General features: G+C 36.7%; 1 pseudogene; it reads right to left on the bottom strand.

The window, feature by feature from the left end:
- Positions 1 to 67,008: 67,008 nt before the first annotated feature.
- LOC134729925 (uncharacterized) lies at positions 67,009 to 142,221 on the bottom strand (annotated as a pseudogene).
- Positions 142,222 to 144,179: the final 1,958 nt, after the last annotated feature.

The following is a 144,179-nucleotide window of genomic DNA, read 5'->3' as shown; positions in this document are numbered from 1 at the left end:
TACCATTGCCTCCTTTAATGCCATTGTTTACCCATATTGCTGTTGGCATGTCTCTAAACACAAGCCCTAAAACTTCCATCTGGATCTTTCTCTCTATGGTTTGTTTTTGCATTAATAACTTGAAAGACTAAAAGGGCTATTGATCTGCCATTTAGAAAATTCCATCGTTGTGATTTGAAGAGACAAGCTTCTAGGCTGTATCATCAGAAAGGTACTAGTTACAGGTGAGAAAATACACCATTTCTGTAATATGCCTGTTAGCCTTCATGATAAAGCACCTGCCACTTTTCAACTCCCATTGAAATCAGGCACCCTGCAAAATCTATAGCTATACTTTTAGTTTTTCAAACATGCTGGATAAATAAACATATTTCATGTTACAAATAGATTTTTGAGAAACACTGAAGGATTTCTAAAGAAAGATTCTTTTCCTTCTATTTTTGACTCTCCATGAATAGATGAGTGTAGTCCAAAAAGTTCTGAGCATTTTTAAAAAGTATAACTGGGCCAGCATTTCCTGGAATTCATCTTGATTGGAGGCATCTGGCTTATAATCTCAGTATTGCAAAGAGGCTCTGAGACTCCAACTTGAGCTAGCAAATGAATTTCAGTCGTGTCTGGAAAAGCCTCTCCTGTTGAGCCAGCAAATTCTACAAGTTCTTTTGAAATTGAGTTGCTTTGTGAAAGTGGTGACTGACATGTTTAGGGTTTGTTGGACTTCAAAATTCTAAGAACATGAGGGGCGATCTATAATAACTTTTCTCTATAGACTCAGAAAATTGATGAGAGTCACTGTAAAATTCAAAAGTTTTCTACAATAATTAATAGATCTTGGGTCATCGTGGTATCCTATCTTACTAAAGAACGGCCTAATTAATCACTCTCATAAAGTAGTGTTTATTCCAAGGAAAGTCTTTTCTGCTCATTGCACATATATTTCTCTTGTTCAAATGAGTCCTATTCCTAGGATTGATAGGCTTCAAGCAGTAGTGGCACATGTTCTACTTGATCCCTTATGTTGTTTTCAAGACATTTTTCATTTTTCAGAAGTCAGCTATATCAAACAGAAAAAAATTGAAGTTGCTCAAAATGAAGAAAAGGAGGTTTGTCTTGAGCCCCATCCATTCATCCTTCCTTCATTCCTTGCCCCAACCCTAGAGGCACCTCATTAGAACTCCCAGTACCTTATAACATTCAGATTGAAAATGTCTAAGGCAAAGCAACAAGTTTCACACAGAGCCTTGGGCACAAATTCCATTTTCAGTCTGTTGTAAATGTATAATTGTAGCCACACTACTTCCTAACTTCAGCATTTGAGGATTATTCGTAATGCAGGAACACTTATATTTTTTATAAAGTATTCTTACACATTCTACATGCTTTCTAGTATTCTTCACTTTTTAAATAAGTTTTTATATCACCAAAGTAATACATAATAATGTAGAAAAATCAGAAATTAAAGAATAGAACATACACACAGAAAAATAATGACTAATTTTTCAGAACCCTTTGTAGATGCTGTCAAGCCTTATTCTAAATATAGTTACATATAATAAGTTTTATGAAGTTGTTATTATTATTCTTCCTATTCTATAGATGACAGACTAAGGAAGAGATGGGGCAAATAACTTGCTCAATATTGTATACTGAAAATATTATTGGTGTCTGAATTTTTGTGTGTGTGCATAGATAGCCTCATAATATATTGTTCTTCTCACTTAATAACCTATTTCTGTGTTAATAAATATACAATAAATAGTGATTCCATATACAAACAGACAAGCCTGATATAAATTAGAGTCATTCAAAGAAGAATCACACACATCTTCATTCTCTTTACCCTCTCCAATTCTATCTGCATCTCTGTCTCCACCTCTGTCTCTTTCTCTTCCTTTCTGTGGATTCCCTTCAGAGTTAGCTAAGGAAGTTGAAAAAGAACAGCCAACCCTGTTTAAGCCACACAATATAAATTTTATGTATTTCAAATATTGGGGTTCCATGTAAAAATGCATTCAAAGAAAGCATTTTACAGATTAAAACAAAAGTTGAAACGTTTAGTTTTATTCAACAGAGAAAATATGAGCAGCTTACCAAATTTCTTCTCAGCATTAATGAATGAACACAATTTTATAGCCAAATATTGTCAGATGCCAAAAGAATATTATCTCAACAACAAGCACTATATTTCAATTCCTGTGGTTGATTAAGGCTTGCTGATAAGGCAACAACGAGTAATCAACAAGAAGTAGCATTGGTCTACTATGTTAGAAGATACAGTAAAATTGGTGATTATCATTAACTTAACCTAGAGCCAAGCAGTGAAGCTGAGGGGAAAATTTAATGTAAGACACTGAAAAGGGAAAACCAAAGACAGGAACGTATGCTTCATAGAAATATCTATGATAACAATTCCATAAAAGTGAAAAAGTAGCAACTGATCAGATTGGTGTTGAAACAAGATTCTTACATTGAGACGTTGGAAAAGAAGCAAAATGTGCCTATAAATACTTAAGTAGTTAGATCGGTATAAAAGGATAACATGATCTCATAAAGCAAATAATCAAATTAATGACGAACTAAAAAACATAAAATGCGTAATAAAAAAGATATGTCTAGGAAAAAAATCCGTCCAAATCAATACATAAAATTTCATTTCAGAAATTCTAGTAAAAATGCTTTCTCCACAAAATTTAAATTAAAATTCTTTTCAGTTACTAGGTAGAGTATATAATATTTATCTAAAACTAATGATATTTAATTAATATGTGTCTGGAAACTGAATGACCATTAAGAAAGAAATGAAGTGACACAGACAAATTTACATTCATTAAAATGCATTAAGTGCAATGACTAAATGTATTAAGTTTCATATATTTACCACAGGGAACTGTTTCTTGAAATTTCATTAATGTGAAAAATTATGACTAATATAGTGATTTAAAAATGTTTGTGATACAACACAACCTTTGAGTAATTATAAGAAGTCACTTTACTTTCAGCTAACAGGTACATTATTAAATATTTTTATATCCTCTGCTAATAATATTCCATTGTCAATTCACTTAGAGCTTTTCTAACTGTGTAACTCATTTTCTATAATTTTCAATCACTCAATGTACTTGTCATTGGAAGACTTATCACATGAATTACAAATGTTCCTATCATAGTCTTTGTCTTGAGACATCTAGAAGTATAAAGCAAAGAGAGGATGAAATAATAACTTTAAATATTTTGTTGTTTTTTGGTAAACAAATTATCTTGACTTTACATCCGTAAGTATGGAAATAAAATTTTCAGATATGTTGTTTATTCAATATATAAGGTTATTTAGTGATTTGACTTATATATCATGTTAAAAATTATAATTAATGACACTGGATGAGAATGTATATTTGACTTTTAAAAGGTCTGTGAACCAATATTTTTTAGAAATCCTTCAAACTGCAGATTCTTCTCGTTGGGTGAAGTATAGTTTTGTCTTTATAGACGAATGTTTAGGAATGTTTGGAAAATTTCATTAACAGTAAGTCAAAGGGTTCAAAGTGAATTTAAGATTATTTTTAGAAAAGTTTATAATGCAATTAGCATATGATGTGCTGCCATACCATAAATAAAGTGGTATACAATGAGGAGAATTTTAAGGAAATTTGAATAATACTTGAGAGTTTTTTTTTTTAATTTTAATGATTTGAAATGTTAATCTGCATACTAAATGACTAGGATCTAATACCAAAAGAGGACCAATATTTCAAAATAGACGTAAAAGAGTCTTTTTAGCAATAGGCGTTTTCTCTATCATTTGCTGAATACCTATCACCTCCTGGATTTCTAATTTCTAAATATTATAGCGATATTTATACCATATCTTATGCATTGGCAAATTTCATATCAGCTAAAAATAATAAAGCAGCTTAAAGAATTAGAAATATACATTATAATATGCAAAGAGATGAGAGACAAAGGAAGAAATCTAGCATTGTAGCCCTTGTCTACTTATATTTTTTAAACTGCTGTACGTTTAAGAAATATTAAAGAATCCATGAAATGTGATTATGATAAATGAAAATGTATACTTTAACATAAACAATTGAAAATTGGTGCCCATTTCTGCAATATAATTAATAACAAAAGAAAACAATTTTGAAAACTTTTTCTTATAGGTTTTAAAATCTGTGTCAATGGATGCCTGATGCAGACATGGATCTTTATTAAATTGTATTAAGAGTATTCGAATAACTGGAATAATTTATTTAGTTTAATATACAGTCATACATGAAAGAATACAGTATATATAACTCAGTATCATGCTGAGTATATTTTATTTAGCCAAATAAAAACATCATAGTCCTTGATTTTCATCTATTTCTTTTTCTTTTTTAAGAGATAGAATCTTGCTCTGTAACCCAAGCTGTGGCATGATCATAGCTCAAAGCAGCCTTGAACTCCTGGGCTCAAGCAATACCCTTGCCTTAGCCTCTCTAGCAGCTAGGATGACTGGCTAATTTATTTTACTTTTTGTAGAGACAGGGTCTCACTCTGTTTCCCAGGCTGGTCTCAAACTTCTGGTCTCAAGTGATCCTCCCACCTCAGACTCCTAAACTGCTGGGATGACAGGCAAGAGACACCATTTCTCGAAGATCCTCAATCTGTTTCTAAAACAAAACCAATACCACCATTATAACTATATTTGCCACGAAAACAAAATCAATACCACCATTATAACTATATTTGCCACAACACTTGCAAATAAATACGTGAGTACAGAAAGATATTTCAATAATTGAAACAGATTTATTACAGAAATATAAATACATACCAAAGTTATATTCATGGGAGGTTTCAGTGCATGAATTGGCAATAGTGCTAAAAGTTAAAGAAAAGTTATAAATTATGAAGACAAAAGTCAATAACAGAGACCTGAACAACTAGACTTATGTCCATTATACTATTGCATCATCAGTGAAGTCCTCCAACTTTGAGCTGGAAGAAAGAGTTCCAGATAAAAATTTATCATCTTATCGGTAGTCAAGAGCAGCTCTAAAGAATATCTAAAGAGCAATTCAAACTCTTACTGGTTGTGGGAAAGGAAGCCATAGACATAGATGAAGAGCGAATGATTTTTAAAAGTTAATCAGGCCGGTCGCGGTGGCTCCAAGCCTGTAACCCCAGCACTTTGGGAGGCCGAGGCGGATGGATCACTTGAGGTCAGGAGTGCCCCACCAGCCTGGGCAACATGGTGAAACTCCGTCTCTACTAAAAATACAAAAAATTAGCTGGGTGTGGTGGCGGGCACCTGTAATCCCAGCTACTCAAGAGGCTGAGGCACGAGAATAGCTTGAACCCGGGAGGAGGAGGTTGCAGTGAGCCGAGATCGGGCCATTGCATTCCAGCCTGGGCAACAAGAGCAAAACTCCATCTCAAAAATAAATAAATAAATAAAAAAGGTTAATCAAAGATGGATACTAAAAGGATATACATAAGGTTGAAGAGGAAATTTAAAAATCATATTCACAATATTTTGCAGTTAAATTGGCTTACAACTTAATGACTGATAATGGTATTCATGAGCTTGATGTCTGAGAGAGAAGACAGTCTTCAAAAATTAGTTCTGGTATTCAAAATGAATGTTTTTCCCAATACAGATTACCTAAGATTAAATGATTGATTCTGCTATACTTTCTAGAGGTTTCTTATCTGTGAAATTGAGACAAAATCATAACATCTACTTTACTAGGTAGTTATGAAGATTAAGTGGTTTAATAAATGTAAAGTACCTAGAACAGGACTTATCATTCCCTCAGCTATTACCATGATACAAGCTATAATTTTCTCCCGAGACCATTGCAAAACTGCCTGCCTGTTCTCCCTATTTCTTCCACTCTCCTCATGGTCTAGTCCCTCTAACCTAGCCCCAGTTTCTACCACTTTAGCCCCGACACACTCTGTTCCAGTCACACTGTGTTCTTTGTCAATCTTTTCACTTATTCTCTCTTTTGGAAATGCTCTTGCTCAGATATACACATGACTTTCTCTCTCTTCCCATTTAGCTCTTAGGAGGGACCACTTTACTTGAGAGCCCTTCTAAAACCAAGAGAGTGCCACTCCTATTCCTTAATCTTTTCTAGCTTCTTAATCTAGCTTTATTTTTCTTCTAAAACATTTATCACTGTTTTGCAGACCATGCACTGACTCATCTTTTTTGTTTATTGTCTGTCTTCTTTGTTAGATATCTTCTGTTTGGCTCTCCGGAGACACCTCCACTCTTCTGTAGCCTGATTTTTTCCCAGGACACCTATCTGTATTGACAGTATGAAGAAATTCTCTTCTCTGGCATCTTGTTAGGTTTGACTAATGGAGCCACCCCAGCAGCATAAAGGAGGCAAGGAGAAGAATGAAGTAAGGTTATGTATCTTACTTGGATCATTTTAGTAACTGATTCACTTCAGACTCATTGTTTTCTTTTAGCGAAGATCATTTCTCTTCTTAAGAATGATTTCTTCTACATCTGTGCTACTTAAACCATGATCCAAGGAACTTCAGCATTGGCATCATCTGGGAGCTGAGTAGATAAACAGACTCTCAGGCCCCAATTCAGATTTACTGATTCAAAAGTCTATAGTTCAACATGAGCTCCAGGTGATTCATAGGCATGGTAAAGTTTGAGAATCACTGCTTTTCTGGGTTCCAGTAGTTTTTTCATTTCATGGAGAGGCAATGACAGCTCCAACTTTTCAAAGGCTCATTTGTTGTACTATTCCTTGTGCTTTCCCTACACTTTGCCAAAATCTTTGTAAATATCTTATTTTTAATTAAGTCTTTTTGAAATTATCCCAATTGTCTAGCTATTTGTGAGAATCCTAGCACGATAGATCCATTAGACTATGTACTCCATAAGGACAGAGACTTTGTCTGTTTAGTTTACTGCTTTATCGCTAGGTCTTAAAACAGTTTTTGGGCTATAGTGAGACTCTCAATATTTTTTGATAAATTGAACAATGCCTGGCAGTAAATGTTAGTTTGTATTAGCATTATTATTATTATTTAATATCATTGTTATGTTAACCTCTCGCTTTGATGTTATCCTAAGACACAATGAATACTGATATAGTCAAAATCTGGATTACCAAGATTGATCATCTCTTCTTCCTTTTGCAGCAGTGTAATAGTTTTTTGGAACAAATGGAGAGGTCTGTTTAAGAAAGCGACATTAAAGCTGAATCCTAAAAATTGATTAAGAGTTGGCCAGGTAGAAATAGGAGTGTTTTCCTGGCAGAGTAAACACTTACCTGGAAGTGGTTAGAGAGCTGATTTTCTTAGAACCTATAGTTCACATAAAGGATTTTGCATTTTCTTTTAAATAAAGGAATTCAGTGAGGAATTTCATGCAGAGAAGTGATATTTTATGCTTTTAAAATTTGAATATCACTGTTGATTAGAAGATTATTGCAGAGGAAGCAGGAATGAAATCAAGAAAACCAATGAAAGAGATCTTTCAGTGGTCAAGGCAAGAGAAGATAGAGACCTGCACTACTTTGGTGAAAGATATAAAAAAAAGAGTTTGAATAAATGTGAATGTATATTTAACTGAATGTGGTGATGGGAAAGATGAGGAAGTTGAGGGCAAACTGAGAATAACTCTAAAATTTCTGACACAGGCAACTGAATGGTAGATGTGTCATTTGCTGCAGTAAAGAGAATTGTTAGAGTGATAGTTTTAGAGAAGAAGCTCAAGAGTTCTGTATTTGGCATGTTAAGTAAGACTGAAGTGCCTGCATGCATTCAAGTGGCGATGTAAAAATAAGAGTGGAATAAAATATCAATTCGTGAGTTATAGTAATATTTAAAAACTTGGGAATGGTAATATTTCTTAAGGAAAGACTACAATCAGGTTATATCCTTGAATAACTCTAATACTTAAAGATCAGCTACAAGTGACTACAGCAGGGTATAAACAGAGATAGGAAGGAAATAAGGAGAGTGTGAGGTTACAGAATCCAAAGGAGAAAAGAGAAATCATCTACATTAGAATTACCGTAGACCTTCTCTACCAATAATAGAATCCAAAAGAGAGTGGAATCATATCTTTAAGAGTTGAGAGAAAATAACTATAAACTTAGAATTCTATATCTGTAAAACTATAACTCAATATTAAGAGGAAAATAAGAACAGTTTTATATAAAAGCTGAAAATGAGAGTTTATTATTAATAAATCCTCTCTATGCTTTACAAAATGTCAAAAGCTATGGTGAGCGAGCTTTTGGGCAAAGCTAAATAAATGTGAAATGTAACGATAATAAAACAGTTATAATGACATTTTAAAGAGGTTGAAAAAGTAAAGTGAGTGGAGTTAAATAGTAGACAACAATGCATATTAAATGGAACATGAGTGGGTAAAAATAAGACATTCAAACATTCCTACATTGTTTTAGTGTAGGGTAGATATATTGTTTATTTTCAGAGAATATTAAGACACATATGCATGCTAAAAATGCAAAGGCAAACACTAATAAAATAGGATTATAATATAACACTTTCAAACAATTAAGACGAGGAGGGAAATAATAGCAATTAAATAAATCAAAGAGAAAGCAAATGGGGAAACATTATGAGTAGAAAGTACAAGTTAAATTGCTTCAAATAAATTCCTCAGAAATAATAATAAATGTAAAATGAGTTAATTCATCTTTTAAAAGAGATTACATTTGATTGTTTATATATACAGTAGATTAATATATTTTATACAAATGTCACACACATATGTCTAGTATAAATATAAATAGTATTTATGGAGGCAAGTCTAAAATTTAAGAATAAATAAATGTTAAAATTAAAAATAAGATTTTATCTCAGGAGAACTGCAAATGGCAGCATGGGCAATACTTGAAGCCCCCGACATTTGGGCAATATAGAAGATTAAAGATAAATGAATTAATGAATAAACAAAATAAATGTTGCTTAACATAAAATATCTAAAAGTCCTGGGTGCAACAAAGTGAATGTTCTTTAAATAATTGTTTCAGCTGAAAAAAAAAAAAAAGGAAATCGCCAATGGCTAAAAGCAAAGAAGGTTCAGAAAGCCAATGCTTTCTGAATGAGTTGTCACTGAATTTGTGGCTGATTCTGATAATTCAGAACTTTGATTCAGTTGTATGAGGAAAAAGAGACAAGCCTTTAGAATATAAAAGGCATGGATTTTACAACTGGGATGCCCAACTGAATCTATGACCTCAATCTACGTGTTACCTCAATGAAAGAGAAAAGAAAGAATGCAAGTACTTGCTTACCTGGGATAGGTATCAGATTCTATACAAGCCAGGGAGAAGACATTCAGCTAAAATTTTAAATAAATGGCCCAAATCTAAATGTGGGCTAGTTTAAGAGCTTATCACCACTGGGAACCACATACACAAAAGACATTTGTGCCCACTTGCAAGTTTTTCATCAGACTCTTCCTGGGCATTCATAAGAAGACTGAGAATATGGTGAGAAACCTGAGAATGCATCCATCCGTCATGGTGCCAGTTTTGGGAAGGGGAACATCAGCCACTACAGAAATGGCAAAAAAGGCTGTTATGGACTGCATGTTTGTGCCTCCACTTACCCATATGATGTTATTAAGAGGTGGAGCCTTTGGGAGGCAATTAGGTCATTATAACAGAGACTTGATGATAAGATTAGTGCCCTTAAAGAAAGAGAATTTAAAGGCCTTGCTTCCTCTCTCTTCACTGTGAGAGCATACAAGATAGACACCTGCAAACCAGGAAGAATGACCCTACCAAACACCAGACCTGCTGGTACTTTGATCTTGGACTTCCCAGCCTCAAGAACTGTGAGAAATAAATGCTTGTTGCTTAAGCCACCCAATCTATAGTATTCTGTTATAGCAGCTTAAACTGATTAAGACAAAGATCCACCCAGGTTCTTTTCTCCCATCTCTCCTGTGGTGCGAAAGCTTTAAGACCCTGAGAGGGGAGCAGATACTTTGTCACTCCCAAGCAATAGGGGAAGATTCTTTACAATTGGATGAAAGGAATAGAATAAATATCCCTCTATCCCAAAAAAAGAAGCAAGAAAGCACCCTGGACCAGATATTTAGAGAGCCTCTGCCACTGAGAAAGGGGCAAGATCACTGAGAAGACCCTTAATCCAGGGACAGATCATCTGCGCAATACTAAGGCTGAACTAGAACAATAGAAGACACCCCTACCCCTGTCACTAGGCTAACAAGTGTAGAGTAAATAAATAAAAGCAGTCTACTGCTGGGAGAGAGAGAGGCAAGTGCATTAAGACTCTCTGAGTGCAGGTGGAAAGAAAAAACTTTAAGTTGAAGATAGAATCATAAATTGAGGAAAGTCAGCTGACAAAGCATTCATCACATGAAGCACAAGGTAATTCTAGAACTGAGACTGTGGTGCACTGACAATAACCACAGCAATAGGAAAATCCAAACTTAGTTTAAGCTATAACTATATTGATTCAACCTCTCACACTAGAAGCATAGCAATAAATAAATAAATAAAATAAGTAGATAAAGGCATGTCTATTTCTAGGCATAAAATAAATGATTTATTATTTTATAATAATATGGATGATAATATATAATACCATATATTAGTATACTATATATATATACTTATATACTGTAATATATACTATTTATCTTAGTTTCTACAGTTTTACTAAAGATAACAGGCTTTCAAGCAAAAATTACCTGATACATACACATACACACAAAAGGAAAAAAGCACACTGTAAAGACAAAATTATTAACAGAACCAAATTCAGATATAAATCAGAAAATTTAAAATTACGATAATAATATCAAAGTTTCCATCATATGAAATTAGAAAGAGGAGCAAATTAAGTCTAAATAAAGTAGAAGGAAGAAGATAATAAACATATTAGTAGAAATCTATGAAATTGAGAACAGAAAACAATACAGAAAAATCGATAACACCAAAAGTTGGTTCTTTTGTAAAGATTAGCTAAATTAACAATCTTTAGCCCGACTGACCAACTTCAAGTTCACTAGCCAGGAAAAGAGAAAAGACTCAAATTAGAAATATCAGAAATTAAAGAAGTAACATCAGGACAAATATTACAAGCACCAGAAAGATAGTAAAGGAATACTAAGAATAATTATATGTCCATAAATCGAACAAGTTGGATTAACAAATGAACAGATTCCTTACAAAGCTCAAACGGTGAAAACTCAGCCAAAACAAAGAGATAACTAGAATAGCTCTATAGCTATTAAAGAAATTTAATTTGCTATTGAAAAACTTTCCAACAAACAAAACTCCAGGCCTAGATGGCTTTCTACCAAGTATTTAAAGAAGAAATAACATCAATAATATCAAGATTTTCCAGAATATAAAATAAGAAAGAATATTTTCCAATTTTTTTTCTTAACAGCAGAATTACCTTGATGTGAAAAAAGACAAATAAGTCTCGACGATATGCCACCAGATGCAATCCAGCTATATGTAAATATAAATACATATATAAAGGATAACACATTATGATCAATTGGAGTTTATTCCTTAGATACAAAGATGGTTCAACATACAAAATCAGTTAATGTAGCCAGGCACAATAGTGCCTATAGCCTCAGCTACTTGGGAGGCTGAAATGGGAGGATCAATTGAGCCCAGGAATCCAGCCTGGGCAACACAGCAAGACCCTGACTCTGAAAAAAAGTTTAAAAATCAGTCAATGCATAACATTCATATATGAAAAACCACAGTGAAAACCATGCTCCCTGGAGAAAGACTGAAAGCTGTTCCTCTAAGATCAGAAACAAGTAAAGGATACCTGTTTTTACCACTTTTATTCAACATAGTACTAGAAGACCTAGCCAGAGTAGTTAGGCGAGAAAAAGGAATAACAGGTATCCAAATTGGAAAAGAAGTAAAATTATCTTTCTTTGCAGACGATATGACCTTTTATGTGGAAAACCCTAAATATTTCACACACAAACATCTGTTAGAACTAATAAACAAAGTTGACAAGGTAGCAGAATACAAAGTCAACACACAAAAATTGGTTGCATTTCTATAAAATATTAATGAACAATTCAGAAAGAAAATTAAGAAAACAACTACATATATAATAGCATCAAAGAGAATAAAATAGTTAAGAATTAACCAAGGAGCTAAAGGGCTTGTATACTGTAAACAAACAAACAAACACAAAGTTGCTGAAGGAAATTAAAGAAAACATAAATAAGCGGAAAAACACCCAGTATTCAAGTATTGGAAAACTTGAAATTGTTAAGATGTAAATACTACCTAAAGCAATGTATAGAGTTAATGCAATCCCTACCAAAATCCCAATGACATATTTTTTCACAAATAGAAAAACCCATCCTAAAATTCAGATGGAATCTCAAGGGACTCAATAATCAAAACAGTTCTGAGAAAGAAGAACAAAACTGGAGGCATCACATTTACTGATTTAAAAACTTGCTACAAAATTACAGTAATACAAACCCTGGTTCTGGCATAAAGACAGACATATAGAACAGTGGAGTAGCACAGAGAATCCAGACATAAACCTTCACACATATGATCAGATTATTTTTGACAAAAATACCAAAACCATCCAATGGGGGAAAAGACAGTCTGTTCAACAATTGATGCTGGGTAAACTGGATGTCCACATCAACAAATGAAATTAGACCCTTATCTAACACCATATAAAAAATTAACTCAAAATAAATCTGTGACCTAAGTGCATGACCTAAAACTATAAAATTATTGGAAGGAAATATAGGGCAAAAGCTTCACAACATTGAATTTGGGAATGATTTCTTGGATATGACATCAAAGCACAGGCAACAACAACTAAAAAGACAAATTAGTCTTCAGGAAAATTAAAAAATTGTGTGCATCAAAAGACAGTATGAACAGAGTAAAAAATCAAACCACAGAATTGGGGAAAATATTTGGAAATCATATATATGACAAGCTATTATTATCTAGAATACATAGAACTCCTAAAATTCAACAACTGAAACCAAACAACTTGATTAAATATGTGCAAAGGCCTTGAATGGACATTTCTCCAAATAAGATATACAACTGGCCAAAAAGTATATAAAAATGCTCAACACCACTAATTACTAGGGAAACACAAATCTAAACTATAATGATAGCCCCTCACACCCATTTGGATGGCTAGTATTAGAAAAACAAGATGACAACAAGAACAGTAAAAAAAACAGAAAACAAGTGTTGGCTATGATGCAGAGAAATTGGATCCCTTGTGCACCATTGGTGGAAATGTAAAATGGAACAGCCACCATGAAAAATAGTATGGCTGTTCCTGAAAAACTTTAACATAAAATGAATAAGACCTAGTATTTGATAGCACAACAGGGTGACTATAGTCAATAGTAATTTAATTGCACATTTTAAAATAACTTAAAGAGTGTAATAGCACAGAGGATATGGATATATGATTGAGGGGATGAACACCCCATTTCCCATAATGTGATTATTGCTTATTGCATGCCTGTATCAAAGTATCTAATATACCGCATAAATACATACACCTACTATGTAACCACAAGCATTTTTTTAAGAAAATAAAAAAATTAAATACAATTACCATATGATCCAACAATTCCACCTGTGGGTGGAACCTGAAAGAATTAACAGCAGGGTCTTGAGATATTTGTATGACCATGACTATAGAAGCATTATTCACAGAACTAAAATGTGGATGTAATCTGACTGTCCACTAATGGAAGAATGAAGTAGCAAAATATGATATATATATGAATATTATTTGGCCTTAAAAAGTAAAGAAATTCTGACATAATGCTACAACGTGGATAAACTTGGAGGACATTAGGTTAAGCGAAATAAGACAGTAGCAAAAGAAAAAATACTATATGATTCCTCTTATATGGGGTATTTAGAGCAGTCAAAATTGCAGAGACAAAGTTGAATGGTGGTTGCCAGGGTCTGAGGCAAGGCAGGATTAGGGGAGAAGGGAGGGAGTTATTGTCCAATAGATTAGAATTTCAATTTTGCAAGACGAAAAGAGGTTCGCAGATGGATGGTGGTAATCATTGTACAACAATGTGAATGTACTTAATTCCACTGAATAGTACATTTAAAATGGTTAGTCAATTTCATCTTGTGCATATGGTACCACGATAAAAAAATTGGGGGAAAAAACAATCAATGCAATGCACCTATCAACAATTGAAGAAAAAAATATCATATGATCATCTCAAATATGGAACAAGTATTTGACAAAATTCAACATAAATTTTTGATAAACACTCTCAGCAAACTAGGAATAGAAGGAGCTTCCCAGACTTGGTTAAAGGGTATCTACCAATAATCCTACAGCTAACATCATTTGTAATGGTGAAAATTGAACGTTTTCTCCTTAAGACTGTGAAAAATGCAAGGATGTCTGCTATTGCCTTTCATATTCAACTTTATAGCAGAGGCCACAGGCAGTGCAACTCTCTTGGATAACAATCAAAAGAATAATATATTATTAAAAATTAATACAGAAAAATATTATTAATAAAAATTACCAATCTCAAAAACAGAATGAGAAGAGCTTATCTCTAGATGGGAGCAGAGACAGTGGTGGGCAAGAGGCAGAAGATTATGAATAAATGCGTTGTTTCTTCTTTTTTGTTTTAAAATGAAAAGACACTGAAGCTTGTTTTCATACTGGGGGTAAAAATCTAGTACAAAAAAAGGAGTCAATGTAATGAGGAGAGAGAACCAAAGTAAAATTCCTTGAGCAGGTGAGAGGAAATGCAATCCAGGGTGCAGAGAAGGTTAGTATTTGACAGTGAGAAAGGCTCTTCCTCAGAGTCTACTTACCCATTAGGCTCAGTAGGAACAGTTTTAGGGGCCTCCAGATGCTTTTAGGGCCCATGAAAATGTTTTCATCAATTTTAAAATCAGAAGTCATAATGTCATGCTCTTCTCTGTGGAATCCCAACAACACTAGTATGTCAGCAGAAACAGGTTAGTTGGTAGATTTAGTGGTGGGAATAGGAGAGTGTTCCCATCTAAGTACTTTTATACTCTCTATAAAATATGAGCTTATCTTGGTGCACTGATGGCTTGGTACCTCGGCAGAGACTGAAATAATTAGAAAAGTAAAAAATAACACACAGAATATCTGAGAATAGAGTAGTGAGCATGAAAGAGAAACACAGAATGCTAAGTAGAGTTAGCTGTTCATTTGAGATCAGAGATCAAATATATATACAGCAATATCTTTCTGGTGGGCTGTGTGACTTACTCCTAAAAAAAATAAGTTTGGTTCACATAGTCTCTGAGTTGTGCTAGTCAATTGCTACCCAAGCAAAGAAGAGAAAGAACAAAAGTAAATCTCTCACTCTCTCCCCTTGGCCTTAGTATCTCTTTTGCTCTCATATATAAATATATCCTAAATGAAAGCAATTTTCACTTTAAGCTTTAGGATTATTTGAAACTTTTATAATGAGCATTTCTCAAAGAGGTAAAATGAAGAAAATGCAGCTCTATATTTGGTTTACAGAACTATAAAGCATATGGGTTTGAGAAGATATAGACAGGACAAAAATCCTAGCTACTCTACTTACCAGCTGTGCAACCTTAGACTTAGAGATACTTAACCTCTCCGAGCCTTTAGTTTTCTTTTCTGCAGAAAGAAAAAATAATAACATCTAATGTATAATAATTTTGATAAATATTTGTTTAAATGATGTACAAAGAATAATTTAGTGCACATATATAGTATATATATATGTCTACCTGTGCATATATACCATATATGCACTAAATTATTCTATATACACACACATATATAGTGTATATGTATGTAATCTAATATAGAAATTAATATATAAAATTATTCTATGTATTTTATACATATATAGATATATAATATATAAAAATAAAATAAAATAATATATATTTATATAGTGCCTGAATATAATTGTTACCATTATTAATTGATGGAAAAACTCTTGTCAACAAAAGTAATTAACAAAACTTAGGCCAAAATCAAATCTTTTTTTTTTTCCTCATGAGTCCAGGAAAAGTACAAAATTAAATCTTTAAAAATGTTTTATGTGGTCCTAAAAGTAACCATGAAGAAACACACACAGCTCTTTTTTTTTTTTTTGAAACAGAGTCTCACTCTACATACAGCTCTTTTTTAAAATGCACCAATAAAATTATGCTTTTAGAAAACAATACACTTATTCTTTCATTCGATTGTTCATTTATTTAACACAAAAGTATTTATCTAACACATGCTGTATGCTCAGCATTTAACTAAACGGTGGGATAAAGTGGCAAATCATGCAGGCTTCTGAAGCTCTTCGTGTCCTTCTGCCATTTTTTGATTTTTCCTTGAGTTTAACTGTATATGACTCTTAAAAGTTTAAGATGCAAAAAACAAATTATCAACTCATCTTCAGTTCTCAACTCTGCCCTTCCTTTAAGAAACTATCTTAGTTATTTTAAGAACAGGTAACTGCTAACTGACATTGACTTTTCTGCATGACTTACTTTCCTCTGTTATAGAATCTGACATTTGCCTGATATTTCTTCATAATTAAGCCCTGACTTCTGAATCTCTATGCCCCACCCCACCCAGGGTGGGTATAAGACAAATACATTCCTTAACCAGGTTTATCAGAGATAGCAACATATCTGAGCTATCTCAGCCTAGATGTCTATAGAAATGCCTGCACTAAGTTATGATTCAGTGTTATGAACTGGGTTGCTATCAAAGGCTGATATAAGAAATGGCCATTTAAAATATGTTACTCTATTTTCTGTAAAATGTGAGTTGAAGACATTATCCATTATTGTTACTCAACAGCCACACCATAAATTTCCTCTAGAATTTAGGGACAGGAAAGTATTTGTCTCACCAGATAAACTTTTATGTTTTCTGTAATCTGACAAAAGTAGTATATAGCACAGTAGATAAGATGATGGCTTTGGAGTCAGATAGATTTGGGTTTGAGGACTAGTCCAAACTTTTTCTGACTAGGGAAATCATGTAGTTCTTTTAAGTCTTGCTTTTTCATTTGTAAAAAGGAGACCCCGTTTACATTTATGTTGTTTTTTGGTGGTAGGGGGAATTCAATGAGACTAGACATGCAATACATTTTATAATATCTTGTAGATAGTGAATTCAATTAATATTATATTTTATGTTTACTACCAGTATATAAAATCATACATTTTTTCCTCCTGCCCTAATGTTCACATCTAAGTTTTCTGCTGAATTACACTTATAATCTTGCCCAAAATTTTGGGTACAATAATTTTTTTTTTCATTTCTTCTTCTAAATCTTTTAAATGATTTCTTATTTATATATATCTTTCTAAATATATTCAGTATTAAAGATGACAAGTATTTTTTATGTTTAGGGGTATAAAAATATCTAAAGAATAGAAAATCCTCAAAGATATCCTATTTTGTATAAAAATTAAGATGTAATTTCTACATGTCATATTTCAAACAAATGAAAACAATTATATTTAATAAATACATGACATATAAATAAAAAATGTTAGATTCCTGTTCTGAATCTGATGTGTATATATGTGTGTGCATGTGTGTATGTACATATATGCATGCATGTATATATATATAATTTTAAGCTCTCCCCCAAATATAGAAGAAATCTTAGTTGAATACCTAAAAATCTCAAAATAAAAAAATTTTTTTTTCTAAAAGAACAATATAAAAAAGGGTCAATGCCACATAGGTTTAAAAATCTGCAGTTTACCAGCCAAATTTTCTAAAAGCAAATATTAAAATGTAAAACACACACTAAAAAAAAGATTTACAATAAGTAAGACAAGTGTATATGTTTTAATAGTTCCTACAAAATATTTTTTAAAAATAAGTAAAAGGGATTACTACCAACCAATAAAAAATGAGAATCTTCATACGAAAAGGGTACAAATAATGATAAACAGACAACTTACATAAGAAATAAAGCAAATAGTCAAAGTATAAACAATGTCAACTTTGACAGCAGTAAAATATGCAAATCAATAGAAATTTTTAGAACACAAAATTGGCAAAGTTTTAAAAATTATTGCACCTGTTATGTATACTGAAATAGTTATTTTCACATACTGTTGCGAAGGGTTTAAATTACTAACAGTTGTCTGAAAAGAAATGTAGTACTAAGGATCAAAAACTTCAAAAGTATTTCTATCTTTAATGCAGTAGCTCCTAATTGAATTTTAATCCAATAATTAATTCCACATTTAAGATTTCACTCTAAGAATATTATCAGAATTTGATGTGAAAATACATTAATGTGAAATTATGAGCAATGTAAATTTAGAGACAATCAAATTATCTACCAATAAATGCAAAAATGGTAAAATATAGCATGTATGTTCATATTATTTGGTCATTCAAATTATAGATATTTAAATAGTCAATATGAAAAATGTTCATGACATATTAAATGAGAAACAGAATAAAATTAAAATTTATACTACGACACCAATTACATATATAAATATGGAGTATATTTACACTACACTATAATATGTACACATAATAATCTACATATTTTAAATTACATATACTTATATAATATATATTTTAAATTATATATTTAAAATACATAAATATATATAAATATATAGCTAATATATATACCCATATGTATATATCAGAGGATTTCTGATAAAACTCATTCAGAACTGACAATCAAGTAATCAAGAATGTTAATTCAAGTGACAATTCAAAAAAAAAATATGATAGGGATTCTGCTTCTTGACAAGATGGCAAATTAGCACAGGATGATGATGGCTCTGTCTTCCCAGATCACCTCTAGACAGCCTATAAAAGAGTAAGGGGGCTGGGCGCAGTGGCTCACGCCTGTAACCCCAGCACTTTGGGAGGCGGAGGTGGGAGGATCATGAGGTCAAGAGTTCAAGGCCCCCTGGCCAACATGGCGAAACCCAGTCTCTACGAAAAGTACAAAAATTAGCCGAGCGTGGTGGCACGCGCCTGGAATCCCAGCTACTCGGGAGGCTGAGGCAGGAGAATCTCTTGAACCCGGGAGGTTGCAGTGAGCCGAGATCGCGCTACTGCACTACAGCCTGGGTGACAAGATTGAGACTCCACCTCAAAAAAAAAAAAACAGTTTAAGGGAAAAGTGCACTTTACAGTTATTAAAAATATAAGGTAAATCTGGGGGAAACCAAAGTTATCATGAATTGTGTGGCACTGTTTGTGATGGTGGTTTGGTGTGGAGGCAGCCAGAGTTGGCTTTTCTCGTTTGTGCCGTAAAAATAATTCATACACAGAAGAATGAATAAAGCCAACAGCTTAAATTACTAAAAAGAGAATATCAAATAAACACCACCCAGGTCAAGAAATAGAAGTCCTGCAGTATGCTAGAAGCCTGAACACACTTTTTTCCAATCAAAGGTTTTCTGTCCTGCTCATTTCACCCATACGATCTAACCGCAATTGTTTAACTTTCAGTTATTAACCTTTGCTAGTCTGAATAGTATTATGAACTCTATGCCGCTAAAACACTAAATTTTTTATTTAAGTTTTGAATATATTATTAAATAATGAGTCTGCTCTGGTCCTTTTAATCCTTAGAAATTGCTTTCAATTGGCTGGGCGCGGTGGCTCACGCCTGTAATCCCAGCACTTTGGGAGGCCGAGGCAGGTGAATCACCTAAGGTCTGGAGTTGAAGACCAGCTGACCAATATGGTGAAACCTCATCTCTACTAAAAATACAAAAAATTAGCCGGCTGTGGTGGCACATGCTGTAATCCCAGCTACTTGGGAGGCCGAGGTACGGGAATCGCTTGAACCCTGGAGGCGGAGGTTGCAGTGGGCCGAGATCCTGCCATTGCACTCCAGCCTGGGCAAAAAGAGCAAAACTCCGCCTCAAAAAACAAAACAAACAAACAAAAAAACAAAGAAAAGAAAATAAGAATAAAAGAAATTGTTTTCAATTATACACCTCAAAAATTTTACTGCTTCAGGTTTTTTATTCACTCCTATAATAATTCATTCATTTTTAATGAACTTATATAACTATGGTTTAGATGCAATAAAATAAGTCCCTTTTAAATGTACATGTGGAAGGTATACACTCATGCAATTATCTCCAAAATCAAGATGTTAGAACATTTCCATCACCTTGTAAAAGTTTCTTTGTGCGTTTTTCAGTCAATTCCCTCCCTACTCTAATCCCTGGACCCAAGAAACCACTAATTTGCTTTCTGTCACAATATAGTGTATTTGATGTTTTTAGAGTTTTATATAGATGGAATTATACCATGTCTACATTTTTTGTATCTGACATTTTTATCTAAGTATATTTATGAGATGCATACATGTTTTTGCCAGCATCAGTAACTTACTTTTTATTGTATTGATACATTGTATAGGTATACCAAAATTTTTAATCCATTTCACTGTTGATGAACATTTATGATATTTGCTGTTTTCAGTTAGTATAAATAATTCTGCTATGAACATTTATGTTCCCTCTTTATCCTCAGTAACATGTTTTGTTTTGAAGTCAGCTTTGTGATGTTAATACAGTCAATCTATCTTTTCATATGCTTGATATTTTCATAGTACATATTGTTACATCATTTTCCTTTGAATATATGTTTCTTTATATATGAAATTAATTTATCATAGACTACAAATAATTGATTTGTGTTCTTTCCAGTCTGATAATCTCAATCTTTTAATTGGTGTGTTAACACTGTTTACATTTAATGTCATCATTGACATGGTTAGGTTTAAATCTACTATTTTGACACTTGTTTTCTATTTGTTCCATAGTTCTCTAATCCTCTTTTTATCTTTTGGATTGTATATTTTTCAACATCCCATTTTATCTCTACTATTGGCTATTTGGCCAAGACTCCTTTTATTATTCTCTTAAGGTTTTCTTGAGGGCTTACAATATGTATCTTGAGCTTAGCAAAACCTACCTTCAAATAATATTATAACATTTCACATGTAATATAACACATTTTACTTCTACATATGTTACGAAGACCATAATATTATTCATGTTTTTGCTTTAGTCAATTAGATTTTATAGGAATTTTAAAATACAAAAAGTTTTCCTTCATTCCTGTATGTACATCCAAGTTTCCTTCTGGTATTATGAGGAACTCTTTCCACATTTCTTGTAGTGAGGGCATATTGCAGTAAATTCTCAGACAGTGTTTTGCTGAAAAAAAATTTAATTCACTCTTGTTTTTGAAATACATTTTCTCTGGTAAAAATTCTAAGTATTTCTCCACTTTTAGCACTTTAAATATGTTATTCTTTTGTTTCTTGACGTGCATAGTTTCTGAAGAGAAATCTACAGTCATTCTCATTTTTGGTTCTTTGCATGTAATGTGGCTTTTCTCATCTAGTTGCTATAAATAATTTTCTTTATTACTAGTAGTCATCCATTTGATTATGATCTATTCTGACATAGATTTTGTGAGTGTGGATTCATGGGTACATTTTGTTCTCATCTTTTTTTCCAGATCTAACTTTTTCAAATATTTTTTCCGTTCCCACAATTTTTCTTCGGTTCTAAAATTTCAGTTACGTGTCTGTCACTTCATGTTTCTTCACTGATTACTCAGATTCCAATCATTCTTTTGCAGTCTTTGTTTTTTCTTCTTCATTTTGGATTGATTGTATTACTATATCTTCAAGTCAGTATCTTCTTCTGTAGCATCTAATCTGCTCCTAATTATATCCAAAAACATTGATATCTTTACTGTGCCGTGTCTCCTAATCCATGAAAATTATGTCTCCTCATTTATTTAGGTATTTTATTTCTGTCCTCAGCATTTTATAATTTTCAGCATACAAATCCTCTAGATGTTAACTATATACTTACCTAAAGTTATCCTTTTGAGGGGAGCTATTGTAAATTGTGTTTTATTATTTATTTATACATATTTTTAAAATTTATTTATTTATTTATTTTGAGGCAGAGTCTCACTCTGTCACCCAAGCTGGAATACAGTGGCGTGATCTCAGCTTGCTGCAACCTCCACCTCCCAGGTTCAAGTGATTCTCCTGCGTCAGTCACCAGAGTAGCTGGGATTACAGGCATGTGCCACCAGGCCCGGCTAATTTTTGTATTTTTAGTAGAGACAGGTTTTGTCATGTTGGCCAGGCTAGTCTCGAACTCTCCCATCTTGGCCTCCTGAAGTGCTGGGATTACAAATGTGAGCCACCACGCCCAGCCTAAAAATTTGTTTTCTATTGTTCATTGCTAGAAAGAAGAATTATAACATGCAGATTTTTCATGGAACCCACACATTGTCAGGTATATACCCCAAAGAAAATAAGTTATTCTACCAAAAAGACATGGGCACTCTCATGTTCATTGCAGCACTATTCACAATAGCAAAGTCATGTAACCAACCTGGGTGACCATCCATGGGAAAATGGATAAAGAATATGTGGTACGGAATCAATTTATTCCTCTGGATTTCAGCTATTTGTGTGGTACATATACACAAATACACCATGGAATACCACACATCCATAGAAAAGAATGAAATTTGGTCCTTTGCAGCAACATGGATGCAGCAGGAAGCCAAATCATTATCCTAAGAGAATTAATTCAGGAACAGAAAACCAAATACTGCATGTTCTCACTTATAAATGTGAACTAAACATTGGGTACACAATGATGGGAACAATTGGCATTGGGAACTATTACAGAAGGAAGGGAGAGAGCAGGTTTAAGGGTTGAGAAACCACCTATTGTGTACTATGCTCAGTGCCTAGGTGATGGGATCAATGACACTCCAAACCTCAGCATTATACGATATGCCAGTTTAACAAACCTGCATGTGTGTCCCTAAATCTAACATAAAAGCTGGAAAAAGAAGAATTATAATTGATTTTATGTGTTTATTCTGTATCTTATGACATTAAAAACTCAATTAGTAGTAGTGGGAGTTTTGTTTTGCAGTCTCCTTGGAATTCTATAAATGTACAATCTTCTTGTTTGCGAATAGGGAGACTTTTATTTATTTTTTTCCAATACATATGCTATTTCTTTCTTTCTCTTTTCTTATTGCACTGGCTGGAACAGGAGTGGAGAAAATGGATATCCTTGTCTTCTTCTGTAAGCAAAATAGCACTAAGTGATCTTAAGGGAAAAGCGTTTAGTGTTTCATCATCAGGTATTTTGTTAGCTTTAGGGTATTTTTGTACATGTCCTTTATGACGCTTAGAAAGTATCTTTCCAGTCTCAGTTTTCAAAGAGTGTAATTATGAAGGAATGTTGGAATTTGTCAAATGAATTTTCTGCATCAATTAATATGATCATAATGTTTTCTCAAGATAGTGAGTTATCTTGATTGATTTTCAAAAATTGAATTTCCCTTACATTCATGGGATAAAACCCATTGAGCTTAGTGATTTCTCCAGAGAGAATTTGTTATATTATGCCCAGTTTTCCAGAATGCCATAGTATGGCATTGTTTCCTGTTAATTTCTCAGTTTGGAATTTTCTGAGTCTGAAAATATAGGATGTAGATAATATAATGTTGAATCTCAAACCTGTGTGAACGTTAAAAGCTGGCCTGTAGTTAACATTCCTCAAGACAATTTTTTTTTTTTTTTTACGTAGACCTCAAGGAAAGATAGAAAATTTTTCTTGTCTTTTTTGTTGGTGAGTTACATTTTTCTATTTGACACTTTTACTGAGGTTGAAATGCGTCAAAATTCCACTTTACACAGATAAGTTAGCTCCAACTGTCACTTTACTTAAAACAAAAGACTTGTGTCCTATTCTGCATAGTTTGTAAAATGAAAACCTCTTGCTTTAGAGGTTACAAAATGCTCCCAGGAGTTTTGCCACTCCAGAATCAATTTATTCCTCTGGATTTCAGCTGTTCAGTTATTATGTGGTACATATACACAAGTACGTATACACAAATTCAGCTCTTTGTGTGTGTGTGTGTGTGTGTGTGCGATTTGTTTTGTTTTCTTTTGTGGTTCCATAATTTCTTGAGCCCTTAGGTATTTTATAGCTTTATTTTATTTTATTTGTTTCAAATTGGGGGAGGTTTTCAGAATATTTAATGAAATATATGACAAAAATGGGAGTCTCTATTACTTTCATACTCATTTTAAAAACAATAACATTGATTTGTTTTCCATTTATCTTAAGGTTTCATAAATTGCTGTGTTATTACCATCTTGCCTGCAGTTTTTGTTTTTTGTTTTAGTAAAGAGTCTATGGAAATGTGTAGATATGTGTGGCAAAAGCAGGTTTCCGTAGCAGTACTAGGATAGAATGTCAATTTGAGATTATGGCTTACCAAAGTACAGACAAAACAAGGTTGCATCCAGTGTAGTGGCTCTTGTCCTAGAGTGCTGGTTATTAAATGGAACAAAACAAAACAAAAAATGGTGAAAACAAAACAAAAGTTCCCACCAAAATAATATGGTGAAGAGTTTATGAGAAACCACCAGAGACTCCTGAAACCCTGTGATGTTTCTTTTGCGTCCAGAAATGCCCACTGGAACCTGGCAACTCTCATGAATCTGACCATTCTCTACATCTTCATTTTTCAAATACACACTTGTTTTCTATTTCATGTCATTTCCTCAGGGTTCTGCTGTGTCTTAATGAGTTTTAATACGATGGAAAAATACATGCTATTGTGTTTGGGTAGCAAATGATTTACCCTGGAAATATAACGTCTTAACTTAATTAAAATGCATGTCTCCACAAAGCCCTGAAGGAACAATGATAATGGTGGAAATTTCATACATTGTGTCAGCCTCATGGAGATCTATTTTTCACTGTGAGGGAATTTAGCATCTTTCAAATTTTGCTAGCACTGAATGGAAGATAAAGGCATGTTTCTACTACGTAGCCTGAGTACCCAGTTGATTTATAAGATAATATTTTCTAAAAGTGGAGAAAATTTATCATACACACTGGAATTTAATTGTTTTTAATTTGGGAACATGCTGAAGATAATATGGACTACATGAGAGTAAAAACAATTAAAAATAAAGCTCAGTGCAGGGAGAGGTTTTTGTTAAAACTTCATTTAATATTTATACTTTCTTAAAACTGCCTTATACATTAAGTCCTTTTTAAAATATCTTTTTATTTATTTTTGTATTTTTAATTATTGATTAAAAATTTTTTTAGTAAGTAATACACTTGCATGTTTCAAATTCAAGACTATATGAGAGACAGAGTTAAGAATTAACATATTCTGCAATCAGATATTCTAACCACGAGAATAACAGTGTTTATCCAACACTTTAGAGGGCACATTAAGTTAAAAAAAAAGCCTTCTTTAATATAGAAATATTCAGAATAACAGAAACAAAATTAATAAAAATCTCTGCATTAAATTTTTAGCACTGAATAATGTTGGAATGAGTAGCTAATAATTTTTTGTGTTTAGGATTAAATTGTGCTACAATTACATAGACACTCAACTTTCACTTGCACAAGGATACTTTGGGAATCAATAGAAAGTTATTACTAGAAACTGAACTGCTTACAAAGAGAAAACTCTCCAAGAGAGAAATACACCTGGACTGTTCCAGAAGAAACAGTTCTCCTGTTCTCTTGTGGCTAAGGATGTTTGCCAGTTCTTCCTCATTGAGGAGGAATTAGACATTTTAATCTACATATCATTGAACAACATACACACCCATCATCTCACCAACCCCCACCGCCCCCACACACATGCATATTTGAAGTTGAGAAAAAGTGGCAAACCCGCTAGAGAAAGTTACCTGGACATGTGGTTCTGCCTGACTATTGCAAGTTCAAAACAGGCTTTTCAGTTAAGTGGCACCCTTTCCAGAAGGTGCTCCATTAAAACTAATTTCTTACTGTATATATAGCATGTTACTAATCATAAGCTGTTACATTATCTGCAGCATGACATTGATGCTTATACAATTTACTGTAATATAAAGAATCCATTGACAGTTTATATGTCCATATAAACAGTATCATAGAGAAGATAATAGAATCTTGAAACATTAGAGCAGGAAGAAACCTTAGAGATAATTGCAACAACTGCTAAACTCAAATAACACTTACTATGTGACAGACATTGTTCTATGTTCTTTAATTATATTAACTTAATTGATCTCAACAACAAAACAACTGGCAGGTATTGTTATTTGCATTGTATAGAGATTAAAATTGAGGCACAGAAAGTTTAAGTGACTTGCCCTAGGTTACACAGCTTAATAATTTTTGAGTTGGGGTTTGAAATTGGCTCCAGAGTCTGTATTCTTAACCACAGTAAGTCCAAGGATCATTCCCAAGCAAATGAAGGTAGAAAGTATCACAATAAAGGTAAAAATATTGGATTACAATCACATACAAAATTTTTGACTAGTGGAAGGAATTTGCCATCCATAGTCTTAGTTTTTGGTTATTGCAATGTGACTGCACTTAAGATAAATAGATTTGGCTGTCCCTCTTGATTAGTCTAAGCAATTATATACTTTATCTTAAAAAAAACTATAAAAGTCTATTAACTCAATATAGAATAATGGGGTTCATTTTTTAAGGAAAGATAAAGGCTTGAGCCTGCCACTCTTAATCCTCAATGAATATTTAAAACTTAAAACTATTTTCACTTGATACAAAATGATTTTATTAGAAATAATTGAAGTAATTACTCCCAAATTAATCTACGCTTCCTACTGCTTCATATTTCTAACTTTTTTTCTTCACATTTTTCTAAGTTTTTTTTAATTATTATTATTATTATTTTTTTAATTTTAATTTTTATTTTTTATTATACTTTAAGTTTTAGGGTACATGTGCACATTGTGCAGGTTAGTTACATATGTATACATGTGCCATGCTGGTGCGCTGCACCCACTAACTCGTCATCTAGCATTAGGTATATCTCCCAATGCTATCCCTCCCCCCTCCCCCCTCCCCACCACAGTCCCCAGAGTGTGATATTCCCCTTCCTGTGTCCATGTGAACTCATTGTTCAATTCCCACCTATGAGTGAGAATATGCGGTGTTTGGTTTTTTGTTCTTGCGATAGTTTACTGAGAATGATGGTTTCCAGTTTCATCCATGTCCCTACAAAGGACATGAACTCATCATTTTTTATGGCTGCATAGTATTCCATGGTGTATATGTGCCACATTTTCTTAATCCAGTCTATCATTGTTGGACATTTGGGTTGGTTCCAAGTCTTTGCTATTGTGAATAATGCCGCAATAAACATACGTGTGCATGTGTCTTTATAGCAGCATGATTTATAGTCATTTGGGTATATACCCAGTAATGGGATGGCTGAGTCAAATGGTATTTCTAGCTCTAGATCCCTGAGGAATCGCCACACTGACTTCCACAATGGTTGAACTAGTTTACAGTCCCACCAACAGTGTAAAAGTGTTCCTATTTCTCCACATCCTCTCCAGCACCTGTTGTTTCCTGACTTTTTAATGATTGCCACTCTAACTGGTGTGAGATGATATCTCATAGTGGTTTTGATTTGCATTTCTCTGATGGCCAGTGATGATGAGCATTTTTTCATGTGTTTTTTGGCCGCATAAATGTCTTCTTTTGAGAAGTGTCTGTTCATGTCCTTCGCCCACTTTTTGATGGGGTTGTTTGTTTTTTTCTTGTAAATTTGTTTGAGTTCTTTGTAGATTCTGGATATTAGCCCTTTGTCACATGAGTAGGTTGCGAAAATTTTCTCCCATTTTGTAGGTTGCCTGTTCACTCTGATGGTAGTTTCTTTTGCTGTGCAGAAGCTCTTTAGTTTAATTAGATCCCTGACTCCTGAGCAGCCTAACTGGGAGGCACCCCCCAGCAGGGGCACACTGACACCTCACACGGCAGGGTATTCCAACAGACCTGCAGCTGAGGGTCCTGTCTGTTAGAAGGAAAACTAACAAACAGAAAGGACATCCACACCGAAAACCCATCTGTACATCACCATCATCAAAGACCAAAAGTAGATAAAACCACAAAGATGGGGAAAAAACAGAACAGAAAAACTGGAAACTCTAAAACTCAGAGCGCCTCTCCTCCTCCAAAGGAACGCAGTTCCTCACCAGCAACGGAACAAAGCTGGATGGAGAATGATTTTGACGAGCTGAGAGAAGAAGGCTTCAGACGATCAAATTACTCTGAGCTACGGGAGGATATTCAAACCAAAGGCAAAGAAGTTCAAAACTTTGAAAAAAATTTAGACGAATGTATAACTAGAATAACCAATACAGAGAAGTGCTTAAAGGAGCTGATGGAGCTGAAAACCAAGGCTCGAGAACTACGTGAAGAATGCAGAAGCCTCAGGAGCCGATGCGATCAACTGGAAGAAAGGGTATCAGCAATGGAAGATGAAATGAATGAAATGAAGCGAGAAGGGAAGTTTAGAGAAAAAAGAATAAAAAGAAATGAGCAAAGCCTCCAAGAAATATGGGACTATGTGAAAAGACCAAATCTACGTCTGATTGGTGTACCTGAAAGTGATGGGGAGAATGGAACCAAGGTGGAAAACACTCTGCAGGATATTATCCAGGAGAACTTCCCCAATCTAGCAAGGCAGGCCAACGTTCAGATTCAGGAAATACAGAGAACACCACAAAGATAATCCTCGAGAAGAGCAACTCCAAGACACATAATTGTCAGATTCACCAAAGTTGAAATGAAGGAAAAAATGTTAAGGGCAGCCAGAGAGAAAGGTCGGGTTACCCTCAAAGGGAAGCCCATCAGACTAACAGCGGATCTCTCGGCAGAAACCCTGCAAGCCAGAAGAGAGTGGGGGCCAATATTCAACATTCTTAAAGAAAAGAATTTTCAACCCAGAATTTCATATCCAGCCAAACTAAGCTTCATAAGTGAAGGAGAAATAAAATACTTTACAGACAAGCAAATGCTGACCGATTTTGTCACCACCAGGCCTGCCCTAAAAGAGCTCCTGAAGGAAGCGCTAAACATGGAAAGGAACAACCGGTACCAGCCGCTGCAAAATCATGCCAAAATGTAAAGACCATCGAGACTAGGAAGAAACTGCATCAACTAACGAGCAAAATCACCAGCTAACATCATAATGACATGATCAAATTCACACATAACAATATTAACTTTAAATGTAAATGGACTAAATTCTCCAATTAAAAGACACAGACTGGCAAGTTGGATAAAGAGTCAAGACCCATCAGTGTGCTGTATTCAGGAAACCCATCTCATGTGCAGAGACACACATAGGCTCAAAATAAAAGGATGGAGGAAGATCTACCAAGCAAATGGAAAACAAAAAAAGGCAGGGGTTGCAATCCTAGTCTCTGATAAAACAGACTTTAAACCAACAAAGATCAAAAGAGACAAAGAAGGCCATTACATAATGGTAAAGGGATCAATTCCACAAGAGGAGCTAACTATCCTAACTTTTTTCTTTTGAGCTTTTATGTTTCAAATGTAAAGTGCTTTGAGACTTTTTTGTAAAAGATGCTTTTCAAAATTCACACTGTCAAAGTGTTACTGTAAAACTCAGTTATATCAGGCCACGGTACATATGAAAACGTGGATATGACTCATCTTGGATTCTCTATGTTGCTTATATGACCCAAATCACAGATATAAATGGTTTTCAACTAGATAACAACAGATTGCCACTCTCTCGGTAAAATGACCTTGGATGAATAAACAAGTTTTTAGATTTTTATTTATTCCTAATTTGAAGAAAATCTCTCTTTCTCCGCTTAAGACTGATAACATGCATGGTGCTCTGGGTAACTAAGTGATGCTAAAATCTGAAAGAATGTCCTCAACCACCGGAATGCAGATGCTACCTAGAATTCTCAAAACATAAAACAGGAATCATAAATCAGTTTCTGGTCTTAAACAAATGAAAGTGTCTGTTTCTAAATGTGATTATTGTTTCCTCAAGCATTTCATTAAAGTGCTTAGTAAATTTTAACTGGCTTCTGACCATTTTTTGAAAGAGCGAAGGTTTGCAATGTTTGAGGAAAAAATGTATTATTTTATAATGTACTATATATATAAACATGTAATTTTCTTATATTGGTGCATATATATGAATCACAGGAGCCAAATGTAGCAGAGTGTCCTTGTCACTTCCCAATATCCATTTCATATCTCCATATTAACAGAATATTTAGCTAGGCACATGGCTACTTCGAATAAAACTGCATTTCTCAGCCTCCATTGCAATTAGTTGGGGTGCTGTGACTATATTTGGCTAACAGGAGGAGAAGAGATGTGATGCGATGAGAATGTGAGAAAATGTATCTTTTAAGAGCTTTTGGGGATATTCCTTAAGAGACAATGCAATTGTACCATGTGCCTCCCGTTACTTTTGTTTCTACCCATTGAGTGGAGCAGATGCTGATGCCTTGAAGCATGAGGTTAAGGCCACACGTGGTAGAGCCACTCAAGCTAATTCTGAGTTCTCAACACCATAAAGTGCCACACTAGTTACTGAGTGATAGACATATTTGAAGTGAAAATAAAGCAGTTTTTCAAGCCAAGTCCTCCTGTATTCATGCCTGGGGCTAGCTCTTTCCTCACTGACTATAGGCTTACCTATGTATGCTGCTTTGGCCAGTGGGACAATTAGCAAACAATATAATCAGACATGAAAAGCGCTTGCACATTTAGGCTGCTCTTCTTCTGCTGCACTTGGAAACCTGACATAGGAATAAGCTCAAGGAAGCCTGCTGGAGGGTGACAGACATGTCAGCCAATCACCCCCACAATCATTGTACTAGTCAACAGCCAGCCCATCACCAGACCATCTGTTTTTGGTTAGATCATATGGGATCATCCAGTTTCTTCTAGTCCAGCCTGCTAACTGCAGGCACATGGGTAAACTCAAATGAGATTAGCCAAGCCCAGATCACACTACAAGAACTTGAGCAAGGCCGGGCATGATGGATCATGCCTGTAATCCCAGCACTTTGGGAGGTCGAGGCAGGCAGATCACCTGAGGTCAGGAGTTCGAGACCAGCCTGGCCAACATGGTGAAATCTCATCTCTACTAAAAATACAAAAATTAGCCACATGCGGTAGTGTGGGCCTGTAATCCCAGCTACTCAGGCGGCTGAGGCGCAGAATCGCTTGAACCCGGGAGGCAGAGGCTGCAGTTAGCCGAGATCATGCCACTGCACTCCAGCCTGGGTGACAGAGTGAGACTCGGTCTCAAACAAAAAAAACAAACAAAAAAATAATTTGAGCAAAATTCTAAAATAAATGAATACGTGTTGTGAAGCCACTAAGTTTTGGGTGGTTTGCAATACTAATAGATAATGATGCAGTTTCTAAAGTGTTATAATTATTTGATTATACATTATAAAATTACAAAAGCATAGTCTTTGCAGGCAGAGGACCTATTCAACTTTTTCAATTTGGACAAACTTTTGAGCTTAGCTTCCTACCCTCACATACATGGGCTGACCCTCAATCCTGGCTGGCCTGGGACGGTCCTTGTTTTTCCTTGTTGTCCTAATATAATTTTAAATAACACACACTTTTTCTCTCAAAAGTGTTTCAGTTGGGTCAATAAATTATATTGTGACCTTAAAATATATTTCATAAATTTGGAGTCAGGAAAAATGAGATAAAAAATAATGTTGATTATTATCATCAGTTATTGATAAGCAACCCATGTCCTTACTGAGCTCAAAATATGCAAAGCCCTACTGTAGGAGTTATGTGGATACAAAGATCAGGAAAACATGGTCCATTTTTATTTTTATTTTTATGTATAACTGTACATGTGAACCTATTTGTGTATTGTGTGAGCATAGTGGTTAAGATAGAAGATTTTAGAGCCAAGTTGCTTATGGTCAACTTTCATATGAACACTGTGACCTTCTATACATCAGATTTTTCACCTTGAAAAGAAGATGACAGTAAAAATACTTAAATTTGAAAACAGCATTTAGCACACAGTGCTATGTAAGTATGAGATAATCTTATAGGGAAAATGGAAGTGCTCTACTGCCTTACTTTTTTGCCTAAAACGAAAAATGTATTAACAGGCTTTTGAAAACTATGTACTTATGTACAACAACACTTAAATATGACCTATCTTTGAGCTACAATGGAGTAAAACCTCAGAGCTTACTTTCACTGACTGAAATGTTAAGTCTTGCCACTATTTAAATCTCCCTCCCTCTCCTTTTCTGGTCACTATAGTTGATCTTGTCAAAATTTAATGCATGTAGGATGTCTTACACCTATGCAAAATCCCTGTGTTGTCAAAACAAAGCAATATTTTACTCAAAAGATGAGTGCTGTCATTAATTTCTATTAAATAATTAGAATAGTATACATTGAGGTTAAAATGCTGATATGTTGTGACTATATTTACTCTTGTTTTCAAAACTAATTTAGATGTCTTTTGAGTTGCCAAAAGTACCCATTTTGTGCTGAAACAATTCTTATTGGATAAAAGAGTAAATACCTAGTTTAAGAGAAAATGTGTTAGTATGGCACATAATAATTGGGTATCTCAGAGATGTCCACTAGGTATATTATACATAGAGATATAAAAGTGTACTTCAGGATTATTAATGATGCTCTTTATTACTTATATGTGGCTTTAAGGAATGATATGTATATATTACACGTAATAGAAAACTTCTCTTACATCTGACTATTATTTTTACTTTTTAACTTTGTCTTCATAAATACATGCTCTTTACCTAGTTTTTCTCTCAGCTCTGCCCTTCATAGTAATAATTAATATGCACTATATTTGTTGCCAGCTGCTGTTGATTCCAGTGGGCCAGAGCAATCACTACGTCATTTGAATTGTGCTTTATGTTGAATGGGTCTTGTATTTCTAAGTCAATACAGGCAATGTTTTACATAAGTTCAGATGCTAAAACTACACCCAAAATTAAAATTTTGGAAGGATGGAAGCATCAAAAGTAATTCCTATCACTTGATTGTCCCACTTACTTTAAAAATATTAATTAATTTTATTTTGATTATACATATAAAGACCAAATCAGCATACATGAACATGAAAATTATCCTCAGTTTGCAGCTTAGACAATGAATAGAACAAATAAAAGAGAAAGTTAAAAGGATTTGATTGAGAGCTCTTTAATTATAAAAAGAGCAAAAATAAACAAATAAAAAAATAATAGATTTTTCAGCCAGTTAGAACCCAGAATGAAAGAAAAGTAGTACTAAACTAGTGCTAGTACTAGTACTAAAACTTCAAAAGTTGCATTTGCCCTATGACAGTCATTATTTTTAAGGCCATCTTTGCCTGAATCTCGAGTAAAGACAAAGTAAAAGGAGTAACAGTTCCTCAAAACTTGTACCTGATAGAAATGTCAAAGAAGCTATAATTTTAGTCCAGACAAGACGTATATACCCTGCTAAAGGTGCTCTTTCAAATGAATAGTGTATTTTATTTCTATTTCAAATAATCCTTTTGGCTTTTCTTTAACATTTTCTAACCCACCACAGAAAACCAAAATCTGAGAAGTAAAAATTGAAAGAGCAACAAATTAAAAATCAAATGTTTTTTCTGAGCTTCCAACCTTAAATATGAACACAATGACTTGTAAGAGTAACTACACTAAAGTAGGGGGAAAAAAGATTGTTTGGTAGCCACAAATTGCCTGTTGTATAGCAATCTGTGGCAGATTTTTGCTTAAACACCTCACAAGCAGAGGATAAGAGCTGTGCCTTCAGAACAGCAATAATAAAGGCCAGGGGTGGGAGTTGCAGGGTGGTTAGCAAATAGCAAGCTTGATATACGGCAGCAATAAATATGCCCATCAAAAAGTCTTATAGTATACCAGGCTATACTAAATAGAACCAGAAAAGTGGCAGTTTCTTTTTGTTTGCTCTGGACAAAATACTCCTGAACAATGGTGATCAGATATAGAAGCCACACTTGACATAATATATTTATCAATAAGCATGATCAGAGGAGAGCAACCAAGATGATAAAGGAATTCAAAATAATATTCAGTGGAATGACTTGTAAATGCTAGAAAGAGATAGGGAAGAAAAGATTCAACAGGCAAGTGGAAGGTCGTGATGGGAAAGTGCAAACAATTGAAGACAAGGAAAAAGAAACCGCACTTGCTTTATGGCTCCCATTTTTTTTTAGAGAGAGAGATTTTGTTCAATAATAAAAACTTTCTGAAAGGTCAGACTCTTCAAAGAAAGAATAAACCACCTCGAAAGGTAATATGCTCCCATTCACTGAAATATTGATTCAGACAACACAGCTATCAAGCAGAAAAGCAACAGATTTAGTAATATGAGAGTAATTGAGTTATATAATGTTTAATGTTCCTTCCAGGTCTGAGGGGCCTTGATTCTACAATGTTCAAATGTACATTTAGCTAAGAGAAAGTAAAGCTATTTGTTTTCATAATAAGGAATGTGAGTAACCGTGAAAAAGGTTCAATTTAACACATAACTCCAAAAATCTCAATATGATAAATTTTGTAGGAAAATTATTTTCCAAATCAAAAGAGGGCCAAAAGATAGGTCAAAGTCTACCTGAAAGAAAATATCATTGTTTTCTGATCTGAGATTTATTTACAAAGGAACTCAGAGACTTAAATTTGAAGAAAGAAAAAGTAACAACAAGAACAACAAAAATTTTAAAATTTAAAGTGAGCATTTCAGGTAGAATTTCCTAATGTATATAGATTTGTTTTTAATGTGCAGCTCATGTAGGAGGAGAAAAAAAAAGAAATGTATGCTTTTTTTGTAAGAGAAAGCAGAATGCTCCCAGGAGAATGCTATGTTCTCGGTATTTTAAAATGTCCAATATGTGCCTAGGATCTCACAAACTGCTTCTGTTATCATGGTTTCCCAACTCGAACTGCCTTGTCACAGCATATTTTCAAACCCACTTCAGTATGTAGCCATCGTTTGCTCTTGTCTCCTGAAGTAAAGGTAGACTCAATCTCTGACCTAGACTCTCAGGCTACCTGGTCTCTTTAACTTTCACTTGCTATTCCTTTATAGAAGCTCATTGTAGATTCCAAAGAGATGGGAATTGTGACCCTTCTTATCTATACAGTCCAGCAGGAAAATACAGTTACTCTATGTAATTTGAAAATATTCAAGAGGGATATAACTCAATAAAAATTTATTTCCAGTCTTATTCTCATAGATGTCCATGCTACAGTGCAGAAAATCAATTTTGAATAATTTTGGTTGCTTTGTGAAAGCTTCTTAGAAACTCTCCAAAAATGGTTCACATTTACTAGACCCTAAGGGCCATCCCCTTACTGTTCATAAAGTGCATACAAAAATCCCATTGCCTTGAATAAGAGGACAAGACACGCCTTAAAATATTTACTGATTATTAATTTTCTCATGCTAAGAATTCATTCTTTTTCACATTTAATAATCATCCCAACACCATTTCACTCAAATGCTTAAATATACCACTGGATCAAACGCTTAAATACACCACTGGAAAGACTCATTTTGTGTTTTGATGGATTCATACATGTGAATGGAGATCAGAACAGTACTAATATTGTTATGCGGCACTTAAGTAACTAACCTTTAATCATGTTCAGAAATGGCACAGAAACATCCATGAATTTAAGCCTCCCTGAGACTCACCATGTATAATCTGAGACCCAGGATTAAAATCACTTCTACAATTTTCCTCATTGAGAGTAGTCTCAGCTACATTTGAATGAGTCTCTTCAGTTTGCCATGGAAAATTTATTTATACCTATCTTAGGGAGTATATTTTGATGCAATCTCATGCTCACATTCATCAGGAGCAGTTATACTTCACTTTAAGGTATGATGCTTCTTTTAAAGATGAAGGAGCCAATGAGAAATAACCATTAACAACATCTATTGGTTAAAATCATCTCTTTTATTCTTTTTAGCATATAACCCTGGAGTTTTGATCACACAGTTGGCAAACAGCTTGTGTATTAAAAAAAACAACAGCAGCAACAAAAAAAACTTTTTTGAGGAAAGACTTACCCTGAACGTATCTGTAGCAACCTATTAATTAAGTATAAAATAGGAATATTTCTTCAATAATATAAACCATTGGCAATTAGATGTCAGAAAATGCTAATGTAAATTAAGGCTGCTAAAACTATGGCTGCAACAAATTAAAATTTAAGAGGGTGTAGTCAATGAAAACATTAAGAACACATATTTCTTTATTTTATTCTTATATTAATTTAGATGCTCAGAAAGAAATGTCCCTAGGATACATTTATTTAACTCTCTAAATAAAAAAACCTTCAATTAATTGCTTATGTGTTATGCTCAGAGTTTTAAACAATGTTTAAGGATTTACCACCTGAAATGTTTTTATTTATCTTCTTCAGATGACATGCAAAATTGCCTATTATAATACCAGATACATGGTAAATCTTTATAACAGTAAATAAAATTCAGAGGAATTATACTTGTATCATATTGTTAACTGATACTTAACACCAAGAAAACTAAATCCTCCAAAGTTTTATAGGAATTTCTTTCAGGGCAGTTGTTCATATCTTCTACAGGTAAAATTAATCCTTTATGTTTAAATTCATTACTCTCCTTGATTCTGTTTTAAATATTATTCCATGTGCTTTGGTGAAGTATTCTAGTCTCCTGGAATAATTTTAAGTCTTAATCCTGAAACACTAAAATTTACTACCCTTCCCAGTATCATGAAAATTTAATAAGCAATCCTTTTATCTAAACATTGCTGACAATAGTGACTTGCATAGGGCCAAGGACAGAACACTATGGTGCTCAATAGATACCTTTTCAAGGGCAAAGATTTGTTCTTTAGGGGGGTTGACAGCACAGTGAATTAATTCAATTCATTCTTGGCACAAATGTGGCCATTCAGCATAATTTCTTAATTATGATAAAGATGAAAAAGTAAAAGAAACTATTTCAGACCAAAGTAAAGGTATGTAGAATGAAGATACTGTGTGATGTACTCTATGTCCATGAGAGATTTGAACCTCTCATATTAATCACATCTAATTCTTTGAACAACTCACCAACATCATTTAAAGTCATAATTAGCACTAAATAGCAAGAGAGGATCACCAACTGAGAGGTCATGGAATGAAGCCAGAGTATTGACATTGGAGACTACTCATGTTATTTGCTTCAACAAACTCCACTAGGTTTGATGTGTGCAGACAATGGACATTTGGACAGTAGCTGTATGATGAGATGAAGTGGAGCCAATGTACAGTAGAAACATTTAAAACATACAGGCCACTTGGAATATGGCCAGTACGAGTAAAATGGTACATTCTGATTAAAATGCTGAAACTATGAGGGAAGAAATAGAATGGCAATCTGCAAAGGTTTTTGTGACTAATGACTCCAGTTGTCAACCAATATGCAGCTTCAGTGCATGGTCACGAATAGCAGCTGCCTTTGCTCATATCTTCAAAGTAGAGGAAGAGGTGTCAAAGACACAGAATTAGCATTTGTACTTGTAATATTTAAATCAAAGTTATGACCATTACAAAAAACACAAAGAATAAATCGAACAGCACTGTTTCTGTGTCTTCATCTACAGTACCATATCCCTATGCATGAATTGATATGGAGAGATTGTGTAACATTTCAAATTATATTTTATACTGAATGTTTTCATTATGAAAGTCAATGGAAAACAATCAGAAACCAATGACACTAAATTAACATGGCTAAACTGAATCACAGTGAGCTCCCTCTAGGTATCAGAGAGACCAGTTAAGCCACACAGCATGAAAAAGTCACTAGGTGGCACGGTGCTGTGTGAGGTGCTCGGCAGAGTGAAAGATGCCAGGCTTTGGACTCAGAAAAGACCTAGTTTGGATCCCTGCACCACCCCTCACTAGCTATTCTACTCTGGGCAGTCACTTAACCCCTCTGAAACAGTTTCCTCACACTTCAAATGAGGATAATAATACCTGAAATTCTTGTGAAAGTACTGAGAAAATGTAATATACACTAAGAGTAGTGGCAGCTGCAACAGTCATTTCCCTAGATTCCCATTCCAATTGTTTTGGACAAGAACCAACACCAAAATTAGGAGGCAACAATTATTTATTTGGGGCTACATAAACTAGATTACATAATTTCTTTTTTCTGTAGGACTATGGTTTGGTCTGAAATAATTGGTTGCAAAGAAATAGGTCTGAAACAATTGAGAATTTGCCTGTGATTTCAGGTTTGAGCAGATATATGGTAAATCAGAAAAGCCCATGTAGGTAACAAACCTCCTGGAATAATAATAACCTGGAGGTTGGTTAAAAATGAAGGTGGGCCAGGCGCGGTGGCTCACGCCTGTAATCCCAACACTTTGGGAGGCCGAGGCAGGAGAATGGCGTGAACCCGGGAGGCGGAGCTTGTAGTGAGCCGAGATCGCACCACTGCACTCCAGCCTGGGCGACAGACCGAGACTCCGTCTCAAAAGAAAAAAAAAAAAAAAAAAATGAAGGTGGAGCCAGGAGTCGTGGCTCATACCTGTAATCCCATTCTTCAGGGAGGATAAGACAGGAGGACCATTTGAGCTCAGGGGTTTGAGAACAGCCTGGGCAACATAGTGAGAACCCAGTCTCTTAAATAAATACATATATATTTTTTTTAATTAGGGTGGAGCACAACCACTTTGGAAACTGGTTTGGCAGTATTTGTTATACTAAAGCTGAAGGTATATCCTATGACCCAGCAATTTCACTCTGAGGTATACAACAAACAAATGCATACTCATGTTCACCAAAAGATGTGTCCTAGAATGTTCATAGCAGCACTATTCAAAACAGCTTCAAACTGGAAATTACACAAAAGATCAATAGTTGACAGATAAAGTATGATATATTCACACAAAAGAATTTAACAATAAGGATGAATGGCCTACAATTAAATGTAATATTATGGATGACTCTCACTCCCATCATGTTAAGTAAAAAAAAAAACAAACACAAAAGAATACATACATTGTGGAATTCTAGTTCTATAAGATATACAAAAAGGAAAAGCAAAACCAAGAAAAGCTAAACCATGTCGTTAGAAGTCAGGATAGGGGTTACCCTTTGGAGTTGGGACATAGTGACTGGAGGCAAGAATGGGATTTTTATGGTGCTGGTGATTTTCTATTGTTTGATCTGTGTACAATTTGATCTGTGTACAATTTGATCTGTGTACAATTTGATCTGTGAATGGGTTTATTAAATTTGCAAAAATTCACTAAGCCCTGTATTTATATGTGCACCTTCCTCTATGTGTATTATACTCAATTTAAAAAATTAAGAAATTACAGTGGGCTAATATTCAGTGTTTGACTTTAGCATATTATTTGGTCCTTTATCAGATGGACTTCAGAAGCCATCAGTACACAGGGCAAGAGAGTCCTCAAAAAGCTTTAGACCAGAACAAGTTTTAGTGTGTATTACTCAGTTTCTGAATAAATGCCAGAAAACACATTGTTCGGAGACATTATTAAAATTCATGCAATTTAAATGTTAATATTTTAAGCATAACCTCATGCTAGGAGAGAATGCTGTATTTGCTATTTGCTTACAATATGTAAATGCATAATTTACATAACTGTATTCTAATATTTTGCCTATAAAAAGTTGAATTAGTAAAGTCTTTTTTATCTCCATTGCATACATGTATATATGTAATGTATATTTATATGTAATGTTATCATCTACCCCCTCAACTCATTTCTGGACATAGTAAAGAAATGTATTGCCACCAACTGGTGACCCACTGTAGGTACATGGTATGTAAAACTTTAGGAAGAAAAATATTGCAATGTGTATTACTTTACAGTTTATATACCTTGACATGTAAGATCACATTTACATTTTAATGTTTTTAAAATTTTTCTGTAAATAAAATGCTACTTTATATAATGAAATTCTAATTTATGTATTTGAAACATTATATATTTGGTTTACAATTTATTGAGATGACTTAATCCTCATTTCAAAAGTATACTGTTCTGCTATCCATGTCTGCTGCACTAAAAATGATAGCCATTTTAAAAGGTTTAGTGAAACTTGGTTGTATGTGATCCTTTTTCAATGGGATAAAAGCCTGGTCTTGTTCAGACATTCTTTCTATTTTTGAGGGAGCTGAATATTTTTATTAAATTCATGTACTCAGTTTTCTTTGAGAAAAGACAACCTCACAACACTCATTAACATCACATCTTTATAACTTCTTTCAGTTGGTATTTAGACCTCAGTGTGCAAAAAGAGTGCACTAATTGCCATAATGGATTAATTTCCCTGAGTAATGAACATGTCAAATGTACTTTTAGTTCTATCAATTTCCTCTAAAGCCAGAACTCCAAAGAGAAGGTATTTTGTTCTCAAAACAGCACACATCAGTTATAGGGTTCCCTGGAGTTTCCACCTTCTTTGTCTACTGCTCCCTATGTCTTGTGGAGCAAACATCATGGCTATGACAAAGCCTCCTTCCTGGTGAAGAATCTTGGAAACAGTCTCTCAAAGGGAGGAAACCTTCCTATTCTATTTTTCTCCATCATCATCTTGTTTCATACAATCAAATATTTTTACAGTTCATTAGTTTTGGATTCTCCTTCCTTCCTTTGTCTTTACCCATTTCCTACTCTAGATCATACCCTTCAGGGCAGTGATATGTGTATCTACCTCCCTCTTTCTCCTCTCTATGCAAGTCCCTTTTAACTGACAGTGACAAGGACAGGAAATAAAGGCGATCAAGATGCAGTTTCTACCCTCAAAGAACTTGCAAGTCAATGGTCAGAACCTGCTCTTTGGGTGATCCAGAGAATTAATTGCAAAAGGCTATAACAATTGATCAAATAAATATATTTTCCTGTATAATTTAAAAGGATTAATTATAAGAGCTAATAATTTTCACTACAAACAGTACTCAAATGTAAGATTGTTCTATTTTCCAGATTTCACATTTGCACATAACCTGTTATTTAAAAATTAAGCTTCTAAGCCCTCTTTATAATGGGTGTTTAGAGTGTACTCCTTAAATCTAATAACATCTTACAGGATAAGAAAATCAGAAGAGTCAGAGAACAGCGGAGAACTATATTTGAGAGGGCAGAGGGCTCTTTGAATGCTCCCGAAATCACCCCAATAGGCAGCTGGTGTCAGTCAGAATACCTTATAGCTAGAAATAATATTAACAGTATAAAATTATTTTCCTGAATATTAGAATCTACATTTGCATTAATGCAAAATACATATGTAGAAATGCTATTACTTCAACTGCAAATTAGTTTATAAGGGTGGTGCAGAATGTTAAATAACTTTACAGAAGAAAAGCATATACTTCTCCTATTCTCTGCAGGAGTATTTTACATCTATAGTCAGGTTGCTGTTGCTGAGATGTCTTGGCTTCCTGGTGATTTATAAAAGCAGAAAAAAAAAACTGTGAGATTATTTGGTATTGCATTCATGGTGTCTCAAGATATTTGCACATACTGTTTGAGTCAATGTTCCTAAAATTCAACCATGTTAGGCTAGTATTTCTCTGGCCATAATTATTTAAGGGCAATAACTATAATTACTGCAGTGCTGCAAATTGGATAACTTTACTAAGTTATAAACATGTACATCCACCAATTACAGAGGAAAAGAACTTGTATAAAGTTATCAAAATACATCTTATACTGAAAAGATACGTATTAACTTATGTAGCAAAAATTTATTTTATCATCTACTATTTTAGATTTTTGGAATAAAATACGAAATGCTTTCCCCTTTAAAGGACATAGTCTCAAAAGGAAGACAGATGCATACACAAGTAAACACAGTGATAAGGGTGGAGTAGAATATGCTGCCTCTCTGCTCAGTCTCTGTTGACTCCTCATCCTCTGATTTCTCCTTCAAATTGGTGTTCTGTGGCATTCTTTTCTCCTCTTCTCACTATGCATTATCCCTGGGCGATTTCTTTCTCTATAATTGACTTCAATTACCCCTTCCATTGTTGTAAGTCCTAGATATTTCTTTTCAGTCCAGATGGCTCTTTCAATTCTCTCTCCAGAGTCTACTAAACACCAGTACCTGGATACCCCATGCCCCAGGTCTCAAAAGCAACTTAGCAAGAACAGAATTTATCATCTTTCTTTCCCTTCCTCCTCTATTTACCTATCTTAAATGTATATATAAAATTATAATGTCCTGTGGCCCTGGCCAGAAACCCAGGGGTTACCCTGATCCCTCCCACGTCTTTCTTTCGCTATCCAGTCTGTGTGCCCCCGTAGCCTGCCTCTTTGCTGTACCTTGCAGCCTTGCATCTGAATATATTCCTTTCCCATTGCCTCAATTCAGGCTTTCATTTGCCCACGTATTCGTTCATTTATTTGGCAAATGTTTCTGAAGAGGCTTTTCCATTTCAGGCTTTCATTATCTTGTTGCAATGTGTTTTGTGCCTTTAGTATCATTTCTGTAAAACATAGAAATCTTCCTCAATTCTGCCAGAATAATGATTCTAAAACACAAATCTGGTCCTGTTTCTTCTCTACTGAAAGTCCTTCTTTGGCTTTTCATAGTCATAAAATGTGGTGTTCACATATTAAGTTAAAAGGGAAAGAAGGTGTCAGGAAACTATTAAAATATTAATAATCTTTCAGCGTCTAATTCTAAAGTAGAATTGATAAAAAATCAGACAGCAAATGTCAAATCTGCTACTCTTCTTCCATGCTACCAAAGTCTGAATAGCTTGGAATGGCCGATAACAACAATAATCAATTTCTTCCTTTGTTCCTTTCCTCCCATACTAATTAAGGAAAGATGAGGACATATATTCATATTTCTGGTACACATATTTAAGTTATTTCTAAAAATTACCAGGGGACAATGAGGAGTTTGAAAACAACATATTTGGAATATCGAATCTCTCAGGACAAAAAGCAAAGGTGGCTGAATCAGCAGAATATTCCCACTACCGTACTCTCATAAGATTCTGTCCACCACCTAAGTAATATCTCTCCCTTTATTTTGATGCAAGTGATTGAAAAAGTGTGGTAAGAGGAAAATGGAATTGACATAAAATAATGCTACAGTGTAACACTTTCAAACTGTTTGTAAAAAACTCTCTTCATGTCAGATTTAGCCCTGTGACAACATAGCACAGGGAGTATAATATATTCTAGGAAACCTCAAACCAAATACTGTCTGTCTCAATTATCCCAAGAGCTTAGAGGTCATGGAGGTATGGATTCTGGAGTATGTTGATCTAAAACCATTCTTAAAATATAACTTCAATATGCCACACAGGTAAGTTTGGAGTTACTCATGTTGAAGCTGGATAAAGCATTGGAGCCCTGCTTACCCCTCTGCCTGTCCTCATCTCCACTGATCTCCTGGAGGCCTCTCCAGCTGCAGTTTTCTTCTAGAAAATCCTGATCATAAACACATTAGCTCATGGAACAATGTCTGTACCTTTTAATATAGCATACCAAGCCCTCCAGAGTCCTGTTTCTAATTTTCTATTTTGATCACTTACTTTGTACCACCCTCCCAGCCACCAATTTACCCCGCCTCCACTTTTACACATTCTTCCACCCCAACAGTCTGTGAACCAGCTCACTGCTTGCACATGAGGTTACTTCAAGAGAATGCCTTTCACTCACAGGGTTCTTTCTTCATTCTCCATGCCCTCTTACCTCCATCCACCCATCACCTCTCATGTTGCAAGTCTTAGCTAAGAGATCACCATCTATTGGAAGTGCTTCCTGGCCCTTCAATTAGAATTGTGCAGTGCTGAGGTTTCAGGGATCATGGCGGACGGGATGCAGGACTAAATTGCATCTCCGACTCGGTTGGACCGAGCAGCGTGTGGAGGCTCACGTCTTGAATGTTTGCTCCAGAGCAACTGCAGGAATAAATCAGGAAACCTGAGAAGACTGACCCCCTGAAGGAAGGCTATTGCTACTGCAGGACCCAGGAGACACCCCAAATACTGTGAGTACCCATACTGTGGAAGTGGGAAAGGGAAATCATCCATTGCCGAACACACACCCCACTGGGGAAACTGAAGGCCTAGATTACTGGAGAAGATTTTGACCTTACCTGGAGCTGAGTCCATTTAGAGAGCTGACAGAAATACAGGGGTAGAGGAAGCAGCAGGAAAAGTCCTGGGAGCTTGCTGTGTTCCCCATTAAGTGGGTTTTGCCTGGCCTCATAGGAGTCCTTCAAGAGGACGGCCAGAGGGTCTGAGAAAAGGCCACAGGACAAAGGAAATTTCCATGTGAACATTGTAACAATTTGAACTGACTGAGAAGCCTCCTGGCCAGAACTTGGGGGAGGGCGTGAATCCAGTGTGCAGATTCCACAGGTCGGGGAAGAAGGAAAGCCATATTTGCTTTTGCAGCTGGGAGGCGGGTGGCCTGAGGCAAGTTCTCAGCCCTACTCGCCCACTGCCTGGAAACAGACTTGGTGCTGTTGGAGGTGGCATGGTGGGAGTGAACTGGCCCTCAAGATTGCATTGGAGCTGGGTGAGGCCTGTGACTTCCAGCTTCCCCTACTTCCCTGACAACCTGCATGACACAGTAGAGACAGTCATAAGCTTCCTAGGAACTTAACTCTATTGACCTGGGAACCTCACCCCCATCTCCCACAACAGCCTCAGTAAGACCCACCCAAGGAGAGTCTGAGCTTAGCCATGCCTAGCCCTGCCCTCATCCGGTAGTCTTTCCCTACCCAGTCTGGTAACTGAAGACAAAGGGCAGATACTCTTGGGAGTTCTAGGGCCCTGCCCACTGCCTGCTCCTCCCCACAGTACCACAGCTGATGTTCTCTGGAAAGTGACACCTCCCGGCAGGAGGCCAACCAACACAAAAATAGTGCATTAAACCATGAAAGCTAAGAACGCTCACAGTGTTCATTTCACCCCCCTGCCACCTCCACCAGAACAGGTGCTGGTATCCATGGCTGAGAGACCCACAGACAGTTCACATCACAGGACTCTATGCAGACAACCTCCAGTACCAGCCCAGAGCTGGGTAGACTTGCTGGGTGGCTAGATCCAGTATAGAGATAGCAATTACTACAGCTCGGCTCTCAGGAAGCCACAACCATAGGAAAATGGGGAGAGTACAACATCAAGGGAACATCCCATGGGACAAAAGAATCTGAACAACAGCCTGCAGCCCTAGACCTTCCCTCTGACAGAGCCTACCCAAATGAGAAGGAACCAGAAAGCCAACTCTGGTAATATGACAAAACAATGTTATCTAGCACCTCCAAAAAATCACAGTAGCTCACCAGCAATGAACCCAAACCAAGAAGAAATCCCTGATTTACCTGAAAAAGAATTCAGGAGGTTAGTTATTAAGCTAATCACAGAGGCACCAAAGAAAGGCAAAGCCCAATGTAAGAAAATCCAAAAAATGGTACAACAAGTGAAGGGAGAACTATTCAAGGAAATAGATAGCATAAATAAAAAACAATCAAAATTTCAGGAAACAATGGACACACTTATAGAAATGCAAAATGCTCTGGAAAGTCTCAGCAATAGAATTAAACAAATGGAAGAAAGAAATTCAGAGTTTGAAGACAAAGTCTTCGAAGTAACCCAGTCCAACAAAGACAAAGAAAAAAAGAATAAGAAAATATGAATAAAGCCTCCAAGAATTCTGGGATTATGTTAAATGACCAAACCTAAAAATGTTTGGTATTACTGAGAAAGAAGAGAAATCTATAAGTTTGGAAAACACATTTGGGGGAATAATAGAGGAAAACTTCCCTGGCCTTGCTAGAGATCTAGACATCCAAATACAAGAAGCATAAAGAACACCTTGGAAATTCATCACAAAAAGATCATCGCCTTAGCACACTGTCATCAGGTTATCTAAAGTTAAGACAAAGGAAAGAATCTTAAGAACTGTGGGACAAAAGCACCAGGTAACCTGTAAAAGAAAACCTATTAGATTAACAGCAGATTTCTCAGCAGAAACCCTACAAGCTAGAAGGGACTGGGGTCCTATCTTCAGCCTCCTCAAACAAAACAATTATCAATCAAGAATTTTGTATCCAGTGAAACTAAGCTTCATATATAAAGGAAAGATAATCTTTTTCAGACAAGCAAATGCTGAGAGAATCTGCCACTACGAAGCCACCACTACAAGAACTGCTAAAAGGAGCTCCAAATCTTGAAACAAATCCTGGAAATAAATCAAAACAGAACCTCTTTGAAGCATAAATGTCACAGGACGTATAAAACAAAAATACAATTTAAAAAACAAAAACAAAAAACCAAGGTATACAGGCAACAAATAGTAGGATGAATTGAATGGCACCTCAAATGTCAATACTAACACTGAATGTAAATGGCCTAAATGCTCCAATTATAATACACAGAATTGCAAAATGGATAAGAAATCACCAACCATCTGCTGCATTCGAGAGACTCACCTAAAACATAAGGACTCACACAAACTTAAGGTAAAGGGGTGGAAAAGATATTTCAGGCAAATGGACACCAAAAGTGAGCAGGAGTAGCTATTTTTATATCAGACAAAACAAGCTTTAAAGCAATAGCAGTAAAAAAATAAAATAATAAAGAGGGACATTATATAATGATAAAAGACCTTGTCCAACAGGAAAATATCACAATCCTAAATATATATATGCCTAACACTGGAGTCCCCAAATGTATAAAACAATTACTAATAGACCTAAGAAATGAGATAGACAGCAACACAATAATAGTGGGGGACTTTAATACTCCACTGACAGCACTAGACAAGTTATCAAGACAGAAAAGTCAACAAACAATGAATTTAAACTGTGCCCAGGAACAAATGGAGTTACCAGATATATACAGAACATTCCATCCAACAACCACAGAATATACATTCTATTCAACAGCACATGGAACTTTCTGCAAGATAGACCATATGATAGGCCACAGAATGAACCTCAACAAATTTAAGAAAATTGGCATTACATCAAGCACTCTCTCAGACCACAGTGGAATAAAACTGGAAATCAATTCCAAAAGGAACCTTCAAAACCATGCAAATACATGGAAATTAAATAACCTGCTCATGAATGATCACTGAGTCAAAAATGAAATCCAGATGGAAATTAAAAAATTCTTTGAACTGAATGGCAATAAGCAACACAACCTATCAAAACCTCTGGGATACAGCAAAGGCAGTGCTAAGAGGAAAGTTCATAGCCCAAAAGGCCTACATTATCAAAAAGCCTGAGAGAGCACAAACAATCTAAGATCACACCTCAAGGAACTAGAGAAACAAGAACAAACAAAACCCAAACCCAGCAGAAGAAAGGAAATAACCAAGATTAGAGAATAACTAAATGAAATTGAAAAAAAAAATACAAAAGATGAATAAAACAAAAAGCTGGTTCTTTGAAAAGTTAAATACAACTGACAGACCATTAGCAAGATTAACCAAGAAAAGAAGAGAGAAAATCCAAATAAGCTCAATAAGAAATGAAACAGGAGATATTACAACTGATACCACAGAAATACAAAAGATCATTCAAGGCTACGATGAATACCTTTACACTCATAAACTAGAAAATCTAGAAGAGATGAATAAATTCCTGGAAAGCTACAACCCTCCTAGCTTAAATCAGGAAGAATTAGATACCCTGAACAGACCAATAACAATCAGCGAGGTTGTATGGTAATTAAAAAATTACCTATAACAAAAAGTTCAGGACCAAATGGATTCACAGCAGAATGCTACCAGACAGTCAAAGAAGAATTGGTACCAATCCTATTGGCACTATTCCACAAGATAGAGAAAGAGGGAACCCTCCCTAAATCATTCTATGAAGCCAGTATCACCCTAATACCCAAACCAGGAAAGGACATAATCAAAAAAGAAAACTACAGACCAATATCCCTGATGAACATAGTTGCCAAAATCCCTAACAAAATACTAGCTAACCAAATCCAACAACATACAAAAAGATAATTCAGTATGATCAAGTGGGTTTCATTACACAGGATGCAGGGATGGTTTAACATATGCAAGTGAATAAATGTGATACACCACGTAAACAGAATTAAAAACAAAAATCACATGATCATCTCAATAGATGCAGATAAAGCATTCGACAAAACCCAGCATCCCTTTATGATTAAAACTCTCAGCAAAACTCGCATTGAAGGAACATATCTCAATATAATAAAAGCCATCTATCCCAAACCCACAGCCAATATAATACTGAATGGGGAAAAGTTGAAAGCATTCCCTCTCAGAACTGGAACAAGAAAAGGATGCCCACTGTCACCACTCCTCTTCAACATAGTACTGGAAGTCCTAGCCAGAGCAATCAGACAAGAGAAAGAAAGAGCATCCAAATCGGTAAAGAGGAAGTCAAACTGTCACTGTTTGTTGATGATATGATCATTTACCTAGAAAACCCTAAAGACTCTTCCAGAAAGCTCCTAGAACTGATAAAAGAATTCAGCAAAGTTTCCAGATACGAAATTAATGTACACAAATCAGTAGCCCTTCTATATGCCAACAGCAACCGAGCTGAGAATCAAATAAAAAATCAACCCCTTTTACAATAGCTGCAAAAAAATAAAATAAAATACTTAGGAATACACATAACCAAGGAGGTGAAAGATCTCTACAAGGAAAACCACCAAACACTACTGAAAGAAATCATAGATGACACAAACAAATGGAAATACATCCCATGCTCATGGATGGATAGAGTCAATATTGTGAAAATGACCACACTGCCAAAAGCAATCTACAAATTCAATGCAATTCTCATCAAAATACCACTATCATTCTTCACAGAATTAGAAAAAAAGAATTCTAAAATTCATATGGAGGGGAAAAAAAAAAAAAAAAGCAGGACTAACCAAGAAGAGCAAATCTGGAGGCATCACATTACCTGATTTCAAACTATACTGTAAGGCCATAGTCACCAAAACAGCATGGTAATGGTATAAAAATAGGCACATAGACCAATGGAACAGAATAGACAACCCAGAAATGAACCCAAATACTTATATCCAACTGATCTTTGACAAAGCAAACGAAAACTTAAAATGGGGAAAGGACATCCTATTCAACAAATGGTGCTGGAATAATTGGCTAGCCACATGTAGAAGAATGAAACTGGATCCTCATCTACCACCTTATATAAAAATTAACTCAAGATGGATTAAGGACTTAAATCTAAGACATGAAACTATAAAAATTCTAGAAGGCAACATTGGAAAAATCCTTCTAGACATTGACTTAAGAAAGGATTTCATGACCAAGAACCCAAAAGCAAATGCCTTAAAAATGAGAATAAATTGTTGGGACTTAATTAAACTAAGGAGATTTTACATGGCAAAAGGAACAGTCAGCAGAGTAAACAGGCAACCCACAGAGTGGAAACAAATCTTCACAATCTATACATATGACAAAAGGACTAATATCCAGAATCTACAATGAACTCAAACAAATCAACAAGTAAAAAACAAACAGTCCCATCAAAAAGCGGGCTAAGGTCATGAATAGACAATTCTCAAAAGAAGATATACAAATGGCCAACAAACATATGAAAAAATGCTCAACATCACTAATGATCAGGGAAATGCAAATCAAAACCACAATGTGATACTAGCTTACACCTGGTAGAATGGCCATAATCAAAAAATAGTAGATGTTGGTGTGGATGCAGTGAACTGGAAACACTTCTACACTGCTGGTGGGAATGAACATAAACTAGTACAACCACTGTGGAAAACAGTGTAGAGATTCCTTAAAGAACTAAAAGCAGAATTACCATTTGATCCAGCAATCCCACTACTGGGTATCTACCCAGAGGAAAAGAAGTCATTATATGAAAAAGATACTTCCACGCATGTTTATAGAAGTACAATTCATAATTACACACATGTGGAACCAACCCAAATGCTCATCAATCAACAAGTGGATAAAGAAATTGTAATATATATATATATATATATATATATATACACACACACATACACACACTATATCATGCATATATATATATATATATACACATATATATATATGATGGAATACTACTCAGCCATAAAAAGGAATAAATTAATGGCATTCACAGTAACCTGGATATGAGATTAGAGATTATTATTCTAAGTGAAGAAACTCAGGAATAGAAAACCAAACATTGTATATTCTCACTCATAAGTGGGAGCTAAGCTATGAGGATGCAAAGGCATAAGAATGACACAATGGACTTCGGGGACTCAGGGGGAAATGAAAGAAAGGGGGTGAGCCATAAAAAAACTAACAATAGGGTGCAGTGAATACTGTTCCGTTGATGGGTACACCAAAATCTCACACATCACCACTAAAGAGCTTACTCATGTAACCAAACACATAACATAACACATAACCAAACAATAACATAGGTTATTGTTCTCCAATAACCTATGAAGGAGAAAAAAAAAAGAATTGTACAGTACCTTATCCCACTGTACTAGACACTAGACACCCTTCCAAGGCAATGTCTGTAAAACTGTATTGTATTATGTATTTGTTAATAACTAGTTTGTTTAAAATATGATAAATTTTAACAACACAGAATAATATAAAGAAGCAAATAACAAGCATCTATATTCCTTTCACCCACAATTTATCACATTTGAATTTTTAATTTATTTGTTTTAATCTTTTTGTTTTTAATATTTTTTAAAGAAAATTGCTTTTGTGTAAAAATAAATTCTGCTTATTGAAAATATTTCAAATAGTGCTGAAAATCATGGAGATGAATGTTTTTAAAAATTCAAAATGTTATTACATGGAAATGAACCCTATCATACAAAGTATATATCTAGATAGGATGAGGAGGCTAAGTAGGCTGACATTTTATTAAAATGGGATCATATTATACATATTATTTATGTGATTTTAATGGAAAAAAAAGAAACTAAAGAACACATGAAGGAACTACTTAACTTCCAGTAAGTTGTTTCTCAAGATAAGAATATTCTCATTTAAAAGACTTCTACATTTACAAAACAAGTTTACAAAAAGCATTAAGACACTGGACTCAGACTGGTTCTTTCACAAGTACATTTAAATTTTAAATGGCTTTATCTTCCTGCTATGCAATATGAAGACCTTAATATCTTTATACTTCAATCTATTTTTCCACTCTACCTTTCTTTTCTTATTTTTTGTAAGGATGGGGTCTCACTATGTTGCCTAGGCTGGTCTCAAACTCCTGGCCTCAAGTCATCCTCTCACCACAGCCTCTCAAAGTGCTGGGATCAAGGTGTAAGCCACCACACTTGGCCTACCTATTTTTTTATTATATTATTAATTACAATTGTCCAAGTTTTAATATTTACTTTTCTCTTTTAACTTTTATTTTGATATAATTTCAAAGCTACAAAGAAGTACAAGGAATTCCAATTTACTCTATTATCTAGATTCTTCAAATGTTACATTTTACTATACTTTTTTTTATCATTTTATCTCTCCAGTTTTTTTCAGAAATAAATGAGAGTAAGCCCTCATGCAAACATAAGCTCTCTTTACTTCTAAATTTTTCAGTGTATACATCTGAAAAGCAGAGATATCTTCTTATATAAGCACAGTGCAATTATCAAAAAGAGAAAATTAACATTGATGCAATAGTTAAGACTTCATTCAGATTTCATCAATTATCTCACCAATGTCTTTTCCTGTTCCAGGACAATCTAGGATTCTTCATTTAATTCAGTTGTTATGTCATTTTATTCTCCTTTAAACGTTAACAGATTCTTAGTCTTCGTCTTTCATAACCATTATCTTTTGGAAGCTCATGGGTCAGTCATTTTGTGGCCTCTCCCAGCAGTAGTTCTGTATGTTAATGGATGCACAGAAGATTTTCAAAATTTTTACCTCTCTATCGTCTTTCTTTTGATTCAGGAATGGATAAATTTCCCTGAGTTTTCTCATTTGTGAGATTAATACTTTGGCTGTGGTTGGGTTTGGTCGGGCTTGGTGGTGGGGGGCAGGGTGGGGGGCAGTTACATTTTCTTTTCCTTAGACTAGTAATTCTCAATCTGTTGTATGTTGGTATCAACTAGGTAGCCTTCTGTACTGGATGGGTCTTGTTCCATCTACAATTTTGCAGCCCAAGGGGAGAAGAGAATAAAGATCAGTTGAGGTAGCTTTGTACTCTTGGTTGGAATGCTTGGACTTTATCTTCTCTCAGATTTTGTTAAATATACTATACTAGAACTCACTCCATCTACTCAGGTCAGAGGGTATCCTGTACTTTGGATTATTCCTCCAACTGGGTATGCAGCTGTGGAGCCTTCATTTTCTTAAGAAATATCCAGTCAAGCCCAGTCTCTCAATTTCACTTATTTCTTTCCAACTATTGTTTTTATTGCTTTCTGGTAAGAAGAATAAAAAGATGCAGATATCCACTTATTTGCTTTTCCCCAACTTTGGGGGTATTAGTGAAAATCCACAATATAGCATTTCGTTGTTTTATCTATATTATTTAAGGCTTTATTAAGCCTTCCTGTTCCACTCCAGAATCTTGTTTTCTTTAATCAGGGCCAGTTTTCAGTTATTGCACTAGTTTATGCTAATTTCCTTATTTGGTTTCTGTTGATTATTTTTGTTGTTGTTGTTGCAGTTTACATGTTCCATATTGTGAGGTGCAGGGGAAGGGGAAAAATTCTAGGGTGGAATTTCAACCCATTTTAACCTGAAACAGCAGTTATTCATTTATACACCTGTCTTTTTCTAATTGATGATAAACCCCAGAAAAGCAGGTTATTATTTTAGTTGACTTAGGCACTGGCACAGTGTCTGACACATGATAAACACTCAGTAAATGCTTTTTAGAGTGATTTTTTTCAGGTATAATGAGAAAACAGATGGAAGAACACCAAAAAGTTATTAATTTAATCAAAATCCAGACTCTTCACTCACAGTGTGTATTACCATATGCTTAAACGTCAGGTAAACAGTTCATAATTTCATGCATTATCCAATTATTTCTGATCTCAACGTTTGCTGAACTAAAATCTTGCATTTTCCCAGCCTCTTTCCAAACTGTTCATTTCTCAGCCCAATGGATAGAAAGTAGTGTTCAAAGGCTCACTAATTTACCAGGTATCCTTTTTCTTCCACTCGCTTGGTAATTATAGTCACATCCTTTTATTCTTCTCAGAAAGATGTCTTAAAATTCACACCATCACCACCTCCCAAAACAAATCAAAATACCTTCAGCAGCCGAAGATTGTAAGAACAGCCAATTCCTTTATTTTTGTAAAGATTTCTTCCTTGACAAGGCAATAAACAAGATCCTGCTCCTCATCTGTACCACAGTGTCTCTTTATGAAGCATTAATTGTTATCATAGGATGATCCACTGTAAAATAACGAAACTATTTGTTCTTTTTCTTTGTAGTTTCGTGGGAATTTAAAAAGGTCTTAACATTTCATTAATAGACATATAAATGACATGAACCTAGAGTCACACTCACCCCTGATATGAGCATCACACAATGTCTCTGCCATTTGTTATTCAACCCAGATTTGTTACCATCCCACAGCCTCAAACCATTCTGTCATTTGGAAATGTATTTATTGACATCTTTTAAAACCTACTTTTTATTTAGCTCTGAAGTCTATGTTATACTTTCTCTCTGGCAGCTTTTAAAGACATTGCTTTCTTATACGTGCTTAAAATCAAAATATTAACTAAGAAGTCTTGTTAAAATTAACTAAATATATAAACATAAGGTCTCTAGAAAAGAAGAGATGAGCCGGGGCAGTGCCCGCACCTATAATCCCAGCTACTTTGGAGGCTGAGACAGGGGAATGTCTAGAGTCCAGGAGTTTGAGACCAGCCTGAGCAACATAGAGAGATCCTATCTCTACAAAAACACTAATACTAATACTAATAATCATAAAATTAAAAAATTTAATTAGGTGGGCACAGTGGCTAATTCCTGTAGTCCCTGCTACTGAGGAGGCTCAGGCAAGGGGAGCTCTTAAGACCAGGAGTTCAAGGCCGCAGTGAGTTATGACTGCAAAACTGCACTCCAGCCTGGAGGACAGAGGGAGACTCCATATCCTAAAACAAAAAAAGAGAGAGTGAAAGAGATGAATGCAAAACAATTAAAGGTAAGTGTTTTATACTATTTTTTAAATTATAGAGTCAATTAATTCAACTCTTGGCTGTAGAAAATAGTTTCAAGGATGACAAGACAGTAAAGTGGACGACACCCAGTAAACTTACCAGACCATAATAATTATGCACAAATAGATGGACTGCTTTAACTAATTAATTTATATTTCAAAAATGTTGTTTTTATGTTACTGACAGTAGTACTATTCAACAGGTGAAAATGAAGGATTAGGTAAAATGAGAGTAGCATATAATAAAATACAAAAAATAGGTTAGCATTTGTTGTGGTAGACAAAATAATGATCTGGCAAAGGTGTCAACATTCTAATCTCTAGAGCGTGTGAATATGTTACTTTATATGGCAGAATAAATTTTGTTGATGTGATTAAATTAAGGATCTTGAGATGAGGAGGTTATTCTGGATTATCTTAGTGTGCTCAACATAATCACAAGGGTCCACATAGCAGGGAGGCAAGAGGCTCCAAGTGAGAAAAGTCAATGATGGAAGCAGAGGGTGGAATGATGTAGCCATGAATTGAAGAATGCTGGTAGCCTGCAGAAGCTGGAAGAAGCAAAGAACGAATTCTCCCTAAAACCTCTGGAAAAAACCAGACCTGCCAACCAGTCCTGCCCAAGTCAGTCTGATTTTAAACTTTGACCCCTAAATCTCTAAGATAATAAGTTTGTGTTGTTTTAAGCCACCAAATGTGTGGTAATTTGTTACCACAGCAATAAAAAACTAATGCAGGATTTAAAATTCATTCCATAAGGGCTTATACAGTATCTAGTAAAAAGCTGTAAAGGCTGGATTACAAAGACAAAGGTGGAATGCTTTCTTTGTTGGTTGCTTAAAATATGTGACAAAACTAGTTCTTATTATCATTTTGTAAGGTTTTGGTAGTATCCAACTTTTAGAATGGTTTCATATTACTGTTTAAAGTTCTGTGTGTGGCTACACACAAATGTGAAATTCCCCATAGCCCTCTGAAGCATAAATCAATTTTGTTGGTATTTTTAAAAACACCTCTAATGTAATTACATCCTATTGGCTTTATAAAATAAGGCCCCATGATTGTGAAAGCAGGGATGTTATTTGAAATGTTAGTCTCTGTGATCAAGATATTTGCTACATCAAGAAAAACCACCAATTCCTAGAGGGTTTTCACACCTGAAAATTAACCCAATTTATTTTGTGAATCTGTGTTATGCAAATTAAAAAAATCAATCACTTAGAGATATTTTAACAAAGGATTTTCCAAAAGGAATAAAACTTCCCTACACAAATCAGTTCTTTAATTTTCCCTCAATACAAATGCATACATTTAATAGTCTGTTGTGAGACTAGTTATTTAACAAATGCCACACTATAGAATAAATGTTGAATTATTTGCCTGATACGGTAGAATACTCTGGAAAATATATTAACAGAATTGTCTTTTTTTTTTTTTCTTAAAGAATATAGATTTTGTGTTTGTAGAGTTATTTGGGTGAATGTCATGGTTAACTGTACGGACTCTGGAGCCAGATTGTTGGATTGAATCCCAGCTCTGCCACTTGTGACCTGAGATTAATTACTTAATGTCTCTCCGCTTCATTAGGAAAATGGGGAAAATGATAACACCTGGTTTGTTTGATTGTTTTGAAGGTTAAATACGTCAAAGCATTTAAAGTACTTATTGATAGAATGAGGCCTTGTACCAACAAGCCCTCATTAAAGTCAGGAAAATAAAATAATAGTTAATCAATCTCATAAATACATATGTAGCTCCCATTATGTAGTCAGCAGATATTTATTAGGGCCTCCTAAGTTGTAGGCAGCATCATTCCTTATGAAATGAATCTCCCTCTTAAGCCTAGTTGATAGCTTATGGGGAGCTCTAGAAGACCTCTCCAGAGCTAAACATATTTTAAGTATATGCAACATTAGAGTCATCAGAGGTTCAGGGCTAATGGCTGAGAAGAGTATATCATGATCCAAAAACAGCAAGGTTAATCCTAATTCTAATTGTGAGTTCACAAGCCTTAGGATCACAAAATCTTTCTTAGAGAACACATGAGGGAAATTTGAGAGAAAATGGTGAAAAGCTTGGTTAAAAAATAAATTGAGGAGGGTATAGAAAAAGGGATAGAATTATAACATTATATTCTGAATTTTCAGTGTAGGGGTAGTTGATGATTGAGCAGAATGTTAAGCAGTCAGAGCAAAGGAAACGAAAAAGCCAAAAGTCAACTTTTCAGCCCTATTCACTTGTATGGGGTACAGCATGTTTGACAAGAACACTAATTAAACATATGCTTAATTAATAACCACCCAGAGGTACCTTGACCGTTGTAGTGGAGAGGGTTGAAGTCAGGCAGGCATTAGCTAGCTGACTAGCAGAGATAGAAGAGATAACAGTTGTGCCAAGGAAGGCTTTCTCTGCCTGAGTCTGTTGTCTAATTGACTCAGAGTCTAATAGCTTGAGGCCTTATTGGGTTGGAAAAGCCAACTGCCTTAACAGGAGACAATTGTCACTTTAACCCAAACAGTTCGAGGTAGCCCAGTTTCAAAAATCAGATTAAGACTATTGCCTTCTTATTTAAGGTTTTTTTTTTTTTTAATTCGCGCGTGTGTGTGTGTGTGTGTGTGTGTGTGTGTGTGTATGTGATCCAGTAGCTGCATTTAAAATGAGACAGGGAAATGAGCTGAGCTGATTTTGTGGAGTTCATTTAATAAATGTGAGTTGAAAGGCTTAAAAATCTGTCTAGATTGAATCTTTGGTTTGGGGCACTAATATGAAATTTACTAGAAGCAAAGAGGTTCTGAAGGGATTGCACTTTCAAAAGCAGCACAGCCTGGCCTACCAAAACCTGTGTGTGTGTGTGTGTGGTGTTTTGTTTTGTTTGTTTGTTTGTTTACCTTTAAATAAGTCCTAAAGCAAATCCTTATTCTCCAAAACCTTACCAGCAGAAAATGGCCATTCCAAAATCCTAGAGAATCATAGAACAAGAAGAAAAAGAGAACCTGGGTCCGTGGATGACATGGACAGAAAATGCTTACATGTTCTGCAGGCAAGTAAGAGAGAAATAAATTTCAAACTTGTGTGTGACTCACTGTATTGGTCTCTCTCTCTCTCTCTCCCTCCCTCCCTCCCTCCCTCCCTCCTCCCTCTCTCTCTCTTTCTTTCTTCTTGATGGAGTCTGGCTCTGTCACCCAGGCTGGAGTGCAGTGGTGCAATCAAGGCTCGCTGCAAGCTCCGCCGCCCGGGTTCGCGCCATTCTCCCGGCTCAGCCTCCCGAGCCGGCGCCCGCCACCCGCCTGGCTAATTTTTTCTATTTTTAGTAGAGATGGCGTTTCACTGTGTTAGCCAGGATGGTCTCGATTTGGCCTGGAGTTTTCTTTTTTGAAAGGTTTTTAATCATTAATTCAATTGTTGTAGTAATTACAGTACCTTTTGTACTGTCTGTTTCACCTTGGATGATGTTAGCAGGTTTTGACTTGTGAAGAATTAGTCCATTTCATGCAAATTTATATGCATAAGTTGTTTGGAATATTCCCTCAATATTCTTTAATGTGCTGGGGGTAAGTGGTGATATTCCCTCTTTTACTTCTTTTCTTTTTCGCTTTTTGTTTGTATGTTTGTTTTTTGAGATGGGGTCTCACTCTGTTTCCCAGGCTGGAATGCAGTGGTGCAATCATGGCTCACTGCAGCCTTAACCTCTTGGGCTCAAGTGATCCTCCCACCTCAGTCTCCTAAGCAGCTGGGACTACAGTCGTGCATCATCATGCCCAGATTATTTTATTTTATTATTATTATTTTTTTTGAGACAAAGTCTCTTTCTGTCCAAGCTAGAGTGCAGTGGCGCGATCTGGGCTCACGGCAAGCTCCGCCTCTCGGGTTCATACCATTCTCCCGCCTCAGCCTCCGGAGTAGCTGGGACTACAGGCGCCCGCCACCACGCCCGGCTAAATTTTTGTATTTTTAGTAGAGACGGGGTTTCACCATGTTAGCCAGGATGATCTCCATCGCCTGACCTTGTGATCCTCCTGCCTCAGCCTCCCAAAGTGCTGGGATTACAGGAGTGAGCCACCACACCCGGCCTTTTTCTTTTTTTTTTTTTGTGGAGACTGGGTCTCATGATATTGCTGGGGGTGGTCTCAAACTCCTGGGATCAAGGGGTCCTCCAGCCTTGGCCTCCCAAAGTGCTGGGATTACAGGTGTGAGCCACTGCAACTGGCCATTGACCTCTTTTATTTCTGATTTGTCATTTGTATCTTCTCCTTTTTTATTATTCTGCAGTTTTGATGAAGTTGTATCAATTTTATTGACTTTCCAATGACTATATTTTAACTTTCTATATTTTTACTGATTTAAATTGTATTTCTATTCTTTATTATCCGCTTCCTTTTGCTAAATTGGTTTTATTTTGTTGTTGTTGTTTGTCTTCTTTCCAGTTTCTTAATGTGGAAATCTATACTACTGATTTGAGATTTTGTTTTAGGATTAAGTACTGAATGCTATAAATTTCCCCCTAAACACTGATTTGGCTGCATCCAACAAGTTTTAATATATCGTATTTTCATTTTCACTTAGTCCAAATTTTTTTCTTGAGACTTTTTTGACCTTGAATTAATTAGAAATATAGGTAATATTTATTAATCTATCTTCAAATTCACTAGCCCCACTGTTATTTCCATTCTGCTGTTGAGCTTTTAATTTTCAGTTATTATATATTTTAGATCTAAATTTTTCATTGAGTTTTTCTTTATATCTTCTATTTATCTGTTGAGACTTTCTACCTATCCACTTATTTCAAGAGTGCTCACTATTATTTGCTGCAACATTTTGATAATAGGTCCTTTACATCTTTTGTCAAGTAATTTCAATATCTGTTTTGTGTTAGAGTTGGCATCTGTTTATAGTCTTTTTCGTTGTGAGCTAAGATATTCCTGATTCTTCAAATGCTCACTAACTTTGTATTCTATCTTAGACATTTTCTTTTTTTTTTTTTCTTTTTTTTTTTTAAGATGGAGTCCCACTCTGTCCCCCAGGCTGGAGTGAGTGGCGCAATCTCGGCTCACTGCAAGTTCTGCCTCCCGGGTTCCCGCCATTCTCCTGCCTCAGCCTCCCGAGTAGCTGGGACTACAGGCACCCGCCACCATGCCTGGCTAATTTTTTGTATTTTTTAGTAGAGACAGGGTTTCACCATGTTAGCCAGGATGGTCTTGATCTCCTGACGTCGTGATCCACCCGTCTCGGCCTCCCAAGGTGCTGGGATTACAGGCATGAGCCACCGCGCCCAGCTGACATTTTCAGTATTTTGTTTAAGACCCTGTATATTGTTTAAATCTTGTTAAATAGGGGAAATGTTGGCATTTTCGTTTGGGTTGGCAATTAACAAGATTATGTTCAGATCCTTCAAGCGTGTGCTGTGATTTTAATATCAGTTCAGTTTTAACGTCATTGTAATGCTATTAAAAACTATCCTGTGTGAATACCACTCAGTTGCCTGTCTGGGACTAACAATACTCTCTCCATGAGATCAGTTCTCAAAGCCTTTGGCATGCTTTTTAGGTCCAGTCATCCCATGTACTTCTCAAGAGTGAGCTCAGGGGATCATAAACAAATTTGTGAAGTTTCTTTCCCGAGCTCCTTCTACTCCATGATCTCTGCTGCACTTTACAGTTCCCTGAAGCTCTCCTTTTCTGTGCTTTGTCCTCAAAGCTGGATGTTCAGTTATATTTTAGGCTGAAGAAATTCTAAGCCAGGGTACAGAGTATAAAAGACACAGGTTACCAAAAAAATTCTCAAGAAATTAACACTTTTAGAATCTGAAAGTTTTCATAATAAGAAAACCCTTTTACTATTCGTTTGAATAGCAAATATTTCATAATGAGAATACCAGGTTGTGGACATACACACAATTATATGCTAGCCTTTGTAGTTTGCAGTTTTCACATATAAGGAAAAATCTAAAACTTTTTAAATGAGATGATTGACTTTAAATAAAATTTGGGTATATTTTACATTTGGTGCCTCTAACATTCTTTTCTCCTGTCCATTGTTCTCACCTTCTACCTCTAAAGTCTATTCTTTGCTTCTCTTCTTCTCTCACCTGCAGTTAACTAATTGCTTAAAAAATCAGCAGATTACATTTTAAGATGTTATTTCTCCCAGGAATATTTGCATTTCAATAAGTTTCCCTTGTAGTTTAAATCTTTGAGACCCAAAGGAATAAGTCTTTAATGATGAAAATGAAAGGTCAAGGGGTGAAGCATTTAGTTGCATAAGCCCTTTATGCTCTCCTGTATACCTGCTCGTTTCAGGGAAATCCTTTCATTCATCTCACATGGGAATGAGATAAAAGAGACAAATAAGGAAAAACACAAATGCAAGTACAAGTTACTTGCAGTGCTTCTAGATATCTTTCCTAAAAGTTATTACTCAAGCAATTTTTTTCCCATATAAGTAGGTGAAAATGTGAAGCAATTTACATATCATTTTATTACTTCATTAACTATAACTGCAACAGTGTGAACTGTAAAGTAAATGTGAACATTCTGGAAAAGTACTTAACGTATAACGCAATGCATCTACATGTTTCTATCTACATTTATGATTATTTAATATAATCAACTAATTCTGTTTAATATGAATATATTATACAATTTTCCTATATACAAATTGGCAGATTAAATTTAATTAAGGCTATTTATTGAAAAAAATACAGTACCTTGTAAAACTAGGGCCAAAATTTAATATATACATTTGCCAGTGTGCAATGCATTTTTAAAATCTCATACCACTTTAAATCCCACATAAGTATGTATGTGTGTATATATGTATTTGAATATATAGTTTACTTTATATAAATGTAAAAGATTATACAAATACACTGCAGTACCTCCATTAAAATTAAGATTTTTATCATAATTTCAGCGTATAAAGTTGACAAAGGCATAAACATTCACAAAGCAAAAATTTAGAAAAACTCAACCATAGGATGTACTTGGGGTTTTAGTATACCTGAAAATTAGCATGAGCCTTCTAAGTAACTTGACCTGCACACCTATCCAGCATCTCCAACATATAATCATTAAATCACTCCTATCAATAATCCTCTCTTTTGCATCATTAGACTTTCTTTTGTTGTTATCCTCATCCCCATGTTCTAAATATACTCATAAAGCGCTAATTTCATTGGAGTGGTATCCTTAGCTGCTTGCTACCTGTTGACCTAAAGGAAAAAACTGAAGCAAACTTAAAAGATTAGAATTTATCTGGGCCATGTTTGAGATTTACAACCAAGAAGCAAAGATTCAAGTGGCATGATAAGCAGAAGTTACAAGTAAATTGTTATTATTTTGTATTTGTTTTTCTGTTTTAGAATTTTCATTGATGTTTACTAATACATTTTATTTTTTATTTTTATATATTTAGGGAGTACAAGTGCAGCTTTCCTACATGCATATACTGCATAGTGGTGAAGTCTGGGCTTTTAGTGTACCCATCAACCAAAGAGTGAACATTGTACCCAATAAGTAGTTTTTCAACTCTCACTCCCATCTCACCCTATTTGTAGTTTCCAGTGTCTATTACTTCACTCTGTATGTGCATGCCTACCCGTTGTTTAGTTCCCACTTATAAGTAAGAACGTGAGGTATTTGACTTTCTCTTTCTGAGTTATTTCACTTAGGATAATGGCTGGCATTTCTCTCCCTGTAGCTGCAAAATATATGATTTCATTCTTTTCTATGGCTGAGTAGTATAAATGGTATAAATACGTATCACATCTTCTTTACCCAATCCTTCATTGATAGACACCAAGGTTGATTCTGTATCTTTGCTATTGTGAATAGTGCTGTGATAAACACATGAGTGCAGGTATGTTTTTGATATAATGATTTCTTTCTCTTTGAATATATACCCAGTAGTGAGATTGCTGAATTGATTGGTAATTCTGTTTTTCATTTATTAGAGAAATCTCCATAGTATTTGTAAGGTTCTTGTACTGGTTCAAACCCCAAGAGCACGCCAACAGAAAACATGAGGGGTGTGGAGCAACATGCTGTTTTAATGAGCGCCTGGGTGCAGACGGGCTGAGGCCTAAAATGGCGTCAGCACCAAATGAGGACAGGGCACGGATTTTATGGTCTCCTGTAAACAGGAAATGTCCCAGTCTGATGTGACTGCTACATAGTACCCAGACGGCCTCTTTCTCAATCTTCAGGGATACGTGTCTTCTGGCCAGGGTAGGTGGCTTCCGGCTTTCTCAATCTTCAGGGATACATGTCTTCCGGCCAGGGTAGGTGTCTTCCGGCCGGCTCTCTTCCTGCTTCTGCTATCTTGCTGGCACACGCTGCTGGCACAAGTAGCATTGCACCTGGGGACTGGGCCTGAGAAGGGAGGAGTTACTCATCCCTTCAAGCTTTCAGGCCCTGGGGAGAATCTTCCATTCCTGTCTATTTGGTTATAGAAAAAAGGGAAAAGGGGTGACTTTCTCAATAACTACTTTAGGCGTGACATAAGGGGTGGCACCTTGGAAAAAGAAAACCTTAATTTTGGGGGGTATTCTTGAGAGATGGGTTGGTATCCATGGTGTCATTGTAGCAGGAGCATCGTCTGGATTGTCTGGCAGCTAACTGTAGTTTCAACAAGAGTTTTAATGGCTTTTATTATTAGTGGAATAATATAGGGGAGAAACAGGAGGAACCCAATGATGAAGATTACCGTCCCTACCAGCGTTTTAAATTCTCCTAAATTAAAAAACCACCATCCTAGAAGGTTTGTTGGGTCCCATCCCTTCCAGGTTTGGACTGGTTTATGGGCTACTTTTCTGATGTTTGAAGCGATTTCTAGTACTGCTTCTCCGTTATTGTCTGTGTTAAGACAACAATTGGAGATATTAAACTTGCCACAGGCCCCACCCTCTTCTGCTAATAAGCAGTCTAGTGCTAGCCTGTTTTGATAAATTGCTGCACGCATTTGGTTTTGTTGTTGTGTGAGCATTTCCAGGGCTAAGGTGGTTTGGTTAGTGATTATCTCTGGAACAGCCTGTAGTCTAATTATTCTATTTAGCATATATATAGAAGGGTGACAACCCCATGAACCATCCTCAGCCCAAGTGACAGGACCATAACATTCGATGATCTGTTGCAGAGGCCATTCATCCTCTTGCCATCTTTGGCTTCCTCCTACCTTTAAGGATCATTTTTCTTTGTTTAGGTTATTATATACAGGGACTCCGAGGGTGTTGCCTGCTGTTAATGTTTTGGAGGAAGTAGTAGCCTTGGGGCTACCAGGTGGGGAGTCCTTGGACTCTCATTGCAGTTGGCATGCTGAGTATCACAGTGTCAGGGCCTGTCCACTTCGGTTGTAGCTTTTGGTGAGGGTCGGATTGGCAGATAAACATGTCTGTGCCTGCAAGACAGTTATGTTGAGAGGACAAGGAGGTGTCAACAGGGAGAGGCACGGCCTCATTTGCTGCTTCACGAACGAAAGACCATGTCTGGATTAAGGAGGGGAGGTAATTCCCGAGTGGCTCAGAGTCTGGCAAGGGTGGAGGCCCTAAGACAAAAGTTCAGCCATGCATGATTTTAAAGGGACTATAAAAAGAGGGTGCTTTTGGTGTTGCGCAGAGTCTTATGAGGGCGAAAAGGAGATGTTTTGTCCATGACTGGCGGGTTTCTAGAGCCAGCTTGGTGAGTTGCGCTTTAAGGACAGAGTTAATTTTTTTCAACTTTGCCTGAAGATTGAGGCCTGTAGGGTGTGCGGAGAACCCACTTTATTCCCAAGGATGTAGAGATGTCTTGGGTAATTTGGCTGATGAAGGTGGGCCCGTTATTGGACAGGATGGATGTTGGGAGTCCAAAACAGGGAATTATATACATGACGAGGGTTTGTGTGAGGATATTTGCACCTTCTGAAGTTGCTGGGAACGCTTCTACCCACCCGAAGAAAGTACAGACAAAGACTAGAAGATAGCAGAGCCATTTATCGGGCAGCATGTGAGTGAAATCTACTTGCCAATCTTGCCCAGGTACCTGGCCCCGGGCTTGGTGGGTAGGAAAAAGGCAGTAGCCAGAGGGAGCCCTGGGGTGACACTGAGTGGCAGATAGAGCAGGACTGGGTAATTTCTCGAACACGGCTGGAAAGGTGAGCACAAGTGAGAATAGCACAGAGAAGTTGCAGGAGAGGTTTGTAACCAATATGGAAAGAGTTGTGGAGGCTTTGGAGGATAGAGATTATTTGAGAGTGAAGAAGAACGAAGCACCCTTCCTTGACATACCATGGTCCCTGCCTTTGAAGGTTTTGGGCTCAGAAGTCCTCCTTTTCTTCTGAGAAGTAAAGTGGAGAGAACAAGGACAGAGACAGAAACTGGCCTTGCACGGGTTGTAGGGCTACCTGTTTGGCTACCTGATCTGCCAGTGCATTTCCCGTTGATATAGGATTGTCTGGGGATTGGTGGCCCGTGCAATGAATGATGGCAACTTTCTGTGGGAGCCTGGCAGTTTGAAGGAGCTTGCTGATGAGAGAGCCATTTGTGACAGGAGTGTTTTTTGCAGTTAGGAAACCCCGTTCTTTCCAGATGGATGAGTGTGAGTGCAATATGTGGAACACATAATGAGAATTTGAATATATGTCGATCTGTTTTCTGGCTACTAGAGCAAGAGCACAAGTGAGGGCAGTGAGTTCAGCGTTTTGGGAGGTGGTGCCTAGGAGGAGCAGATTGGCTTCAGTAGTGTGAGGGAGTGACACTATAGCATAGCCAGCATGTCAGCATCCTTGATATCGGATGGAGCTGCCATATACAAACCAAGTAAAGGAGACATCTGGAAGGTTAGGTTTGGAAAAGGCATAAGAAAGATTTGAACAGTGTTCACACAGAAGTGTGTAGGGTCTTGGGTGGTTGTAGCTTCAGGTAAGAGCATGGCTGGGTTTAGACAGGAGCTGGTTAGCATGGTGATGTGGGGAGTTTCTATGAATAGAGCATGCAGCTGCAGGAGCTGTGGGGCAGAGATGAGACTTAGTACACTGTGGTGAGCTAGCAAGTCGTTGATGTTATGGGTTGAATAAACTGTTAGGTTGGCATGGAGAGATAGTTTTAGGCTTTCAAGGGTGAGGACAGCAGCTGCCACCAATGCTCAGAGGCAGGTAGGCCATCCAAGAACTGTGGCTTCAAGCTGTTTAGAGAGGTAGGCAACAACCTGGAGGGTGGGGGCTGTCTCTGAAACCTTGAGGTAGTACACACCAGGTGAGCTAACGTGAAAGGTGGGTGTCAGAGTTTTCCCACGTAAAGCCAAAGAGGTTTTGGGAATCAGGGTGTAAAGGAATTGTGAAAAAAAGCATCCTTCAGGTTTAGAACAGAAAAATGGGTGGTATTGGAGGGAATTGCAGAAAGGAAAGTATATGGGTTAGGAACCACTGACATACTGAGAATACAGCTTGGTTAATGAGCCTGAGGTCCTGGACTAATTAACCCTTAGACTGGGTTAGAACACCTAGTGCAACTCCATGCCATTTGTAGGTATAGAGGGAGAAAGGTTTGGTGAGGTCTGGGAGAGTGAGGATGGGCGCTGAGATGAGAGCCTTTTGGAGTAGATGGAAAGGTTGGGTAATAGGCTGTGCAGGTTTTAAAGGCTCATGGAGAGGGCCTTTAGCAGCTTAGTATAATGGTTTGGCAAGTAGAGCGAAGGAGGGAACCCAGAACTTAAAATATCCTGCTAGTCCTAGAAAAGAGATAATTTCTTGTTTAGTTTGCGGAGGCAAGAGGGACTGGAGGAGGGATATGTGGTTGGTTGTGAGCCCTCAGGTTTGCGGGGTAAGAGCTAGGCCTAGATAGGTGACTGAGGGAGTGAATATTTGTGCTTTCTTAGGGGATACCCAATACCCCTGTTCTGCCAAGAAGTTTAAAAGAGAGATAGTATGGGTGTGGCAGTCTCTTTGAGAGGGGCTACACAGAAGCAGATCATCAACATATTGAAGGAGAGTGGACAGTTCTAGGGATAAGATACAGAGATTGTGAGCAAGGGCCTTTCCAAAAAGGTGGGGGCTGTCTCTGAAACCTTGACGTAGTACGCACCAGGTGAGCTAATGTGAAAGGTGGGTGTCAGGGTTTTCCCACATAAAAGCAAAGAGGTTTTGGGAATCAGTGTGTAAAGGAATTGTGAAAAAAAAAGCATCCTTTAGGTTTAGAACAAAAAAATGGGTGGTATTGGAGGGAATTGCAGAAAGGAAAGTATATGGGTTAGGAACCACTGACATACTGGGAATACAGCTTGGTTAATGAGCCTGAGGTCCTGGACTAATTAAGTTCCATCTGGCTTTTTAACAGGTAGAACTGGTGTGTTAAAAGGGGAGTTTGTTGGGCAGAGTAGGTGACTGGCAAGGAGGTGAAAAATGATAGGCTTTAGGTCTGCGAGAGCGGCTTGGGGGATGGGATACTGCTTCTGTGATAGGAACTAGGTGGGCTCTCTAAGGTTAATGCAGACGGGGGTGTGGTGTTCTGCAACTGAGGGTGTGGAAGTATTCTAAACAGCAGGATTAACTACGGATGGGGGATAAGGAAAAGTTGCATGTTTTAAGGTGTGAGGTTGGAGGAGTAGAAGAAAGTTAGATGCCCCGGAGGGGTCTGGGTTGATGCATAGGGTACTATGGGGAGAATGGAAGTGGAGAATAGTGTGGAGTTTTGAAAGGATGTCTCTTCCTAGGAGTGGAGTTGGGCATGAGGGCAGGACTAAGAAAGAGTGAGTGAAAGAAAAGGTGTGAAGGGAACAGAAAAGTGGAGGGGTGGCTTGGGGTTTGGAGACTTGTCCATCAATTCCCACAACAGAGACTTGGGAGGACTGGGTGGGTCCTAAAAAATTAGGTAAAGTAGAGTAGTTTGCTCCCGTATTAATGAAAAAACATACTGGCCTACCTACCACCATCAGAGTTACCCTTGGCTCGAATGAAGAGATGGTAGTTTCTGGGGCATCCGTTCCAGGGCACCATCAGTCTTCAGCAGCAAGGCCAATGAGATCTGAGTAGGAGGTTTTGGCTGGCTCAGGAAGGGATGGGGGCAGTCCTTGAGGAGGCCACTCACAGTCTGACTTCCAGTGGGGTCCTCCACAGAGGGGCATGGCCTGATGGGCTTACCTGGGTTTGGGCATTGTCTGGACCAGTGGCCTTCATTGCCACACTTGGATCCAGCGTCAGGTGAAGGTGGATTGCTAGGAGGCTTCTGTGGGGAGCTGCTGCCCCATGGGCCTGCAGGGCCCCTGATGGCGGAGGTAAGCATTTGAAACTCTGCCTATTTTTGCCTTTTACTTTCCTCATCACAAGTGTTAAAGACTTTGAAGGCTAAATTAAGAAGGTCTCGTTGTGGGGTTTGAGGGCCGTCGTCAAGCCTCTGAAGCTTGCGCCGGATATCGGGGATGGATTGGGAGATGAACCAAAGGTTTAGGATAGTGGTTCCTTCTGGGCTGGCTGGGTCTAGGTTGGTATACTTTCTTATGACTTCAGTTAAATGAGAGAGAAAATGGGCTGGGTTTTTGTCAGGACCTTGGGTGATTTCTGAAAGTTTTTCATAGTTTACTGCTTTATGGGCACGCTTTTTGAGTCCTGCAAGGAGACACACAATCATGTGGTCTCAAGGCAGCATCCTGAGGCCCCGTCTTGATAATCCCAGTGGGGGTCCTGGTTGGGGACCGCCTCTGCAGCAGTAGTCCGGGCAAGAGCTTGGTGATGAATTCTATCAGCATGCGCCTGAGCTAGAGTCCAGATACGGTCCTGGTCTTCCGGGTTTAGGGTGGAAGAGAGTATAACGTAGAGGTCGTGCCAGGTTAGTTCATAAGACTGGGTAAAGTATTGAAACTCCCTAATATAAGAGGTAGGGTCTTCTGGGAATAAACCGAGTCTTTCGTTAATTTGAGAGGTAAGTGAGGGAGAAGGGAACATGAACTCTAACAATACCTTCAGCTCCTGCTACTTCCTAAAGGGGGCACTCTAGCACCAGCGCTGAAGTAAGGGTGGGGCATAGACCAAAGATGGCGCCTGAGAGAGTATGAGTGACAGAGAAGGAAGTGGTTCCTGCTGAGGGTTTGAATGGGGGAAGAGGGGTTGAATTAACAGGCAATGGAGGATAGATAGGTGCGTAAGGTGGTGGGATGGGTTTACAAGCCTCAGGAGAGGGCAATAGGGGAGGAAAATGGGTACAGGCAATACTAGAATTGTCCTGAGGAGAGGGCAGTGTAGGAAAAGAGGTGGATACTGCTAACTGGGAAGACGCGGCTGGAAAGACGGCAGCTGAGAAGATAAAGAGGAAGCTTGCGGGGTGAAAGAAGACAGTTGAGAGGGAGATGTAGGGGCTAGGAGGGGTGGACAGCAGTCTGCTGGATCCAAGGAGGATAAAGAGGTAGGGTTGGGAGGAGAAAGGCGATCAGGGCAGCGAGAATGGAGGGGAATGATTAGAACAGGTGAGCAAGAATTGCAGAGGTCGGGCTGTGTCTGAGTGCAAAAAGGCCTGGACATAAGGAATTTCTCCGTATTTCTCCATTCGTTGGCAATAATTTCATAAATCAGTTAAAATTGTAAAGTCGAATGTTCCATTTGTGAGCCATTTGGAGCCATTATCCAATTCATATTGTGGCCAGACTGAATTGCAAAAACAGACAAAGCGCTTAGGGTGGATATCTTGCCTGAGGCCTAAGGTTTGCAGGTTTTTATGAGGCAGCCTAGAAGACCGTCCTTTAGAATGGAAGACTGGGAATTTCCCGTAACAGAGGGTAGGCTCAGGAGAACAGGTTAAAGGAGACAGTCCTGGATGCCAGAGGGAGACGATAAAAGGAGTGACTGTCACAGCTGTCTTTTTCGTTCCCGGAATGGGATCAATGGCTTAGAGGTGTTCCCCTAAGACCAAATGATTAGCGAGTGCCTGGTACATGCTGGGGCCTTCTTGGACCAACACTGGATTTTTCGGACCGGAGAAACCAAGAGAGGCCATGTGGATTTTTCCCTGTTAATGGGGTTCCTGGGAAACTTACCAGTAGGCGAGATCAGTGACCCATGTGCATGCACGAAAAGGCGACTGGAGGCTGAGGAGCTTCCTTTGTATTGCCGCTGTGGCCTGCTCTCCAGGATGGAGGGGTAGGTCCACAGGGGACGCAGACCTGAGCCCCTCCCGGGTTTCAGCACCAGATGTAAGGTTCTTTTATCAGTTCAAACACCGAGAGCGCGCCAACAGACAACACGAGGCGGTGTGGAGCAACATGTTTTTTTTGTTTGTTTGTTTTTGAGACGGAGTCTCACTCTGTCTCCCAGGCTGGAGTGCAGTGGCACGATCTCAGCTCACTGCAACCTCCGCCTCCTGGATTCAGGTGATTCTCCTGCCTCAGCCTCCTGAGTAGCTGGGACTACAGGCGCTTGCCACCACGCCTGGCTATTTTTGGTATTTTTAGTAGAGATGGGGTTTCACCATGTTAGCCAGGATGGTCTCAATCTCCTGACCTCATGATCCGCCTGCTTTGGCTTCCCAGAATGCTGGGATTACAGGCGTGAGCCACCACACCCAGCCCAGCAACGTGTTGTTTTAATGAGCACCTGGCTGCAGGGGGGCTAAGGCCTAAAATGGCATCAGCACCAAATGAGGATGGAGCAGGGGTTTTATGGTCTCCTGTAAACAGGCAGTGTCCCAGTCTGACGTGACTGCTACGTAGTACCTGGACGGCCTCTTTTTCAATCTGCAGGGGTATGTGTCTTCCAGCAAGAGTAGGTGTCTTCCGGCCGGCTCTCTTCCTGCTTCTGCTATCTTGCTGGCGTATGCTGCTGGTGCAAGTAGCCTTGCACCTTGAGACTGGGCCTGAGAAGGGAGGAGTTACTCATCCCTTCAAGCTTTCAGGCCCCAGGGAGAATCCTTCAGCATTCTCCATAAACGTTATACTAATTTACATTCCCATCAACACTGTATAAGCATTCCGTTTTCTCCACATCCTTACCAACATCTGTTATTTTTAGACTTTTTAATGATAGCCATTCTGACTGGTGTAAGATGGCTCAAGTTTTGGTTTTAATTTGCATTTCTCTGATGTTTATTGATGTTAAGCACTTTTTCATGTGTTTGTTGGCCGATTGTATGTCTCCTAATGAAAAATGTCTGTTTATGTTCTTTGCTTGTTTTTAATGGGATTATTTGTTCTTTTCCTGTTAAGTTGTTTGACTTCCTTGTGAATTCTGGATATTAGCTCTTGTTGGATGCATCATTTGCAAATATTTTTTCCCATTCTGTAGACTGTCTGTTTACTCTGTTGATTATTTCTTATGCTGTGCAGAAGGTTTTAGTTTAATTAAGTCTCATTTGTCTATTTTTGTTGTTTTTACTTTTGAGAATGCAAAAATCCTCAACAAAATATTAGCAAATATAATTCAATAGAACATCAAAAAGATAACACACTATGATCAGCTGGGATTTATCCCAGGGATACAAGGATGGTTCAACATACACAAATTAACAAACATGACACATAACATAAACAGAATTAAGCATAAAAACAATATGATCATCTCAACAGATGCAGAAAAAGCATTCAATAAAATTCAGCATTTCTTCATGATAAAAATCCTCAACAAACTAGGCATAGAAGGAACATACCTCAACATAATAAACACCATATATGACAAACCCACAGCCAACATTATGCTTAATGGAAAAAGCTGAAAGCATTCCCTCTAAGAATTAGAACAAGACAAGGATGCCTATTTTCACCACTCTTATTCAACATAGTTCTAGGAGTCCTGACCAGAGAAATCAAGCAAAAGAAAAAAAGAAACATCCAAATTGGAAAAAGAAAGTCAAATTTTCTCTGTTCACTGACAGTATGATCCTATATCTAGAAAACCCTAAAAACTCCACCAAAAAAACTCTCAGATTTGATTAATGAATTCAGTAAAGTTTCATGATATAAAATTAACATACAGAAATCAGTAGCATTTTTATACACCAATAATAATCTAGCTGAGGACCAAATCAAGAAGGCAATTTACAAAGCTACCAAAAAAGTAAAATGCCTAGGAATATATTTAACCAACAAGGTGAAAGATCTCTATAAGAACTATAAAACACTGAAGAAATCATAGATGACACAAACAAACAAACAAAAAAATCCCATGCTCATGATTGGAAGAATCAATATCATTAAAATGACCACACTGCCCAAAGCAATCTAAGATTCAATGCAATCTCTGTAAAATTCCCAATGTCATTTTTTACACAATTAGAAAAAGCATTGCTAAAATTCATATAGAACCAAAAAGAGCCCAATAGCCAAAGCAATTCTCAGCAAAAAGAACAAAGCTGGAGGCATCACATTACCTGACTTCAAATTATATTACAAGGCTACAGTAACCCAAACAAGATGATACTAATATAAAAGTAGACACATAGATGAACAGAACAGAATAGAGAACCCAGATAGAAAGCCACACACCTACAACCAACTGATCTTTCACAAAGTCAATAAAAATATACACTGGGGAAATGGCAGTGTATATTCAATAAATGGTGCTGGGAAAATTGGATAACCACATGCAGAAGAATGAAACTGACACACACCTCTCACAATACATAAAAATTAACTCGCGATGGATTAAAGACCTAAATGTAAAATCTGAAACTATAAAAATCCTAGAAGAAAACCTGAGAAAAACTCTTTTGGACGCTGGCCTAGACAAGTGGATTTTTAAAGGAAAAGAAGGGGCAGTTCCTACATTGTTTACTAAGAATTTACATTAAAACAACAAGCTATTGATTGGCTATACATTATTCTTTGTATCACAAATTCTGGAAACATAAGATAATGGCTGAGGCAACTAGTCAGGAATGAAATGTTTTTAAACAATTGTCCCCAGGCATGGATGTAGAGGGCATAACTAAAGTCCCATACTCATGTTTCTCTGGGCCTGATAAATTTTGTATATCTTACATAATTCTCAGATTGTTCTGGGCTAGTTTTCTTTTTCATGTCCCTCTGTTGGTTAAAAATCTTCCCACAGAAGCATTGATGATCGCCCTCTGCTGAGATTAGAGTAATAGATACTTTTGTCGGGCATGGTGGCTCATGCCTGTAATCCCAGCACTTTGGGAAGCCGAGGTGGGCAGATCACAAGGTCGAGAGATTGAGACCATCCTGGCTAACACGGTGAAACCCCATCTCTACTAAAAATACAAAAAAATTAGCCGGGCGTGGTGGCAGGCACCTGTAGTCCCAGCTACTAGGGAGGCTGAGGCAGGAGAACGGTGTGAACCCGGGAGGCGGAGCTTGCAGTGAGCTGAGATAGGGCCACTGCACTCCAGCCTGGGCAACAGAGCGAGACTCCATCTCAAAAAAAGAAAAAAAAAATAGATACTTTTTGTCCCTCAGTTCTGGGGAGACTCGTTCCTCAATAGTCCACAGTCACTGAATTTTTTAACAGTTGTCATTTTTTAAATCATCTCTAGTCTTCAAAATTTCATAATTTTTGTTTTATTGGAAGAAATAAAACAATGAGAGATAAAAACCTATTCCTTTGAGAAGTCAACTAAAAACTATAATTACATTGAGGCACTTCTTTACAGACTTGCTATGGCAGGAAATAATTCAGGATTCAGTCCAAATTGTAAGAAAATAATGAAAACTCAAAAACAATGGTCAGGGCTAGAATTTAACAACAGGTGTACTATGGTTGTCTTCCGAAACCTACTTTTCTTCTGTCTCACATTTCCCTTTTCTACCAAAAGAGAAATCAGAATAAGACCAATTTATCAGTGAAATAAGTTCTAGACTTTTATGATACTTAGTTTGATTATTTGCATGAAGTTCAACAAAAATAGTGATTGCCCATATAGGCTCTTTTTAAATTGGCTTTGCTAGAACTTTTTCATAAGGAATCTCAGATTAGACTTTTTTAAGCCTTTTGAAACTAATAAGCCAAGGCAACAATTCACCAGACTGTGCCTGTAATACCTGTACAGAAGTAGAAGAGGATATTAATGCTTCTTTTGGATTTATTTACACTTCTGATTCTGAATCTCTTTATACAAGCACACTCATTTGAAGAGAAAATAATTTGATTCTGTGTCACTCTGCAACTAGAACCTAAGTCCTTAATTGGCTGAAACTGTGCATACACTGGGCTAGAGAAATGGACTTGTGAGAATGTAAGTCCAGTGCATAATATTGAACCCCAACAAACTGGAATTATTTAGGTATTTATCCAACATTTATTTAGAGATAATACTGAGCACAACGAGAGAAAGGGATATAGAGGAAAGAGCACTTTCTTAGTGTTACCAGGAAGTGAAGGATCCTAGGTTCTTGTCTTCTTGAAGGAAATAATTCAGCCAAGAGACCAATTAGTAAAGGAGCCAAAAAGGTTTATTAAGGAAATAAAGGTACACTCCAAGAGAGGAGCAGGCTCACATGGCTAGGAACAGTCCTGAGAGCTCTGTGTTGAAGTTTTTATTATGTCAGACTTTTTCTTTAAGTTCCCACCTCTATCTTAAGTCTCTGCCTTTTTCTTGTTTCCTGCTTCTGTCTGAAGTCTCCGCCTTTGTTATCCCCAAGTTCCTGCCCAGGTTTGTTGGATTCTCCCTTGCTGTCAGTAGATGTGCATATGTGGGGCCTGATGAGCAATATGAATTGTACCTAATGGTAGTGTTGCTAATTACTGCCACCTCAGGAAGGTCATATAGTGGTCAAATCTGTACTTATTGTGCCTGCACGTCTTTCAGGAATTTTCCTTTTGTCCCTTGTCCCTTCTTATCAGCATGTAGCTAGCTATATTCTGACCAGCTCAATCATAGAATGAGTAATTACTGGGTGTCTTAAGGGGTGTTCTGTTTTGCCATAGGTATTTCCCTTCCTCTCTGCTCAGTTAGCATGCATGTTTGGGGTGGTCTCTGGGATGCAAGACTTTCTAGAGCTTCCTCCCCTGGGAGCTCCCTTTCCTGCTCATGTCTGTCTGTCTACTCTAACAGTAATGTTTAGTTTGTCTTCTATTTCCCCGAAAAATTCATCTTTGATGAAAAAGTCTCAAACCATGATTCATTAAAGAAAATAAAAACTTTTTGGCTAACCAGGCCCACCTTCCTTAGAGGCAATGTATTGATTATTTATTGCCACCCAAGCCCACCTCTTGCAATCTTACCTTCAGCTCCAAGTGGCTCATCAAAATATTTTCATATGTTCATATTCTACCTGTACCAGACCAGGTCCACAAATATACTTTTGCTCATTTTATAATATTTCTAGTGCTTTAAAAGTGTTTCCATCCTTGCTGCACCTCTGGAAGTTGCCCAGCAACATTTTTTATAGTGTCCATTCAGATTGATACTTCTCCTGCCTTCTCTGTTAAAGTCCCTCTGTTGTATTATTTGGGGAATACACCTTCAACCATCCCCTTCCACATACATGTATGTTAAACATACATAGTAATCCACAAAGTATCAATTTAATTTATGAAATACAGTTTTCTATGTAGCATCTTTTATTCAGGTCTGTGATTTAGGAGACACAAAATAAGCATAAAGACTGATTATTGCCTTTACTACAAAGTCCATTATGCACTCTTCCAAAAGGTACTTATATTGGGAAAATGTAATTTTTAAAAGTAACAGTGAATATGTTTTAAATCCACCATGTGCTAGAATATGTTTTAAACTTCTGAGTCTTGGAAGAACTGTGAGTTTTATTCCTAGCTGTACATAGGAGACAGAGAAGATGAGGGGAAATGAAATGGCCTACATATGTAACAAAAAACTACATAACCAACATTTTTTGTTAGTCCATCTTTGGCATATTTACATAAGGAGAAAAAACAAAACAAAATAAAAACATTTGAAATAGCACAAAGACCCTTGTCTTATTAGCTTTTCAGAAGCTTGTTTGTATAGATGTCATGGTGCTCTGTTTGGAATACAGCGCCAAACCATCACATTCCATTATAATTAACTGGGCAGCATGTGACTGTTCTACTGATGGGCTGATTTTGAGATGGAAATTTTGGAGGAATCCCATCAAATGCTGGAGAATGCATACACATTTGGTATAAAGGAATTATAATTAAACTTCAGTCATCCTCTCCTACAGAGAACATTGAATTCGAGTCAAAATTGGCTTCTATTATGTTTAAGTCTATCACAGGCACTGGGGGAAGATCATTAAGACACTAGAGCAATGTGAAATCTGTGGGCAAATGTTCTACTTATTATAATGTGTGGGTGAATTTAAAGCTGTCCCCAGGATGAATGCAAATATAGTCTATTGTGATTCTCACCAGTATTAACTGTGCCACTAGAGTAAGGCCTCAGGTCATGTAAAGAAACTCCACAGAGTGCCCAGCTCTCTCTCTAGAAGCGCCTACAGAGAATCAAGAAAAATAAGGAGTCATTTTGGATATGAACTTAATCTTCCTCTACTTTTCTCCCTTCCCCACACTTAGAATCAGATTCATTTATCAAAGTTTCCCATATCCATATAAGAAGCCACTCCCTTCCTGTCTTCTTTTAAGCAAAATTGCTTGTGGAAGAGGAAGAAAGCCACCTTTCTGTTGATGGCTTAGGAAGGATGAGTCTACCTTCCTATTACTATGATTCATTCTTGTCAAGCACCATTAGAAGAGCAAAAGGATAAGTTTGACTCTTCCCCTTTCCAAAAATAACATTTACTCTATTTTCTGTGACTTTTATTTTTCTCCAAGGATTATAATTGTTGTTGCTCAGAAAAATTGAAGAAGCTTCAAGGTCCCCTTGGCATGTTCCCACTCCCTACTGTTTCTCCCAAAGCACAGGGTAAAGTTGTCTGAAGTTCCCCTATCTGCCTTAAGTCTCTGCCCACCAAGGAGAACAATTTTTTTTCCTCCTCCCTATAATCTCATTATCTATGGCAGAGACAAGACAAAGAACGTAATCATATCTGACCCAACTCTTACAAGATAATGCCTCACAAGCTTATTCAGATTCCAAAGAGAACTGTTTATCATTTAACCTCTGTTCTCTATCCATTCATTCTTCCTAATAATCATTTATTGCCCCTCAAGAGAATTCCTCTTCTCCCACTTCCCATAACTGGTTTTGTGAGAATCTAAGCCCTTATTCCTTCTGTAACCTCAAGATGGCATATAAGCTTCTGTATCTCCTTGGGAAGTTGACTCTTCATTCTGAAACCTCTTGTGTATACACAGTAAGTAAGTTTTTATGCCTTTTCTTTAATTAATCAGTCTTTGGTTAGTTGATTTTTTCAGGGAAACTTTACAGGGCCAAAGGCCTTGGTTCCTACACAATGTCTATTTTAGCATGACATATTCTGTATACACCAATTAAACTAGCTTAGAAGTACTATAAAGAATTGATACAGTCTCCCGTATCAATGAGATAAAGCAAAGACCCCTTTTAGGGGCCTGCTGGGACCTCTTCCCAAGCAGAAAATTTAAAAAATACATATCTCTAGTCCCTTTAAAACAATTCTAGGCACCTAGTTAGCAAAAATAAATGAACAACCTGATAACAAAGAAGATGGCAATAACTTCAACAATAGCCTCCCAAGCAAGTCAGAGTCACATGGTGTTTTGGTTGCCTCTGAAAACTAAAAGATTACATCTGAACATATGGACTTGAGTTGTTTTTCAGAAACCTGGACTCTCCAAATGACAAATGCCAAACATTCAGGCCTGGTGGCTCACGCCTGTAATCCCAGCACTTTGGGAGGCTGAGGCGGGCAGATCACAAGGTCAGGAGTTCGAGACCAGCCTGATGAACATGGTGAAACCCAGTCTCTACTAAAAATACAAAAAATAGCTAGGCATGGTGGCAGGTGCCTGTAATCCCAGCTACTCAGGAGGCTGAGGCAGGAGAATCATTTGAATCTGGGAGGCAGAGGTTGCAGTGAGCCGAGATCATGCCACTGCACTCCAGCTTGGGTGACAGAGTGAGACTTCATCTCAAAAAAAAAAAAAAAAAGAAAAGAAAGAAAGAAAGAAAAATGCCAAACATTGTCGCATATACCTCAGATAAGAGAAAAACTAAGAACTAGTATCTGATCACCATTCTTTGCCCTAAGTTTCTTCCTGGGGGTCCTGGGGAGCATCATGCCTACAGGCTAAACCTTAACATTCCTTTCTGTTGAACCCCAAGCTTTTAAACAAAGCATTGCTTCCTTAGCCTATTGCAAATCAAAAACAAATCTCTAAATTCACCTATGACTTGTGAGCCCTACTTCAAGATATCCCACCTTTTTGGGCCAAGCAAATATATAAACTCTTTATGCTGATTTATGATTTTGCCTGTAACTTCCGCTTTCTTAAAATGTACTCTTGTCTTAAAAACCTTTGCTTGTAAGTCATCGGGAAGTTCAGATCTTCAGCATTAGCTGCCCATCTTCCTTGCTTGGTGACCTATAATAAATGACTCACTTTCTTTTGCTGAAAATCCTGGTGTGTTTGCCTTTTTTTGTGTACCAGGCACACAGATCCAAGCCTTGTTTGGTAACATCAATAATTAAACAGTAGTCTTTGTCTTTACACACATGTGTGTACACATACACACACACACCCCTTACCTCACAAACAAAAATTAATAGATCCTGGTTCTTTCCATCTAAAGAATCCCTAGATTTTTTAACACATGCTCCTGAATAATTTCAATTTCCCAATCACCATTAACTTTTGCTCTTTCATTCAGCAGGTAATGTTTAACATACTGCATATAAAACACTGTGCAAAAAGACCATGAAAAAGTAACGTTCTTTTTCATCAAGGAGTATACAGTGAATTGGAGGACAAGTATACACAGTGTGATAAGGGCTATGATAAACATGTACAGAAAACAATGGGAGCACAGACAAGGGGCACCTCACCCAGGCTGGCAGACGTGGTAGTGACAGGAAAGGGGAAGAAACTGTCATGAGTGACCCTTGAAGGACAAACAGAATAAACAGTTAAACAGGTGAAAAACAGGAAACAGTGTAAAGAGAAGGGACTTGTCAGCTTTTGTAAGTAACTTGAATTTTGGGACCCCAGTTTTTTTATCCATAAAAATTGGATAATAATTATCTAGGGCACACCAACATGTCTAAATGTGTGTGTGTGTACGTGTGTGTGTGTGTGTGTGTATGTGCATGAAGGGTGTACCCATTTTGGTTGGTACCTTCTCTGACTCCTCAGCTAACCTCATTACATCAGTAAGAAGACAAATTAGGATAGTGTATGTGAACATACAAAGTAATCTATACAATATAAATTTAATTAATTAAAATCTACCAGGATGAATTTGTTGCTTGAATCACATGTTGACTTAGAAAGATGCTGAAGGTAAAAAGTGGAAGAAGAAAGAAGAAAACTAACTTACATAGAATTCCTATTATGCACAGCATGAACAAGGTATTTATACCTTTTTTATAGTCCCCAAAAAACCAATAGATAGAAATATGCAATTGAAGGAGCCCAGGGAACCTCACTCCTAAATATGGCACCGTTGTATGATGATTGCTTTAAATTAAAGACCCTTAAAAGTCAGAAGAGGCTGGAACAGACTCTACTCTGATATTCCCCTATCTACCTTAAGACTGCACCTGCCAAAGAGAACACAATTGCCTTCTATCCCCTCCCTGAAATCTCATCATCTGTCACAGAAAAGAAGATTAAGGAATGTAACCACACCTGGACAGACTTTTTCACAAGATAATATCTAGTTCATTCAAATTCCAAAGGGAATCATTTACAAGTTAAGGATCTATTCATTCTCCCTAATAATCACTACCCCTCAAAAAAATCACTGCCATTTTCCATCTCCCCCTATAAAGAAGGGTATATAAGCATCTGGGCTTCATTGGGTTATTGGATAACCACACTTCTGCGATTTTCTCCCATGCACATTAAATAAATTTTGTACACCTTTCTCATATTAATCTGCCTTTTGTCAGTTCATTTTCGGTGAACCTTCAGTAGGCAGAAAAGATAATCTCCCTCCACCTCTACACTATCATTATTTTCCAAAGGAGAAAACTCATAAAAGTTAAATATTTTTCCCATGGTAAAACAGCTAGTAAGTGGAATACTCAGAATTTTAAGTCAGTTGTTCTAAGTTCTAACTCTTTTCATACTCCTATGTGGCAAAGAGCAAATGTTGTGGGAGTACTTCATCCTCATACCATAATCACACCTTTATTTCTTTGACTCCCTCCAAAAATTACACCTGTACTTGGTCTGGTTCCAAAACAATCAGTGATGCCAAGGACAAGATCAGAGGCCTTTGGACTTTATCAAAATCAAGGGGTAATGCTGGGTCTCCTCTGAACAGTGCTTCCTTTGCTTAAGAAAAGCTGTGGCTAATGTCCTATTCTCCTCCCCACTCCAAAGCAAGAAAAGAAAAGAAGGAAAAAGCCAAGTTATCAGATTTAGAGAAAATCATGTGAAGACTCATGCCTTAGCTCAATTTCTGCAGTCAACACTATGCACTAAGAGCTGACTATGTGTTTAGCACTAGAGAAATGCCAGTTGGCATCAGAACTGGACTTCAAGGGATGAGTGAGACTCCAGGCTGAGAGAAAATGTAACTGTCAAGGCACAGAGGTGAAAACACCTAGGTAATGCCTGGGAAGTACTGATAAGTTCAAGCTGGTTAGAAAATAGATCATGAGAATAGAGATATCAGTCTATCTCCCAAATATCTCACAATTCTGTCTCTCTCTCCACCTCTACTTCTGTGGTCTTTGTTAAATATCAGGACTCTTTATAAGAGCTTGTCATTATTCTTAGTATGAAAAGACACAGTAACCTTAAACTATCTTACTTTTCTAAATTCTACAAAAATATATTTGACCATTTAGTACTTAACTAGGACTCCCCCAGGACCTTAGACGGGGCCTGAGAAGTGAGAGGACCTGATGCTTATTTCATTATCTTTATGTTAATCTGCATCTGGGGAGTAAAGGATGAAGTTGATAGGGAAGGAACAAGAAAATAGAAGATAAATTATATCATCAGCACATGTCAAGAGAAAAGTAACCGTAAGACAAACATCCTTCCCCAAATAACAAGAAATAAATATCACGGAATATTTATATAAAAAGGCTGATTTTTTTCTAGAAATGATGATATTGCCCTAAATCAGCAAAATTAAATGTTCCACCATCAGTAAAATTGCTTGCTCAAATATTAAGCCAAGTTATAATCAAGTTTAAAACTTATATCTTCACTCAGAATAAAGGGTAAACATATAGGGTCAGCCTTGGAAAGCTGGATAAACATTTGTTCCTATGAAACAGAAAGAATAGCATTAACAAATTTAAGAAAAAAAAAGGAGAGGGGACTTTTCATACAATAAAAGAAGATATCTGAAAATAATAGAAAATATTTGTATTAATCCAAAAGTTCTTTGCTTGCCCTTAGTATATCTTCCAATAAATTGAATTATTGAAGGAAATGTTATTATATATCAAGGGAAATGACAATATTATTTACCCATAGCTTGATTTCTTGTATCTAAAAAATTGTGAATTTAGTACTTACAAATATAAGAGACATAGTGACTGAAGCCACATTATAAATATCCTTAAAATTATCCTCTTGTGTCATTATCCACATATGAATATTTCTTATGATAGCATACAACTTTATTTACTTTCTATTATCTGGAAAAATTATTAACATTTTAGACATGAGCTTGTCAAATTAAAAAAGCTCACAGCAACTGTTTCACATTAGTTGCAAAAGTCATCACTTGGCCAACATTTAAAACTAGTTGTCAAAATAAAGACAAAAACTTAATAAAGAATGATATACTGCCAATATTATACCATGCATAAGACTGCATAATTTTAGCTGTCTTTGATGGACCCAAGAAAAAGATTTTGAATAAAATAAAGTAGTAAAATGTATTGCAGAGACAATTAGCTTCATAATTAGGAGCATTTGCCATGATGTACATGGGGTTCTAAATATTTGAATTCATATTAAAACTGATAAAACGAAGAGTGTTTTTCTCACTAATGCCACAACTTAGGACTAATTTATAGAAGAAACTACCTATAAAAGGCTTTTGTTATGGTAGTTGCCATTATGTCACCAAATAAATGCACTTGGATTGCATCCAAGACTGACTACCCAGTCTTCACCACTTTGCAAAACAAGTTTTCTTTATGAAACAAAAATGTCGAGGCAATTTCTAACTTGCAGTGAGTTGTATTCTAAAATATATTTTGCAGGTGGCTGTTTGTTAGATTCACAATGATTTCCATGGTGCCATACTTGGGGGTCAACTAAAGAAATAAATTTAACCCACAATATCCCAGTATTATAGAATAAATTATGAGAATTATGTACTGTGTATAACAACAATTCTCTGGAAACTACAGTTATTGATTTTTCTAAAAATGTCAGGAACACACCCCATATTTGCCGCAGCCGGATAGGAAATTTCCCTTCCAACTCTATCTCTGCTTAATGGGCAGTTAGAACAAAGAGTTTATCAGCTTTAAGCTAATGCAGGAGTTGTGAGAGTTAGAGTTGAGGAAGAAAAGTTGAAAGGCATGATTGCTACAAACTGAGGGTCTCTGGTATAATAGGGCCTTAGAAACACATCAGTAGCCATTTGCCACTTATCTCTTTTATTTCTTCTTGTCAACCCAAGGATAAGTTAGAATGTAAGATTTCTGATAGCATTGTCTTTGAATTATGATCTGGGTTTGTTCCCTCTCAAGTCTACTTAGAAACAGTTTCTTTTTTCCTATTTCACTTTTTCAAAAATAAACCAAAAAAGACTATCTGAGATGTTTTGCTTTCTTTGAGTTTTATCTGCTTAAATCAATTTTTACTGCAACTCACAATGAGGAAACAGAATTTTTTATGAGCCTCTCAAATTCTTCCTTTTCATATAGATTCAGTTATCTTCATACATAGTATTACAGTAAGCTTGTTTGTCAGAACCAGCTATGAGAGATAGAGCAACTACTTTTGATTAAAAATAGTTTAATTATCGATGTTTTAATGTAATGTTTAAAAAATAACTTATAATGGATTTAAGGTTAGTTCTATAATAAATGACTTCTTTCTTGCAGTCTGATGTGTTTTTGAAAAGTGAGAGAGAAAGTGCTGGAATTGTGTATATATAAGTTGGGAATTCGACAGTGCCTACAGCCCTTACTTTATCAATGCAAACATGATCATATGTCTTGAGTGACAATGTATAAAAAATGTAGAGAAACACTCCTGTAGAGAAAGATGGAATCTTCGTAGACAGAAAGAACTGGAGAAAGAAAAAACCTTTTCTGAGTTTAATAGAAATGTGAGGATCTTGTTTTCCTGGGCATTTGATTAGAGGCCTTAGGGTAGAGTCTAAGGGAATGCACTAATTGGCATGTGCTCAGTCTCAGCATTGGGATAGCAATGAAGGAGAGATGGGAAAGCATACCTTAGCCTTTTACCATTTCATTTTAAAGTTCTGCTTCATAGGACCCTATCTTAGATAATATCAGAAGCATGAGAGGAAGCTGGATCGTTTCCAAATATTAGTTAAGAAGGAGGTTAGTGCACAAAGTAGAGAAAGTGAAAAAAAAAGTTGAAGGATTTTCCAATGTTTCCACTAAAATAGGAGAGATATTGAAACTATCTTTGCAAAGATTATGACAGTGAGAGAAATCTAGCATGGCTGGTTCCATCTTACTTCTAGCCTCACAGGCTGACCATCTTTGCTCATTTCTGGGCATAGGCCAAGAAAAACATGAGAGAAATTTAGTTTGTAGTTTAACCTGGAAGCAAAGATGATAATAATCCCCCTGAAAGCTACCCCCGTTCTTGCTAAAGGACTGAAAACTAATAAAAGGCCATGAGATTAGGATTATGGGATGGGCCTGAACTCTGCTAAAATGTAGGCATATTTTCTATAATCCCTAACTGATAGGACACATGTGGCCAAAGATCGTAAGATTTGTGACTTCCCCAATTGTTCCTATATATAACATGACCATTGTAGAACCTAAGATTGATATTTCAAGATGCTTTTCAAACGTTTGCATTCTGGCAGTTGACTGACCCCATCTAGACTATGATTCATGACTCAGTTCATCTGTGGTCCCCACCCAGAGGTGGACTCAGCACATGAGGACTGTTTTCTACATCCATGTGATTGCATCCCCAACTAATCAGTAGTCCCCATTCCCTACTTCCCTACTCATCACACCATCCTTCAAAAACCCAAACCTCCAAGCCTTCAAAGAGACTGATGTAATAACTGTTTCTTCTGCATGGCTAACCTACCATTAATTAACTCTTTCTTTATTGCAATACCACAGTCTCAGTGAATTGGTTTTATCTGTACAGCAAGCAAGAACCCACCACCTGATTACAATATAAAATTAGAGCCTACCTTTTTATTATGTCCCGTATGCAGAATTAACCTGGAAAGCCCGTGGACATACAGTACAATGCATGGGTCAGCCACCTTTTTTAGTAAAAAGCCAGACAGTAAATATTTTAAGCTTTACTCGTCATATGACCTCTGTTGCAGCTACTTAACTCTGCTATTGTTGCAAAAAAGGCAGTCTTAAACAATATGTAAATGAATGATTGTGACTGGGTTACAGTAAACGTTATTTTTTCTAAATAATAGGCAGTGGACCTGATTTGGCCTGAGGGCCATACTGTGTCCACTCCTGCTATAATGGAATAAGCACTAGAATTAGTTTAGCTGTTAAGTAATGTATTTTATAATCTGAGTTTGCTTAACTCTTCAAGGTCTCTTTTTCTTCAGGTTTCTCATGTGTAAAATGAGTGCTGAACTAGCTCTGTAATAATGTATGCAGCTATATTACACTTATATATTTATAGAGTTTATTTGATAAATTTACATTACATTCATCAGGGTAAATATTGCAACTGTTGTAACAGACAAACTCAGAATCTCAGTTGCATAACAAACTGAAAGTGTATTTCTCATTTATGTGAAGTTCAAAGCAGATGTTCCTTCTCCAGAGCATCTTGTTCACAGGCTGTGATTCAGGAACCCCATATTACATTGTTTGGCTAGAGCAAAGACGCATCAGTGTTACCCAACCAGCAGTCCTGAGGGAAGGGAACATTGAGGATTACATATTGCAACCTTACCTGTCTCCTAGAGGTAACGTAGACATGCATCGGTAACAGGGTCTACCTGGATGCAAGGGGGAGAGGCTGGGAAATAATAGTCCTTGAAGGGGCAGCCATTGTCCGGCAACAACTCCACACTATGGAAGGGATGAAGAAATTATTAGTGGTCAGCTGGCAGTATCTGCCACAATTATAAATGCAAAATGTGAAAAAAGTCTCCAGTGGGTATGTATGTGTTCTACAAAAATATTCATTATGTGTATTTGGAGATGGTTTTCAGAAATATTAAGGCCCCTGTGGAAACTACATAAGAATAAATGAGGCCGGGTGCAGTGGCTCATGCCTGTAATCCCAGCACTTTGGGAGGCTGAGGCAGGCGGATCACCTGAGGTTGGGAGTTCGAGACCAGCCTGACCAACATGGTGAAACCCCATCTCTACTAAAAATACAAAAATTAGCCTGGCATAGTGGTGCATGCCTGTAATCCAAGCTACTCGGGAGGCTGAGGCAGGAGAATCACTTGAACCTGGGAGGCAGAGATTGCAGTGAGCCGAGATTGCGCCTCTGAACTCCAGCCTGGGCAACAAGAGCAAAACTCCATTTCAAAAAAAAAAAAGAATAAATGAATATATTTAGTTTATTAATGAAGTAATGGACACATCAAAATTTTGGTCAATTGTTTAATATTTCCACAATAAATCAATAATACACTTGAGTTTCAACTGTAAGGACTAAAGCCATACTTTCAAAGTTTTGCTTATTCTTTTATAAAATCGAATGTATAATGAATTGGAATTTCCACAAGCAGCTGGTGCTCACACCTACAAATGTATAACAATAACTGTTTCCTCCCAAAGTCCAAATGCAATTCTAGTTAGTCAAAGAAAGTTACAGAGTTTGGAAATGAGCCAAAGCAAAAGAATTAAGCATAGTTAAGCAGACTTCCAGACATAGAAAGCAGCTGAATTTCTTCTTAGGGATTCACAATTATAAGGAGGTCATTAGAAGAAGATTTAAAACAGTATTGCTGGCTTGCCTTTGATGCTACAAATTCATCTCTCTTTGATGCTTATGGTGCCCCTTATGCTCAGTCACTACAATGTTTTAAGGATTATTACAAACTAGGGGAAGCTGTTTATTCAATTGCTTACTCAAATCTTTCTGAATGCTAAACATGGCACACACTCCTATCTTAACAAACTATTGAAAAGTGAGTTTATAATCAGGGAAGCCAATGAAACAAATAAAACAACTCTTTGAAGAGGATTCATTTACTATATCTATCTATGTAGATATCTATATCTATATCTATATCTATATAGATAGATAGATGTGTATATATATATGCATATTTACTGAGTACTTCCGTATACCAAGGATAATACTGAGACAGTGTATGCAAATAACCATAAGCCTTGCCCTCATAGAACTTAAGAGTCTTATAGGGAAGTAGAAAATAAACAAGAGACACATATATAATCCCAACCTACTAAGCATAAGGAGGAAATAGGTAGAGAATACCACGTAAGGGGATGATCCACTTATAAAGGGTATACAGGGACAACCTAAAAGACATTTAACTCAAGACTTAAGGAAGATAAAGAATCAGCTAAGTAAAACCTCAGAGGAAGAGAATTCCAGGGAAAAAAGAAAAACAGTAAGTGGAAAAGATCTAAAACAGGAAAAAGCCTAGCATGTATGAAAAACAAAACGGAAGCTAGTGTGACTCCACTTGTGAGCTAGAGGAGAGAGACTCAATGGAGGTAAGAAGCAGCCCAACCATGGAAGAGCTTCAAGTCTAGGCATGCATGTGAAATATTATTCTGATCTGCACAGGAAACTCATGGAAGGTTTTAAAGCAGAGCCAAGATTTTTATCTGATTTCATAAAAGATCATTCTGACTGTTAAGTGGAGAATACATTAGGGTCTGAGTCAAAGGGGAGGAAGGAAATAAAGGAGAGACCCAGGGGTGGAAGTTAATAAAACAAAAATCAGAATTAACTTAAAGTTTGTTGTCTCAGTTGAACATGGGCAAATCTTTCCTTTTTTATTTTTCACTTTTTATTGATACATAATAATTGTATATATTTGTAAAGAACACTTGATATTTTGATACATGCATAAAGGGTGTAATGATTAAATGAGGGTATTCAGGATATTCATCACCTTGAACATTTATCATTTCTTTGTGTTGGGAACATTTCAAATCTCTTCTAGCTATTTTGAAATAGATAATAAATTATTGTAATTTATTGTAGTCTCTCTATTATGGTAGTAACTGTAGTCTCTCTATTATGCTACCAAACACTGGATCTTGCTCCTTCTATCTAAGTCTATCTTTGTGCCCATTAACCACCCCCTCTTTATCCCCTGCTCCCCACTACCCTTTTTAGCCTCTAGCAACCATCATTCTACTCCCTATCTCCATGAGATCAAAATTGTTTAGCTCCCACCTATGAGTGAGAATATGCAATATTTGTCTTTCTGTGCCTTCCTTATTTCATTTAACATAATGGCCTCCAGTTCCATCAATGTTACTGCAAATGACAAGATTTCATTCTTTTCTTATGTCCAAATAGTACTCCATTATTACATAGATCATACATTGTTTCTCCATTCATCATTTCATGGACGCTTAGGTTGATTCCTTATCTTGGCTATTACGAATAGTGCTACAATAAACACAGGAGTGCATATATCCCTGTGATATATATTTTTTCTGTCCTTTGAAGCAAATAGTAGTGAAATTGCTAGATTGTATGATAGTTCTATTTTTAATTTTTTAAGAAAACTACCTAATGTTTTCCACAATGGCTTTAGGAATTTACATTTCCACTAACATTGTAAAAGAGATTTCTTCTCTCCACCACCAGCATTTGTTATGTTTTGTTTTTTTGGTAATAAGAAAATGAGAAAATCCTATTATTCCTGATACGAGACTATAAAGTTATTTCAGTAAAAACCAATCAGTTAAGTCAGAAAGCTGAGGAAAATATTTATACAAAATATAGTTTACATAACATTTCATTTGAGGGTGTTGGTCTAACTCTGTAAGAATATTTTTACATTTATACAAGCTATAAGCTTTAGATGTCTTACATCCCTATAGTACAAACACATTGCATACATATACACACACATACATACATACATAGATACACATACAATTTTCTACTGTGTACAATGTATACAAAAAATATCTCTTCAGAATGCTATTTCCCAAAATTGGGAAACAGGAATGATATTGGCATTAGAAAGGGCTTTAGGTAACATTGGACATGATATTTGATAACAGGATGTATTAGTCCATTCTCGTATTGCTGTAAAGAAATACCTGAGATTGGGTAATTTATAAAGAAAAGAGGTTTAATTGGTTCATGGTTCTGCAGGCTGTACAGAAAGCATGGAAGCATCTGCTCAGTTTCCAGGGAGGCCTCAGGAAACTTTCAAGCCTGGCAGAAGGCAAAGGGGGAGTTAGACACTTTACATGACTAGCACAGGAGGAAGAGAGCTGGGGGGAGGTGCTACACACTTTTAAACAGCCAGGTCTCACAATCACTCACTCACTATCTTGAAAATATCACCTAGGGGATGGTGCTAAATCATTCATGAGAAACCCATCCCGTGATTCAATCATCTCTGACCAGGCCTCACCTCCAACACTAGGGATTGCAATTAAACATGAGATTTGGGTGGGTTCACAGATCCAAACCATATCAAAGGACATGGTAAAAAATAACATGAATTTAGATAGTGAGAACTTTATTTTCTTTTCTTTCAAGCCCAACGATGTCAAAGAGGAAGTTTCAATGTAAGACTAAATATTATTTAACATCTGTCTAACATGAGCTAATCTTTATTTTTTAATTATATCTCAAGCTCCCATACTTTAGTAGTAAACAATACTGATATAGTTTGGATGTGTTTCCCTGCCCTAATCTCATGTTGAAATGTAATCCACAATGTTGAAGGTAGGGCCTGGTGGGAGGTGACTGAATCATGGGGGCAGATTTCAACGAATGGTTTAACATCATCCCCTGATGCTGTCCTCATGATAGTGAGTGAGTTATTGTGAGAGCTGGTTGTTTAAAAGTGTGTGGCAACTCCCCACTCTCTCTCTTGCTCCTCCTTTTGTCATGTGATGTGCCTGCTCCCCCTTTGCCTTCTGCCATGATTGGAAGCTTCCTGACACCTTGCCAGAAGCAGATGCTGCTGTTTCCTGTACAGCCTGTGAAACCGTGAGCCAATTTAACCTCTTTATGTTATAATTTATCCAGTCTCAGATATTTTATTTTAGCAATGCAAGAATGAACTAATACAGAAAATTAGTACTGAGGGTTGTGGAATCGCTATAAAGATTCCTGAAAATGTGGAAGTGACTTTAGAACTGGGTAATGGGCAGAGGTTGGAAGAGTTTGGAGGTCTCAGAAGAACACACAGAAGATTAGGAAAGTTTGGAATTTCTTTGAGACTGGTTGAATGGTTGTGACCAAATGCTGATAGTGAAATGGACAGTGAAGGCAATGCTGACGGTGTCTCAGATGGAGATGAGGAATGTATTGGGAACTACAGCAAAGGTCACTTTTGTTACGCATTAGAAAAGAACTTGACGACATTGTGTCCATGCCCTAGGGATCTGTGGAAATTTGAACTTGAGAGTGATGACCTAAGGTATCCGGCAGAAGAAATTTCTAAGCAGCAAAGTGTTCAAGATGGGCCTGGATGCTTCTAACATCCTACACTCACATGCAGGAGCAAATAAATTACTTAAAGGTGGAACTTACACCTTATACAAAAATTAATTCAAGATGGATTAAAGACTTAAACGTTAGACCTAAAACCATAAAAACCCTAGAAGAAAACCTAGACATTACCATTCAGGACATAGGCATGGGCAAGGACTTCATGTCTAAAACACCAAAAGCAATGGCAACAAAAGCCAAAATTGACAAATGGGATCTAATTCAACTAAAGAGCTTCTGCACAGCAAAAGAAACTACCATCAGAGTGAACAGGCAACCTACAAAATGGGAGAAAATTTTTGCAACCTACTCATCTGACAAAGGGCTAATATCCAGAATCTACAAAGAACTCAAACAAATTTACAAGAAAAAAACAAACAACCCCATCAAAAAGTGGGCGAAGGATATGAACAGACACTTCTCAAAAGAAGACATTTATGCAGCCAAAAGACACATGAAAAAATGCTCATCACTGGCCATCAGAGAAATGCAAATCAAAACCACAATGAGATACCATCTCACACCAGTTAGAATGGCAATCATTAAAAAGTCAGGAAACAACAGGTGCTGGAGAGGATGTGGAGAAATAGGAACACTTTTACACTGTTGGTGGGACTGTAAACTAGTTCAACCATTGTGGAAGTCAGTGTGGCAATTCCTCAGGGATCTAGAACTAGAAATACCATTTGACCCAGCCATCCCATTACTGGGTATATACCCAAAGGACTATAAATCATGCTGCTATAAAGACACATGCACACGTATGTTTATTGTGGCACTATTCACAATAGTAAAGACTTGGAACCAACCCAAATGTCCAACAATGATAGACTGGATTAAGAAAATGTGGCACATATACACCATGGAATACTATGCAGCCATAAAAAATGATGAGTTCATGTCCTTTGTAGGGACACAGATGAAATTGGAAATCATCATTCTCAGTAAACTATTACAAGGACAAAAAACCAAACACCACATGTTCTCACTCATAGATGGGAATTGAACAATGAGAACACATGGACACAGGAAGGGGAACATCACACTCTGGGGACCGTTGTGGGGTCGGGGGAGAGGGGAGGGATAGCATTAGGAGATATACCTAATGCTAAATGACGAGTTACTGGGTGCAGTACACCAGCATGGCACATGTATACATATGTAACTAACCTGCACATTGTGCACATGTACCCTAAAACTTAAAGTATAATAATTAAAAAAAAAAAGGATAAAAAAAAATAAAAATAAATAAATAAATAAAAGGGTTGCAGAGCATAAAGGTTTGGAAAATTTGCAACCTGACCATGTGGGAGAGAAAGAAAAAGCTTTTTTGGGAGGGGAATTCAAGTAGGCTGTGGAGCAACCACTTTCCAGAGATATTTGCATAACTAAAAAGAAGCCAAGCGCTGATAGCTAAGACAATGGGAGAGGCAGGGAAGGCTTCAAAGGCATTTTGGAGAACTTCAAGGCAGCCCCTCCCATTACAGACCCAGGGCCCTAAGAGGAAAGGATGGTTTCATGAGCCAGGCCCAGGGATCTGCTGCCCCACACAGCCTTAGGACACTTCTCTACATATCCTGGTCACTCTAGCTCTAGTCACTTCTTAAAAGGGCTCATGTGGCTGGGTGCAGTGGCTCATGCCTGTAATCCCAGCACTTTGGGAGGCTGAGGCAGATGGATCACAAAGTCAGGAGATCGAGACCATCCTGGCTAACATGGTGAAACCCCGTCTCTACTAAAAATACAAAAAACATTAGCCGGGCATGGTGGTGGGCACATGTAGTCCCCTACTCAGGAGGCTGAGGCAGGAGAATGGCATGAACCTGGGAGGCGGAGCTTGCAGTGAGCTGAGATCGCACCACTGCACTCCAGCCTGGGCGACAGAGCAAGACTCCACCTCAAACAAACAAACAAAAAGGCTCATGTACAGCTTGGACAGCTGCTTCAGAGGGTACAAGCTGTAAGCCTTGGTGGTCTCCTCATGGTGTTAAGTCTGTGGGTGCACAGAGTACACAGGAGTTGAGGCTTGGGAGCCTCTGCCTACATTTCAGAGGATATATAGAAAAGCCTGGATGTCCAGGCAGAAGCCTGCTGCAGGGGCAGAGCCCTCATGGAGAACCTCTACTAGGGCAGTGTGGAGACAGGAAATGTGGGGTTGGAGCTCCCACACAAAGTCCCCAGTGTGTTACTTCCTAGTGGAGTTGTGAAAAGAGGGCCACCATCCACAAGACCTCAGAATGGTGGCTCCACCAGCAGCTTGTACCCTGTTCCTGGAAAAGCTGCAGGCACTCAATGCCAGTTCATGAGAGCAGCTGCAGGGATTGAACCCTGCAATGCCACAGAAGCAGAGATGCCCAAGGCCTTGGGAGCCCACCCCTTGCATCAGTGTGGCCTGGATGTGGTACATGGAGTCAAATGAGATTATTTGGGGGCCTTAAGATTTAATGACTGCCCTGCTGGGTTTTGAACTTGCATGGTCCTGTAGCCCCTTTTTTGCTCAACTTCTTCCTTTTGGAATGGGAATGTTTACCTGTTTGTACTCTCATTGTATCTTAGAATTAACTAACTTGTTTCTTATTTTACAGGCTCATAGGAAGAAGGAATTTGCCTTGTCTTGGCTAAGACTGGACTTTGGGTTTTTGAGTTAACACTGGAATGAATTAAGATTTGGGGGGATTACTGGAAAGCATGATTGTATTTTGAAATATGAGAAGAACATTAGATTTGGGAGGGGCCAGGGATGGAATTATGTGTTTAGATGTGTGTTCCCACCCAAATCTCATGTTGAAATGTAATCCCTAATGTTTGAGGGGGGGCTTGGTGGGGGGTGATTGGATCATGGGGGTGGATTTCTCATGAATGGTTTAATACCATCCCTTGGTGCTGTCCTCATAATAGTGAGTGGGTTATCATGAGATCTGTTGGTATAAAACTGTGTGGCACTGTGCCCCACTCTTTGCTCCTGCTTTTGCCAGGTAATGTGCCTGCTCCCCTGTTCCTTTCTGCTATGATTCTGCTTCTGCTTCCTGAGGTCTCCCTAGAAGCAGATGCTGCTGTGCTTCCTGTACAACCTGCAGAACCATTAGCCAATTAAAGCTCTTTTCTTTGTAAATTATCCAGTCTCAGGTATTTCTTTTCAGCAATGCAAGAATGTACTAATACAAATACCTAGTTATGATTTAATGATTTTTATTTGCTTATATTGAATTTGTGATTACAGTCTGTTTATGAAAGAAGATATTTATAAAAAAGAATGTTTTCACATTTTGGTAATAAGAAAAATATTTCTTAAATAATATTTAAGTAAAAATGTGAATTGGGTTTAAAAAAATAAAGATATGATGGTCTTCAGAATTTTGCAAACACCATAAAGATAATTCATAAACAACTGAAGTTTGTGAAACACCACTTTAGAATAGTTTGTTTCAAAGGCAACAAATTACTCAAAAAATAATAAAAATTATGAAATTAACTACACAAATATTTCCAGAACATTAGTGATATCCTAGTGGGTCTTGTAATTGTTAACAAGTCCAGAGAGGACCAGATTAAATTGGCCATTGTCCAAAGGCCATTCCTGCCAACATCCAGCCTCCTCTCTCAGGTATAGAGATATTAAAATAATGAAGAAGATAACTATCTTATTCGGTTTGCTCTGGCCTTTGTAGAAAGAATAAAAAAAATAAGCAATGTATATAATAGAATTTATAAATAGGCAATTGCTTTGCAAATTATTGCAATCAAGGGGGAAAAAGTGATTTCAAAAACACCAACTAAATTTAATAGCCCCATGGAGATGTAGGTGATTAAATCTTCATATGATTTCAGATGTTTGATTGACTTGGGAATAAAAAGTACATGTATTTCCAAAGAGTTAGTTAAAAATTGTCAATATTTTTTATATAGGAATCTGATTTGGACTCTTCTGCAAGATTTTTCTATTTAATAAACATAGTAATCCCAGAAGAAAATTCAATCCTATGTGAAATAAAACATAACAAACTTTGTATTGCATAAAATAAATAATTATTTTGGCCTACTATTATTCTCATTTAGATAATTATTTTTCTGAAAAGGACCAGGTCATTTCCCAGGAGCCTGTCTAGTTCTGTTGGTCAATCACTTTATCAGTCCCATTCACTAATTGATTCTTACCACATTTATTAAGTGCTAATTTTATAACCATCACAGTACTTTATGTTGGAGACAAATGGTAAGTAAAACATAGTCTCTCCCCTCAAAGAGCTTGGAGTCAAATAGAAGGAAAGGGGCATGTGAGCTATCTGATGAAGTATCAGAAAGTTTACAAAATGGGTTGAAAAGTTCTGGTTTATGATCTCTGTCTACTTAGACCATGTTCAATAATTGCCTCAAATGCAGGAATAGAAGACCATGGATGAGGAAGATTCGTCCAAGAATAGACCTGGATGCTGCCCAAACTAGCTGACCCAGTAACGCAGTCCTCTCCCAGGGCAGTGATTCACTGTGATTCCTTCCTAGAAGAACACTACATATCATATAACCCTGTAATAATCCATATATTTTTTCTTCTAGTCCCAATTTTATTGCAGTAATCATGTTCTTTTTTATTAACCTTATATTAAGTGTTTGGAGAATAGATACACATATCAATTATCCACACATAGAAAAGTAGGAGGATCTAAAATTGGAATTGACTAAGATGACTTACACATCATCCAGAGATCTTGACTTTACCATTAGCTAAGAGTTCACTTGTCTCCCTTTTTGGACAGGGTTGGGACATTTAATATAGACATGAACATTTGTGACATAGATTAAGAGAAATAGATGTATAGTAGATGTGGAGCAGTCAATTGGTCAGGTAGTGATATGATTTGCCTCTCTGTCCCCACCCAAATCTCATCTCAAATTGTAATTCCCATGTGTTGAGGGAGGGAGCTGGTGGGAGGTGATTGGATCATAGGGGTGGTTTTCCCCATCCTCTTCTAGGGATAGTGAGGGACGTCTCATGAGATCTCATGGTTTTAAAAGTGGCAGCTTCCCCGGTATGCCCTCATTCTCCTGCTGCCTTATGAAGGAACTTGCTTCTCCTTCGCCTTCCATTATGATTATAAGTTTCCAGAGGCCTCCCTAGCCATGCAGAACTGTGAGCCAATTAAACCTCTTTTCTTTATAAATTACCCAGTTTGGAGACTGATTTGAGTAATAATAAAACTCAAGTCTTCCTCACAGATGAGAGATAGAGAATTACTCTTTCTCTTTTGCAGTTACTATTTCTCTATTGCAATTCCTCTGTCTTGATAAACTGGCTCTGTCCGGGCAGTGGGCAAGGCGAACCCATTGGTTGGTTACAAATCTGGGGGCTCATCTGGGATTGCCCTTGTGGCTACCTGCCTGTGGTTCAGTAGCTCCCCTCCAGCAATGGATACAGAGGCCAGCCCAAACGGCCACATAGTTCTCTTGGACTGGAGGCTGACTCTGGTACTGTTTCTACTGGTGCAGTGCTGCCAACCCAATGTGCATGAATTTAATTGCAATAGAGAAAGAGTCCTGGGGAGATGTCCCATAGCTAGCCCCGTCATAGGGTATCTGTCTATAGCTACATAGCAAGGTGTCTGTAACTGTAGCCATAAAATAGGGTGTCTGTCTGTATCCCAGTCATGGAGTGTCTGTAGGTGTAGCCCCATTATGAGGTGTCTAGTTTGGTGAGTATCCTAGGTGCTGCCAATGCCTCCTTCCTGCTCCCAATTGGTTTGACTCCTTCAGGGGTCTCGGTTTTTCTGTAGCCCCATGGTGGGGTGCCTGTCTGTAGCCCCACTGCAGTGTCTCTGTCTTGGCTCAGCTCCTTTGGGGGTCTTGATAGGCTCTCCCTAATTAGTAGGAAGAGTCTTGGTTTGGGAGACTTCTCCCCAATCAGGATGATCTTGGAGAGATTTCTTAGCTGGAGAATAGGAAGATGGTTTGGAAGGGATAGTCTTGGGAGTTCTGGGTTAGGGATCTTGATTTGGAAGGCTTTCTGTCCATCTTGTCTTTGTGTGTGTCAGAAGGAATTGCTGACAGAAGTCTAGCAGGCCTAACTCAGAGAACCCTCCTTATTTTTCTGGTCACATTTGGTGAGTCCTGAGGAAAGCTCAACAAGGCTGATTTGGGGTGACTATTCACTCTTCATGTTGCCCAGAGACCACCCATTGAATTAGCGGTTGGAGGTCATCCCTCCCTACTTGGAATGGATCAAAGACAACAGGGACCAATAGGAGACAGCTTGAGCCTTGCCTGGTCAATATTGGTTGCTGAATGAGGTGATTAATGTCTGTTTTGTCATGTGCATTTTGCTTTGGCTGGGATGGAAAATGTTAATTTGGTTCCCCATGTAGCCTGTTGGGAGCATCTTGCAAAATTGAGAATCTCTTGCCTATGGTTCCGTAAAAGAGATAAGGGTGATTTTTTTTTGTAAAGTGGCTTGACCCCCACAACTATGGCACAGTGAGAAATGTCTCAAAAGCCGCTCCATTCTTCTGGAAGCTGCAGAGAAAGGGAACCTGGAAACCTGGTATGCTAGCAAAAAGGGTATGAAATTCTTACCAATCAAGTTTCTAGTCTCTCACACTCTCTGTTTGTGTATTCATGTGTAAATGGTAAACATCACTATTTGTCTCCTTTGCAAGCATTTGATTAATAGAAGAAAGGATCTGTGAGACCGGTCTTAAGCTATAACAAATCTGGTGTGCTTTGTACTACGAATTTGTCTTTTTGTGTCATTCTGTAATGGAGAGAGGGGCATCACAGGATAGGACGTGGATTTAGGATCCCTATAAGCCTGCTGAAGCCTTGGTTTCTGCCATCAAAAGGACAGAAATTTGGGGGTTCATGTCATAGTTATCCCTAAAAATTATCTTGAGCATTTAAGAGCCTTTGCAAGCTCTAAATTGGCTTCTAGGTACCTTCTCAGAAGAGCAATAGAAACTGCTCAATGCTGTAACTCAGTAGCTAAGATTTTGTCTTTGACCATGGTAGCCTAGGTTCAATTCTTGGCTTAGGGAGTGAGTACTTTCTAGTTTGTTATTTGAGTAAATTTTTGCCATTTATTGATTCTTTTCCCTCATGGGCCGCTTCTGATTCCCTGTCTTTATTTTCCTTTCTCCTTCCTCTCTCTAACCTTTGAAGAGATTCTAATTCTTGTAAAAAAAAAAAAAAAGAAAAAGGAAAGAAGAAAGAAAGAAAGAAAAAGAAGAAAGAAGCCACTTACCATCTCTTTAAGACACTTTACCTTATGCCTTCATGGTTAAGTTATAACCTTATTTAAAACTTATTAATTTTATGTGGAGGGTTTTCTGTGGTAGAGTTCAAAAGCCGGAAATATTGGCTATCCTGGCTAGAGTCTGGCAATAAGAAATTTAAAAGGATTTTTTTTAAAGAAAAAAAAGCTCTGTAGTTAAAATCAGCTTAATTAAAATAAGATATCCAAGCTGTACATATATTTAAAAGACCTTTATGTTTTTTCTCTTCTTGGATCTTATTTTTCTGAAGGAAAGAAAAGGTTTTTCTTTTCAGTTGACTGAATTGTTTTTCCCAATTTAGTCTTCTTGCCACTCTTGATGTCAACATGAGAGAACTTAAGATAAACTCTAACAGCCTGGGACTCCTGGGGAAAAGCAGAGAAGGTGCCACAGACCCCATTTTAGGAAAAACCTCCATTTTCCTCATGGAACCCCAGGAATTGAGAGAAAATAGATCCCTCTAAAATCTAAGGCTTTGTTCTGTTTCACACTGCATTAGCTGACTTTTTTAACTTTTGGTGGGTATCAGAAATTATTTTGCATTATGGGAGAGCTTTTAGCCTTGGTGTGTAACAACTAGGTAGGAAATATATTTTAAGGGATGGCTAATGGCAGTTGAGGAGGAATACTTGGCTTTTTGCACGCTTGGATTAGAGAAGCATGCTCTTGGCCACCCAGAAGACATGGAAACGTCCTCACCACCCATTGAGAGGTGAGACCTCCATGGGGGATTGGCTGATTACAAAATGGGCTGATTGGCTTTGGGATGCCTTGCAATGAAAGGCACCATAGAAGCATTACACTATCTTCTCCCATAGTATCCCTCTCCTTTTGCGGGACAAAGGATTCATCATAAAATGACACCCTTAATTTGGGGGATCTGTTTTTGCCTTCCAGCTGTGCCTGCTTATTAGGTCCTAGAAACTGCAAGCTTTCCTGGCCCTGTTCCTCTAAGAGCTCCACCCTGAAGCCAGTAATGCAACTAAGAAACAAGCAAATGAAAAATCTTACAACTACTGGATCTTCCGTCTGTCTGTGTATTTATATGTGTTGTCTGTGTGGTGTTTATATATAAAAGAGCTCTGATTAATTGTCTTGGAAAGACAAGTGCTTAAATCATATATCAGCAGAAAAATAGAAACTTTAATGCCTGTTTGTTCACATGACTTAAGTAATCTTTTGGGAATAAAGACAGTTTTAAAGCCTATTGGTAAAACAAAAGCGTCTTCAAAATTTAGACATTTGGTCTGAATTAAGGCCAGATATCAGATTTGCTATGTGCTTTAAGGTCATAAACTGCTTCTTTGACTTTTGAAAATTGTTTAATTTACCTACTTTGTAGCATTAGTTCTAGATAAGGCCTGGGGACATGTGGAGTTAGCCATGTTCTCTGGCTATGCTGGAAAGAGTCAGACCTTGTCTGTGCTTCTGTCTGATGTCCTAGTCTCCACACCTAGTACATAATTAAAATTGCTAACTTATCAGGTTTTTCACCAAAATAAAAGTTGTTAAGAGTGACCATTTTAACATGTAGTTGAGACTACTAGAGAAACAGTTTTACGTACAAGGTTGCAAGGTATAGAAGGAAAGTAGAATATGGTTTTGGTGGGTGATTATAAGAAGGCATGGGAATATGGTTTCTGTTAAAGGGGATGTAATTTTGTCTAATTCAGAGGGTTTTAAAGATTGTCTTAACCTGAAAGAGTAATGGAACAAAACTGAAGGTGTAAGCAAGTTGAAAAGGGTTTGTGATGGTTTGATCTTGTAAAAAAAAAAAAAAAAAAAAAAGTTCTGTGGGTATAAGCAAGCTAGCTAAGATTTGAAGGGGATTATTTAGTTTCTTTTTTCTGTAGGTTGAACATTTAAATAAAATCACATTGATGCAGGACCAGAATCTGGGCCCATGTGTCTGAATAACAGGGTTTTCTTAGAAAACTGATCTGCTGTTTAACAGAAAACTGTAAAGGGTTCTAAAAGTTTTATGAAAATCTTACTTTATGGTCAAATGAATTAAAACTGGACAGATTTCTGAAATTTTATGAAAATGAAGTGTCATTATTAAAGATGCAGTAATGCAAACATGAAATTTGGTTTTCCCTTTTGAAAACAATTTTTATGTAACATTGACACAATGAAAGATTTTTGTTTGCCTTTCAAGTAAACTACAAAAAAGTGGAGGGATGCATATTCAGTTGGCCTCATGCTGTCTTCATCCAGTCTTGTTGTTTGAAATGCTGAGTATCCTATCAGAGTCTACAAAGAACTCAAATCACCAAGAAGAAAAAAAACAATACCATAAAAAAATAGGCTGAAGACAGGAATGCACAATTCTCAAAAGAAGATATACAAATGGCCAACAGACATGAAAAAATATTCAACATCACTAATTATTAGGTAAACGCAAATCAAAGTCATGATGCAATACCACCTCACTCCTGCAAGAATGGCTATAATAAAAAAATCAAAAAATAAAAGATGTTGGCATTGATGCAGTGAAAAGGGAACACTTTTACACTGTTGGTGGGAATGTAAACTAGTACAACCACAATAGAAAACAGTGTGGAAATTCCTTAAATAACTAAAAATACATCTACCATTTGATTCAACAACCCCACTCCCAGGCAGCCACCCAGAGGAAAATAAGTCATTATACAAAAAAGATACTTGCACACACATGTTTATAGTAGCACAATTCACAAATGCAAAAATATAGAACCAGCCCAAATGCCCATCAATTGAGTGGATAAAGAAAATGGGATATACCTATGCATACACACACACACACACACACACACACACACACACACACACACACACCATGGAATACTACTCAGCCATAAAAAGGAACAACATAATGGCATTTGCAGCAACCTGGATGGAGTTGGAAACCATTATTCCAAGTGAAGTAACTCAAGAATGGCAAACCAAACGTCATATGTTCTCACTCAAAAGTGGGAGCTAAGCTATGAGGACACAAGGGCATAAGAATGACACAGTGGACTTTGGGGACTTGGAGGAAAGGGTGGTGGGGGGGTGAGGGATAAAAGATTACACATTGGGTATAGTGTACACTGCTCAGATGATGGGTGCCCCAAAATCTGAGAAATCACTACTAAAGAATTATTCATGTAACCAAATGCCACTCCTTCCCCCAAAACCATTGAAATACAGAAGGAAAAAGGATCAGACTCAGCTATAGCAGAGATTTTGGAATTATTAGTCCAGGAATTTTTTTTTTAAAATAAGCAAAAACAAAAATTTCTCTAAGATAGGAGTCATAACCTTTGAGAAAATGTACTATTTTTAAAAAGATATTTTCCATACAGAGTCAGGTATAGCAGAATATGAGGAAATTAAGTTTCTTCAAAATTTAAAATAAATAAATTACCCAGTTTCAGGTAGCATCTTTATAGCAGTGTGAAAACAAACTAATGCAGGTAGTAATAGAAATATGTTGTTTTCAGATACCAAAATCTTTCTATATTTTCATCTCTATCACTTTTAGTTTATGTTCTCCTGCCAGAGTCAATTCTGTCTCATCCTTGGACTGGAGCGCATGACTTAGTACTAATCCAATCAGGGCATCATATTTGCTTAATTCTTATGATTGAGTGAGAATGTGACCTAAGTTAAGCCAACCAGAATTAATCTCAAGACTTCATAAAAGCTACTGCAAGAGATTTGCATTTTCTACCATTTGGCCTGAAGTTATGAAAAATGTAAGTGATGGCAGCATAGCAGCCATTTTGTGGTGAAGATGAAGGAGCATGCCACAGAATTAACTCAAAAGAAGTACAATAACAGAGCTAAGTAGCACCAAGAAATGGAGATAACTTAGCCCCAGTGATATTGTGTGAACCCAATATTTCAAGTCAGGTCTAAGTGTAGTTCAGTTACATTAGACAATACATTCCCTTTTGGCTTAATCAATTTTTTCTTCTCTCTTGCAAACAAAAGAATCCTACCTGATTATGGAGGTACAATAATATCTCCATTGATTCTTCCTATTTAGTTTTCTAGCTTAGTATAGAAAGTAAGTGTGGTATACTTTGAACTGGAAGAAAAATAAGTATTTTTTCAAAGTAAGAATAAAAATAAGAATTCTTCATTCAAAACAATCTTCATGAGAAATCTATGAAGACAGAAGATATTCTGTATGATTTTTAAGATGGTTTTTCTACAGTAGAGTTCTCCTGGAGCAAAAGAAAATAATTTATTTTGTGGTAATAAATGAACATTGTGATTTTGCAAAGTCTCTTTTATTCTAATGGTCACATTCTTTCCATTGCACCACTTGGTTCATGACCAATGAATGGTTTACAGCTTGCATGTTTTATGGATAAAATCCCCAGAATAATTCAAAGCAATATGCAGAATCTTCTCTGCCTTTTCCCAAATCACTAATCTGTTATAGTCTTAATATCCAGAGACCTATTACGACCATGCCACTGTCAACTCTCTTCCTTTCAGCTTCACTGAAAAAAAATCTCTTGGTGGTGTCCATCTTAAAAGCAAGATCCTCCAATTCTGAAAGCTCTGTAACAGAGAGAATCACTTAGTCTTCCATTCAAGAAACATTTATTCAGTGCTTATTTTGTTCTAGTATTTTGCTGGGTACATAATAACAAAGGTGAATTTAAAGAAGAAGAAGAAGAAAAGACATGCCTTCTGCCAGATGAAGCCAGCAGTCTAATGCAGAGAAAAAAAGTTCTCATTTAAGAAATTTCTCAGCTAGAAAACTTTAGAAAAAGACTGATTTTAATAACTGAATAAATGTAATTCTTAATAATGGAACAGAGGGTAGAGGGTAAACAATGGGACAGCCCATCATTTTTAAAATACTTTCTGTTGGCCAAATGTTCTTTCCTTCTCTCTTATTAGACAGTGTAAGGCATAAATAAAGTTGCCTTGAAACCAGGTAGGAAATAAATTAATGTTGCCTTCGATACAATCATCTCTTCTCACTACTATTTTATAAGACCCCTGAAATATAAAGCAAGGTTGCTCTTCATTATTTGGAAATTGTTCTTGACTTATGGGTCCTTTTTTTCTTTGAAACTTACTGGTTACAACTCATTTCTCAAGACATAAGTTGTCAATTACTTAAAGTTAGAAAAAATGTTGTTTGGAGCACCCACTTCCATGCCTGTCACATTTAGCCACTCAATAAATATTAGGATTTCCCCCCTTTCAACCAAATGTGATAAATTAACCCATGTTTCAATGAGAACTTGTTACAGAAGCCTTTAAAAAATAATAGCAGAGTGGCTTAAAAACATAATGAACTAAGTAACCTGAAAGAACTTCTAATATAAAACATCTAGATATATTGGATTAAATATGACAACCATCCTTTACATTTATAACTGAGCACATAATAAATCAATGCAATTCAAGTAGGAGAAAAAAATAACAAAAACAAACAAACAAACAAAACACCTAGGGGTAAGGGGATAAGGGAGTAAGGAAGATTCTAAAGGTAGCAACCGGAATGGAAGCCAAATTAGCTGATTTCACTAACCAGGAGGCTTAGGTTTAATGGACTTAACAGAGATAGGAGAAAAAGATTGTTTCCTTTTACATGGACATGAATTTGAGTCACATGATCCAGATAACCTCATAACATAAAGAAGTCCCATGTTGGTAAAAATTATTTCTGCCTTCAAATATATATTTCCAAAAAGAAAACATCAGAGGATTCTCATAGATAACGTCTCACCAAAAATAAACTCACCTTCAAAATTACATAACTCATGAGGAAATAGGCCATAATGAGTGAGAACCCACAGAGTCAACAATAGCTGACACAGGCCTCTAAAAATATCAGATAATAAAATTCTCACTTTTATAATAAATATATTTAAAATGTATAAAGAATTTAAAATATTTTATTTTTAATATTTTAAATTATTTTTAATATATTATTTTAAAATATTATTTTAAATTCTTTATTATTTTAAATTATTACTACTGGTAATAGTTTACCATTAAATAATACGTGCCAGAATTGAAGAAAAAAACACAATAGAAATTTCAGAAATCAAATTACCATCCAACTTAAAAACTCAATCAATAGATTAAGCAGAAGAGTAGACATAGGTGAATAGATAAATAAGCTGGAATGTAGATCTGAAGAGTTTAACTGGAATAAAGAATACAAAATAAAGAGATGGAAAACATAAACAAAAGTGAGAGATCAGGAAAATAGAATAAGATCCAATGTATATCTAAGTGATATTAAAGTAAGAGTGAATACAAAAAATTAGCTGGGCGTGGTGGCGGGCACCTGTAGTCCCAGCTACTCGGGAGGCTGAGGCAGGAGAATGGCGTGAACCCGGGAGGCGGAGCTTGCAGGGAGCCGAGATTGCACCACTGCACTCCAGCCTGGGCGACAGAGCGAGACTCTGTCTCAAAAAAAAAAAAAAAAAAAAAAAGAGAAAAAAAGGTAAGAGTAAATAGAAAGAATGGGTAAGAGGCAAAATTAGAAGTGATAATGAGTTAGAATTTTTTCCTAGAAATGATAAGTTATGAATCACCTGTTCAGAAAACACATGATTGGAATAAGCAAAAAGAAATAAAAACCTGGACATAGTATGATATACTTTAATATACCAAAGAGAAAGAGCAAATCCTAGTAGCTGTAGTTGAAAGATAGATAACCTACAAAAAAAAAAAAAAAAAAAAAAAAAAAGACAGGTAAGCCAAAGGCAAACTTCACAAGATGCAAGAAAAACAGAAGACCTGAATGATATCTGAAGATATTGAGTGAAAATAACAATCAACCTAGAGTTTTATATCTGGTGGAACATCTAAAGAAAATATTTCACAATGATAGAAATTGAATTAGGGCTGAAATTACAAAAATAAAGGTGAGCAAAAATGTGGCAACAGTGCATATATACAACAATAAATTGAATGAAAAAGTAATAAAAATATTAATTACTGTAAGACTTATGAAGTAAGATGGAACTAAAAGCTGACACCAGTAATGTATAAGATGGGAAGAAACTAGAAATGAAGTGTTCTATGATTTTGGTGCACTATTTGGTGGCCTTAAATATGCTGGTTAATTTTAGAGTTTGTTAAGTGTCATATGCATACATGTTAAAATTTTAAGGACAGTCATTACAAAGTATAAAGAAAGTATATAATTTGAAAACCTGTAAGGTAGGAAAGTGAAATGAAAAAAAATAAAACTTGAAATATCAAAAGATAGAATAGAAAAACACTCACAGAAAAAGTAGAACAAATAGAAGACTCACAATGTATCAGGGTTGACAGTATATACAGAAACTGCAAGAATGGATTTTTAAAATAAAATTGCCTACAACATGTACATGCAAAATTGTAAAATTCAATGGAAGGTAGAATGTGATTAAGATGTTGAATATTGTATACAAGAAAATTACTGGAAAAACTAAGCTAGTGTGGCTTTAAAGATGTCTTACAAAATGGATTATGATGTCAAAAGCATTAGTATGAAGATATTTACTTCATAATTTTAAAAGGTACATTTCCCCAAGAATCTACTACAATTCTAAATATGTATGTACTCGATAGTATTTCTCACAACTATTAATGCAAAACTTGATCAAATTTCACAGAAGACAAATCTACAATTATTTGTGAAAGTTCAATATGCATTTTTTTTTTGTTAACTGAGAGCTCCAGCTATTTTATGTATAGATATAAAATCAATCAAGATTTGAACAATTAACAAGCTTGATCTATTAGTCTGTTCAGGCTGCTATAACATAATACCACAGGCTTAAAAAACAGAAATTTATTTCTCAAAAAACTGCAGGCTGAGAAGTCCAAGATCAAGGTGCCAGGAAGATAAGTTTTATTCTGAGGCCTCCTCTTGGCTTTTAGGCTGCTGCCACCTTGCTGTGCTCACATGGCCTTTTTTTGTTTTAAAATAACATGATTTTTAGGGACATGGATGAAATTGGAAATCATCATTCTCAGTAAACTATCGCAAGAACAAAAAACCAAAGACCGCATATTCTCACTCATAGGTGGGAACTGAACAATGAGAACACATGGACACAGGAAGGGGAACATCACACTCTGGGGACTGTTGTGGGGTGGGGGGAGGGGGGAGGGATAGCATTGGGAGATATACCTAATGCTAGATGACAAGTTAGTGGGTGCAGCGCACCAGCATGGCACGTGTATACATATGTAACTAACCTGCACATTGTGCACATGTACCCTAAAACTTAAAGAAGAAGAAGAAGAAGAAGAATAAATAAAATAAAATAAAATAACATGTTTTAACATTACTCACGATTCAAAAGGAAATTAGGAAAGATTGGAACTTGAAAGAGAATGAAAATATGGGCCTTCTGTGTGTAACGTGATATGGATATCACCTATAAAACCTTGATTCTGCAAAACTCCCCACTGAAAATAAGAGGGTATATTGGAAAGATAGGTCTGGAATACAACACCTAAAATCTACACAACTTTGTAACTAAAGCACTACTAAAAATAGTAACAATCCCAGTAAAACAATAGCATAATTAAAAATACATGTTTACTCTTTAATAAATCAATACTATAGTTAATATAAAACTATATTTTCTAAAATCTCCCCTAACATAAGGTTAGGTTAGGAAGCTTAGAGCGTGCTGAATTATAGGAAGGGTGAAATGCACAAAAATAAGGGAAGGAAAAACACAATAGCAATTTCACGAGAAAGCACATGACTAAATTAAGCCAAAGAGAAGGCCACGGAATGAATAAATGTCATTTATAGCACTATGTTCACCCACAGCTGGCAGTATCCAGCATTATTAGTTCACATTCTATTCTAGTGCACTTTGCATTTTACTGCTGTTACTTTTGGTAAGATGTAATCTTAACATGTTGGTTTTCTTAAAAAAGTATGAACCAAAACAATATAGGCTGTATGTAAGCATTATTCTCTTATTTACCAATCTTACATGAGCTAATTCTTGTTACAGAACACTAGCAGTAGCAGAAATCTTACCATATATAACAATTTACAACTAGAGGGGAATTAATAGCCTTAAGTGCCTTTATTAGAAAACACACGGAAACTTAGTTGGTATTTACATAGGCTGAATCTAATCAGGAGAAAGAAATCAGGGGAAGTTTAAAATCATTTTGATATAAAGAATTATTGATTATGATAGAAGAGTTACCATAATGATAGACAGAGAACTCTAATGGAAATTGATCCAAGGCCTGAGAGCGAGTGCCCAAGGAAAGACAAATTTGAAAAGATGTTCAAACCTTGTAGAGGAAAATATGGTTATGGCTCAGTTAGTTAAGGAAAGAGTTTGCTGGATTGCTAAACCAAAGCTGGTCCTCAGTGGCTAGACAAGCAGGAACAACTCTCTGGAGTGCAGAGAAGTTAAAGCTGTGGACAGATATCAGATGGAGTTGAGGCATCACTGGGAAAATGAAGAATAGTGCTGTGTTTGTGTCAGGAAGAAAATAAACCTTCAAGACACAAACAAGTTAGAATGACAAATAGGCACTGAGAAGCATTCGGGAAGAGTGGGGTTTGGGGCAGTACGGAAGTGAAGAGTGAGTGGGCAGGGAGATTAGAGAGTGGAGGGAAGGAGGAAGTCACTGCAATGGTTGCTAGTGAAACCAGGAGCTGGAGAAGCCTTCCTCTACAGGAATCTAGCATTCTTCTTTTGTACAGTATGGGCTGAGTGATTCTGGGACAGCTTCTAGGAGTTAAGATTGGGAAGCAATGTCATTAAATGGCCAATCCACTGGGGCCCCAAGCCTGGTTCATGTGAGACTGAGGGGAGAGTGCAGGGAGTAGGGATCTTGGCCAAGGCTCTAGCCCATGCTATGTAAGAGTTTGGTCTGTGTTGCTGCTGCTTAAGTCAATGGCTGCAAAAAGCACACAGTAGCCAAACACTGTATAAAGCTGATCCCTATCAGCACCTAGCCCTGAAGATTCTGTGCAGGCCAAGCAGTGGATAAAAAGGCATATTCTATAGCAGTCGATGAGCAACCCTCTCCAGAAGCAGGAAGAAAAATCTTTCTCCTTCAATGTCCCTTAAGATCTCTCAGTAGGCAAAAGAGAAATATTTATAAGGCCAACTCCTTTTCTCTTTTTTTAAAGTGTGAATTTGGAGCTGAGAGGCAATAAATCAAAGACCATCACAGTATTCATCTTGGGAAGCTAGAAAAAGATAAATAAATCCAGAGAACATTGAAAGAAAACAATAATGAAGAAAAAAGGCAAATTCAAATAAATGAAAAATACAATAAAAGAATCAATAAACCTAAAACACTTGTTTTTGAAAAAACAACTAAAAGGAGCAAAGCTGTTTCAGGATTGATCAAGAAAAACATAATAAAAACCCATAATAAATTTAAGAAGTATAAAGGTAGAATTATAGCAAAGACATACAAATAAAATAACACTATAAATACATTTAAGCCATGACATTTGAAAACTTAAGGAAATAAAAAATGAAAACTTGTACAGCCACTTTGAAAAACAGTTTTGGAGTTTTTTAAATGCTAAACATACACTTCACATGACACCTTACTATTCTGCTACTATATATGTACCCCAAAAAGATGAAAATGTAATTAATCTAAAGACTTGTGCATAAATGTTTACAGCATTTTAAAAGATAATAGCCTAAACCTGGAAATAACCAAAGTGTTCATGAACAGGTGAATAGACAAATAATTTGGAAAGAACTAGAATTATTGATATATGCAAAATCATGAGTAAATCTCAAAAAGCATTATGCTGTGTGACAGAAGCTAGACATAAACAATGTATACCATATGATTCTGTTTGTATAAAACAATGGAAAACAATCTGATCTATTCTTACAGAAGACGTATCATTGCTTACCTGTGGGCAGAAGAGATGATTTGGTGGACTGGGAAAGAGAACAAGGGATTGTTTTAAATAATAAAAATGCTTGGCCGGGCGCAGTGGCTCATGCCTGTAATCCCAGCACTTTGGGAGGCTGAGGTGGGTGGATCACAAGGTCAGGAGATCAAGACCATCCTGGCTAACATGGTGAAACCCCGTCTCTACTAAAAATACAAAAAATTAGCCGGGCGCGGTGGCGGGCCCGTGTAGTCTCAGCTATTCAGGAGGCTGAATTAGGAGAATCACTTGAACTGGGAGGCAGAGCTTGCAGTAAGCTGAGATCGAGCCACTGCACTCCAGCCTGGGTGACAGAGTGAGACTCCGTCTCAAAAAAAAAAAAAAATTCTTTATCTTGACTGTGGTAGTGATTATGTGAGCGATATGTTTTTCAAAACTCATCAAATTACACACATGTGATAGGTTCTGGTTATATTATATTAATTTATCTTATTAAAACTGACTTCAGAGAAAATAATTACAGTTGCTACAAAAATGTAGGGTACTTAGCAATAACATTAACAAAACATATGCAAGAACTTGGTAAAAAAAAATCAAAATTTGAAGTTATTTAAAAAGATCCACGTAAATAGATGTATATACTATGTTCATGAATAGAAAGGCAGAATATAGTGAAGATGTAATTTCTCCTCAATTAAGCTACAAATTAAGTGCAATTTCAGTCAAACTTAACAGTTTTATTTTTTGTAACTTAAGCTTATTTCAAAATGTATATGGAAGTATTCAGGGCCAGGATACTAAAAACAAACAGAAGTCAGAATAAGTAAAAAGTAGTGTTAGAGAGAGGTTTCCTAACAGATATCAAGATTATTTTAAAACTAAAATTATTTAACACTGTATTTGGTCTTGGCACAAGGATAGGCCAATAAACTAGTGGAACTAAAGAAGCTCAAAGAAGACCCCAGTATACTTTAAAACGCCACAAAGTGCCATTGCAAGACAACGAAGAATGAATGGATTATATCATTAATAGTCCTAGGGAAATTGATTAGCCATCTAGGAAAAAAAATGGGCTCCACTTCATACCATATGCATTACACATTCCAGTTGCATCAAAGACCAAAATGTGAAAGGTAAAAATTTAAAACACTTATTGGAATATCCTAATAATCTTTGAGCTGGGAAGCTTTTGTACACAAGACAAAAACTACAAGCTATAGGGAAAAATAAATTGGTACATTTGACAACATTAAAATTAAAGAAAAAACTGTCCATCAAAATATTTTTTAATTGATGTTTCAGGAATTTACTCGTATGTTAAAAAATACTCCAAAATTTAGGAGCTAGCTTAAAAACAGCAATCATTTTATTTGCTCACAGATATGCAATGTGGGCTGGGCTCAGCTGAGACTTTTGCTGGTATTGTCAGTGGTCATTCATGTGGCTGCAATCTTCTGCTGGGTTGATGAGGGCTGGATCAGTTGGGTTGCTGACATGGCTGGCCTGCTCTATCTCTTTAAGTGATTCTGGGTGTCAGCCCACTATATGACTTCTTTACATGGTCTGTCTAGCAGTGGTTTCTTCCGTGGTGGCTCAGGACTCTCAAGTACAAAAGTCAAATATGCCAGGTCTTGAGACAGAACTTGCACAAAACTTGCACAACTTCTTCTCCCTTGGATTCTACCAGGTAAAGCAACTCATAATTGATATACCATTTTAGACCCTCAAGACTGACAAAAAGTAAAAAAGTCTTACGAAGTGTTAGTGATGGTGTGGAGACTGCTGGTGGAAGTGTAAATTGTTACAAGAGGTTTTAGAGGTTGATCAGCCAACATTTTATAAAATTTTAAAACCACATAGTTCCAAAACTAACAATTTCACTGTTATGTGATATGACCTAGAAAAGTCTTATGTACATACACAAGGACACAAATACAAAAATGTTCATAGTAGCTTTGTTTGCAATAGAAAAACTAGAAAACTAAGTCTATTAATGTGAGAATGGACAAACTGTGGTAAAGTCATGCAATGGAATAGTATACAGCAATGAAAATAAAGTAGAACCGCATATATCAATATGGGAAAAATAATCCAAAAACAATGTTAGGTTAAAAAAAGTAAGTTGCCAGGATATATATATATATATATATATATATATATATATATATATAGTATGATACTAAAATATGCAAAATGATACTATATATTATTTAGCAATACACATTTCAGTGGTAAAAGTATGCAAATATATAGGAGGTTAAACAACAAATTAAAAATAGTGGTTACCTTGAGGCATGATCTAATGCAACGAAATTATCATACCATGCATGAAAGAGCTTCATCTGTATTTTTAATACTTCGTTAGACTGCATAGTAGATGCAGAAAAGAAATCTTTTAAAAAATATTTTTGTAAGTGTGAAGTATATCACAATATAAATAAGCAAAATAAATAAAACGCCATGAAGAAAAGTATTGAACATTATAGCCTATGGTGATCATGTTGGCTTACTTAGAGTTTAGAAAGATAGATCTTAGAAGAATCAGTAGAAAGTCGTTCCAGAATAAATGGGAGAAAATGTAGTCACTAGTCATAAATCTTTGTCTATATCTACTAAACTGCCAGAGGCTCTTCTCAAAGAAGACAATCATACAGCTTACTAAAGGGGTCTTTTCCTCTAGGATTATGTACCATCTTTATTAAAACAATCTTCTATGTGTGATGAAATTAAATTAATAGCCAAAGTTAGGTCTTGCCTATCCCATCTAAGACCAACCTGGTTTATAGCAACATGAATATTTATAAAATATGTATCTCATTATCAGACAAAAAGATATGTGTGCAAAGATATCAATTATCTTCTCTCCAAAATTGTAGAATAGAAATGTTTCCAAGCTAGAATATAAAGTTATTTCTCCCCTAGAAAATACCCTGTGGAGTACGCATGCATTTATTTTCTTCATTCCACTTTAGGGATGTTTGTTACAATGAAGAATCTGCTGTATAATGAGATAATGTGTTCAAAGTAAATACGGATACAGCCAGTAGAATTGTCTGTTTCTGGATCTTGTTTAAGAGCATGTGTTCTTTGTGTTTAGAGAGAATATGTGATGAAAAATATGTAAGTACTCTCTAGGGCCAGGGCATGGTAACTCACACCTGTAATTCTTGCACTTTGGGAAGCCAAGGAAGGAGTACTGCTTGAAGCCAGAAGTTCAAGAATAGCCTGGGAAACACAGTGAGACCTCATCTCTCCCAAAAAAATAAAAAGAAAAACTAGTCCAGCATGGTGGCACACACCTGTAATCCCAGCTATTTGGAAGGCTGAAGGAGGATTTTTGTGCCCATGACTTCAAGGTTACAGTGAGCCATGATTGCACCACTGAACCCCTGCCTGATTCACAGAACAAGATCTGGTCTCAAAAAAAAAAAAAAAATGTATATATATATATATGTGTGTGTGTGTGTGTGTGTGTGTGTGTGTATGTATATATATATGTATGTATGACTTTGGAAAGTAATTTTTTTTTATTTTTTATTTTTCATTTTTGAGATGGAGTCTCTCTCTGTCACCAGGCTGGAGTGCAGAGGCGCGATCTAGGCTCACTGCAACCTCCACCTCCGAGGTTCAAGAGATTCTCCTGCCTCAGCCTCCCAAGCAGCTGGGACTACAGGCATGCGCCACCACGCCCAGCTAATTTTTGTATTTTTAGTAGAGACGGGGTTTCACCATGTTGGCCAGGATGGTCTCGAGCTCTTGACCTCATGATCCGCCTGCCTAGGCCTCTGAATCCGCCCGCCTCGGCCTCTGAATCCGCCCGCCCTCCCAAAGTGCTGGGATTACAGGTGTGAGCTACTGCGACCGGCCTAGAAGGTAAATTTTATTTACATTGAAGTGATGATCTTATACGTAATTCCTACCATCTATTCTCACACATACATACACATCAATATAGTTTTACCAATAAATCTGACAGTAAAGTCACACATTTGAAAAACCAAACTTGTGAGTGTGAATGCATGTACGTTAGATGGAAAGAGGAGAAATAAGAACTGTCTTCTTTGATCAAACCTACAGAATTGTGCGTGACAAGATAATTTCAAAATATCATTCTTCTTAAAACTACTTAGGAGATAAGCAATTTAAAAACAACCTAAACAATTAACTCCTACTCATTCTTCAAAATGGAATGCCAGTAAAACCTCCTTGGAAAGCTTTCCCCGGAATCTCCTTTCTAGCAGCTGAATTAGGCACCTCTCTCAGCGGCCCCAGGATCTCTTCCGCTATGGCACTGACCGTAGTTCTCCATACTATCCTTGTTGTGTCTCTCTCCTCGTTAGAAGATCAACACCTGGAGTGTGATCTTTTTCAGGGTCCTCAACCTAGTATCACGTCGGGCACCTCATATTCACTCAACAAATATTCGATAATCTAAATTTTTTCTGACATATATTCTGGATGTGCATCCCTACAAATATCCATCTAAGGCTCTATTCTAATCCAGGCAAAAAGTTTTTCAGGCAAGGTGTGAGGAAAAAAAAAATGCTGCTTTTTCAGCAACGTGCTACCACTTTATGTTTTTATTTTCCTCTCTTTCTGCAGTAGAGCATTCTGTGTCATAACCAGAGACAACAGTCCTCTAATAGAAATAGCAGTTATTTTCCTACTTTCCAGAACATTGTGTTTAAAATATACTTTAAATGAAGTTCGTGAAAGATGCCAATGATATAAGCTTACTTTAATGTATATCTTAGCAACAAAGATAGCACTTCATTCAACTTGCATTAAAATTTTATCTTGGATAATATTTAATATATTTTCATAATATGCCTGGGTTCTTGTCACAGTATGTATAAGATAATATGCAAGAGCTCTCCTTCTCAAAAAACTGGAATAAAGGATTGAATTATGTATTGGACAAAAAGAAGTGACAGATGGTATTATAGATCACGCCGAAACACTGGTATTTATACAATAAGCATTAAATACATTTCTCTAGATAAATGAGGTTATTTGCAGGTATGACGCACCTAACCCTGAAATAATGGTTTATTTTAGGTTTGAGTGCATCACACAGCTTATTTTAGAGGCTGCATCTGTCAGAATAAAACTGATGTGATCCAGAAATTAAAAAGATATCAAAAAAGAACTCCAAGCATACCTAGAAATGTGTGAATATAAAGAGAACATAAAACTGAAGATTTCCTCGGTGGTGGAAGAGGAATAAAATTAATAATTGAGCTTCAAAGGGAACTGAGGAAAAAGAAGTTAAGATCATGATGAATGTTATTTAAAAAACATTCCATGGATAAAGAACTGCAGCCAAGTACAAAAAGTCTAAATGACAGTTGAGAACTTAGAGCAATCCATGCAATCAATATGATTTCCTTTAATTATTAGAGACCAAAATAAATCTTTTGAGTATGTAAAAGATGGATTCTACAAACAAAATTCAAAATCACTTCTCTTTTCAGTTTGCATTTTGAAAACTGATCCTTAAGAAAAGCTGAGGGAAATAAAAGTAATCTTTGCATTATAAATTTTCTTACCCAACTTATTTCTCACATCTGCTTTTAATTATTTCTCTTCATGGAGAAAGTAAATTATTTTTTCAAAAAATATATTTTATTCAGCACCTAGCAGTGATGTCCCTCAATTTAAACCAATGACCAATCCACTTTTTTTCTGAAACCACCAATATTTTACTTGAAAATTTATTGTTTATGCACCTTAACAGAAAAAATATTACATTGTAAAGAAATACAACACTTTGGTCAATAACACTGCACATATGCAACAGTGCTCTCATAAGGTTGTAATTGCTTCTTGACGTCTTGATGATCCTAATTCTGTATAGGCCTAGGCTCATGTGTGCCTCTCTGCCTTACTTAGTAACAAAAAAGTTTAAACAGTAAAATTAAATAGAAAATTTTAAAGTTTTAAATACAGCTTATAGAGTAAGGATATCAAGAAAGAAGATACTTTTGTTGTGTAGTTGTACAATGTGTTTAAGTGCTATTATGAGTCAAAAACTTTAAGATAATTTAAAAGTTTATAGAATAAAAAGGTTATAGTAAACTAAGCTTATTATTAAATAAAATATTTTCTATAAATTTAGTGTCACCTAAGTGTACATATTTATAAAGGCTATATTAGTGTACAGTTAGGTCTGAGGCCTTCACATTCACTTACCACCCACTCACTGACTCACCCAGAGCAACTTCTGGTCCTGTATGCTCCATTCACAGTAAGTGCCCTATGCAGATGTAACTGTTTTTAAGCTTTTACACCATATTTTACTGTACATTTTCTATGTTTAGATACACAAATACTTACCATTGTCTTACAACTGCCTACAGTGTTCAGTATAGTAACATGCTGTACAGGTTTATAGTCTAGGAGCAATAGGCTATGCCATCTAGCCCAGGTATGCAGTAGGCTATACCACCTAGATTTGCATAAGAAAATGTATAATATTTGCAAAATAACGAAATCACCTAATGACACATTTCTCAGGATGTATCCCCACTGTTAAGTGACACATAACTATAATATTTTCTATCATATTCTCTAAGATTTCTGGATTGTAGGAACAATTTCTTCAATGTAATGCTCATTTTGGAGGCTGATCTTGGGCCTCCCCTGACACCCCTGTGCAGCTATGCCCTTGACCCTATTTCCAAGTATAGAGTGGGACATTCTGTCATTTATCAATCACTTACTGGTACATAACATTACCCACTCTTTTCTAAAAAGTAAAATACTAAGTTGAAATCAAAGTGCTTATTTGCACTTGAGAAAATGTCTGGTAACACAATATATAAGTCCCACTATTTCCTTTTAAATATTCATTTAAGTGTGAATATGAAATATGTTTACATACGCATTGATGATAATATCTTTAGAACAAAAATGATTATATAAAAATCAACTTACATGTTGCCAAAGAACAAAAAGTCTTTCATGTTTTCTCCCTGGTTATCCTATCTAAATACAGGAATACCTCATCTTATTGCATTCTGCTTTATTGCACTTTGCAGATATTGCGTGTTTTACAAATGGAAGGTTTATGGCAACCCTGCATTCAGCAAGCCTATTGGGGGCATTTTTTCAACACCATGTATTCAGTTTGTGTTTCTTTATCCCATTTTGTAATTCTTGCAATATTTTTAACTTTTTTAAATGATTATATCTGTTATGGTAGTCTATAATCAGTGGTCTACCATCATTGAATTTTGATGTTACTATTATGTTTTGGAGCACCACAAATTGCACCATTATGAGAGAGCAGACTTAACTGATAAAAATTGTGTGTGTTCTGATTCCTCCACTGATCATTCCCTTCCTCTTTTTCTCTCTTGGGCCTCCCTATTCCATGAGATATAACAATATTGAAATTAGGCCCATTAATAACCCTACAATGATCTCTAAATGTTTAAGTGAAAAAAAGAGTCACATGTCTCACTTTAAATCAAAAGCTAGAAATGATTAAGCTTAGTCAAGAAGTCATGTTGAAAGCTGAGATAGGCCAAAAGCTAGTCCTCTTGTGCCAGTTAACTAAGTTGTGAATGCAAAGGAAAAATTCTTAAAGGAAATTTAGTGTTAGGCCAGTGAACACACAAATGATAAAAAAGGAAAACAGTTTTATTGCTGATATGGAGAAAGTTTTAGTGGTATGAAGAGAAGATCAAAACTGCCACAACATTCCCTTAAGCCAAAGCCTAATCCAGAGCAAGGTCCTAACTCTCTTCAATCCTATGCAGGCTGAGGTGGGCGAGGAAGCTGCAGAAGAAAAATTGGAAACTAGTAGAGGTTGGTTCATGAGGTTGAAAAGAGAAACAATCTCCATAACATAAAAGTGCAAGGTGAAGCAGCAAGTAGTCATGTAAAAGCTGCAGCAAGTTACCCAGAAGATCTAGCTAAGATCATTAATAAAGGTGGCTACACTGAATAACAGACTTTCAACATATATGAAACTGACTTCTATTGGAAAAAGATGCCATCTAGGACTTTCATAGCTGGAGAGGAGAAGTCAATGCTTGGCTTCAAAGCTTCAAAGGATAGACTGACACTCTTGCTGGGGGCTAATGCAGCTGGTGATTTTAAGTCAAAGCCAATGCTCAGTTAACTTCCAAAAAGCCTAGAGCCTTTAAGAATTATGCTGAATCTACTCTATTTGTGCTGTATAAATGGAATAAGAAAACCTGAATGATAACACGTTTGTTTACAGCATGGTTTACAGAATATGTTAAGCCTACTACTGAGACCTAAACCCTCAGAAAAAAATTCCTTCAAAATATTATTGTTAATTGACAACGCACCTAGACACTTAAGAGCTCTGATGGGGGTGCACAAGGTTAATGTTGTTTCCATGTCTACTCACACAATATCCGTTTTGCAGCCCATGGATCACGAAGTAATTTCAACTTTCAAGCCTTACTATTTTTTGTGTTTTATTATTTTTGTATAAACAGGGTCTCACTATGTTGCCCAGGATGCTCTCAAATTCCTTGGCTCAAGTGATCCTCCTACCTTGGCCTCCAAAGTATTGGGATTACAGGCATAAGCCACTGCCTCTGGCCAAGTCTCATTATTTAAGAAGTACAATTCATTACACTATGGGGGTGTCATAGATAGTGATTTGTCTGATGGATCTGGAAAAAGTAAATTGAAAACCTTCTGGAAAGAATTCATCATTCTGGATGCCAATAAGAACATTTGTGATTCATGGAAGGAGGATAAAATATCAACCTTAAAAAGAGTTTGTAAAAAGTTGATTCAAACCCTCATGGATTATTTTCAGAAGTTCAAGACTTTCAAGGAGGAAGTAACTGCAAATCTGGTAAAAATAGCAAGAGAACTAGAATTAAAAGTGGAACCTGAAGATGGGAATGAATTGCTGCAACCTCATGATAAAACTTGGATGAGTGAGGAGTTGCTTCTTATGGATGAGCAAAGAAAGTGGATTCTTGAAATGGAATCTACTCCTAGTAAAGATGCTTTGAACATTGATGAAATGACAACAAAGGAATTAGAATATTCCATAAACATGGAATTTTGAAAGAAGTTCCACTGTGGGTAAAATGCTATCAAATGCGTCACATGGTACAGAGAAATCTTTTCTGAAAAGAAGAGTCAATCAATACAGCAAACTTCACTGTTATTTTAAGAAATTGCCATAGCCACCTCAAGTTTAGCAACCTGATCCATCAGCAGCCATTCAACACCGTCAACATTGAGGCAAGACCCTCCACCATCAAAAAGATTAGGACTCCCTGAAGGCTCAGATGATCAATAGCAATTTTTATCAATAAAGTCTTTTAATTTAGGTATGCACATTTTTCAGAAATAATGCTATTACATGCTTAATAGACTACAGTATAGTGTAAATATAACTTTTATATGCACTGGGATACCAAAACTCTGTGATTTGCTTTATTGTGATTTTGCTTTATTTTGTTGGTCTGGAATAAAACCCATAATATCTCCAAAGAATCCCTACATATAATGGTAAAAGCTATTCCTGGATGCCAGGAACAACAACTCTACAATAAAGAGATGGAAAAATAATGAACATACAATAAAATCTATTCATATTCAACTTCGAAAAAAGATTATTATCCAGATGTGGTGGCACATGCCTGCAGTCCCAGCTATTTGTGGGGGCTGAGGTGGAGGAATCACTTGAGCCCAGGAGTTAAAGGCCAGCCTGGGAAACATAGTGAGACCCCCCCATCTCTAAAAAAAATTAATGCATTGATCAACCTTCCTTATTTTAACATGCTTGTATTCTTGCTCATGATCTCCTACCTAAATAACTGAAAATCATAGCTATATGCAAATAGAATTATTTTCCACTTCTAATATGTAACATTTTTCTACTCTGAATAAAAATGAGGACGCATTAAGTCCATTGAGCAAAAATCTACATCAAAAGAATTTTTTCTCTGTTGAAAAGCTATTATATGTTCTGTTTTAAAAGGAAGAAAAAAAGCACATTATATGAAAACAGTGCATGGTTCAAAGCAGGTAAAATTCTGTTGGAAGCCTACTAGAATAATTGAAGTGGGACCAATTACACATGATATTGATGATTATAAAACAGTGATTAAATATGAAGGAGATAATAGTTCTGGAAAACTTCAATAGCAATATAAACTGAGGCAGAGGTAAGTGGGAAGGGAAATTACAAACCACAAAACATCCATCCCTAAATTTTTAAGGTATATACACATGTCTGATATTGCTGTCAGATAAGATTAATTTAGATTACTTAACATTTTTAAGAAGTGGATATTTTACATTCTGAGTGCTCTTTAAAAGTCAGTACTGGGCCTACATAACAGCAATTCTCATAATAGTGATTCTCAAAATGTAGTCCCTGGACCAGCAGCATCAGCTTCAACTGGGAACTTGTTAGAAATGGAGAATTTCTGACCTCTTCCCAGATCTACTGAGGCAAAAATGCTGGGGGTGGGGCCAAGCAATCTGTATTTTTAAAAGTTTGCTAGGTCATTTGGATGCATGTAAAGCTTGACAACTACTGATCTATGGCAGCAAGGCAGAGCTGTGTTTTGTTTTTTTAAAAAAAGTGTTGAGTTTTGTTCTTTTTGCTTAGTATTGTCTTGTCTATACGGGCTCTTTTGGTTCCATATGAAATATTTTTGTATTTATTTCTCTAAAGTATTTTATTATATTTATTTCTCTAAAGTATTTATTTCTCTAAAGTGTTGAGGTGATGGTATAGACTTTCTTCTTTAGTCTGTTAACAGGGGAAACCATTATGATATTGTGATTTATAATAGCATATTTATATTTGTTCTTAATCCCTATTTCCTGGCACACAACTTTGAAAAGACAGAATTCCCAACATGATTATTGTCTTTTTTGCATGCTAATGAGATAACTGGTAGCTAGGGGTTCCTGGATAGCCTCAGGATAGGGGCTGGTTGCCAGGAGAACCAACCACCTTATTAGAAGGTTGTAACTTTCAGGCCCCCACCCACTTGCAAGGTTGAGTTGATCACCAATGGCCAATGATGTAATCAATCATGTCTATGTAATGAAATTTCCCTAAAAACTCAGAGGAATAGGATTTAGGGATTTTCTGGATTGCTGAACACATGAGGTGCCTGGATGGTGGAGTGCCTGGAGAGGGCATGGAAGCTCTGTTCCCTTTCCCACATGCCTTGCTTTTTGCTTTTCCTCCATCTGTCTGTTCATCTGTATCATTTACTAGCAAAGTGTTAAACTTAAGTAAAGTGTTTCCCTGAATCCAGTGAGCTGCTGTAGCAATAATCAAACCCAAAGAGTGGATTGTGAAAACACCAACTTAGAGTGGTTGGTCAGAAATGTTAGAGTTGATAGCTAGTCAGACACGAGCAGAGCAGGAAAGGACTCCCCCTGAAACCCACACACACACACACACCAGGAATGTCAGGCAACGATCAGATGACGATCAGGTAATTATTAAACTGCCTCTCTAAAATAATAATCTGTTGCAGCCAGAGCCAAGGAAAGGCAGTTTTCAATAGCCAGAAAACCCTGAAGCTGGTGATCAGCAGCTTCCTGAAAAGATCTCAAGAGTTGGGCAAGTGGGCTCAAGCATGTTCACTAAGAGGCAAAATGATGGAGTCTAACTGTGTGTGACCTTCCAGAAGCATTCGGCTGGTAAGGGAAGAATGCCTCAAGTGAGCATGTGTACAACTCCAGTAATCACATTGCATGTGCTTCCCCTCCCAAGCACTGGCTAGCGACTGTGCATGCGGACAGTCCACCCCAAGGGAAGAATCAGGGGAGAAGGGACACTAGACCCTGGAAATATGCCAAGGTATAAAATCCCAAGTTAAAAGGTGAAGCCATGCACTTGATCTCTCAAGTCACCTGCTTGGGCCTCTTCCAAGTGTACTTTATTTCCTTTCATTCCTGCTCTAAAACTTTTTAATAAACTTTCACTCCTGCCAGGTCTCTCTTTCTGCCTTATGCTCCCCAAATTCTTTCATCTGAGGAGGCAAGAATTGAGGTTGCTGCAGACTCGTACATGTAACAGAAGCATGGGTCGCAGTGTGAGGCTTGTGATTGGCATCCGAAGTGTGGCAAAGTCTTTTGAGACTGAGCTCTTAATCTGTGGGATCTGACATGATTTCCAGGCAGATAGTGTTAGAATTGAATTGAATTATAGGGCACCCAACTGGTATCTATTGGAGACTTGCTTGGTGTGTGGTGAAAATCTTCCACACATCTGGCCACAGAAGTGTTCTGTGCTGTACTGGGTAAACACAAGAGAGCAGGAAAGACATCTCTTTTTTGTATCTCTCAGAATCATTTTATTATATTCTACAATTAAACTATCTTTTCATACCTACTTGATAATTTGAATGATTTTCTGGTTTGGTTTGCTAATATTTTATTTAGAATTTGCCATGTATGTTATTAAGTGAATTATCCTACAATTTTTCTTTGTTTTCTAGTTTTATTATCAAGGTTATGTATTAGGAAACTTTTCCATTTTTTCTTTTCTCTAAAATAATTTTTATAAGATAAGGATCACTGGCTGGGCTCGGTGGCTCACGCCTGTAATCCCAGCACTTTGGGAGGCTGAGGCAGGCAGATTACTTGAGGTCAGGAGTTCAAGACCAGCCTGGCCAACATGGTGAAAACCTATTTCAAGAAAGAAAGAAAGAAAGAGAGAGAGAGAGAGAGAGAGACAGAAAGAAAGAAAGAAAGAAAAAGAGAAAGAAAGAGGCTCACCAATTTTTAAAAATTATAAATCTTCCTATGGATAGAAATTAAGCTATGTAATTATTTAGATATATAATTTAATTTTTTATTACTATATAATGTATCTGTGAATTTGCCTACTCACTAAAACTTGTTTATAATCCCCAAGTCAATACTCATAGAATGTTTTTGCAGTATTCAAAAAAATACGCAGAGCAGTGAAAAATTTGAGTATCCCAACACACTTGGTCCCATCTGAGGTCAAAGTGAATCTCTGCCTTCATGTTTTAGCTGTCACACTGTAAACAGGTGTCCTTTTTGTGGTCTATTTAGTGCCACATTTTTCTCATTTTTGTGCTTTTGGTTGATGATTTTGGTACTTGAAATGACCCCTAAATGTAGTACTGAAGTTCTGTCTAGTGTTCCCAAGCATGAGAAGGCTGTGATGTGCTTAATGGAGAAAATGTATTTAGTCCAGAAATGTTACAGTGTTGTTGGCTCTGAGTTTGATGCTAATTAATCAACAATATATATTAAATAACAGTGTCTTTAAACAGAAATACATGTAAAACAAGATAAGTATTGATCAGGTGGTAAAAATGTGACCAGAGGCTCACCAAAACCTATCCTTTTATTTCTACTAGAACAGTGGTTTGTATTTGCTAATTCAATGTTTGTGGTGCCTTACTAAACCGTAACTACTAAAAATAATGACAATTGACTGCATTTTAAACTACTAATTCAATTTATTTAATGATTATATGTCCAGTAGGTTTTTCTTTTCTTTGTAAATCATTTTTCTTAATTTAAATTTACTTTGAAAATTGTTCATTTCATAAATGTTTTTGCCACTGTAGAGATTTTTTAAATTTCTACAATATCTGTGTTCATGTCCTTTTTTCCCTTCCTAAAATTGTCCAGTTTTGCTCTTTCTCTTTTTTCATTGATAAATCTTACCAGGCCTATCCTGTTTTAAATCTTTTGATGGTTTTGTAAAACCTTTCCATTTTCCTTTTCTTTTATATTTTATTAACATCTCTTTTACCTCATTCCTTCTACTGATTTAGCTCCTCATCATTTTTAATTTTCCAAGCTTGTAGGTTAAATATTGTGTCTCTTTGTGTTTTCTAATATATAAATTTAAATATAAAAATTGTCATGTTTTTATTTTACAAGTATTTTATTTCCCATGTCATTTAATTCTAATGACAGGCTCAGAACATCTAATCTAGATATGGCACTTTAGGATACTATTTTAAGCTAAAAGTTTTTGAGAAAACAGCAGAAGTAAAAGGGTCTCTCTGACCTTCTCCCACCCTCCTCCCCTGAAGCAGACCAAAAAACCTAGAAAGAATTTTCTAACCTCTCCCTGAAGTAGGGCATAAGACCTTCACATGAAAGATGACCACTATCTAACCAGAGGAAAGGAACATCTTTATTTCTAAAGAAAATGGAGCACAGAAAATAATCTGAACAAATAGGCATTACTAAGTTCCCTTCATTTATTACCATTAGATCACACTTCATTTGTTCAACCATATTTTTCCATGACTGCTCACTCTTCATCAAACTTAAGCATAAAAATACACAGGTTTCTACTTCTTTGGGTCTTCATTTTCTAATGAAGGCTCCTGTATCACATAAAATTTACATTAAATAAATTTGTATATAACTTTGTAATTAAATATGTTTGTATGTATGTCTTGTTAATCTGTCTTTTGTTATATGTGCCTTCACTATGAACCTTCTAATAGGTGACAAAAAAACCTTTCTTTCCCTACAATAATTATTTGTAATTCACAGTATAATTTTTTTGGTTTAGGAATTTTTACCAAAGTGCTGAGTTTTTGTTTGCTTTACATTCCAAAAATATAGGCATTGCAATTTTCTTCTTTCTCCAATTTCCAAATTTACTACATTGAGGTTATAACACAAAGAATGAAAAATTATAATTTTGCACATACTTATTTGAGTTTATATTATGTGGTCATTTTGATAAGTGCTCTATGTGTGCTGGAAATGAGTGAACATTTTCTATGAATGCAAGGTTCTATATATTCATCAAATCCAACTTATTAAATATATTCTTTAAATTTTTATTATCCCCAAGAATTGTTTTTGTCTGTTTTATCATTCGTTGTCAAAAAGAAGTATTTTAAAATCACCCATTAAGATTTAGAATTTATTCATGATCTTCCTATTTCTGTTAATTATATATCTTTTACCCTGAGGTTAGGTTTTAAAGTACGTAAGTTTTCAGGATCTTTATATCTTTGTGATGCATTGTTCCTGTTTATTAATAAATTATCCTTTTTGTTCCTAGTGATGGTTTAAAAAAAATCTTAATACTCCTTCTGCCTTTGGTTAGCTTTTGTCTAAAGTAGGTGCTACCTTCAAGTCCTAAAATGGCAGTATAGGAGCAAGCTGGCTTTATTACCCTCCATAGGAAACTGAAAACAATTATGCAGTGCTAAGATTATCACCAGAAATATACCAGAACTCAAATATGAAGATAAGACAGTTCCTGAGACCACAGAGAAGTGGAAAAACTCCAAGCCAACAGAAAGAGACTCAGACTTTCATAGTCACAACAATCTTCCTGCAATCCACCTGACACTAAGTGCAGAGACAATTTCCTTTCAATTCATAGTTTCTACACTGGAAAAAGTGAGATTGAGGTGGCCAAGCAGCATTTCGGCTTCCCTGGCAGAAGATACGTTCATGCCTCAACCCACAGGAAACACTGGCAGTATCTAGAGGGAAGAATATCCTTGAGGATAGCCAGAGACAAAGGGTGGGACTATCATTCCTAGCTCCAGAAATAGTGTGCTATAATTCAGTCAAAGATGATGCCAAAACAGAAAGGCTGTTCAGCAGCACCATATAGTAGGAGGTTTGTTACACAGGTCTCCAGGGCATGGACCCCTAATCAGCCTACTCACACTTCTGGGATATCTCCTTTGGAATCTCCCCAGTTTGGGATGGGTGGCACTTTGACTATTTGCTAGAACGAAATCACGCCTGGGCTTAAGGCACCATCTAGTGCCAAAAAGTAGGTGGCCACCTAGTGGGGGAAATAAAAGAAAAATGAATATCAACAGGCAAAATGTGAAGAATCTTTAAGCAAATATATCCCCCCAAAATCAAAACAAGTCAGACACAGAAGACTGGAATAAATAACTAATCCTTCAATGCAAAGACATAGCTGTACTTCCACAAAAAAAAAAAAAAAACACAGCAAACAAGGAACCATGGCCTCCTCAAATGGACAAAACAAGGAACTAGTGACCGACACTAACAAAGCAGTGACATGTAAACTCTCTTATCAAGAATTAAAAACAGCAGTTTTAAGAAACTCAGTGATCTCTAAACACAGAAAAGCAATTCAGAAACATATCAAGAAATGAAATACATATGCTGAACTTAAGAACTCATTAGAGGCTCTCAATAGAAGAATGTATCAAGCAGAGGAAAGAATCAGTGAGATAAAAGAAAGGTTATTTCAAAATGCTCAGAGGAGAGAAAAACAATGAAAAAAATGAAGATTTCCTAAGAGATATAGAAAATTACCTCAAAAGACCAAATCTAAGAATTATTTGTGTTCGAGATAGAGTTGAGCAAAAGGAAAGGATACAAAACTTGTTCAAAGATGTAATAAAATAAAATAAAAAGCTTCAAAACTTGGAAGAGAGTTAAATATTCAGGTACAGGAAGGTCAGAAAACAACAAAGAGATTTAATCCAAATAAGACCACCTCAAGGTATTTAATAGTAAAACACTCAAAGGTAAGGACAAACAGAGGATTCTAAAAGCAGCAAATGAAAAGAAGCAAATAACATATAAAAGAGCTCCAATTCATCTGGCCACAAACACAATAAAAATCATTACAGGTCATGAGGGAATGGGACAACATTTTCAAAATGCTGAAAGAAAAAAAAAACTGCCATCCAAGAATATTGTCTCCAGCAAAGCTATCCTTCAAAAAAGGAGAGATAAAATCTTTCTCAGAAAAACAAAAGCTGAGAGAATTCACCACCACCAGACTCATTTTACAAGAAATGCTAAAGGGAGTTCTTCATTCTGAAAGTAAAAAAGTGCTAATATGCAAAATAAAACATTCGAAGGTATAAAACCCGTTGGCAAAATTAAGCACACAGATAAAACCAAAATATTCTGATATTATAATTGTGGCATTCAATGCAGTCATAATTCTAGTATGAAGCCCAAAAAACAAATCTATCAAAAACAATCATAGCTACACCCACCTGTTAGGAGATAGGAAAAATTAAAATATGTAAATTAAGACAACATAAAGTCAAAATGAGGAAGGGATGCAGTTAAAGTATTAAAGGTTTTCCTTTTTTTCTTTCTTTGTTTCCATTTTTTTCTTTTGAGCTAAGATAAGTTGTTATCTGCTTAAGATAACTTGTTATATCTATATGATGTTTTTTGTAATCCTCATGATAACCACAATGCAAAAATCTACAATGGATTCATTAAAAATGAAAAGCAATGAATTAAAACATACTGTCAGAGAAAAATCACTTAACCACAAAAGAAGATAGTAAGAAAGGAAGAGAGAAGAAACAAAACAATCCAGAAAACAAGCAACAATATGGCAGTAGTAATTCCTTACTTATCATAATGGCAATGAAAGTAAATGGACTTATTCTCCAATTAAAAGGCATAGAGTGGCTGAATGGATTAAAACAAACAAATAAGACCTAACTTTGTGCTGCCTACAAGAAACCAACTTTACTTATAAAGACACACATAGACTGAAAGTAAAGAGGTGGAAAAAGATATTCTATGCAAATGGAAACCCAAAAAAGCAGGACTAACTATACTTATATCAAATGACAAGACTACAAATCAGAACTGCAAAAACAAGACCAAGAAGGTCACTATTTAATGATAAACGAATGAATTCAGGAAAATGATGTAACAATTATAACTATCTATGCATACAATACCAAGTATATAAAGCAAACATTAATAAACTTAAAGGGAGAGATAGGCTGCAATCCAATAATAGTAAGGAATTTCAACATCCCACTCTCCCTAACAGACAGATTATCCAGACAGATAATGAACAAAGAAACATCGGCATTAAATTACACACTAGATCTAATAGGACCAACTGACATTTACAGAACATTTCACTCAGCTGCTGCAGAACACACATTCTCTTCATCAGCACATGGAACATTCTTCAGAATAGATCATGTTTTAATCCACAAAATGAGTCTCAACAGATTTTAAAAAATAGAAATCATATATAGTGTCTTTTCTGACCAAAGTGAAATAAAACTAGAACTCAATAACCAGTAAAACTTCAGAAACCACACAAACACATGGAAATTAAACAATATGCTCCTGAATAACCAATGGGCAAAAATGAAATTAAGAAGAAAATTTTAAAATTTCTTAACATGAATGAAAATGGAAACACAACATACCAAAATCTGTGGGATACATCAAAGGTAATATGAAAAGGCAAGTTTATTGCAATAAACACCTATATCAAAAAAGTAAAAAGACCTGGAATAAGCAACCTACTGAAACACCTCAAGGAACTAGAAAAGCAGGAACAAACCAAACACAAAATTAGTAGAAGGATAAAATCATAATAAAGATTAGAGCAGAAATAAAATGGTAATAAAAATACAGATTAAATGAAGTCGGTTTTTTGAAAAGTTACACAAAATCAATAAATCTTCAGCTAGACTAAGAAAAAAAGGGAAAAGATACAAATAAATAAAATCAGAAATGAAAATGCAGACCTAACAACTGAGAACACAGAAATATAAAGAATCATTAGAGCCTATTACCATAAACTTAAACAAATTGGAGAACTTAGAAAAAAACTGATAAATTCCTAGGTATATATAATTTCCCAAGATTGAACATGAAGAAATACAAAACCTCAACAAACCAATACTGAGTAATAAGATCAAAGCTGTAATAAAAAAAAAAAATTCCCATCAAAGAAAAGCCCAGAACCTGGTGGCTTCACCTCTGCATTCTACCAAACATTTTGCAATTGGGCAATAAAAAGAAAAAAAGGCATCCAAATTGGAAAGAAAGAAGTCAAATTAGCCTTTTTCACAGATGACATAATCTCATATTTAGAAAAACCTAAAGACTCTACCAAGAAACTCTTTGAACTGATAAATTCAGTAAGTTGCAGGATGCAAAATCAACTTACAAAATCAGTGGCATTTATATAAACCAACAATGAAATATCTGAAAAGGATGTCATGAGAGCAATCCTATTTACAATAGTTAAAAATAATATAAACTACCTAGGGATCGATTTAACCAAAGAAGTGACAGACTTGAGAAGGAAAATTATTATAAAACACTGGTAAGATAAATTGAAGAAGAAGGAGGCAGAACAAGATGTCCAAAAAGTAGCTGCCACTGAATGTCTTCCCCAGAGGAACACCAAATTAACAACTATCTACACAAAAAAAGTCTTCATCTGAACCAAAAATCAGGTGAATGATAACAGTATCTGGTTTTAACTTTGTTCACTGAAAGAATGAAGGAGAGAAAAGACAGTCTTAAATTTCTGATGCCACCCTCCCCATCACCCTGCAGCAGCCATGTGGCACAGAGTATCTGTGCACTTGAGGGAGGGAAGCGAAGTGATTGTGGAACTTCACATTGGAACTCAGTGCTCCCCTGTCACAGCAAAAATAATACTGGGTAGAACTCAATAAACACCCACAAAAGGAGCATTTAGGCCAGCCCTAGCCAGAGGGGAGTCATCCATCCTAGCTCTCTGAATTTGAGTTCCAGCAAGCCTCACTACCTTGGGCTAAGCTGTTCTGGGATCCTAAATAAACTAGAAAGTCAGTCTAGGCCACAAGGACTGCAACTGCTAGGCAAGCTGTAATGCTGTGCTGGGCTTTGAGCCAGTGGACTTGAGAGGCACATGACCTAGTGAGACACCAGCTGGAGGGGCCAACGGAATGCTTGTCCCAACCTTCCCCCAACCCCAGGCAGCACAGCTCACAGCTCTGAAAGAGAATTCTTCCTTCCACTGGGGGAGAAGAGAGAGAGAAGAGTAAAGAGAAGTTCCACTTGCGACTTGGATACCGTCTCAGCCACAGTAAAATAGGATACCAGAGAGAGTCGTGAGACCGCATTTCAGGCCCTAGATCTGGATGAAATTCCTAGCACACCCTGGGCCAGAAGAGAACCCACTACCTTAAAGGGAAGGACCCAGTCCTGGTAGGAGTAGTCACCTACTGACTAAAAAGCCCCTGGTCCTTGAATTATCAGCCACAGTAGCCAGGTAGTACATGCCATGGGCCGTGAACAAGAATCTGAAACATGCTATCTACAAGTGTGACCCATGATATTTCCACATGTAGTGGCTATAATGAGAGACTCTTTCTGCATAAGTAAAAAGTGTTTTTGTCTTCCACCGTAGGTACCAGCTCTGACAGAGTGGGGTAGAACATAAAGTGGGCTTGTGCGATCTCTGATTTAAGGACTTGGCTCTTGGATGACATTTTTGGACCTGACCTGGGTTAGAAGGGAGCCCAGTTTCCTGAAGGGTGAGTCCCAGGCCTGGCAGCATTCACTACAAGCTGACTAAAACACCCATGGCCTTTGAGTGAACATCAGTGGTGGCCTGGCAGTAGCCCCCATGATCCTATGGTGGTGTGGCCATGGAGAGAAACTTCTCTGTCTGTGGAAAGAGCAAGGAAGAGTAGGAAGAACTTTGTTTTGTGGTTTGAGTGTCAGCTCATCTGCAGTAGACTAGAGCACCAGGTAGATTCCTAAGGTTTCTGACTCCAGGCCCTGGCTCCTGGCGGGCATTTCTGGGCCTTTCTATGACCTGGGAGAACTTGTCACCTTGAAGGGAAGGACATAAGGCTGGCTGACTTTGTCACCTGCTGATTTTACAGCCTTAGATCCTTGAGCAAACATGGGCAGTAGTCAGATAGTGGTTACAGCAGGACTTGGTCAAGATCCAGTGTTGTGCTGGCTTCAGGCCTGACCCAGCACAGTCCCAGTGGCAGTGGCCACTTGGGTGCTTGTGTCACCCCTCCCCCAGCTCCAGATAGCTCAATACAGAAAGAGAGAGAGAGACTCCCTTTGTCTGGGAGAAAGTAAGGGAATAGAACAAGATTCTCTTTTTGGTAATCCAGATAATTTTTTATGATCTTATTTAAGACCACAAAGGTGATACCACTATAGATCTGAAACAGCCATAGCATTACTGGGCTTGGGGTGCTCCCTAATGCAGATATGGCTGCAGTGACCAAAAACTGCAATAATCACAACATCCAAGTCCCTTCGAGTACCTGGAAAGCCTTCCGAAGACGGATGGGTACAAACAAGCCAAGACTGTGAATACCACAATAAATACCTAACTCTTCAATGCCCTCACACCAGAAAACATCTGCAAGCATCAAGACCATCCAGAAAAACAAGACTTCACTAAATGAACTGAATAAGACACCAAGGACCAACCCAGAGAAACAGAGATATGTGACCTTTCAGACAGAGAACTCAAAATAGCTGTTTTGAGAAAACTCAGTGAAATTAAAAACAACACAAAGAAAGAATTCAAAATTCTATCAGACACATTTAACAAAGAGATTGAATTAAAAATCAAGCCGAAAGTCTAGAGTTCAAAAATGCAATCAACATACTGAAGGATGCATCAGAGTCTCTTAACAGTGGAACTGATCAAGCAGGGGAAATAATTGTTGAGCTTGAAGACAGGTTATTTGAAAATGCACTGCCAGAGGAGACAAAAGAAAAAAGAATGAAAAAAAAAAACAACAAAAAAAACAAAAAACGAAGCAATGTTGAGACTTGGGAAATTGGTAGATAGATGCAGGGCTGACATGCAACTTCCATTTGGATGGATGGAACAGTGTGTGGAGACCCATACTGTGCAATTTTGCTCCAGGAACCACTGCCGGAGCATACCAGGAAAACTAATAATTCACAGATTCTTTAAATAAAAAAGCACCAAGCCACTGCAAATCCCATGAGACAAGCAAGAAACTGCGAGTTCCCAAAGTGTGAGAGGGGGAATCCTGCCTCTGAACACATGTCCCCCCTGGAAACCCAAAAATCCAGATTACAGGAGAAGGATTTAACCTTATCCAGAGCTGAAATGAATTTAGAATAAAATATAAAACTAGAAGCAGCAGTGGAAGAAGCCTTGTAGGCACAGCCATTCTCCAGCTCAAGCCCAGGGAAGCCATCCCTGACTAAGTCTCATGGGGACACTCGGAAAAGGCAACTGGTGCAGTTTGGGAGGGGTCACAAGGTGAAAGAAACTTCCAGCCGAACTTTGTAATAATTTTGACTGGGTAAAACTCTTTTGAGCGTAATTTGGGGGTGAATGGGAACTGCTCCAGAAAGAAGAGCAAGAGTAGTGGCAGACAGTGTGGGCAGACAGGAAGGGGCATGGCCTGAAAGCCATGTTTGTTTTCTCAGCAGGAAAACTTATAGCCTGGGGCTAGGTTTTAGTCCTGCACACAGGCTGCCTGGATATAAACTCGGCTCTGTTAGTGGGGCATGGCAGGAGCAAGACCAGCCTCACCAACTGCATGGGAGCTGGGTGAGGCCCATTGCTACTGGCTTTTCCCCAATTCCCTGGGGACAGAGGCAGCCATAATCCCCTCTGGAACCTCATTGGCCTGAGAACTATGCCTCCATGCCACACAGTGGCCACAGAAAGGTCTGCCCAAGGAGTGTCTAAGTTCAGACCTGCCTAACCCTGCCCTTACCTGATGGTATTTCTCTACCTGCTCTAGTAGCCAATCACAAAAGACATAAACTCTTGGGAGCTTTATGACCCCACCCATTGCCTGAGAAACCCAAATACTTATCCTGGCCAACTTGGGGCAGCTTATATCCCCCTTCCACTATTACAGCTAGTGCTCCCTTAAAAGTGCCATCTTGGCCAGGCATGGTGGCTCACGCCTGTAATCCCAGCACTTTGGGAAGCCAGGGTGGGGTGGATCACAAGGTCAAGAGATCAAGACCATCCTGGCCAACACTGTGAAACCCCATATCTACTAAAAATACAAAAATTAGTTGAGTGTGGTGGCACGCACCTGTAGTCCCAGTTACTCAGGAGGCTGAGGCAGGAGAATCATTTAAACCCAGGAGGCAGAGGTTGCAGTGAGGCGAAATGGCACCACTGCACTCCAGCCTGGCAATAGAGAGAGACTCTCTCTCAAAAAAAAAAAAAGTGCCACCTCCTGACTGGAGGCCAACCAACTCAGGACATGACAGCAACGCATGACAGAATAACCCTGCTCCAAGGAAGGAGAAAACAACAGCTAATTCCACTGCCTGCAACATCCTGGCTAACCGATGGCCCTGAATCTGTCCACATGACAACTTCACTGCTAACATAACCAGCATTCAAGAAAGCCAGCACACTAAACATATCTACAATCAAGGACTCTCAGAGAGTTCACTTCACTCCCCTGCCACCTCCACCAGAGCAGGTGCTGGTATCCATGGCTGGGAGACCTGAAGATGGATTAAATTACATTTAATTTAGTAGACATTCCCCAGCACCAGCTCGGAGCCTGGTAACCCTGTTAGGTGGCTAGATCCAGAAGAGCAACAACCATCACTGCAATCTGGCTCACAGGAAGCCCTATCCCTAGGGGAAAGAGTGCACCACATCAAGGGACTACCAGTGGGACAAAAGAATCTGAACAGCAGCCTTGAGTTATAGATTTTCCACTGACATAGTCTACCTAAATGAGAAAGAATCAGAAAAGTAATTCTGTTAATATGACAAAGGAAGGTTCTATAAAGACCCCCAAAAGACCACTTTAGCTCCCCAGCAATGTATCAAACTGAGAAGAAATATCTGAATTGCAAGATATAGAATTCAGAAGGTTGATTATTAAACTACTCAAGGAGATACCAGAGAAAGGTGAAAGCTAACTTTAAAAAAGAAAAAAAAAAATACGTGAATGTATTGGGTGAAAACTGCTCCAGAGAAATAGATATCATAAAGAAAAAAACGATCACAACTTCTGGAAATGAAAGACACACTTAAAGAAATACAAATCCACTGGAAAGTTTCAACAATAGAATCAAACAAGTAAGAGAAAGAACTTCAGAGTTCAAAAACAAGGCTTTTGAGTTAACCCAATCATACAAAGACAAAAACAAAAGAATCTTAAAAAAAAAAAACTCTCAAAAAAATTGGGTATTATGTTAAATGGCCAGACCTAAGAATAATTCGTGTTCTTGAGGAAGAAGAGAAATCTAAAAGTTTGGAAAACATATTTAAGGGAATAATTAAAGAAAATTTCCCTGGCCTCGCTAGAGACCTAGATATCAAAATACAAGAAGCTCAAAGAACACCTGGGAAATTCATTGCTAAAAGATCATCACCCAGGCACATAGTCATCAGGTTATCTAAAGTCAAGATGAAGGAAAGAATCTTAAGAGCTGTGAGACAAAAATCACTTGATAACCTATAAAGGAAAACCTATTAGATTAACAGCAAATTTCTCAGCAGAAACCCTGCAACCAGAAGGGATTGGGGTCCTATCTTTAGCCTCCTCAAACACAACAATTATCAGCCAAGAATTTTGTATCCAGTGAAACTAGGCTTCGTAAATGAAGGAGAGATAAAATCTTTCAGACAAACAAATTCTCAGAGAATTTGCCACTACCAAGCCAGCACTATAAGAATTGGTAAAAGGAGTTCCAAATCTTGAAACAAAACCTTGAAATACAACAAAATATAACCTTCTTAAAGCATAAATCTCACAGGGCCTATAGAACAATAATACAAAGAAAAAAATAAAAAGCAAGGTATTCAGGCAACAACCAGCACAATGAATAAAACAGCACCTCACATCTCAACACTAACGTTGAATGTAAATGGCCTAAATGCTCCACTTAGATACAGAATGGCAGCATGGATAAAAATCTACCAACCAAGTATCTGCTGTCTTCATGGACAAAGGCTGCAGAGTCAGAACCTGACAAGCCAGCACACACCTGAACGTGGATGTTGAGAATGAGGTATATTGAGATATACTAATTAGGATATTGAAAATGGTGGCAGAGACTGATTATTGTCCCTGAATTTCCATTTTCTCCTTCTTCCTTCATGAATTAGAACTACCCTCACCACAAATGGCCATAAAGCTAGAAACTACTCACGCTCTTTGACAACTAGGTCTGGCCAGTGGGGTGTGCTTGTAAGTGATGTGCGCAACTTCTGAGGCATGACAAGAGAAGGAAGTTGCTTCACTTCCTCCTTTCTCCTTTCTGTAAACTGGAAATAGGAATGTGGCTAGCTTTGCGCTTACTTCAACCATATGTACATGGACATTTCCCTAGGATTATCTGAAGAACAAAAAGGACAAATTGAGTAGCTGTACAGCCTCATGAAGCAAACCTGCACTATTACCTTGGACCATTTACAAACTCAGATTTTCATTAGAGATTAAAAAATCTTCTATCCTTTCTAAGCCAGTTATTTTGTATTATTGAGGCATCCAAATCACTATGCTTTTCTTTTGGCCAATTCTTGGATGGGCCTGGAAGTTGGGAGAGAGGTGATGCAGAAGAAAGAAGTCTGGTATGAAAAAAATAATATGCATAACTGGTAAATGGAAGGCATTAAACCAGGTATCCAGGTATTGGACTTGAGATACTGTATACCAGAGATCCCAAAGAGGCTGGAGCGAGCTTTCAAGAACATTAGCAGAAAAAAAAAGTTGTCATGGGAACAAAACAAAGAATGAGAGAAAGGTGGGACAGAGTGACAACCATCAATAATATTAGAGTGCAAAGGGCTCATTTTAATCAATAATCAGTCACAAGGTATGTTGATGAGTTGGCCTGAGTTAAAAGCAGAGCAGACACCAAACATTTTTTATCTCATTATCTCCCTTATAAATGTTTTAGATTTTCAAACAGAAATTAATTTCCATTTCTGGTGTTATTTTGATTAACTTGCTCATAGAAAAGCAAGAAGAACAAAGATGATTTTATATAATTTTTAGGAATTACTTATAAATTTAATAAATCTTAAATTTATTTTTGTTTCTTTAAAATATTGTATAAGTAGCCCTTGCTTCACACAGTCGTGTGGCATCATAAAAATGATCATGCAAGCTGAAACTATGCAAACCATCTTATCAATGAGAAAAATTGCAATTGTCTGTGGCCTTTTAAAATCTTTATCAAAACATTGAAAACTCTTTTCCTATTAGTTATAAATGTATAGGGAAATAAAAAATAGTGAACCCAATGTGTATTTAATACACAGTAATTTAAAACATTAGAAACATGATTTCTTGTCTTGTAAAAACTTACCGAGAATAGTTCAAAACAGTGCTTGCCTTCCTCTCATTTATAATTCTTCGTATGAATCAAGCATCTTTGTTATGCCTTGGCAAATTGTCATATTCCTTTCCAACTTTGAATCAGCTTCCAAAATTTTATGCTTTGTGCTTTCCATGTCATGAAGCATCTCTAAGTGTGGCTTTAATGTAAAGTTGTTATTGCCAGTGTCAATTCTTCTGGAACATATTTATCCTTTAATCATGGCCACTTTCCCTATTATGTTGGTAAGTTCACCTCTTGCTTTGCTCCAGCTGTATATCTAGTGTTTCCAATGATGGCCTTATCAACATTTTCACATCAGCTATTTCTTCTATAACTCCATTTACATTATCCTCACATTTCAATATTTTCACTTTGGTTTCTTTGCTGCACATTCATCTTTGTTAGCCAATTTCCTCTTTATCCATTTCTATAAAATGCCACATGGTTTCATCAACTAGAGACAAATACAACAAAACACTTTGCTGTTTGTGAGTGAACCAAATAACAGTAGTGCAGTAACTATTAATCACCCAATTTTGGAAGAAGTGATGTGGTTGGTCATATATCATGATGAACATCATCTTTTATTTGCATTTTGATTTGTGAACTGAAGAGCTAGCAGCCAAGTTTGTACCTTATGCAATTACTTGCAGTTAATATACAATGACAATTGAAATTTTAACCATGTTTTTGAGGGACAGACACTATTTAACTAACTGGTAACTGTGATTTATGTATGTCTGAACAATGCAAAGTGCTACCTGTATTTGTTGTTCTCATCTACAATATATGCATGCTACAAAATTTAAGAAATACGAAATGTGTATAATAAGAAGTAATTTCCTTCTACCTCAGTCTCTCAGCCACTCACCACTCAAATAATTTCTCCAAGTACATTTTCTGGAAGCATCCTTCACATAGGCAAACATACATATCTGTGTGTGCATATAATAGCATAATATATACACATAATAGTATTTTTATTGTTCTGAACCTACCTTTTTATTACTTATCTTTGAAGTAATTCCACATAAGTACTTATCTTATTCTTATCTTTCATATAGTTGCATATAATCGTTTATATGTTATCTTGAAGAGATAAATTATAATCTGACCAATTGCTTAATAATAAATATTTATATATTCTCCATTTTAAAATCAAAAACTTTTTTTTTTTTTGAGACGGAGTCTCGCTCTGTCATCCAGGCTGGAGTGCAGTGGCATGATCTCGGCTCACTGCAAGCTCCGCCTCCTGGGTTCACGCCATTCTCCTGCCTCAGCCTCCCGAGTAGCTGGGACTACAGGCACCCGCCACCATGCCCGGCTAATTTTTTGTATTTTTAGTAGAGACGGGGTTTCACCGTGTTAGCCAGGATGGTCTCGATCTCCTGACCTCGTGATCCACCCGCCTCGGCCTCCCAAAGTGCTGGGATTACAGGCGTGAGCCACCGTGCCCAGGCTAAAATCAAAATTTAACAATAATAGGCCAGGTATGGTGGTTCATGCCAGTAATTCTAGCACTTTGAGAGGCCAAGGCAAGAGGCTCTTGTGATGCCAGAAGATCAAGCCAAGACTGGAAGACATAGTGAGACCCTAGCTCTACAAAAAATTTTAAAAATTACCTGGGTGTAGTCCTAGCTACTCAGGAGGCTGAGGCAGGAGAATCCTAACCAATAGAATTGATAGGAAGCCAAGGAATTATTGATTGGTAATAATCCACATTCAATATTCAATATTGAACATAAATACATTTGATTAATATCCTAGTCTGAGATAGATAGATAGATAGATAGATAGATAGATAGATAGATAGATAGATGACAGATACATAGACAGATATTCAGATTAGCCCATAAATTATGGCAGTTGTCTTCCTCGCTAGGCTTCTTATACTCACATCATTGATGTTCTTTGCTCTTATTTCTCTGTAGTGAACCTTCGTGCTTGATGTTAAATCCTCCTTGACTTTTGGGAATGGGAAGTCACCACCCTTGGTCAGCTGCCTGACACCTTTCTGTGACTGCAACATTATATGAGATCTTCCTCACCTCAGACAGTTTGGCTGATACCCTCCTTTTCTTCAATGCCACTCTCTCCCCATAAATCAGCAAGCAGCAGAAATGTGTGTGACAAAAAAATTATGTTTTGCCTAAAGCCCAACTGAACCAAATTTCTGTTGCATTTAATTGTCACTGTATTTTTTAAATCCAGAATCTCTTGTCTGTTTCAATCAGCTATGCCATCAAGCTGCCTGTCAACCTATCTTCAGTGAGATATTCATATTATTTCTCATGAAGATTTCTTTACATAAATATTTTCTTTCCTAATTTTGCACCACATTTTTCTCCTTACTTCTTTTTTAAACCCTGTTTCTTAAACTGAAAATCCCATTCTACTTTGGCACATTAAAAACAGTTCAACAGATGTTGCACCCATTCATGTATGTTTTCTCTTTTTACACAAGAATAGAGAATTGGCAGAGGAAGTGAATCTCTGTTGATCTGCACTTGATTCTGGTACCTTCCTCAGAGTGCACCTTCCCATCTGCAAGCCTCACTGTAGGCCAGCAGCTAGGAAGATACTAAATTATTTTATTGCATGCCACTTTTATGCTCATTCTTTATCTGGTGAAACTGTACAATGACTGTTCTGTTCTTTTTCAGTGTAAATGTCTAAAAATATTGTCACTGGATTTATTGATATTGTGGAGTTGTTGTTGTTGTTGTTTTGTTTGTCTTCTGTATTCTGCAGTGATTTCCCATCATGTCTGGGTATTTGATTTTCCTGAGAGAGAAAACAATCTCTGAAGAAAAATAATTCCTAGTTCAGAATTTTCCCACGTTAAACTTTTGCAAAAACTTGATAAGAGTTATGTATAATTTGGTCTATACTTAGTGTTTATATGATTATAGTAAAGACTTTTCCAACTTAAGAGTATGTATAAAGAGCAACTAAATATCTGCATAAACAAAAATTCAACTTAACAGATGTTTCATCGGCTTGTCACTAAACATACACATGATTACATGAATTATTTTACATCACTCAACACATTTATTCAGTTTCCACTCCTTGCCTAACACTTCAGTTAGGCACTTCAGGAATACAGAACTGTAAGATTCCTTTTTTTCAAGTGTCGAGCTTCTTAGTCAGTGTGACATAAATGAATATACTGTAACCAACTAGAGAATAGCATTTATTTTTGGACATCTATATAAGGAGGATTTTCATTATAAGGAAGCAAAAACTGTAATTCAGTTGCCCAAAGCCTGTCATTTACCAATTTTAGGGCTAATGTGTCTTCCAATATGAAAACATGAAATGTAGTATGAAGTGCCAGTCTTCTTTGTCATTTTACTACAATACTTTCACATAATTAGTGCTCTATAAACACTGAATAAATGAAAAACTAATTGAATATATATTATGATTTAGATGTCATTGTACTAATGTTCTGTAAGAATTTACATAACTGCCATTCACAAAATCTGTTTTAAATGTATGAATTAAAGTTTTACTTTTATCTTTGTTTTGAGCCATCCAATTAAGAACAGTAAAATAGATCCCTAATTTAAATATTTTTTAGAATTAGTTGCATCATAATAAAAAGAGTAGCCTTATCTTATACCAAACTCAGTGACTTCAACTTAATAAAATGTGTCTTAAACTAGTCCTGAAAGTTCAATAAAATTATTCTTAGAAATACAAGGAAAGAGATTTTCTGGTTCTCTTATGAACCCTCATTATTTACATGTGTAAATGTATGAAAGCTCCAATCCTTGGAGAATTTATCTATCCTAGCTAAAGCTAAGAATGTTGAGAGAAAAACAAAGGCACATTTTTAAAACTTTCAAACTATGAAATGTAATTCATTTGTATCATTAGAAGTCATTCATTCATTTGTGAGCCTTAAGTAACTTCAGAATTTATGATGCTAGTAATAATTATAAGAATGTAAAACCAAACTCTTTCTAGCAAAATACAGATAAATATTGAAAAGTGGACAAGATTCTATTTGTGTTCTGACAAAAAACAAGGCTAAGTGTGGCTTAGACTGCAAGGGAGAATTTCCAGGTTTCAGAGCTTTATAGAAATGAACCTCAGACACAAAAAGAAGTCTTGTTTTTAATGGAAGAAATTGTGCTATATTATTGCCATAGTGCCTGCATGGAGCTATTGAACAGGAACACTTTTTTTCATTCAAACAGTGACTTCTAATTAAAACCTAATAAAATGTAAACCAGAACCTGAAATGTTTTCAAGCTGTGACTGGATGATTAGCTTCAGCGATGATGTTAAGAAGATTCCTAGATGGGTCAGGCATTAGACTTCTGGGATGATTTCCAAGGGCCTGTGGTAATTTGGTAGGCAACCCCCCCACTTTTCATTAAAGTAATATCTTTATAACTTGAAAATATTTTAATTTGGACAATATCACTTAGTTTTTCAGTGAATGAATAGTCTGATCCAGTCAGAAAAGTCAGGTACCTTCATACTTAGAAAATGCGTTCTTGGTTACAAATTGTACTCTTCCTTCAGAAAACAGCCTTCAAATGTGTTCAGTTAAGATACATCCACAAACACCTGTCTACATTATTGAAAAGAAAACCCAAAGCACATGTTGCATCATTAGTGGCATCTTCACACATTTGACAGTTCATTCATAATTTGGGAAATACCTATCTAAAAACTAGACCCCAAATTTTCAGCCCCCTGAGAAATTTTATTCTAGTTAGTATTGAAAGTCAAAAAAGATTTAAAAAACAAGTAAATAAATAACACAGCATGTTAAAACATGGCAGTGCTGTGGGAAACAAAAATAGAGCTTGTTAAGAGGGCCAATATGTTGTGGGGACTGAGTTGCAATTCTAAATGGGAGATCAAAATAAATTTCATTGAAAGGATAACATTTAAATAAATACTTGAAGAGGAAAGACTTAACCATGCAAATATATTGGAGAGTATGTTCCAGACAAGAGGAAGACCCAACGCAAAGGACCTGAGGCAGAAGCCCACCTGGCATGTTCAAAGACCACAAGAAGGCCAGTGATATTGGAACAAAGGGAGAAAAATAAATGATTGATCCTGAAATGTGGTGAATTCAGAGATGCAGCAAGAAACCAGGCTATGTGGAGTCTTCTAAGCCATTGAAAGTACCACTGGTTTTACTCTAAGACCAAAATGAAGCCATCATAAGGTTTTGAGAAAGGGGATGGCTTGATCTAACTTACTTTTTATAATGGGTCTGGCTGGCCATGGTGTGTCGAACCAGTGCATTAAAATATCAATTAGTTGACATCAATAATAATTAAATTCAAAGGCTGATACCAAGCCCTAATTCTACTTGATCTCTTTACATGACTAATCACATTTGAACATTGTCTGGGGACTGGAAAGACCCATGTGGCAAACTCAAACAGCAGAGGCAATTGATGGGCATGCATTAAAGGAACTATTTACAAAGATGTGAACAAGGTTAAATGAAACTAAGAGTCAACCATGAAATCATCCAAAGTTAGAAATAGCAGGGAGCTGTTACAACCCCTGGGTCAGAAGGGCAAGGTGAATGAATGGTGGTTGTCATAACTTAGGAGTAATTTCTGTAGCTATAGGAGAGGATACTACAAGAGTCATGTCTCTAAGTAGGATGCTGGAGCAACGAGCATCACAGCTCTTAAGTGCAGATTTGTTCCAATGCTGTTGATATGTTGCAAAATAATTTGAATATAACCAAATTTGATGTTTTCTTATGCACAAATTCACATATAGGAAATACTAGGTGAACAGACAAAATTGCAGAATTGAACCACACTTGGTAGGAATACACAAAACACACACATACATTCACCTCAAATATCTCCCAGCTACCTCAGTTCATTGAGTGTGTTATGATCCACATCCATTCACATCTGGTATTACAAATTTTCTTCCAATTTCAGATGACATTTTTTCTACCACTTCATAGTACCTCACAATCTGCAACCTTTCTAATACACACAAGCATATTTCAGGTGCTCTTCAAGGTAAAGTACCATATTTATTGTCATATTTATGAGTATTCTTAAGTATTTAACAAGTACAAAACTGTTCTGCAGCTTTTATTAGGTGCCCATCTTTGTGTGTATGTGTGTCACTGACAAAGTTTTTGAATGTTGTGCCCCTAATACCATCTTCCCATAACTCTGTGGTTTTAATGGCATTATTTTACACACTGTGGTGATTTTTACGAATTCATATGTCCTGGTAGAGTGAAACTAACTGTAAATACCAAGTCCTCAATCACAGTTCTCTTTCCAGTTTCTGCTGATGCCTCTTATGTAATGCCCAAAACCAACAGGAAGCCAGAGCAAAGAATCCCACTCTTGTACTCCATAAAGGGCAACCTCCTGGACATACCACAAGGTGGAAAAGGGTGGAGAGCAGGTTTGAAAATGCAATGTGAAAGAATGCAGCACAGAAACCTTTTTTAGTTTAAAATCCTCTCCTTTGATTGCTAGCACCTAGCTACTCAAAATGTGGTCCAGGGATCAACAGCATTAGCATCTCCCGAGAGCATGTTAGAATAGCAGACTGTTGGGCCTTTCCACAGAACTACTGAATCAAAGTTTGCCTTTCAAAAAAAATCCCTCAAGTGATTCGTATACACATTAAAGTTTAAGAAGCACTGTTCTCAAATCTTATTTTATTGTCTCTTCTCCTATCTCTTACCTCCTTGGCAACTGTCTTGCTGTATCTTTTCCTAATGCCTCTTTCTCTTCTTCCTCTACAAAAGTTTCAAAGTTGTGATAGACCACAACTGGCCTGTAACCTGAAGAAATTTCAATGGTGCGTGAACTTTGGTTTCAAAAAGATCATTCCCGTCCTGGTAGCTAGCTCCAAAGATACTACACGAAGTAAAATAGCATCTGTTCCCAAGAAACCAGGTCAAAATCATTAGAGTTAAGCTTAACTAATTCATGCTGACTCAAACAGAAAATGCTGTGCCAATTTGCATGAAAAATAAAATAAAATGCTTGAGCCAATCATAATAACAAATGGACACTTGTTAATAAATATAGATTTATTTTACCTTTATAAAATAGTGAGGCCTCAGGAACTTAGTTGGCTACAAATTCTTGATTAGTTAAATTTAATAAATAACTTAATCTTTATGCTTTACTTTCCACACCTGCCAACTGAAAGAACTGTAAACTTCACACTCCCTGTCCCCCATCAGTTCTCCCAGAATATTCTCCCAGTTACTATTCTCAAGTCCTTAGAATTGTCTTTGACTCAATTCGGTTATTGATCTCACTTTTGGAAGCCAAATAATCACTGAATCTTAACAACTCTTTTTTTTCTCAATGCCCCATATCTTTTTCATTTTTTCTATTCTCATTTCTAAATTTCTGGGTAATATCCTTATCACCACTTACCTTGGGATACACAAACAACCTCCTATGTCATCTTTCTAAATTTATTGTTTTCTTTCATCAGTTAGTTCTACCCCAACTTCCAGGAGATCATCACTGCCTCCAGAGTAAATTAAAATTTATGACTGTCCCCAGTCTAAAAGTTACAATTCCTGATAATTTGGTCCCAAACTAGCATTCCAAATTTGTATTGGAATCTGCATGATAGCCTTAGCAGCTCCATCTCCAGCCACAGATGAGGTGACAGTCTCTATAGTTGCATTCCTTACTATATGTATATATAAACACATTGGAGAATCCCTAACTTCTGCCTATTGCATGCCCATCTAAATTCTGCTCTCCAAAGAGACCAGCCCAGAAAACCATGTCCAAAGTACATGGTTGGTCACTTCTGGGCTGGTCTCTTTGATTTTTATTAGTTTTTGTTCTTGGTGCTATTTTTTGAGACATCCCTTGATTCTGTGTTTCAGTCATAGGTCATATCTTTCTTCCTTCAGGGCTCAATCTGGGAAAACTTCAGCTCATGTCAGTGTACCTGGACCCTTTTTTTGGTTGAGAGATGGTTGTACAAATCTTATTTCTAGTTCATTCCAATTCTCTAGTTCTCTAACCAAAATAGTTTTGGGAACGTTTTATCCCCCCATGAAGTAAATATGCTCTCCTTTTATCTCCAAATGTACAAATTGTATCCATTCTTCAAGAACCAGCTAGAATCCACTTTCTGCATAGGGATTCAATTCCACACCACTTCTGCCACACCAGTCAACCCTCCTTGCTTCACTTCCAGGTATTTTTGTTTTCTGTATTAGTCTTTATTTTCAGTTAAGATTCCTATGGTTTAGTGATATTGGGCACACTTTTTCTGATTGCTTAACTCATGTTTATGCCTTACCTCCCTAACAGGGCCAGGGACAAAGTCTAATTTTCTTCACGTGCCTTAGAAGTTTTTCTTGTACTCTATAATATTTGTTTATTGAAGTCATAACAAATACTCTCTTTTTTTAATGGAAGAAGAGGCTTTTTCTTAATGGAAAACATTTGGTAGGTTCTGGACACTGTGAAGGTGCATGCAAATACTACAAATGCTATCCACATGCTGACAGATTAACAATGCTTTTAAAAGTCACCATTAAGGATGCAATTCAAGTCTACTTACCGTTAAGTTTCAATCCCCCACCAATTTCCTTTTCCAGTGGCCATTCTGTTCTCAGTTACATTGTCTCTATAATACTATTTAACTTTAACCATTAGAGAACAGGTTAAAATGGATCCATTACTAAATTGATCTCAAAAAGCTATTAATGCTGATGTTTATTACAATGCTTTCTATGTTAATATATATTAAATGTGTTCATCGCCTGTCTGAAACATTATTCCACTGTATTAAACATACATGTAGACACATGTATATCTTACATGCATAAATATTTAATTTTATATACATGTGTAAATAGAAAGCTATTTGCTTCTAATATGTTGTGGTAAGTTTACATATAAGAAAAGTTACAAAAGAGCTTCCAATATTAATAAACTTAGAATGGTCAGTAAATTTAAGTGAGTGGTCAAATAGGACAGCAAGGGAAAGCCATTGCTATACTCCCAAGTACTCACAGTTTAGAAGGCTGGATATGTAGAGAGACTATAGTGTATGGCACCTCCCCACTCCCTCTCTCTCTTGCTCCCATTTTCACCATGTGACAAATCTCCTCACCTTCACCTTCTTCCATGATTGTAAGCTTCCTGAGGCCTCCCTAGAAGTCAAGCAAATGTCAACACCCTGCTTCCTGTAAAGCCTGCAGACCTGTGAGCCAATTAAACTTCTTTTCTGAAGAAACTACCCAGTCTCATATATTTCTTTACAGCAATGGAAGAATGGCAGAAATTTGGTACTGAAGAGGGCATTGCTATAAAGATACCTGAGAATGTGAAAGCAGCTTTGGAACTGGGTAACGGGCAGAGCTTGGAAGAGTTCAGAGGGCTCAGAAGAAGACAGAAAAGTTTGGAACTTTTTAGAGACTGGTTAAATACTTGTGACTAAAATGCTGATAGTGATATGGACGGTGAAGTCCAGGCTGCCAAGGTCTCAGATGGAAATGAGGAATTTACTGGGAACCAAAGCAAAGGTCACCAGTGGTATGCATTAGTAAAGCATTCGGCTGCATTCTGTTCATACTCTGGGGATCTGTGGAAGTTTTTGAACTTCAAAGTGATGATTTAGAGTATCTAGCAGAAGAAATTTCTTAGCAGCAAAGTGTTCAACATGTGGCTTGACTCCTTCTAACAGTTTATGCTCATATGAGGGAATAAAGAAATGACCTAAAGTTGGAAGTTATATTTAAAAGAGAAGCAGAGCATAAAAATTTGGAAAATCTGCTGTTGGAAAATCTGCTGTAAGAATTTGCAAAATTGTTGGGAGAGGAATTTAAGTAGGCTGCAGAGCAACCTATTGCTAGAGAAATTTGCATAATTGAAAAAGAGCCAAGTGCTCTTATCCAAGACAATGGGGAAAAGGCCTCAAAGGCATTTCAGAGATCTTCCCCTCAGCCACTCCCATCACAGGCCCAGAGGCTTAGGAAGAAAGAATGGTTTTGTTGAGCAGGCCCAGGGCCTCACTTCCCTGTGCAGCCTGGGACATTGCTTCCCATATCCTGGCTGCTCCAACTCCAGGGAGGGCTCAAATAGGCCCAAATACAGCTTCAACTGCTACTCTGGAGAATTCAAGACATAAGCCTTGGCAGCTTCCACATGGTGTTAAGCCTGCAGGTGCATAGAATGCAAGTGTTAAGGAGGCTTTGCCTCCACTTAGATTTCAGAGTATGTATATGAAAGCCTGGGTGTCCAGGTAGAAGCCTGTTACAGGGGCAAAGCCCTCACAGAGAACCTCTACTAGGGCAGTGAGGAGGGGAAATATGGGGTCAGAGCCCCCACACGTTCTCACTGTAGTATTGCCTAGTGGAGCTGTGGAAAGGGGGCTGCCACCCTCCAGATCCCAGAATAGTAGATCTACCAGCAGCTTGCACCCCACACTTGGAAAAGCCACAGGTACTGAACAAACTATGAGAGCAGCCATAGGGGCTAAACCCTGCAATGCCACAGGAGCACAGATTCCTAAAGCCTTGGGAGCCTACCCCTTGCATCAACATGCCCTGGATATGGGACACAGAATCAAAGGAGATTATTTTGGAGCTTTAAGGTGTAATGACTCCCCTGTTGGGTTTAAAACTTACACAGCGCCTGTAGACCCTCTCTTTGGTCTGATTTCTCCCTTTTGGAATGGAAATGTTTATGCAGTGCCCGTACCCCCATTGTATCTTGGAAGTAATTAACTTGTTTATTTTATAGGGTTATAAGTAGAAGGGACTTATCTTGTCTCAGATAAGACTTTGGACTTTGGACTTTTGAGTTAATGCTAAAATGAGTTAAGACTTTGAGGGGACTATTGAGAAGGGATGATTGTATTTTGCAATGTGAGAAAGACATGAGATTTAGAGGATCCAGAGGTTGAATGATATAGTGTGGATATTTATCCCTAGCCAAATCTCATGTTGAATTGTAATCCCCAATGCTGAAAGTGGGGCCTAGTGGGACGTGTTTGGGTTATGGGAGTGGATCCCTCATGGTATGGTGATGCCTTCACAATGGTGAGTAATTTCTCATGAGATTTGGTCATTTAAAAAGTGTGTAG

The sequence above is a fragment of the Pan paniscus genome, chromosome 2 (assembly GCF_029289425.2).
Source record: "Pan paniscus chromosome 2, NHGRI_mPanPan1-v2.0_pri, whole genome shotgun sequence".
NCBI lineage: Eukaryota > Metazoa > Chordata > Mammalia > Primates > Hominidae > Pan > Pan paniscus.
This window is presented reverse-complemented; position numbering and strand designations above follow the sequence as displayed.